At 35.2% G+C, this 144,179-nt stretch overlaps 1 long non-coding RNA gene, 1 other non-coding gene and 1 pseudogene across 2 annotated transcripts; 1 reads left to right on the plus strand and 2 right to left on the minus strand.

Annotated features, from left to right (window-relative positions):
* The first annotated feature begins 33,445 nt into the window (after positions 1-33,445).
* On the plus strand, positions 33,446-116,769 carry LOC109269425 (uncharacterized). Its single transcript, XR_008420059.1, has 5 exons — positions 33,446-36,639; positions 37,428-37,570; positions 41,823-41,989; positions 44,343-44,500; positions 113,251-116,769. It is a non-coding gene; the product is annotated as an uncharacterized LOC109269425 (long non-coding RNA).
* On the minus strand, positions 43,967-44,074 carry LOC128775393 (U6 spliceosomal RNA). The gene has a single exon (XR_008420117.1). It is a non-coding gene; the product is annotated as a U6 spliceosomal RNA (small nuclear RNA).
* On the minus strand, positions 81,089-81,398 carry LOC128775337 (non-histone chromosomal protein HMG-17-like; annotated as a pseudogene).
* Positions 116,770-144,179: the final 27,410 nt, after the last annotated feature.

A 144,179-nucleotide genomic window follows, 5' to 3' on the forward strand; every position in this document is an offset into this window, starting at 1 on the left:
GCACAAAAGCTTTTTATTTTGTTAGATTTTTGCTTTTGTCTCCCTTGCCTTAGGAGACATATTCAGAAAAATGTTGCCATAATCCATGTCAGAGAAATTACTGTCGTTTTCTCTTCTCGGATTTTCATGGTTTTGGGTTTCACACTTAGATATTTAATCCATCTTGAATTTGTTCTTGTGTGTGGTGTTGGAAAGTGGTCTAGTTTCATTCTTTTACATGTAGCTGTCTAGTTTTCCAGCATCATATATTGAAGAGACTATCTTCAATAAATTGTATATTCTTGCCTCTTTTGTTGTAGGTTAGTTGACCAAGAGTGGTTTCTTTTGTGTTTCATTGCTTTATGTGTCTATTTTGGGGCCAGTACCATACTGTTTTGATTACCACTACTGCTTTGTAGTGTGTCTTGAAATCTTGAGTTGTGATACCTCCAGCTTTGTTCTTTCTCTTAATTAATTAGGTTCCCTTTGATTTCTTTTATCAGTGCTTTGTGTTTTTAGCATGCATATCCTGAACATATTTTGCTAAATTTATAGGTATATATATTTCATTGTTTAGTGTTATTATAAATAATATTTCTTTTTAAACTTCAATTCTAATTTTTATTGCTAGCATATTGAAAAATGATTGAATTTTCATATTGACTCTGTAATTTGTGACTTAAAAAATTTTTTTTAATGTTTATTTATTTTTGAGAGAGAGACAGAGAGAGAGAGAAAGAGAGAGCATGAGTAGGAAGGGGCAGAGAGAGAGGGAGACACAGAATCCAAAGCAGGCTCCAGGCTCTGAGCTGTCAGCACAGAGCCCGATGCGGGGCTTGAATCCACAAGTTGTGAAATCATGACCTGAGCCAAAGTCAGACACTTAACTGACTAGCCATCTAGGCGCCCCTGTAATTTGTGACTTTGGAACTCTCTGATAATTCTACCTGTTTTTAGATTCCATAAAGACTTTCTAAGTAGAAAATCATGCAGTTTGTAAATAGTGGTAGGATTATCTCTTCCATTCTCATCTGTATGCCTATTTCTTTTCACTCCTTATTGGTGTGATGCTGAATAGGATCAAGTGATCATCCTTGCTTTTCCACAGTTTGGGGAAAAATATTCAATTTTTTGCCATTAATTATGATGTTTGCTCTAAGTTTTTTAGAAAAAAATGCTATTTATTGGGTTTTTTACTATGAATGGATATGGAGCTTTCTAAAATGCTTTTTCTGCATCTTTTTACAAGATCATACGGTTTTTCTTTTTTAATATGTTTATATGATGAATTATGCCGATTGATTTTTGAATGTTGCAGAACCGTCTTGAATTTCCAGGATACAACCACTTCGTTCTAACATATCATCTTTTTATGTATTTCTGTGTTTAATTTGTTGTATTTTGTTGATAATTTTTGTGTCTACGTTTGTGAGGATATTGGTCTGTAGTTTCTTTTCTAATAATGTTATTGTCAGCTTTTAGTATTGATGTAATGCTGATCTCACAAAATGAGATGGAAAGTGATCTGTCTTCATTTTGGGGGGAAGATCTTGTGTATAATTGGTATTTTTTCTTCCTTAAATGTTTGGAAGAACTCACTACGGAAACCATTTGGGCCTAGATTTGTCTTTGTTAAAATGTGAGAATAATGTTTAAAACATGTAACTGAGTACCTATTATGTATCTGAAATATTGATTACTTTCTCACACACTTTCTCAATTTCAGTAAATACAACAAGTTTTAACCTAAGTTAGCATGAGGTATTTGATTCAAACTAGACACTACTTTGTTAGTATTCTTGATATTTCAGTGAGGATGCTGAAAACATCTGGTAGAAAAGTTAGATTTGTAGTTAAAGGTGAGATAAGCTTGTGACCTTAGATTAAGTCATATGACTCATTTTGAGTCCAGGTTTTCTTATCTCAAAAAAATGGGTATAGTGCATCATAAAAATGTTACATCAGATAAAGTATTCTGAATTTACGACTAACTTATAAGTGACCTAATTGGTCAGATTTTAATGAAATATAAACACTTTTCATCCAGCTAAAAAAATATCAAAGTTTTAAGTTATGTAACTCTGAGAGAAGTAACTAGTTATTCATCAAAAATTGTGTTTGCTTTCTGGGTACATAGTAAAGATTTTATTTCTCAGCCTCCCTTGGAGATATTTGTGGCTTTGTGACTAAATTTGAGCCAGTGTAATGTGAGAGGTGGTATTGAATGCCATTTCCAGTCCTGGTTCCTAAGGACCCCTTGTGCGCAGTCAGTGTTTCATTCCCCTTCAGGCTAGTGGGCGTGGACACAGTCAGTGGTGACCTTAAAGATTGCAGAGCTGCTGGGGTGCCTGGGTGGCTCAGTCGGTTAACTGTCTGACTTTGGCTCAGGTCCTGATCTCACAGTTCGTGAGTTCGAGTCCTGCATCAGGCTCTGTGCTAACAGCTTGGAGCCTGGAGCCGGCTTTGGATTCTGTGTCTCCCTCTCTCTCTGCCCCTCTCCCACTCATGCGCTCGCTCTCTCTCTCTCTCTCTCTCCTTGAAAAATGAATAAAAATATTTAAAAAAAAAAAGAAAAAGATTGCAGAGCTGCTGTGAACCTGGATCCCTGAATTAATACATGGATACAAGTACCCTGCCAGTACATTTGCCTTTCCAGTAATGGTGTGTGAAAAACAAAATAATCTAAAGTATTTGGATCACTTGGAGATACATTTGTTAAGAACAGCTAATTCATATAGTTTGATAGTACTATAATTTTTTTTATTGGGAAAATGAATATTCACATTTGAGCAATCCCAAATGGAACAGAAGTATCCAGTTTCAGAGTGGGCACAATTTATGATGAAAACCTATGAATCAAAGGTAAAAAAGAAAAATAACTTTTAAGAGATTGTTAATCAGGTGAAAAATTCTAGAGGATATTTGTAATTGTGTTTGGTTGTTTGTTTAAAGATAGGCTTGATAATCCAAGTAAGGCTCCAGAATAGGACATTCCAAACAACAATGAAATTTAGTTTATGTAGTTAGAAACTTTACCCAGCACATTTGTAAGTGTGTCAGACACAGTGTGTAAGCAATGTTGATCTAGGAATTGCTAAGTGACTACCAGAGAAGCTAAGGGATTTCTATGTACTTAAAAGCAATAGGCACTATCAGGCATTTATTTGGCTCACTAATAATTTCTGTAATTCTACTTTTAATATTGAAAAATGTTTGCACACGTTTAAACAGAGCTCAACAGTACTTAAGAAATAACCAACAATTAAAATGCGAAGAGATAATAGATTCATGTGCTTTCGGTGTGATGGAAGATTGTTTAGATTTCAAGGTTTATTTTGTCCTGCCAACAGTGTTATTAATCATCGTTTCTCATTTCCTTTCACCGCTGGGATTTGACAAGGATTTTATTTCACCTTGAAAAACTGCACATAGTGGAGAGTTTCTTCACTTTATTCCTGCAGTCTTAACATACCCTACTGAGTAAAGGTAAATTGCTTTTTATTCTGTATTCTGTTATATTTTTGAAAAATGGTTTTCAAATCACAGATTTGATTCCTCTCTTGGTACTGAAAGATCATAAACAAATACGTTTTCATGTTATTTTTCTTTAGTAAGCTTTATGATTTTATCCTCCGCAACTGGACTAATTCAATAAGCAGCAGACCATAAGGCAGTAAATGGATACACTATTAATTTTTATTGCTAAAGTTTCTTTTATGTACTATTTGATCTAAAGATGTTATTCACATTTTTATGGTGATCCTGGCAGACTTTAAAAATCTGACTCTATAATTCCTGTTGATATTCCTGGATATTTTTACCTCAGCAGCCCAAGGAATGGCAACAATTCATATCTCACCAGCAAGTTCATTAAGTGAAAATCTTGAATCAGAAAGGGAAAGCAAAACAAGTAGGTCGTAGTTTAGTTGTCCAATCAATAGATCACAACTGGGAAGGTTTAACTGCAGTCAGTACTAATATCAGGTCCTTACAAAAACTTGTTGAATGATTTATTCTCTTCTTTGTTTACCCTCAAAATGAGAAGTATAGGCCTGAATTACCTCAAGAGTAGCTCCTTAGAATCGTTTTGATTCTGTGGTTGTGCCGAATTGGAGCTGAAGCAGTTGACCGTTAAAGCAGAATAGTGAAATTTCTTAAAAAATCAACATAAGAGGTAAACAAGGATGTGCCTCACTTCCAGATGGACTGGCATTCTGCAGGGCCTCGTCGACGAAACTATTTTGCTGCTAATTTTGAAGTTGTGCTAATTAATAAATACAGCAGAATCTCCCACCTTAGGCTCACACTGATTAAATCAATGCCCTCAATTTATATTCCTTCATCTCTGAAAATCATGTGTGTCCTATAAAGAAATGGAAGTAATGGATACAATATAAAACACTGGGGTGGCAATGATAGTACAGGCCTTTAAAAGAACTGTATTACATCAATTTGACGAATATTTATTGAGGACTCCACGGAACTACATATAAACACAGTCTGTGCCCACTAGGACCTTAATCAGAGAAATAAGATCCAGTCATAAAAGGTACATAAAACTTAATTAATAATCACACAAAAGCTACTTTAAATCTGTTCAGTGCTACATGCTAAATGGCTGGTGTGGGTTATTCAGAGGTGAAGTAGCTCATTTTGTGCTGGTCCGGCCTGGTCTGGGAAGTTTTATGGGCATTTAGTTTACTTTTCAAAGGTAATTTTGTGTTAAGCAATGTTAGAACAGAAAAGATTATTATCTGTACATCCATGAGGCAGATAATAAATACCACAGGCACTCAAAGAGGAAGACATGATTGAAGGCTAGGGTAGTCTGAAAATTCTTTATGGAAGACATAAGATATGGGTCGAGGATCTCCTAAAATCTATTGCAAACATAATACTTAATGATAAAGGGTTAGAAACTTTCCTCTAAAATGAGTAATGAGACAAAGTATAGTCATTATGACTGTTTCTATTTAACATTAGGCTAGGGATCCTTGTAAGCATACTAAGATTAATATGAATTTGAAAGCAACATGCAAAACAGCCAGGATAGTAGACACAAACTTATAATAGGCACTATTCTTTTTTTAAAAATTTTTTTAGGATTTATTTATTTTTGAGAGAGAAAGAGACAGAGCGATGAGCAGGAGAGGGGCAGACAGAGAGGGAGACAAGGAATCTGGAGCAGCTCCGGTCTCTGAGCTGTCAGCATGGATTCCAACGCAGGGCTGGAACTCACTAACTGTGAGATCATGACCTGAGCAGAAGTCAGACGCTCAACCGACTGAGCCACCCAGGTGCCCCTAATAGACACTATTCTAAATAGCTCTCATGAGATACCATTTACATACCATGCAATTCACCCTTATTTAAAGTGTACAATTCAATGAATGTTTTATATTAATTTTTGTATATTCACAATTGTATAACCATCATCATAATCTAATGATGACAAACTCCATGTTTACCCATTTGAGGAACTGCCAGACTGTTTTCCATCAGTATTTCATTACTTTTTACTTTTTATTGCCAAATAATATTCTACTATATATATATGCCAGATTTTATTATCTTTTAATAAGTAGATGGGTTGTTTCCACATTTTGGCTATTATGAATAATGCTGCTATAAATATTCATATACAAGTTCTTGTGTGGTGGTTATGTTTTTATTTCTCTTAGCTAGGAGGAATTTCTGGGTTATAGGTAATTGTGTGTTTAACGATTTGAGGAATTGCCAGACTGTTTTCTATACCCACCATCAGTATATGAAATTTCCAATTTCTCTGCAGCCTCATTGAATTCAGACTTTTATCTATTTGATCATTGTCAATCTAGTAGATATGAAGTGATGTCTGCTGGTTTTGATTTGTATTATCTCTGATGGCTAATAGTGATGGCACCTATTTTCATAAGCTTATCAGCTACTTGTATATGATCTATGGACAAATGTCTATTTAAATCCTTTGCCTATTTTTAATTGGTTTATTTATCTTCTTGTTGTTGGCTTATGAGAGTTCTTCATATATTCTGAATGCAAGTCCCTTATCCGATATGATTTCAAAATATTTTCTCCAATTTTATGGATTGTATTTTCATCTTCTTGATGGTGTTCCTTGCAGAACAGAAGTTTTTAATTTTGATGAAATCCAATTTATCTTTTGCTTTTGTTGTGTTTTTGAGTCAGATATTAAGAATCCATCACCTAGTCCAAAGTTATGAAGATTTACTTCTATATTTTCTTCTAAGAGTTTAAGTGCTTTAGCTCTCACATTTATTTTATGTTGAGTTAATTTTGTCTATGATCTGAGTAAGTTGTCCAAATTCTTTTCTTTTCTTTTTTTCTTTTTTTAGTATGTGGGTATCTAGTTGTTCCAGCACCATTTGGCCATTTCTTTAAAAGATAATTTTTCCCTATTGTATGGTGTTGGTATCTGTGTCACAAATCAGTTGATCATAAATGTGACCGTTTATTTCTGGACCTAAAAATTTTTCCATTGATCTGTATTTCTACCTTATGGAAGTAGCACAGTGTCTTAATAACTCTGCTTTATAGTAAACTGTGAAATCTGGAAGTGTGAGTCCTCTAACTCTATTATTTTTTCTAGGTTATTTTGGCTATTCTGGGTCCCTTGAATTCCCCTATGAGCGTTAAGATCAATTTGTCAATTTCTGCCCAAATCTCACTAACTGGCATTTTGTTAGCAATTCTGTTGAATCCAACGATCAAATTTGAGAGTGTTGCCATTTGACAATAGCAAATTTTCTGATCCTTAAACATGAAAGGATGGGGAGGATAGATGGAACTTGGCCATGAAGAGTGGGATGTTCATACTCACGTGTGTGTGAAAACTGCAAAGGGCATGATGGATCTGGGGTGGGGAGGAGAGTTGTTTAGGCGTCTACATTGGTACTCTAACCTGGACTCTGCAGATATTCAGGAAGTCCTGGTCTTTGTATTATCTCTTGTTTTTTATTTATACCTGGAGTAGAGAATGTTCCTTTATAACTCAGAGCCTGTTCACATGCTATTCTCTTTGTCTTGTATGGCTTCTTTTTATCCTCAATTTCTTAATTCCCTGGTCATCAACATTTCAGGCAACCTTTTAATCTTTTATTTTCTTAACTTAATGTTGCTTCTTCAGAGACACTTTTCTTAACAGCACATGCTATGGTAGTTCCCTCAGTAAAGGCCTTGAAAACCCTAGTATGTTTTCCTTCATAGCACATACTCACAGTACTTAAACTTATATAGGGTATAATGCACCAGTGTACTAACTTCTAGACATAAGTTCCATGGCAGTTGTTGGCATGATGTCTTTTTTATTAATAGCTGTTTTCTTATCACCTGGTATAGTGCCTGGCACATAATAAACATTTAATGGATGAATGAATAGATGAACAAATAGACAAATGAATGAGTGGCAATATCTCCATGAAGTCAGAATTTTTCCCAATTTTTTTCCTAAATATTTGGAAGCTAAAAATAATATGGTAGGCTATTTTAAGTTTTGTGCAATGCAGGGTGCTACTACTGAGTTTGGAATTTGAGGAACAGACCAATTACTGCTGTTTTTGAAGATGCAGTTCTGTGGTAGGTGGAATAATGGTTCCCAATGATGTCCATGCCCTAATCCTCAGTACCTGTGACTCTTCATTGCAGATGTGATTCATATTATTGACCTTGAGATAGGGAGATTATCCTAAGTTATCCAGGTGTGCACAATCTTATCACATGTGTCTTTAAAGTCAGAGAATTTTTCCTGGCTCTGTATGAGAAAAATGGCCATGTGAGAAGGATTTGATGCCCCATTGCTGGTTCAGACATGTGGTGGTTTATGTGCAAGGAATTAGGAAGAGGTCTCTGGGACCTAAGTGTGGCCCCAGCTGTTGACAACCAGGGCACTAAGTCATCAGTCCTACAATCATATAGAAATGAATTCTGCCAACACTAGAATGAGCAGAAAATCAAATCTCTCCTGAGACTACAAAAAGGAAAGCAGCCATGTGAACACCTTGATTTTAGCCCTGTGAGATCTGTATCAGTCTTTGTACCTATAGAACTATAAGATAATAAATTCATGTTGGTTTAGGCCACTAAATCTGTGGTTACTGGAACACAGATAATGAATGCAAATTCCTGTCCAGTTCTGAGTTATATTGGGGTCTTCAAAATTGAAGTATTTTCTTTTAATCTGGGGATGAGGCTCTTTACTATCCTTAGATCGGGGAATACTCAATGGTTTTTTTCATTTTATTCATTTGTATGTTCAATCTTATTCATTTATATATATTTTTTTGCAGTCTCAGATTGCTGTTAGGAGAGTTTGCAGAAATTTCTACCACATTCTTGAAAAATTCTTCTCATGACATACTGAAATAATTTTCAAGAAAGATTTAATTACAGATGCAGTGTAAAACATATATCCTGGTTATCAGTTGCTTTTCCTTTAGTTTTACATATATTCTGTACATTTGAACAGTTAATTTGCATCTTTTAACGAAAGAAAGATACACGTTTTGTGGCAAAGCCACATAAATTAGAGAAGGATCTCAAATAATAATTATAAATTTTGTATGCACACAACTGAAATGTGTTGTCTTGAGAAAACATCTTAGAGCTGGAGAAGATGATTTTAACCTCTTAACCCTAGAAAGGAGGAAACTGATGCTAGAAAGTGTAAAATGTAAGTGACTTGTATGGGTTTATCTGGTTTGGTAGGGTAGACCCAGAACTAGAATTCCACTATTATTTTTTATAGTCAGAATCCACTAAGTATTTCATTTTTTAACAGAGAGAATAGAGAATATATATACACACAGATATGTATGTATATATGTATATGTATATATAGTATATATGTATGTATAATTAATATATATGTTATATTATATAATATATAATTATGTATGTATATACATACATAAAATTTAGACTTAAACTGGATCCCATAAACTCTGTGGTTTAATGAAAGGGAAATATATTAAACTGTTGGGTTTCTGGGATTCAGTTTAAACCTAAATTATAATGTATAAGGTAAACTATAGTAGTATGTTTATTTGTGGTTCAGAGTTTATTTTCTTTAATCAGGGCATGTAATTTTGGCATGCTGAGATTAATAAATGTTAATTGTTAGGGTAAGTAGTAGATAAAATGTGTAGTCATTATACTATTTTCTCACATTTGTGTATGTTTGAAAATTTCCATAGTTAAAAAAAAAAAAAAGAACATGCTGTAGTTCACAAGGTTAAACTGTCAGAAGCAAAGCAAATTTCGTGGAGTTTGAAAATTTGAAATTATCAAAAGGATATTAATCTTTGATGTTATCATGTGATTTTCTTTGATATCCTTTTTAAAAATTTTTTGTGGGTGTGTGTTATGCATGTCACTTAGTCAAAGGCATAATGTCAAGAGATCTTTAATATAAACACAGTAAAATTCTGGGCATTTACATCAGGTGATGGAGAAGGAACATGGAATGAATTAAAATAAGGGAAAGCTAGGGTAAGAACCAATTCATTATGTAAGATATATGCAGCTCTAGATAATTGCAGATATACATAGGTACAGTTATTTAAATGTTCTCTATTTTAAATAATTTTGTCCTTGTGTTTCTTTAAAAAAATTATGAAAACCTTGAGGAAATTGACAAATTTTATTTTTGCATTAAAAAAAATCTTTAATAGCCCTCAAGAAGTACAAAAAGATTGAGATCATTCCATGCATATTTTCAGACCACAACTCTATGAAACTTGAAATCAGTGACAAGAAAAAATTTGCAAAGACCACAAATACATGAAGGTTAAAGAACATCCTACTAAAGAATGAATGGGTTAACCAGGAAATTAAAGAAGAAATAAAACAAAAAAATACATGGAAGCAAATGAAAATGAAACCACAGCAGTGCAAAATCTTTGGGAATCAGCAAAGCCAGTCCTAAGAGGGAAGTGTATTGCAATACAGACCTACTTCAAGAAGCAATAAAAGTCTCAAATATGCAACCTAACTTTACACCTATAGGAGCTAGAAAAGGATCCACAAATAAAGCCTAAAGCCATCAGAAGGAAAATAATGAAGATTAGGGCAGTACTAAATGATACAGAAACAAAGCAAACAAAAAACAATATTACAATTTTTTTAGATTCTATATTGTTTATTTCTGCTCTGATCTTTATTATTTCTCTTCTTCTGTTGGGTTTGGGGTGTCTTTGCTGTTCTGCTTTCCTTTAGGTGTGCCGTTAAATTTTGTATTTGGGATTTTTCTTGTTTCTTGAGGTAGGCCTGGATTGCAATATATTTTCCTCTCAGGACTGCCTTTGCTGCATCCCAAAATTTTTGGATTGTTGTGTTTTCATTTTCATTTGTTTCCATATATTTTTAAATTTCTTCTCTAATTGCCTGGTTGACCCATTCATTCTTTAGTAGGGTGTTCTTTAACCTCCATGCTTTTTGGAGGTTTTCCAGACTTTTTCCTGTGGTTGATTTCAAGTTTCATAGCATTGTGGTCTGAAAGTAGGCATGGTATGATTTCAATTCTTGTATACTTATGAAGGGCCATTTTGTGACCCAGTATGTGATCTATCTTGGAGAATGTTCCATGTCCACTTGAGAAGAAAGTATATTCTGTTACTTTGGGATGCAGAGTTCTAAATATATCTAACAAGTCCATCTGATCCAATGTATCATTCAGGGCCCTTGTTTCTTTATTAATCCTGTGTCTAGATGATCTATCCATTGTTGTAAGTGGAGTATTAAAGTCCCCTGCAATTACCACATTCTTATCAATAAGGTTGCTTATGTTTGTGATTAATTGTTTTATATATTTGGGGGCTCCTGTATTCGGCGCATAGACATTTATAATTGTTAGCTCTTCCTGATGGATAGACCCTGTAATTATTATATAATGCCCTTCTTCATCTCTTGTTACAGCCTTTAATTTAAAGTCTAGTTTGTCTGATATAAGTATGGCTACTCTAGCTTTCTTTTGAGTTCCAGTAGCATGCTAGATAGTTCTCCATGCCCTCACTTTCAATCTGAAGGTGTCCTCAGGTCTAAAATGAGTTTCTCATAGACAGCAAATAGATGGGTCTTGTTGTTTTTTTTTTTTTTTTTTATCCATTCTGATACCCTATGTCTTTTGGTTGGAGCATTTAGTCCATTTACATTCAGTGTTATTATTGAAAGATATGGGTTTAGAGTCGTTATGTCTGTAGGTTTCATGCTTGTAGTGATGTCTCTGGTACTTTGTGGTCCTTGCAACATTTCACTCACAGAATCCCCCTTAGTATTTCTTGTAGGGCTGGTTTAATGGTGATGAATTCCTTCAGTTTTTGTTTGTTTGGGGAAACCTTTATCTCTCCTTCTATTCTGAATGACAGACTTGCTGGATAAAGGATTCTCGGCTGCATATTTTTTCTGTTCATCACATTGAAGATTTCCTGCCAATCCTTTCTGGGCTGCCAAGTTTCAGTAGATAGGTCTGCTACTATTCTTATGTGTCTACCTTTGTAAGTTAGAGTGTGTTTATCCCTAGCTGCTTTCAGAATTTTCTCTTTATCCTTGTATTTTGCCAGTTTCACTATGCTATGTTGTGCAGAAGATCGATTCAAGTTACATCTGAAGGGGGTTCTCTGTGCCTTTTGGATTTCAATGACTTTTTCCTTCCCCAGATCAGGGAAGTTCTCAGCTATGATTTGTTCAAGTACACCTTCAGCCCCTTTCTCTCTCTTTTCTTCTTCTGGAATTCCTATGATATGGATATTGTTCCGTTTGACTGCATCACTTAGTTCTCTAATTCTCCCTTCATACTCCTGTATTTTTTTTATCTCTTTTTCTCAGATTTCCTCTTTTTCCATAATTTTATCTTCTAATTCACCTATTCTCTCCCCTGCCTCTTCATTCCATGCTAAGGCCACCTCCATTGTATTTTGCACCTCATTTGTAGCATTTTTTAGTTCCTCATGACTATTTCTTAGTTCCTTGATCTCTGTAGCAATAGATTCTCTGCTGTCCTCTATGCTTTTTTCAAGCCCAGAGATTAATTTTATGACTATTATTTTAAATTCATTTTCTGTTACATTGCTTAAATAGTTTTTGATCAATTTGTTAGCTGTCACTACTTCCTAGAGTTTCTTTTGAGGAGAATTCTTCCGTTTTGTCATTGTGGCTTGTCCCTGTGGTAGCTCCAAACTGCAGGGCACTTCCCCTGTGCTGTCCAGAGTAACTTGTGTTGGTGGGCGTGGCCGCAGTCAGACCTGATGTCAGCCCCCAGCCCACTGCTGGGGCCACAGTCAGACTGGTGTGCACCTTATATTCCCCTCTGCCAGGGCAGGACTCACTGTGGAATGGTGTGGCCCCTGTCTGGGCTACTTGTACACTGCCAGGCTTGTGGTGCTGCTTTGATGGGATCTGGCCAAGGGCGTCAAAAAACAATATTATAGATGAACAAAACTAAAAGCTGGTCCTCTGAAAGAATTAATAAAATTGATAAACCTCTAGCAGACGTCAGAAAGAAGAGAGAAAGGACCCAAATCAATAAAATCACAAATGAAAGAGGAGAGATCACAGCCAACATCACGGAAATACAAATAAAATTCATATAATATGAAAAATTGTATGCCAACAAACAGGCAATAAGGAGGAAATGGACAAATTCTTAGAAACATACAAACTACCAAAACTGTAACATGAAGAAACAGAAAATTTGAACAGGCCCATAATCAGCAAATAAATTAAATCAGTAATCTAAAATCTCCCAACAAACAAAAGTCCAAAGAAAGATGGCTTCCAAGGGGAATTCTGCCAGACATTTAAAGAAGAGTTAGTACCTATTCTTCTCAAACCATTCCAAAACAAATAGAAGGAAAACTTCCAAATGCATTCTATGAGGCTAGCATTACCTTGATTCCAAAAATCAAAGACCCCACTAAAAAGGAGAATTACAGGCCAATATCCCAATGAACATGATGCAAAAATTTTCAACAAGATACTAGCAAATCAAATCCAATAGTACATTAAAAGAATTATTCATCGTGGTCCTAGGCTGCAGGGTTGGTTCAATATTTGCAAATCAGTCAACATGATACACTACATTAATAAAAGAAAGGATGAGAAGTATATGATCCTCTCAATAGATGCAGAAAAAGTATTTGACAAAATACAGCATCCATTCTTTATAAAAACCCTCAGCAAAGTAGGGATAGATGGATATCTCAACATCAAAAAGGCCATATATGAAAGACCCACAGCTAATATCATCCTCAATGGGGAAAAACTGAGAACTTTTCCTCTATGGTCAGGAACAAGACAAGGATGTTCACTTTCATCATTACTATTTAATATAGTACTGGAAATCTTAGCCTCATCAATCAAACAACAAAAAGAAATAAAAGGCATCCACATCAGCAATGAAGAAGTCAAATACTTTCACTGTTTGCAGATGACATGATACTTTGTAGAAAACTCAAAAGACTTCACCAGAAAATTGCTAGAACTAATACATGAATTCAGCAAAGTCGCAGGATATAAAATCAATGTACAGAAATCTGTTTCTGTATTTCTATACACCAATAATAAAGCAAAAGAAAGAGGAATCAAGGACTCAATCCCATTTACAATTGCAACAAAAACCATGAGATGCCTAGGAATAAACCTTACCAAAGAGGTAAAAGATCTGTATTCTGAAAATATTGAAAACTTGTGAGGGAGTTTGAAGAGGACACAAAGAAATGGGAAAACATTCCATGCTCATGGAATTGTTAAAATGTCTATATGACCCAAAGCAATCTACATATTTAATGTAATCCCTGTCAAAATACCACCAGTACTTTTCACAGAGCTATAACAAACAATCCTTAAAGTTTTATGGAACCACATAAGTAAGACTCCAGATTGCCAAAGCAATACTGAAAAAGAAAAGAAAAGATGGAGACATCACGATTCCAGACTTCAAGCTATACTACAAGCTATAGTCATCAAAGACAGTATGGTACTTGCATAAAAACAGACACATAGATCAATGGAACATAATAGAAAACCCATAAATGGGTTGCCAACCAATCTTCAGTATAGCAACAAAGAATATCCAATGGAAAAAAAGTCTTCAAAAAATGACGCTGGGAAAACTGGGCAGCAACATGCAGAAGAATGGAACTGGAGCACTTCCTTACACCATACACAAAAATAAATTCAGAGTGGATGAAAGACTTAAATGTGAGACAAAAAACCATCAAACTCCTAGAGGAGAACATAGGCAGCAACTCTTCATCTTGACCGGAGCCTCATCTTACTAGAAATGTCTCCAGAGGCAAGGGAAACAAAAGCAAACATGAACTATTGGGACTTCATCAAGATAAAATCTTCTGCACAGAAAAGGAGTCAGTCAACAAAACTAAAAGGCAGCCTATGGAATGGGAGAAGATATTTGCAAATGACATATCTGGTAAAGGGTTAGTATCCAATATATATAAAGAACTTACAACATTGAACACCCCAAAAACAAATCATCTAGTTAAGAAATGGTCAGAAGACATGAGTAGACCTTTTTCTAAAGAAGACATCCAGATGGCTAACAGACACATAAAAAGATGCTCAACATCACTCATCATCAGGGAAATTTAAATCAAAACCATGATGAGATACCACTTCACATCTGTCAGAATGGCTAAAATAACACAAGAAACAACTGATTGGTGAGAATGCAGAGAAAAGGAAACTCTCTTACACTGTCGGTGAGAGTGCAAACTGATGCAACACTCTGGAAAATACTATGCAGGTTCCTCAAAAAGTTAAAAATAGAACTACCCTATAATCCAATCCAGCAATTGGCATTACTAGGTATTGACCCAAAGGATACAAAAATACAGATTTGAGAGGTTATGTGCACCCAGATGTTTATAGCAGCACTATCACCTATAGCCAAACTATGGAGAGAGCCAAATGTCCATCAACTGATGAATGGATAAAGAAGGTGTGGTGTGTGTGTGTGGGGGGGGGGGGGGGTGTGGGTGTACACACACACACACACACACACACACACACACACACACTGGAATATTACTCAACCATCAAAAAAATGAAATGTTGCCTTTTGCAACAACATGGATGGACCTAGAGGGTATTTTTCCAAGCGAAATGAATCAGTCTGAGAAAGAGAAACACCATATGATTTCACTCATATGTGGAATTTAAGAAACAAAACAGATTAACATATGGGAAGGGGGAAAAAGAAAAGAAAGGAGAATGGGAAACAAACCATGAGAGACTCTTAAAGATAGAGAACAAACTGAGGCTTGATGGAAGGAGGTGGCAGGGAGATGAGCTAGATGGGTGATGAGTATTAGGAATGCACTTGTTATGATGAGTGCTGGGTGTTGTATGTAAGTGATGAATCAGTGAATTCTATTCCTGACAGTGCAATATTGCACTGTCTGTTAACTAACTAGAATTTAAATAAAAAATTTGAAAAGAAAAAAGTCTTTAATATTTATTAAGATTATAAATTTAGGGGCACCTGAGTGGTTCAGTTGGTTAAGCTCTGGAATCTTGATCTTAGCTTAGGTCTTGATCTCCAGGTCATGAGTTCATGCCCCATGTTGGGCTCCATGCTGGGTGTGGATTCTACTTAAAAAAAAAAAAGATTATAAATTTAAGGGTAGTTAAATTACACTTCTGCAAATTTAAGGGAAATTAATGGAATAATGGGAGAGTGCACTGCAATTGCAATTTAATGGTATCATTATTAATGGTCTGTTTTTCTTCAACTAGATGTGTCTAGGGTAGTAGATCGTTGTGCAGATATGATTTTTGTATTTGCTAACAAGTGAATGATGACAGCCAACTAAAACTGGTCCTTTCTTTTGGTGATTCTTTAACATTGTGTTCTAGCTCATTGCACTATCAGAGTCAAGCAGAATTTTTCATCTCATCCCCCAGCTGTCAACTTCTAGTCTTTTAAAATGAAACCCCAGTTAAAAAAGAAAGAAAGAAAGAAAGAAAGAGAAAGAAAGAAAGAAAGAAAAAGAAAGAAACCTCAGTGGTAATCCTATTTTAACTAGAATGAGAGACAAGCAGTTTCAGGTTACAATTATATTTTCCCCCACGATGAAAGAATGAGTCAGTAAAGTGCCTGTGTTTTGCCCCATATCCTTGACAAAAATTCTGGACTTTATATCTGCCACTAATGGGAATTACTGATTATCTCTCTTCCTAGCCATAATGTTCAGTGCCATTTTTCTATATAGATTTGTCGTGGGAGAGGTTTTGGCCTATACCTTTATTTCATGAGACATATTTTTAAAATCCAGTAACAATAATTAGAATCATGTCTTCTCATGAAAGGTTCTTTCACAATATAGTGGGTCTCAAAATAAGGTTCTTTTGATCTATGTCACAGAAGGTAGTTCTTAATGACCTTCTGATTTGGTCTTTCCTCAAAGTCCTGGAATTATAGCTGTGTTGTTTATTTCTACATGTATATAAGACAAGACCTTGACTTTCAATGATATTTTTTATTTTAGTCCAAGTTCTCTAACAATTTACTCTTTAAATGCAATGAAATGTAACCATATTTTCACATTATATTTCAAACTGCTACCAGATCATTTAAAATATATATGGAAGATTTTGTTGAAAGCTTCATATTTTATAATACTAACAAGTATTTCACTCTTTCAGAAAGAGGCTATCTAGGAATGTGTCTTTCATGTGCTTTCTTTCTGTAGGCTCTTGTCAAAAAAGATGATCTTCTGTGTCCCAAGTTATATGAGCACATTTACTCTTCAGTTCAAAACAGTAGCACCTCATTTTTTCTCTACCAAAAATTCCTTACTGGCTCTTAATTTGGATATCCATTGACTGTATCATTGGTCCTTTTTTGTTTTCCCTTATGTAGTAGGCCTTCAATTCTGACATCTTTGTTGCATTTTGTTTTAAATCTATCTTTGCTTTTTAATTCCAAAGTCTTTTTTGTCTTTTGTTAGTTTCCCTAGAGCAGGATTTAGAGCTACCTAGGACTAGTGTCTCCCTCCACATGAAGCTTCAGGACACAGACAAAAGCAACAGTCAGAGGAAAGCGTGAGGATTTGTTGGCCAAATATGTCCATCTTTGAATCTTATTTTTGCTCGAGAAGGTTGTTGAGAGGAGTAAATTTAGTAATATACACAAAAATTCTGGCACAATGTTAGTGTTCAAAAAATATTATTTCCTATCTATTTCTGGCCACCATTTCTTCTGAACCATTTTATTATATGTATTTTTGGTTTAAAATTTTTTTTATTTTACATTTATTTATTTTTGATAGAGAGAGACAGAGCACAAGTGGGGGAGAGGCGGAGAAAGAAGGAGACACAGAATCCAAAGCAGGCTCTAGTCTCCGAGCTGTCAGCACAGAGCCCGATGCAGGGCTCGAACTCACAAACCACAAGATCATGACCTGAGCCAAAGTTGGATGCTTAACCAACTGAGCCACCCAGGTGCCCCTGTATTTTTGGTTTTAATTAGCAAGTAAAGTATTTAGCAGAATGTCTGTCATATACCATCATGTGACAAATATTAGTCATTATTAAAATTATTACCCTTATATTTCCATCTCAATTTTTCCTTACTCCATTTCTCGTGAAGTTCTTTATACTTTCAATAGCAAATATATTTATTGTTCACCTCTAAATATATGCTGAGAAAATTCTTGTCTAGGAATTGGCTTGTTTGATGTAATTCTCAAGAGACTAAGTACCTAAAGGTGAAAAGAGGGGGAAAAAGGGTAAGTGGGAGCAAAACCACAGCTTCAAATAACAAGGGAAAGTTGGAATGGAAGAAAATGAAGCTATATTTATCTTATTGGGATAGTATTTAAAAAATACAATTTTTCAAAAGCAAATGCACACAATAATGAATTGTTATGATATTGATATTTTTAGACTCACCATTTGGCCTTTTGACTGGTCCATTGTATTAATAGTGCATACTGGTGTTTGACCAATTTAACAGTAATTGAATGTGACATGATGCATGAAATCTGCTGTGTGATTACCATCAAGACACGATTTTATTTCATGAATGATGAAGTTTTTTGAAATGGGAACTTCACATTTCACCTTGAGATAAAATGTGTAGTCATGTTTCACTACAGGTAACTAGATGTATTGTTCAAATACATTTTACAGAAAAGGAATAAATCATGGCCACTTGTGTGTTCATTAAATTATATGAAGTTAACATATGGGTACTTTCTTTGAAAATACATTTTCTTTGATATCAGTATCTTCTTGAATAGCTGCCCTAAGCAATACTAGTAATAATAAATTTTTATATCTTCTTATCAACGGTGGCTGTTCCCTTCTCTAATTTTTTTTTCTATATGACCTGTTGTCACAGAATGGCTTTCAGCATTTGATTCCAGTTTACTATAAAATCCTCTCCTTACCTTTAATACAGCTTGTAGCAACAGCTGGGTTGTATTAAAAATGGAAGCAGATATACAAAGTGCCTTACTGACCCTTCTACATGTTTTTAATATTCATTGAGTTTACTGTATATGAATGCTGTGTGAGTGCTCTCACCTGGAGGGATCGCATTCTCTCCAAGGGCTATAATTACAAAGTGCAAATTTTTCCAAAGACTTCTGGATCTATACTACCAACTTAGGTCTTTTAACTGAATTCCATGTCTGCATTCTAAACTGCCTACTGTTCCTTGCTATAGACAGTTAAACAACAATTATGAAGACTTCAACTCATTAATTTTCCTCCACACAAACCTTAATGAAAGGCATCACCACCCATACGGTTGCTTATTTTCTGAAAAAACTGGGTATCAGCCAAATTCTTCCTTCTCCATAAACAGACCCTGCATCCAGCCAATCACTGCATCTTCTCAAACCTACCTCCTGAACTGAATCCAGTTTGTTCTCTTCGGCTCTGTAGCCCTCCCACCTTTTAGGCCATCAGCATCATTTACCCACCGTATGGCAGAAGCGTCCTATTTTGTTAGCCTGTTTCTTGCATAGATGCAAATGCAGACACAGAGTTACTTGTAGGTCACCCCTGTGCCAAAAACATGCGAATGGCTCCTCGCCACCCTAAAATTAAAGTTTAAGCTCCTTAACTTGGTTCACATCTTCCTTCTTTTAAGATCTTGTTACTCCAGCTGTTTACTCCAGCCTCATCTCTCAGTTCTTCCCAGCATTTCCTGCTGCAGTTCCCCCGAACCACTTCCTGTTTCTGGAATGGATTACTCACTGTCCTGCTTCTGAGATTTTGCCCTGCCATTTTCTGTGCCTGAGACACTTCTTTCCTTAGTCCATCTTTATTATTCACCCTTTGTATTGGTTAGGGTTCTCTACAGAGAAACAGAATCAATAGGATACATATGGTATAAATTTCAGTCTGAGTCCAAGTCCGAAAGCAAGAGAAAACCAATGTCCAGCTGAAAGACAGGCAGAAAGAGTGAATGAACTCTCCTTTACTCTGCTTGTTTGTTCTGTTCAGGGCTTCAAAGGATTAGGTGAGGCCCACTCACACTGGGAAGAGCACATGGCTTCATTCAGTCTGTGAATTCAAATGTTAAGCTCATCCTGAAGTACCTTCCCAGACACACCCAAAATAACGTTTAACCAAACATATGAGCTCTCTGTAGCCCAGTCAGGTTGACAAACAATTAATCATCACACCCTTCTGGTCTCATTCTAGATACCCTTTTGTCAAGAAAAATTCCAGCCCCCCAACCCCTCAAATCCTGATGAGTTTCTATTCTTACTCTCTTATCTGCTTCTATAACTTGTCTTCCTCCCTTGTGGCACCTACCACACTCTGTCATCGTTACCTGCTTACTTATGTCTCATATAAGACTCCTAATCTCGCTAATCTTTACCTCTATAATTCCTACTTTAGGAGTTAGGAATTACACTTTGTTACTTAGGAGGTGTTCAATGAATATTCACTGAATGCATGAGCTATTCTATTAACCTTTAACTTGAATTCTTGCTAACATTAAAACAATATAATTATTTTAGCTTGGTCACTTATATAAAACTAACATTTACTCCTGGCCAATTATGGCTGAATATATATGTAACAACATTCAACATTCTGGTTTCATTAACTTTCCTCTGGGATTTATACACTAAATCCACTCAATCTGTGGTTTAGATATTTTATGCTGATTAAAACTGTGGCTACCTTGTTAGAATTCTCTTTGTTGCTCACCACCAGGGAAAAGGGCATTCAGTTTAGCTGTTTTGAATTATAAAGTAGCATAGGAAAGGAGCATAGGCTTTGGAATAAAACAAAGTCCAGGTTAGACTCGTGCTGATTGCCTTCATTCTGTCTTAATTATTGAGTTCTGTATACTAAGCATCTAGAAAAGTACATAGCCCAAAAGTAGGTTCTAAAAATTGATAGATGAGGCAACTTTGATAAAACTACAAAAATTATTTTAGTCATGGTGTTGTCAGGTGAACTAGTGAGATGCCAGGTCATGGGGCCTCAACCCAGCCCCTCTGAAAGTTGTCGCCGAAAGTTTTTGGTTTTGTCACGAGAAAGAATTCAAGGACAGACACACAACATAGGACCGACACAAGTGGGAAAAGTTTATTAAAGCAAAAGTACACTCTCAAGATAGGAGACTTGGAGAGCTTAACAGAGAAAGAGAGAGGGAGAGAGGGAGAGAGAGAGAGGTAGAGCTGCCTGTCCTAGAGGTTGGGTTTTTATCTTTCATTGACAGTTGTTAACTAAGAGGCAGAATATTTATTACCTGGGCTAGGGATGCAGAATTTGCACTTTCTGTTTTTACTTTTACTTTTCTATTTGTATTTCTTAAAAATGGATTTATTTAAATTCAAGTTAGTTAACAAACAGTGTAGTATTGGTTTCAGGAGTAGAACCCAGTGATTCATCACTTACATATAACACCCAGTGCTCATCCCAAGTGCCCTCCTTAGTCCCCATCGCCCAGTTAGCACATCCCCCGACTGTCCTCCCTCCATCAACCCTCAGTTTATTCTCTGTATTTAAGAGTCTCTTATGGTTTGCCTCCTTTTGTGTTTTTATCTTTTTTTCCTTCCCTTCCCCTAATGTTCATCTGTTGTGTTTCTTAAATTCCACATATGAGTGAAATCATATGATATTTGTCTTCCTCTCTGACTGATTTCACTTGGCAAAATACCCTCTAGTTCCATCCACATTGTTGCAAATGGCTTTGTGAGGGGTTTCCTGCCATGGCGCCTGGATGTTGGGCCTGTCTGGTTTGATCCTGCTTCTTGTGGAGTGCTGCCAGGACAGGCCTCTGATTTACCCAGTGGCTGACCATGACCTCCTCCTTGCTGGCCTCCAGATATCCTGTTAGAACCTAACTAACTGCCTACTCTAACGATAGGCTTCTCATTTAGTAAGTGATAGTAACTGTATTGGCTTCAGAAAGATTTTTAAGACTATAACTCAATTGATGTACTCAAATTGAGTACAGAGTAGATGCAAAATGAAAATCTCTTGTATTTCTTATTTACATAGCATCAGAAAATGTGCAAATATGTTTGTAAGTGCAAAATATTTGTTTCATCCTGCAGGCCCCAACCGTGCCCTTTTTCCCTTTATTTCTAAGCACTTAATATGCACCAGGCATTCTCCTAAGTGTTTTGCATACATCATTTAATTTCATTTTACTAAAGTATTTGTCTCCTTAATTGACAAGGAAAATCTCATTTCATAGAGATTGAACAATTTGCCCAAGTTTACACAGCTATGGGATTGCAAAGATGCAAAGTATTGCATCTGGGTTTATCTGATACCAAAATCCAATGGTCATAACTATTCAGTTTTAAAGCAAAATAAAGTCTTCAGGGCATGTGGGTGGCTCAGTGGGTTGAGCATCCTGCTCTTGATTTTGGCTCAGGTCATGTTTCAAGAGTGGGGGGATCCAGCCCGACTTGGGCCTCCACACTGAGCCTGGAGTCTGCTTGGGATTCTCTTTTTCTCTCCCTCTGCCCCTCTCTTCAGCTTGTGTGCTCTCTCTAAAACAAATAAAATAAAATAATATAATGTAAAGTAAAATAAATAAAGAAAAATAAAATCTGAATCTATTAAAAGTTAATTACTTTTTCCCTTCTTGTCCTACAGGATCAGCATTCCACTGTTCTGTGCCCTTTATATTTGCACATGCACAGAGGGTATAATGTTTAGGAGAACATGGTAGGGAAATTTAAAGTCATTTCTACCACGGCATGCAAAGATGCTTGTTCCAACTGCTCTTGGCTCCTTCTCATTTATATTGATTCCTCCCCCTCCCACACATGGGCATTCATACCCTGGGCAGAGCTGGAACATGGCCCTGGCAGCTGCAGATGTCCTCCCTGGACAGACTTTGGTCAGACTGTACTGGAGGATTTGTCATGGGAAGGTTGTTTGTCTTTCCTTCATCTTTAAGGTCAGAAAATCCCCAGCTGTCTACATTCAGGTAAAAGGAAAAAGCAAAGATGAAATTTACCTTACATCTCTCTACTTCTCCCTACACATTCATTGTTTAGCCCAGTTTATAAATTGACTCCCTAAATTAACTTTCACTCCTTAATCCCAATAACAGATGCTGTACTTCCACCTGTATTTTGGAACCTTTCCCTTCCGTTCTCTTTTCAGAATTAACTTCCATAATAATTATTCTCCTAATGCATCACTGGTGTCTTTTCCTTCACTGTTATTATTGCCCTTGTTCTTCCTCTCTAGCTTCAAGAATATTCTTTTTTCTTTCTATTTTCTTGATTCTGATTTTTTAAGTTATGTTTTCTTTTTCAATTTGATGCAAAACTCCTAGAACATCAGGTTATCTTGATTTTCTCCTATCACCTTCCAAATTCTACAATTTAAATTTTGTTAGAAGAACCCTACTAAGAGATTTCATTGGGTTAAAAACCATCAACTGAATTACATTTACAACTTTATATATTAATTGAATGATACAAATTGATTTCATTGGTTTTATTTTTTGAAGTTTATTTATTTATTTTGAGAGAGAGAGAAAGAGGAAAAACAGAATAGGGGAGGGGCAGAGAGAGAAGAAGAGAGAGAATCACAAGGAGGCTTTGCACCATCAGAGCAGAGCCTAAAGTGGGCTCGAACGCCCAAATCATGAGATCGTGACCTGAGCCAAGATCAGGAGTTGGATGCTTAACCAACTAAGCCACCAGGGCACCCAAATTTCATTGATTTTAAACTGAGGGCAGCTGTTGGGATAAGCACTGGGTGTTGTATCGAAACCAATCTGAATCTATAAAGAGCTCACCAAACTCCACACCCGAAAAACAAATAACCCAGTGAAGAAAAGGGCAGAAAACATGAATAGACACTTCTCTAAAGAAGACATCCAGATGGCCAACAGGCACATGAAAAGATGCTCAATGTCACTCCTCATCAGGGAAATACAAATCAAAACCACACTCAGATATCACCTCACGCCAGTCAGAGTGGCCAAAATGAACAAATCAGGAGACTATAGATGCTGGAGAGGATGTGGAGAAACGGGAACCCTCTTGCACTGTTGGTGGGAATGCAAACTGGTACAGCCACTCTGGAAAACAGTGTGGAGTGTCCTCAGAAAATTAAAAGTAGATCTACCCTATGACCCAGCAATAGCACTGCTAGGAATTTACCCAAGGGATCCAGGAGTGCTGATGCATAGGAGCGCTTGTACCCCAGTATTTATAGCAGCACTTTTAACAATAGCCAAATTATGGAAAGAGCCTAAATGTCCATCAACTGATGAATGGATAAAGAAATTGTGGTTTATATACACAATGGAATAATACTTAGCAATGAGAAAGAATGAAATATGGCCTTTTGTAGCAACATGGATGGAGCTGCAGAGTGTTACACTAAGTGAAATAAGTCATACAGAGAAAGACAGATACCATATGTTTTCACTCCTATGTGGATCCTGAGAAACTTAACAGAAGACCATGGGGGAGGGGAAGGGAAAAAAAAGGGTTAGAGAGGGAGGGAGCCATCCCATAAGAGACTCTTAAAAACTGAGAACAGAGAGGACCGGCAGAAGATGGCGGCTTAGGAGGACGCTGGGCTCACCGCGCGTCCTGCTGATCTCTTAGATTCCACCTACACCTGCCTAAATAACCCAGAAAACCGCCAGAAGACTAGCAGAACGGAGTCTCCAGAGCCAAGCGCAGACGAAAGGCCCACGGAAGAGGATGACATGATACTATACATGGAAAATCCGACAGACTCCACCAAAAGTCTGCTAGAACTGATACATGAATTCAGCAAAGTTGCAGGATACAAAATCAATGTACAGAAGTCAGTTGCATTCTTATACACCAACAATGAAGCAACAGAAAGACAAATAAAGAAACTGATCCCATTCACAATTGCACCAAGAAGCATAAAATACGTAGGAATAAACCTAACCAAAGATGTAACAGATCTGGATCTGTATGCTGAAAACTATAGAAAGCTTATGAAGGTAATTGAAGAAGATATAAAGAAATGGAAAGACATTCCCTGCTTATGGATTGGAAGAATAAATATTGTCAAAATGTCAATACTACCCAAAGCTATCTACACATTCAATGCAATCCTAATCAAAATTGCACCAGCGTTCTTCTCGAAACTAGAACAAGCAATCCTAAAATTTATATGGAACCACAAAAGGTCCCAAATAGCCAAAGTAATTTTGAAGAAGAAGACCAAAGCAGGAGGCATCACAATCCCAGACTTTAGCCTCTACTACAAAGCTGTCATCATCAAGACAGCATGGTATTGGCACAAAAACAGACACATAGACCAATGGAATAGAATAGAAACCCCAGAACTAGACCCACAAACGTATGGCCAACTCATCTTTGACAAAGCAGGAAAGAACATCCAATGGAAAAAAGTTTCTTTAACAAATGGTGCTGGGAGAACTGGACAGCAACATGCAGAAGGTTGAAACTAGACCACTCTCTCACACCATTCACAAAAATAAACTCAAAATGGATAAAGGACCTGAATGTGAGACAGGAAACCATCAAAACACTAGAGGAGAAAGCAGGAAAAGACCTCTCTGACCTCAGCCATAGCAATCTCTTACTCGGCACATCCCCAAAGGCAAGGGAATTAAAAGCAAAAATGAATTACTGGGACCTTATGAAGATAAAAAACTTCTGCACAGCAAAGGAAACAACCAACAAAACTAAAAGGCAAACAACGGAATGGGAAAAGATATTTGCAAATGACATATCGGACAAAGGGCTAGTATCCAAAATCTATAAAGAGCTCACCAAACTCCACACCCAAAAAACAAATAACCCAGTGAAGAAATGGGCAGAAAACATGAATAGACACTTCTCTAAAGAAGACATCTGGATGGCCAACAGGCACATGAAAAGATGCTCAACGTCGCTCCTCATCAGGGAAATACAAATCAAAACCACACTGAGATATCACCTCACGCCAGTCAGAGTGGCCAAAATGAACAAATCAGGAGACTATAGATGCTGGAGAGGATGTGGAGAAATGGGAACCCTCTTGCACTGTTGGTGGGAATGCAAACTGGTGCAGCCACTCTGGAAAACAGTGTGGAGGTTCCTCAAAAAATTAAAAATAGACCTACCCTATGACCCAGCAATAGCACTGCTAGGAATTTACCCAAGGGATACAGGAGTGCTGATGCATAGGAGCACTTGTATATATGTTTATATATATATAAACACTTGTATAATGTTTATAGCAGCACTCTCAACAATAGACAAATTATGGAGTCTAAATGTATATATACATATGCCACCCAGGCACCCTTGACCTGTATTATATTTTATCCTGGGAGTATCAGAGTTTTTCTGTGCAATTAGTAGAGATCGTCCTTCAATATTGCAACATGGGCCCATTTACAACTGAGTCTGATTTTTCACTCAGGGTTCAGTAAACTGATTTTTTATAATAAATTTATTTATTTATAATAGAATATACTCTTAATGATAAATGTTGATAATTAAAAAATTTAAATATATGAGTACCCAGTTAGTTTTGTTCTTAATTATTGTACATATTAGAGTCTAAATAATATAAAAGCACTTGTATAATGTTTATAGCAGCACTCTCAACAATAGACAAATTATGGAGTCTAAATGTCCATCAACTGATGGATGGATAAAGCAATTGTGGTTTATATACACAATGGAGTACTACATGGCAATGAGAAAGAACGAAATATGGCCCTTTGTAGCAATGTGGATGGAACTGGAGAGTGTGATGCTAAGTGAAATAAGCCATACAGAGAAAGACAGATACCATATGTTTTCACTCTTATGTGGATCCTGAGAAACTTAACAGAAACCCATGGGGGAGGGGAAGGAAAAAAAAAGAGGTTAGAGTGGGAGAGAGCCAAAGCATAAGAGACTCTTAAAAACTGAGAACAAACTGAGGGTTGATGGGGGGTGGGAGGGAGGGGAGGGTGGGTGATGGGTATTGAGGAGGGCACCTTTTGGGATGAGCACTGGGTGTTGTATGGAAACCAATTTGACAATAAATTTCATATATTGAAAAAAAATAAAAAAAAAATAAAAGAGAAACTAAATGGAAAAAAAAAACTGAGAACAGACTGAGGGTTGATGGGGGGTGGGAGGGAGGGGAGGGTGGCTGAGGGTTATTGAGGAGGGCACCTGTTGAGATGAGCACTGGGTGTTGTATGGAAACCAATTTGACAATAAATTTCATATTAAAAAAACCCCTGATACTTTATATATTCAAGTAAGTACTTACAATGATACAATATATACAATATATAATCCAGTTGTATTATATATATTTAAATTTTTAAAAAAATGTTTATTTAGTTTTGAGAGAGAGAGAGTGCAAGCAGGGAGAAACGGAGAGGGACAAATGATCTGAAGCAGGCTCTGCATTGAGAGCAGCAAACCCCAATGTGGGGCCTGAACTCATGAACCCACAAGATCATGACTGGAGCTGAAGTCAGATGCTCAACTGACTGAGCCACCCAGGCACCCTTGACCTGTATTATATTTTATCCTGGGAGTATCAGAGTTTTTCTGTGCAATTAGTAGAGATCGTCCTTCAATATTGCAACATGGGCCCATTTACAACTGAGTCTGATTTTTCACTCAGGGTTCAGTAAACTGATTTTTTATAATAAATTTATTTATTTATAATAGAATATACTCTTAATGATAAATGTTGATAATTAAAAAATTTAAATATATGAGTACCCAGTTAGTTTTGTTCTTAATTATTGTACATATACAAACACACACACAGATTTTTTTTTTTTTTTTGCCGACTTCAACTCAAAATTTAATAGTAGTTTGACCAATGTGATGAAAATTATTCTATTTATAATTACTTTGAATTTTTTGGAAGAACTTTGAACACTTGGCTCCTAGTGGAAATAATCATTTTAACGATTACAGTGTTGTCAGAGAGTTCAGCAAAGCATTTGATTATTTTTTTAGCCTCAAGAAGTGGCAAAATTGTACTTATTTAAATGTCACTGTTTTGCAAAACTTTTAGTCTCTCTCTTCTTTGTTTTTCTATCCTTCATTTGTGAATGTTTACATAATAAATCCAGTAAGTGTATTTTTGGAAGTATAACTCTTTTTAACAGATGGAATCATTAATTTTATTGTTCCATATTTATGTTAGAGATTAATATGTTTGCCTGAATGCTTGGCAGATTAACATCTCTTTGTTTAACTTTATGATTTTTTGTTTAAGCACTGGAGAAGTCTGTCATTGACAAAACTGAGCTAATGTCAGTGATCTTATTTTTCAGGATTTTTTGACATTGAAATTTTGAATAAATAAGCATGCATATAAATTGGATGATAATTGTAGAAACTGAGGCTTCATTTCAATTACAAAAGTTATGCAGTGTATTTTTATTCTTACGTCTACTAGATGAGAAGATTCAAGCCATTATTCTGTTTTCTTCATAATTGCTAATTTAAAAATTCTTTACCATGTTTATTCCAATTCTTTAATTCCTTTAATAAGAAAATCAGCCTAATTAAATTGTTGAAGGTTAAAATTAAATTCCACTTCAATATTGTTTACCTAGGAACGCTATGAGTTTCTAAGTGTTTAATTAACTCAGTTGTATAAGGGTTAACAGTCAGAAATATATCCAGGTCATCTAAGTCACACAATTGTCAGATGGTTGCTAGGCAACAGATATCAGGTTTGGCTGATGCATGTTTCTAGGCAAAGCTTATAGTGTGAAAAGAAGAACAAATTACATGACACCTGCATTTTTGTCATTATGCTTTTTAAAATAAAGTTGTTTTTGGAGGGGGGATAAAGTCTTGACATTTATTATGCACATTGTCATTTTTCTAAATGCCAGAACTATGTCTTTTGATAGTTAAGTGATAAGGGACAATAAATTAAAATGACAGCTGACATTTTATTTCTTATGTGGTTTCAGATGTGGGTCTTTCACCTAATCCTGTTTTTGTATGTTGTCATCTTGTTAATTAATTTTCTAAATTCATTATGATTGAAAAGAAGCTGCAAATCAAAATTAATTGAAATATAATTAATTTAAAATATACACATTTCAAAGCCACTGAGGACAAGAAATGAAAATGACTTATACTACATGATTCTAGTACAAAACCAATTATGTCACCAGTGATGGAAATGATGTTGAGAGACCACATTTTAAAAATCTAGGGTGAAAGTCTAATTCATTGCAAATGACTATTTTAAACTACTCTTTAGTATTATATATTACTCGATTAATTTTCATTTTGTTATATATTATATGATAATAAATATGATAATATATAAAATGTAATAAAGTATTGAGTATAATGCTTATATCCTACTTATAAATTCCAATGATGTTAATTCCTCTCTCCCTCTTTTTACTCTTCTTCTTAATAATTGACATACAAGGTGAGAATTTTGGGTTTGGTTAAGGATGGTTCATTGCAAATGGACCCAAGAGGAAACAACCAAAATTATCTATTAGATGTCCAGGAAACAAAAATATATTATTTAATCATTTGTTTTCAAACATATTTTTTAAAGCATATATTTCAGAGATGTGGTTTTTACTCCCCAAATGAGGAGTTGTGGCAAAAATCATTAAAAAAATTAATTTTGATTAGTTTAGTTTTTCATTGGAAAAATTTAATTCAGAGTTAAGCATAACCAATATTTTGGGTTTTTTTAATAATTGGATGCCATCTTTCACAAATTAAGAGATTTTTCCAGTGAATTTTCAGTTGTTGGGGTGAGATAAAAAACAGAAGAAATATATTTAAATTCGACATTTTTACAAAAGAGAATTTTGTCAAATTTCTATCTAGAATTATGATTCTAGTGCCTCTCTGATTTTTACTATTAGCTAACAGAACTTAGAGAACTTAATTAAAATCAAATACATAAGGTAGATGAATCAGGTGGAGTTGTATAGTGACAATGATTTAACAAATCAACTAAAAAATAGCATAATTTTTTTTCTAATTTCAACCAAATTTTAAGTTTATATAAACGTGATTTCTGTATTCCGTTCACAGAGCAGACACCTGCCTAGGGTTATTATAGACTTAAAAAACAGCCAGAATTTATTTTATTTCTTGGGAAAATCCTCCAAGGAATATATCTTTATATTCTTCATGTATAAAGGACTTCAGACCTCACGTGAATTTGCTGGTGATAAATAACAAAATAATAATAAAATTAAATTAAATTATGAAGCATCAAGTTATTTATGAATATGTCTAACAAAGAAAATTGGGATTATGTTTATTATGTATTCTCTGTGCAACAGCTTTAAAAATATGTAACCTTGTTCAAGAGCAAACTGTCTGCCTAACACATTCTAAAATAAAAAATATACTCAGATAAATATTGTTACCAGGTTTTAAAAATGTTTCAACATGTTATGAAATAAGCACATTTAGAAAATCAGAGTTGTTACAAATTGAGGACTAGATTGCTCAAAAGGTGATGCTGCTTTCAAAGTTATGTCTCTTGAAACTATTAGGCTCAATTTCCTTTTTCTTTTTGACATCCAGAAACAGAGACATGTCTGGATGAAAAGAGTTTCACTTAAAAAGCAAGAAAAAAAATCTTTAAAGAATTGGTATAGATTCTTGATACTTTAATATGAATTTCTGAGCATATTTTGGTAGGTAGTATGGTTAATTCACCTTTGTTCCTTTCTTCTAGTTGTCTGCCACATCGAGGGACATGTGAAATCAATGGCTCCAGAGTTATAGAAGAGAATCAAACTGTAACATCCCACCTCCCCTAAATTGCTAACCACAGTTATCTGTATAATAATGAGACTTTTATTAGTATTGGAAATGCTTCTTTTCTTACAACTTCCATTGTTGTTAAATCCCTGTTTTTTCCCATCTCATTTCTTTTATTTAAAAAAAATTTTTAATGTCTTATTTATTTTTGAGAGAGAGACAGAGAGACAGACAGAGAGGGAGAGATGGAGCACAAGTTGGGGAGGGGCAGAGAGCAGGAGACAGAATCTGAAGCAGTCTCCAGGCTCTGAGCTGTCAGCACAAAGCCCAATGCTCATGGGATCTCACAGTTCATGGGGCTTGAACCATGAACTATGAGATCATGACCTGGGTTGAAGTCAGATGCTCAACCAACTGAGCCACCCAGCCATCCCCCCCCCCCCATTTCATTTCTTTAATAGATAATCTTTATAGAATTTAATGGACATTCTAAGAAATGTTATAGACTCTTCAGTCTTGGATTGAAGTGGAGTAAAATAGTATATTTTTGTTAGGTCAATCGAATCATGACATCCATTCCAAGTATTTCATAAAGCATATTTTGGTGGAGCCATTAATAGGATCTTCCTTTTGAGACACACTTTATTTTCTGCCAGCCTATGGACATAATCTAAAAACTGACAGCATACCTACATCAGATAGCAAACAGTCCCACTTATACAGAAGATTTCCAAACTTGACTTGGAATATTTGAATGTGAATTCTGGAATTACTGAGTCTGGTCCAAACAGGTGGCCTGCTCAGCTATGAATAAGACAATAGAAAAAAAGATGAATAAGATGAAAAAATTAAGAAACACTTCCTGAAACTATTAGTTTACCTTGCAGTGTACTTAAAATTAATTTCAATTATAATATAATAACATTATAAAATAAGTATGTTAGAAAAGCCTTTCTTAGGAGACCAAGACAAGAGTCTCAGGATGCTTATCGCACGTAGAAAAGGAATTGCCTCTGGGATTGGAGAAGGAAAAGGAATAGAGAAGAATGGGACATTTATCAAACGCCTGCCACTTGACAGACACTATTCTAGACGTATGTTATACCATTTAACATTTATAAGCCAGTAAGGTAGGGAGTGTTATCTCCAACAGAAAGATGAGGAAAAACAAACTTCAAGGAGCTGTGTAAGACCTTTTTTTCAGGAGACTTTTTTTCTGCAAAACTTTTAAAACTGGGACCCAAGAGAGAAGGTGTTAGAACACAGGTATGTCTGCCTGCTAAGCCCATGTTTATAATGGTTGCTGAACCTGAAATTAGCAGTGGTAGCACCTGTAGCCAAAGGTCCATCATTATGTTTCTCATTTTATAGCTTCCTGATAGATGTGGAAAAAAAGAAACCCTCAGTGACGCAGGCTCAACTTTAGAAGATAATCGATTATTTAATGGAGATTATGTTTTGACACATTATTTAATGGAAGTTAAACCTTAGCTTACTTTATTGCCTAAATCTTATGTAAGACAAATACTTCCATTGCAGATATACACATAACAGCTTGAATGTGTTCATTTTACTAAAGGAAACTAAATTTACTAAAAAAACAAATGCTGGGGGCGCCTGGGTGGCGCAGTCAGTTAAACGTCCGACTTCAGTCAGGTCACGATCTCGCGGTCCGTGAGTTCCAGCCCCGCGTCAGGCTCTGGGCTGATGGCTCGGAGCCTGGAGCCTGTTTCCGATTCTGTGTCTCCCTCTCTCTCTGCCCCTCCCCCGTTCATGCTCGGTCTCTCTCTGTCCCAAAAATAAATTAAAAAAACGTTGAAAAAAAAATTAAAAAAAAAAAAAACAAATGCTGGTATTATGAAAACATACTAATGTTAGAAGAGTGGTTTACCAATTTGTGCTTTCAAACTTACGTTTGGATGTGACTCACCATACGAGAAATATACTTTCATCAAACACACACACACACACACACACACACACACACACACACATTTATAAAATAGTACTTTACCTTCACTGCAAGCAATGCATTATATATTCCATCCCATCCCACTTTATGCCCTGACGAAACATTCCACCAGTTTAAAATTACAGTGGTTATAGACACACTGAATTGATTTCACAATACAGTGTGGGCCATGATTTACGGTTTGGAAATTACTGATTGGAAGGTATCAGATAATGCTTCCATAGAATATAACTTTAAACTGTAAACTTGGACTGTAGCTAACAAAAAGTAGGGCATAGGAGGCAGTGTACAATTGTGTTCTGATTTCAGAGAAATCAGAGGGTGTAGAAGCCCATGCAGAATTGGAAAGGTGTTTGGTGAGTTCAGGAAATTTGAGAGAAGGAACAGTGAAGCTGGAATATATTGGCAGAGTGGGAGGGTGATATGAGTGAATCTGTATATGAAGGATAAAAACAAGAGGATTTGGTGATGGATTGGTTTTGGAGAGGCAGTGAGGGAGAATGATGGGTGAAAGACAATAGTGGTAATAATTACATTTTAGAATAGTTACAATGTCAGACACTTTGCTAAGCAATTTATATGTTATATTTGGCTTTCTAAAATTTTTCTGAATGTAAAAAACATTCTATTTTATGTTATCCTATATGCACATGTTTTTATGAAACAGTACCTCTCAGATTGCTGGGTTAATAATGAGGTAAAGGCTAGTGCTATAAACTAAAAGAATAATGGAGAAGTCTGGTTTTTTGGAGGAGAAATATTGGATGATAATGAGTTTGATTTTGACTTTGATCATGAACTTTAGATGTTTCTATGTGGATCTGAGGTCAGAAGAATTATTTGGACTACAGATAAAACATTTGGGAGTAATTAACACATATGTAAAAATTAAAGCCTATAGACTGAGAGTATCCAGTAAGAGAAGATAGAGTGAAAAGAAAATGAAATTTAGTTTGGAGCCTTGTGCAAATCAAATATTAGTAACCAAAGTGAGGAGGAAGAACTGAGAAAGGAGGCTGAAAAGAGTAGCCTAAGACAGAGGAGAAAATCAGGAGAGAATGTGGTCTTATGGTCACAGGATTGAAGTGTTTTGTTTGCTTATAAAGTGATGAGTATATAAGAATGGGTAATAAACCATATCAAAAACCTTTGTGAAGTCAAGTAAGGTAGTAATAATAAAAGTTCCTTCTGGACTGAGATAACATGAATGTTGGTGGTGACCTTACCAAAGTTGATCTCTATAGTGGAATGTGTAAGGGTTATAATCATGTGACTTAAAAAAAAAAAAAAAAATCATGTGACTTAAATTGTATTTGATCTATGATTAGGTGAAATTCATCTAACATGGTTTTAAGATAATGTTCCCATTTTGGGGTAGTTAAAAGCCTAGCCTAAAATTACAGCTTGGCCCTCTAAGTCTGAGGTTGGAAGTTTGTCAACTGTGAAGGCTACTTTTCCATTGCATAAGGATATGCAAAAGAGAAGAACTGTAACACAGTGAAGAAGACAGTAAAGTAAGGAGGGCCTTCTAACAGCACAAAGAATGTTTTGTGGTGGTTGGAGAATGAGGAGGAGTTGGAGGCATGGAGAGTGGAAGGATGAAGAGAGAAGAGGCTGTCATTGTACAAGATGTACATATACTGGGCCTCCCTCTCCTTTCCATGCTCATCAAGTTGTAGTGTTTTCCTTGGATGGTTATGTAGGGTTTTCCTACATGAGAACAAAATAGGTGATACTTTTCTTAGTTGCCTTAGACCTGGTCTCTGAAGTTGCAGAACACAGGGAAGCTGTTAATCAATTGTGTGATGTGACAGATTTTTAGGTTAAAGCAGATACAAGAGAGAAAGAAAAGTACTGAAGACGACTTTTTAAAATCTTTATTTATTTTTGAGAGAGAGGGGAACGGAGAGAGAGGAGACACAGAATCTGAAGCAGATTCCAGGCTCTGAGCTGTTAGTGCAGAGCCCAAAACGGAGTTTGAACTCATGAACCACGAATTCGTGACCTGAGCCCAAGTCGGATGCTTAATTGACTGAGCTGCCCAGGTGCCCTGAAGACGATTAAAAATAGAAAACTCCTTAAAGAGGATCGCCTATGAAGAGAAGGAGAAGCTAGGTTTGAAATCAAGGAAGTATTCCTTTTCTTAAGGAATGGAGATACCTATTGGTTTGCAACCTCAGGAGTTCCCTGGATGAAATTCAAATCTGGACATTGTACACCTTAGGGCAAGAAGACCAAAGAAAGAGACAGGCCACTCCAGATTGGTAGATGGCAGTCTTAGTAAGCAAGGGAATTTACATACAACGTTTGTCTTGAGTAACTACAAAATAAGTAGATCTCTACATCTGCCCACCAAGGATCTTAAAAGTTTATGTAGAGGCCTTAAGGGGGTTCAATCATGTATACAGTCCAGATGGTCTCAGTAATACAGTGTTCTCTTAATGCTGCATCCTTGAAATGGCTCCTAGTGTGAGAACAGTGGGCAGAATGTAGAATGTACATTCCAAGATCAGGAGAGGAGGTAATGAGCCTCGAATTTCCTGGATCCAGCTGGAGAGTCAACCAGCAGACACATCCTCTGCATATCTCCTATAATAATGAGAGAGAAAGTAGATGTATGATAATGAGAGAGAAAGTAGAAAGGAAGGGAGCCATTTTAGGTAGGCTTATGGGTATGGTAGTGCAAAGTTGAGTTGGTTATCTTTGAAGGCTTCCACATTCTCTTCGACATATATACATAAACAGTGAGATAATCTCTTGGGAGAAAAAGAAATGGTAAGGAGGTGAAATAGAGTCAACAAGAGAAAACTAGCAGTATTTCTAAGCAGGATTGATGTCCTAATTTAGTTTTTAATGGTTTTAATCTCCTTGTATGTGTGAATTTTCCTCTTAGCCCCATAGCTTGCACAGGGGAGATCGAAGGTTGGCTGGATGCATCCTGGATTAGGATGTTGTGAGAGATACAACTAAAGGACAACAGGAAAATTGAGTTCAATGTATTAGCAAAAGAATGACTAACCTAATGGACCACGAACACTAATTCATAGATTGGAATTACATACAATGACTTCAAGTGCAAAAGTGTATTTGAATTTTTTTAGTTCTGAACTCATTTGAGGTGGACCTCCCATTTCCGCTGAGGGTAGAAACACAACTTTGACAAAGATAACCGAATCTTGTATTTTAACATAGTCTCTAGGAGCAAATATTCCATTAGTTCAAAGCTCAAAATTCTTTTTATGAATGTTTCTCATCCTCTAAAGGTGTCTTGTCTTCATTTCTTTTTTCTCTGATGGCCTGTTGATAAAGAAGTCCAACACCAGTTGGTTGGGGGAAAAGGGCAGTTAAGTGTACTTTTTGTCCTTATTCTTCTAATTTTCTCTTTTTCCTTGGCCACTTCTCTAGCCAGAAGTGCTTACCTCAGTGTCTTGTCTGAATAGGAACTACTGCCACATGACATCATCTTCTTTATGCAGGAACAATATTGTGAAAAGGGGAGCTGCTATAATAGAAATAAACAGAGGGGTGGATGGATTAATGGTCCCAATGTGGTAGGAAAACCGATGGAACAGAAATGGCTCAGGAAACAAGATGGAAGGGTAGGAAGATGTACTTAGGGAAGGTATGTCTGAATTTAGTATTCCAAAGCTGGGGAAGTTTTGTAGGTGGCAATGTCCAGAGTATGCCTAAGGAGATGTTAGATGAGATAAACTGGTGATCTTGGAGACCACAAGGTAGCAATGAAAGACTGGTGTGTAGTTTGGGTCATCAACATTGATTTGGAATCATCTAAGACAAGCGTGGGAGTTGGAATGGAGATAGAGACCATGATCCAGAATCTTCACTTAATGAGGCAAGTATTCCAGATGGCTGTGGTAAATCGATTTTAAATATCATTTTTAGTAGAGACTCTGATCACTCTAGAATAAAATTGAAGGGAGAAAATATAGTATAGATGCTTTTTATAAGTAGCATGCAAAGAGGAATTTATAACTAGAGAGTGATCAAAAAGAACAATGTTAGAACTTTCATGCCAAAACTTGCTATAGAAGGTATAATTTCTGATGTATTCTGGAAGTTTTATCTTTGTCCCCCAAATGTCACTGTGGCATGCGGTAAATATTTTCTTCCAAATAGATAACAGGTAGGAATAGTATACTTGAGTAGTTGGATGAAAGGTACCAAAATGCCCTTCCCTCCTCCGCCCCTTTGCCTCTAATCTGGTAGTCAGCAGATTTGGACTCACTACTGTTACTGCCAATAGCCATGTCTGCTGGCATTTACATAACAGAATAGGGAAGTGAGTTATGAAAGCAGCCACTGTCATTTTCTTGTATTTTCATCACAAGGACATACTAAAATACATCCTTGGACAAAAGGACCTGGCTGAAAGTGGTTTCCAGATATCTCACCCTGCTGATTTGGATGTGAAATGCAGGAAAACAGTGGTTGTTGGGAGGTGACTGAAGAGAGAAAAGTAAATAATTTCTGGTAAATGTCTACTAGGAGAGGCTTTGAAATTCACTGTTTAATTGTGATTAATTAGTTAATTACTTGATTTAACTAGTAGTTGCTTCAATTAGAGGAGAATTTGGTGGGTTATTTTTTTCAATTTTCAAGGCTTCATTTCTAGCTAGGTAAATTTTACCTCTTATAAAATGCATTTGCATGTAAGACTGGTTTCTTCAATTGCTTTTTCATGAAGAATTCTAGAATTGACACTGAATAAAGTTCCATATTATGCAAAGCAATATTTTTTAAAAATATATAAACCAAAATGTTCTGATGAATTCACAGTTATCATGTGGTCTCTTTATTTACAATCTTTAGAATTTATGCTGTTCTCAGAAATTATACCTTATTACATGGCTTATTTTTTTTAATGCTAAAGGTGTTATCTAATTACACTATAATTAAATGTAATTTATCAAATAGAAATAAAGACAAAACCGGTAATCAGAGACTCTTGCTCCATTCATAGATATTCAGTGGAGGTGTATCGTGTAATTAGTTTACCAATGTTTACTCTAGAACAAGTAGAATAAAATTATCATCATTTTTCCTTTCATCATTTGACAGCACACTTGGAATTCATTTGCATAGCTTTACAATGGAAGTCATTACCCTCATCACAGATCTACTGTTGTATAGCCAGCAACGAAAAAGTGAAGCTTATGAAGGGTTTAGAGATAAGAAGATGGATTTATTGTTGAATAAAAGAGTTTAAAGTTTCTTTTTGTTCTGGGATAGTTGTAAACATAGAACTCTTATGATCTCAGGTTTGGCCAGATCTCTGAGGAGAGATTCTACCTATTCCCTGTATACAATAAACTGAGGAAGACTACTGACATACGACTTACAAAGGAGATAGCTTGAAACTGGTATTGGAAACTTCGTTCCTCACCCATGAAAAGAAATAAAGGTATTCAAGTCGGAGAAGCTGGGTGGTGGGAGGTAGATTCTTCAAAGTGGGTACGCTCTGTGTTCTTCCCACTCCCCAGGGTCAAGAGTGTGTGTGTGCATTTTATGGTGGGGGATTATCTCCTTGTCTCAAATCTCTGAAGAGGCACTTCACAAGAAACTCATGGAGATCTACATATGTGCATCTGTGGTTTGGAGAACACAGCAGCTAAAGCAGGAATTGCCTACCAAGCAACTAAATGAAAAGAATGCATTTGGGAAATACACTCACACCAATCCTGCCGGAAGTATATATGTCCAGTCCTGCTTTTTTAACAAGAGAATTACATTCGTTTATATCATACAAGAGAATTCACTTCTTGGTTAACAACTGTCTAACTGGTTTGAGTTCAGGAAAGGGAAGCACCACTTCCCACTTCTCCATTTCCCCGCCTTCGTGCCTTTTCCACTTTTGGCTTTCTGGAGTAATAGTCTTTTTTAATCCATTAATAGTGGTTAAATGCATGGGCATTGGGATCAGACTCACCTGGAATAGAGTTTTGACTCTGTCATTTGCTGACACAAGAGAAGCACTTGCAGTTTACTGAACAAATTAGGCTTCTGTTTTGTCATCTGTAAAATACAGAAGAGTGTAGTGCCTACCCCACAGAATTACAATCAGTGCATGTAATTAATTAGCTCAGTACATGGAACATGGAGCTAAATAGATGTTAGCTATTATAAAGTATGTATTAAAAATGGGTGTTTGGGGGCGCCTGGGTGGCTCAGTCGGTTGAGCGTCCAACTTCGGCTCAGGTCATGATCTCGCGGTCCGTGAGTTCAAGCCCCGTGTCAGGCTCTGTGCGGACAGCTCAGAGCCTGGAGCCTGTTTCGGATTCTGTGTCTCCCTCTCTCTGACCCTCCCCTATTCATGCTCTGTCTCTCTCTGTCTCAAAAATAACGTTTAAAAAAAATTAAAACAAAAATGGGTGTTTGGGACGCCTGGATGGCTCAGTCAGTTAAGCATCTAACTCTTGGTTTCAGCTCAGGTCATGGTCTCATAGTTCATGAGTTCAGCCCTGCACTGGGATTCTTTTTCTGCCTCTCTCTCTGCTCCTCCCCTGCTCGTGCTCGCAATACATACATACATACATACATACATACATACATACAGGGTGTTCACTCTCCAGTGTCCTAGTGTGCCCAATCCTATCTTAAAATGTAGATTCAGGAGTTTCTCCTCTGAATTTAGTTGGGAGTCTTGTGACCTTTGTTGATATTTTAAATTCTCAAGGGTTGCTGGGAGATGTCTGCATTGAGTACCTGAATGATATAGAATGGGAAGTCTCATATTCATCGTTATGGTTAATGGGCAGATGACAGAAGAAGCTTCTGTATAAAGTCAGGGAAATATTCCTATTCACGAATTGAGTTGGCAGAAATAGCTCTATGTGGCTACCAAGTGTTCTCACTTAAATGATTCATGAAATGACCAGCTGCATCAGTTTTCTGGAAACATTATGGGTCCTAGGCATTTGAATAGTGTCCCTTAAAGAAGTCTTCCTCCCCCCAGAATCTTTCACTGCAAAATTTTTGGACCAACCGTTATACTCTGCAATTCCTTTTAGGAAAGTCAATCATTCCTGGGGTCTGAAATCTAGTATCCTCTCAATATCCCCTTCTTAACCCCATCTAGGCCAAAGCTCAATTTTTCTTCCCCCCCTCCCCCTGCCCCATAACAGAACTTGGTGAGGCATTGAAAAAGACCAGATGTTAACAAAACAAATATGTTTACCTTCCTGGAGGATACAGGGAGCTAGTTCATAAGGCCATGGCTTTTAAAACCACAGCTGTCCTATAGTTGAAGGGAAAAAGGAGATACTTTCACACAATACCTTTTCTTTTATGGCTCATATAGCTTTACCCGTTGCAGAAATGAAGGAAGTGAGGTGGGGGAGAGAGGAAGAGGGGAAGGGGGAGAAGAAGAAAGGTAGAGAAAATCCTTTGATTTTTCTTACACATATATGCACACATATACACTTATAAATAGCTAGGCAGCTGTCCCCCACCGAGTGCTAGGCTCTGTGCTAAGTGCTTTGTTTCCCAGCTAATCTTGCCTGTGATACTAAAAGAATGGTATCATAATCTAGGTACATGATAGGAAATTGTGGCTCAGAGGAGTTAAATACCTTACTTAAGTTTGCATAGCTAAGTAGGGGGTGCAAACATACATTGTCTTACTCCAAAGCCCATGCCCTTTGTACTATATACATGATACCTCTGATTACTCAAGTTCAGTTAATTTTTATTCTTTAAGTAGAGATAACAAAAAATGGGCATTCCTCTGGGAAAAGTAACATAATAATTTCATACAGGTACTCTTGCCTTTTCCTGAAATAAATTTTCCAAAAGAAGGGGGGAAGATACATTAAACAACTAGGAAGAGAAATATAAATTTGGTTCACTTCATATTATGGCCTAAAGGTCATGTTGGTGTATATGTGTTTAATATTGAAACATATGGAATACAGTATTACCAGATATAGAACTCCCAGTATTCCCACACTTGAAATAGAAAAAAATGAATAATTTATCTGACTTCTACCCTTAATCTGCTGTGTTATATAGTATTAGGCAGACATTTCATGTAATATCAAATAAAAATATTTGTTCAATAGAGGCCTTTTTATTTTAGTTTTTTTTAATGTTTATTTTTGAGAGAGAGAGAGAGAGAGAGAGAGAGAGAGAGAGAGAGAGAGAGAAAGCACTTGCATAAGTGGGGGAGGGGCAGAGAGAGGGAGACACAGAATCTGAAGCAGGCTCCAGGCTCTGAGCTGTCAGCACAGAGCCTGATGCGGGGCTCAAACCTACGAGCCATTAGATCATGACCGGAAGCCAAGAGTGGGACATTTAGCCAACTGAGCTACCCAGAGGCCCCAGCTAAATAGAGTCTTTTAAACCTTTAACTCCCAATCAGTTTTTGTTTTTATTTTTTTCCCAACAAAATACTATACCCAAAATTTCCATGTACTAAAATGTTGCAAAATTTCTTTTGGGGGACATTATTTCTTAGATCATGAAATATAAATTATTCCTTACTATTTTATCATTCAACATTGTTGATAAATTTTAAGCAGAAATTTCAGATGCAAAGGCACATTTAAATGGCATTTAAAAACCAAACAGGACCTGTATCTTTGCACTGGTTTATGCTTAGAGCACGAAAATTAACATTTCTTATCTGTAGTTATCAGATGTTTTTTCCCAGAAGGAACATGAGTTAATGGATTCTTATCCTACTTTTAAAAATCACAACTAAATAAATAGTTGTTGAGCTTAAGGAATGGTAATCTGTGTGATATTCCACTTTCCCCCAGGGAGCTATCCTTCGCCTATGCTTTTTTAGATAGAACTGAGTGGGTTTTTTTTTGTTTGTTTTCGTTTATATAAATATCAGAAACACAGTACAAAAATATAATGAAATGCACATGTGTAAATTACCTTATGTCAATTGTTACTTCTAATCTATATTTTTCTTCTACCTAAATTGCATAGGCACTCAATCTGGTCTATTGTGAATGTTCATGGAATAAATCCAGAGCAAAATCTAGATAATCTACTGTGGAATGTGCATATTGCAGTATATTACATTAGCCAAATATCTATCAGATCCATCTTTATTCTTTTAAAATAAACTTTGTTAAGATATCACTGTCTACGTTATTTTTGAAAATATTTTTCTTTATATCTCACCTTCATTAAAATTTGCTATGATTATTATTTTGCTGTTTAACATAAGTAAGAAAGATTGTGGGAGAAAAAAAAAAAACCTAGTATTTTTATTGGTATTAGCATGTGCTTGTACTTTGTCCAGTAGAATTCATTGTTTTGATTTATATCATTTTTTTGCTATTATTAAATATATAAACAATTTTCTCTACTTTGCACTTAATTTTGTAATTCTTTTTGCCCACTTTTTGCTGACCAAAGGAGTGAATATAGGGACAGATGATGATAGGGCATCATGAGAGTAAGGAATTTCTGGGTTAGGGCCACACTATTTCATCAAAAAGCCATCGAGGAATCACATTTTCATGTGACTATTTTCTAGCATTTTGAGGAGATAATAGAGATATTGCTATGGAGAGAAGGTAATTTCCCCAAAGATGCTTAAAATGGGTGTTTTATCTAGGAGTCTTTTCCTTTACATATTTAGGCTAACGTGTTTACATTTAAGATCTCTTCCCTTTTCAATATTCATGTTTTGGTTTTAGCACCTTTCCCCCAGAAAAGTAGAAGTAAATTGCTGCAGTCTGTTTTCAATTTCCTGGAGGATTTAGAAATACTTGACACCAGATACTTAAATCTCAAAATACTGCACGTCGAGCTCAGCACTGCCTGTAGGAAGGAGGCTCTGAGGCAGCTGTCTAAAGGTGAGTGGGTGAATGCTTATTGTCTTCTCTCTTCTAGACCACAAAGTCCAGAAGCAGGGTCTTAAGCTTTTTCTCTTGGTGTCTAGGACAACTTGGGGGCTCATCCCCCCACCTCAAAGTAAGCACTTCAGCTAACAGGCAAGAGAAACCAGTAAGTAATGTCACATTGTGAGCTAACTCTAGCTTTGTTTATTGTCTCTCTTGCTCTAAGAGCACACACTGCTACACTATTTTTACAAAACTCAAAAGTAACATAATTGGTTGGAATGGGCACTGAAAACTGATCTTACTCCTCATGGATTCCTGTCTTCCAAATTAGAGTCAAGGTTAAAGTAACCCAGTGCTGATCATCATATCATCTAAGGCTGTCTAGACAAGGTAAAAATGTTCTCATCAGCAGTTTTGCAGACAAGAAAAATACAGGTTTGTGTAAATTGCTGGCTCAAACCTTTTGTGGTATGATTACAAAATGAGAACTATGATTTTATTTCTTATAAATTTTACAGGAAGTAGAATGAGGGAGTGAAAGCCATTTTATGGAATCTGTTCCATGGAGCAGGAGACTTGTCCAGAGTTCTTTGTGTTGAGGATGGAAGTTGAAAAAAAATCTAGACATGATCAATTCAAACTGTAGTGTACAGGTTCACTCTTCATTCCAGCTCATATATCATCTTTCTGTCATTCTTTGCTGAGCTCCTACTGCTTTGAGCTCTTTTAAAATAAAGATATAATTTTTTTATATGATCGGGAAAATCCTTTGTCTCAATTTTCAGTTTCTCCATAGCAAATTTTCTTCATTTGCTTTTTTATTCTTGTTTCTTCCTTCTATGTACTAGAAGTTTTTGACATAGATCCTGTGTTGGATCCTTTTTGATTCTGTCTCAACTTGAAAAGACATGAAATCATTTCAGATAAAAAATATGTAGGAGGGTATGTGGTGTGTGTGTGTGTGTGTGTAACCACGCATGTATGTGTTTAATTCAGGCTACAGGAACTCTCTCTCTGTTCCTGGGTCATACATGTGAGTTAAGCAATCTTTTCCTGTACTTCAGCTGACGAGACAGGCAGGTGGGGCTTTCACTTGCTCTCCTTTACCTGCAGTGTGTTTGGCTGCAAAAAACAGACAGCCTGTGCAATATCCCATTCTGGTCATTTTCTGATCCAGGTCCTGCCACAGGGTGTCCATTGGCTAATGTTGGTTATTATGGTTATTGCAAAGTTCTTGTGTGTTTTTTATATCATTAATGTAATGATTTTTAAATGTACTGATTATGTCACTGGGAATTGCATAAGTTTGGAATGCTGTAGTTGTTGCTTTGTTCAGGGCCTTTATGCAAAAATCAGGTCCCCAAACATTCAAAAAGTGTTCCCCTGAATAAAAGTATCCAATTATAATTGAAGTCTATACTTTTATTTTTATTATATTTTTAAAATATTTATTTTTGAGAGAGAGTGCGCGCGTACGTGCACGCACACGCACATATACGCACGCACACACACGCACGCGCGCATAGGGAAGGGACAGAGAGACAGAGGGAGACAGGATTCTTAAGATCTGAAGCAGGGTCTGTGCTGACAGCAGACAGCCCGATGCCTGGCTCGAGCCCATGAACCCACAAACCCACAAACTGTGAGATCATGACCTGAGCCAACGTCCCACCCTTAACTGACTGAACCACCCAGGCATTCCTGAAGTCTATACTTTGAAAAATAAAAAAGACCAGCGACTGTTTTTTGAAAGGTAGCTCATAGGTTCCTGTGTGGAAATATGAAGCTTCTGTAGCTAACAAATAGCAGAAAGTGAACGACTTGTGCTGTTATAAATTTAAATTACTTTCTCAAATCATATGTGTACCAATTAAGTACGTCAGAAGTTTGTGATGAAAAGCAAAGATCACTAACCTCTTCTGTCCTAATCCTGGTCCGTGGGTCAGAGGAAATCTTTTTATTCTATTTTAATTTTTAATTTTTTTATTTTTAAATTAAAAAAATGGGAACGCTTCACAAATTTGCACATCATCCTTGTACAGGGGCTGTGCTAATCTTCTCTGCATGGTTCCAGTTTTTAGTATGTGTGCTGCTGAAGCAAGCACCAGAGGAAATCTTTTTAAATTGTTGTTCTGTTAGTGATCTTAACTAGATAATATGATCAGATCTCTATTTTTTGCTTTACCAGCTTAATAAAGTATTGATTGTTTAATATGAAAAGTCATTTTTATCTTACCTGTTACTTTTCAGACATTATTCTGAGAGTACAGGTTGGGGCAAAAATTAGATTGGAATCAGGTGGAGAGGGAATAGGCACAAGGGAGTCAGAGACAACGCAGTCCTTAGCCGTGGTTTTGCTTTCCACAGCTTCAGTTACACAGTCAAAGGCGGTGGCGAAACAGGTGCTCCTACTCCTGACAGATTATCTGAACGTCAATAGTCATCGACATCTACGTCACCACCCCTACATAATTCCCCTCACTTCATCTGATCACATAGGCATTTTATCGTGTCACATCATCACAAGAAAGGTGAGTACAGTTGGTTAAGATATGTTGAGAGAGAGAGAGAGACCACATTCACGTAGCATGTTGTTAATAATTGTGGTATTTTATTTTTGGTTTTTGTTAATCTCTTACTGTGCCTAACTTATAAAATAACTTTATCATAGGTATGTACGTATAGGAAAAAACTATATACAGAGAGCTTGGTATTATCTGCGGCTTCAGGCATCCCGTGAGGGTCTCGGGATGTATACCACTACTGTATTGTCAATTTTGTGGAGTTTAGCTCTAAAGGGGACTGGAAAAAAGATCTGTAATTAGAGAGGGATGTGTGGTTGAGAAAGGCTTTTGTTTTAATTTGTTTCATTAGGATGAGAGAATTTGTATGTTTGTAAGTCAGTGGGAATGATCTAGGAAAGATGGAAAAAGTGTTTAATTTGTGCCAGAAACATTCTTAGCACTGTATCTCTATCTATGTCTATGCCTTGGTCTAAAAATATATTTTATTTCTATATGTATATATTCATTGAATTCTTGCAATAGCTCTGAGATTTTCTTATTGTACCCATTTTACAGATAAGAAACTTGTGCAACTGACAAGTTAGGCAATAGTCTCAAGATTACAAAACTAGTAAGTGGCCATGTTAGGATTCAAATTAGAATGTCTGGATTAAAACAACAGAGACTTAATCACTGTGGTCTTCTGCCTCTGAAGCTTACTTTAGAGTCCCACTTTCGCTTTCTTCAAACGAATTATTTCAGTAGTTTTAAAGTATACTATCTGGTGTCATGACTGGGGTAAAGTCTGGCTGTCTATGGAGAGGTTCTGGAAGGGAAGTTAGGTTGCTGACTGGTAAATTTATTTTATGTAATATTTTTAATGAATCTCCCTGTTTTCAGTCTTATTTCTCACTTTGGTGCTTTGTTACATCAGTTGACTTTAAGCCCAAATCCTCCCCAGGTTACTTTCAAGTGGATGTTTTCACACCTACTCAGCAGTATTTTTATGGCATATTCTAGCCTGTAGTTTTTTCCCCTGTAGTTTTTCCTTTGTCAGTCTGTTCACATACAACTTCATCTTTGAAAAGTTTGTTGGAATCTCTTTTATAATGTAATGCACCTCTCACTCTTTTTTCTGGCATGAAATTATTTATTTTGTACTTCAGAATCTTTCAAGAGTAATTGGAAAGGTGGATAAAAAGCAAACACATGTTTCCAGCCTTCATCTTAAGTTGGAAGTGAAAGCATTGACTCATTTTTTAAAGAGAGATGGATTGGTTAAGTATCTTTTGAGTTTACTGATTTCAGTGTAGTGTTGAAGAACACAAACTTAAAAAGACTTTAGTTTCAAACCAGCTCTACCACTTACTAGTCACTTTAACCAAATACTTCACTTCACCACAGTTACCTCAAGAGTACAATCGTTCAAACTACTAATTGAGCTGACAAAGGATTGACATTTAGCATAGAATACATTCCATGTTAAGTGCTTAATGAATACTAATTACTATTTTTTCTTAGGTAATAGTAAGATCCTGATAGAGACAGAGCAGTATGGGTTATTTGGTTTATATTATTGGTATGATCACTATCATTATGAAGTATTGATTGAAGCCTACAGTATCATAAGTGATGCAAATATAAAGATAGAACAGTAAAACTTGTTTTTGTATAAATATACTTAAAATAGTTGTTGCATGTAACATTGTATATTATTTTTATGTTATAACAGGGGTAATATTTTCCTTCAAGAGAATATTTCCAATTTTTATAATGCCTATGCATAATATAATATTTTATTAACAAATTATTTCACTGGGGTTCTATATTTCTTTTCTATAGATAAACATTTTTTATTTATATAGTTTTTTAAAAGGAAATACTGCTGAATATAATATATATTTGAAATATAAAAGTAGCTTTCAGCTTACATAATTATCTTTTAGTATACATATTATATAATTCTAATATATAAAAATATATTCTAATATTTTGTTTTTATGTCTTATACATACATGTATAAGTACATATATCCTAGGCAAAGGGCCTTGTTATTCACTACATTTCTGCTTCCTTAGTCAGACAAAAATTAATTCTAGCTAACAGGATGCTAGATGATTATTACCTTTGAGAGTAGAAGAACCTTGCTTCTCTTTCAAGTTCTAAGTCATTTATCACTATATGCTCGGGGATAATTCTGAGACTTTGTACATTAAGTAAAATGACCAGAAATACACACTAAAGGTTGTCTGTTTAAGAAAAAAGGGATAAGTATGTGAACAGTGGCCAATTCACCCTTCGAATTTCATTTTCTCTATTCAAAACATTATCGTCTCAACTTACAGGAGCTATGACTTTATTGTGACCTATTACCATGTCTACAGTAGCATTGGAAACATTTTGTGTTTAATGTCATTAACTTTTAGAATTTTTAGTTTTCACTTGAATGAATGAATGAAAACATGAATATTTTTACGTAATTTATCAATTGCCACAGCTAAAATAGTATATGGATTTAGAAACTGTATATTGTACGTTTTTCTTACCTTGCTTGATCTCTTTAACATTTGTCACATTTGACAACATTTTCTATAGAACTTTTTTTTGAACTCCCAATTTTTGCTCTTTTCCTACTTTTTTTATTGTCCTGTATTGTTAGATCTTCTTACGCCCTTTGATTCTTTTTACTCTATATCTTTTTTGGGGAAAACTTATCCACAACAGATTCATCTACCACTAGAAAACACTAATAGCTACTATCCTGTATACCCTGCTCAGATCTGTTTCCTAAAGTGTTTATCTCTATCTCTGTGCATCTATCTATCCCTATCTATCATCTATCTATCTATCATCTATCTATCTATCTATCTATCTATCTATCTATCTATCTATCTATCTTATTGCCAGCTGTTTTACTGGATCTGTCTGCCTGAATATCTTGGAAGGTATCTAAAACTCGCCATGTTACAAACTAACCTTATTTATAACCTTCTCTATGCAAAGAGAAGTATTTACTCCCTACAACATGCACAATGCATCCAACAACAACCTCTGAATCTATTACTTCTGTCAGTTAACAGCAGTATCATCAAACCAGTTTCCCAACTAGTAGATCGAAGGTCTTTTCAATTCCCTCCCCACCCACCCCCGTTTTTAAACTTTTAACTTTCACTTTAAAAAATATCAAAATGATCGTAACTTTCTTTAAATTTATCACCAAATCATCTTGATTTTATATTGAAAATATTTTCTGAATGTCTTCTTATTGTATTCCATTCTGATAGCTGCTTTTCAAGTCTTTATTACCTTTTGCACCCCTTATCATATTTCTTTTTATCTATCTATCTATCTATCTATCTATTCTTAAAATCATATTATGAGGCAGTCACTATACCAGGGAGATAGTCAGGGAAGCCTTCTCATGTGGTAACATTTATAGCAGCGATAATGGGAAGATGAGCAGGAGCCTAACTATTCTCACATCTTCTCTCCCCTCCAATGATACTTCCCATCGTTCATTCTCCACAGTGACTTAAGATCCAACACAGGTCCTAAAACACACATATTGCTAAAATAATCAAATTTAGAATTCCAGTTACCTATGACATAAAATCCAAATTCCTTCAAGGCATACCTTTGCCTTCTTGGCCAGCATGGATTATTTCCTATTCACTTATGTACTGCAGAGGACAAAGAATTTGGATTCTCCAAGAAAATCTAAACAAAATACAATATGAAAATCGTTATTTATTACTGTCTTTGCATGTGCCTTAAATGTCCACCTTCTCTTGTCTGCCTAACTCATCCTTCAAGACTCATCTAAAGTATAACCTCAGTGAAGTTTTTCTGAGAGAATTAAATTCTACTCTATGCTCCCACATTCCCTCAGCCTCCAGAAAATACCTCTATTATACCACCTGTCACATTAAAATTCAATCATCTTTTACATGTTTGTTTACTCAGGTCGATTGAACTTATTCAAGTCAGGGACTGAGATATTCATTTCTGCTATTTCTGGCACCCAGCTCAGTGCCCAGCATATTAGGTATTTAATACAAATTTGATGAATGGATAGATGGGTAAGGAGATGAATGACAAAAATTTGCCTCTTTCTAAAAATAATTGCTTTGAGTATACCATTCGTCTTGCTCACATTTCAATGCCAACAGTTTAAAGAGATTTCAATGACATGACTTTTCTGACCCTGGAAATAAATTTCTATATTTTACAACTCAAACACAAAGAGCTAAAAAAAAATTCTCAAGTTTTGCATTTGATTCTTTTACATTTCTAAGATTTGATACGTGAAAGGAGAGCTTAATGGAAATTCAAAGTGGGTTTGAAAGACATCTGAGTAGTTACTTGTAAATAAGAGCATTCTGTTTATCTTCTTCTACTTCACTAAGAAAAGAAAAGAAAAAAAAAGGCAGCAACACTGGGGAAAAATAGATCCTGCATTTTGAATCACAACAAACAAAACTAATAAACAGCAAACCACAGGGACCTGTCAGCTGAAAGGAAGATTCAGCGTTCATTTTATAAACAATTCACTAGTGTGTCAACAGACATTCTGACAGGGAAAGAAAGTGAACAATACTTTTCAAAAAATATCTATTTTGTTGAATAAATCTTGAGCAAAGTATTGTGTGAGCTGTATTGATTGAGAGGTAGGGCCATGCAAATGTGAAGAAGCTGTAATTCTTTTGTTGAGATACATTTTCTTTCAAATTTGAAAATTATTGCAGTATCATTAATATTACCCCCTTTTCTACAATAGAACGTGTGACTAGATGTTACAAAAGATTATTTTCTTTCTAATAATGAAAAGAGTTAGGTATGGTGATAGAGATATTAAGACACATGAAATTATTTTCATATGAGCAGCACAGTTCTCATGATAACAGAAAGAAGTCATGAAATTAAAAACATTAGGATTATTAGCATGTTGACCAACTGATGTAATTATCCACTCAACTTATCAAAAATTTATTACAAAGATTATCAGATTAAATTTTTAGTATAATAGGATTCTTGTCATAGTTTGGTCTCCCAAGAGCAAATTCTTAGATTTTGATTTAGGCACAGATCACTTTATTTGGGTGGTGTTCCCAGAATGCTGGGGTAAAGAGAGAATGCAGTGGAGAGGAAAGCAAGGATGAGGGGAAGCCAGTTAAAAGTGGGTTCTTGAACTAGTTATAACTCTAGGCAAGTGAGTTCAATCTTGCTAGGAATCTTGTGGGAAACCATGTAGAATAAACCTCAGAGTTGTCCCTCCGATGAATGTGAGACTGGGACATCTATCCACTGACACTTATCTCTCACTGACTGAAGTTTGCTCCTAGAGATGTGTATCTGCTGCACTTCAGGACTGTGCCTTTAGAGTAAGATGCCCTGGGAACTTGGGGAGGGAAGCATACAGTATATGCAAGAACTGTCCATTACAGCTACAACTGAAGGTAGAGCTGGCCTAGGGAGCGTGGTATGGGGCCCCAACAGTGTCCAATACACGTGTGCATTTGAATTTAATTTATAATTTCTCCAGCAACTACTTTAAATATGAACATGTATATTTTTGTTATTTAATTGCTTTAAAAGATAGGAAATAACCTGAAGAAAATAACGCAGTATTTAAAACCTTGCAAAATTTAAGCGAAATTTGGAAAAGTCATGATGGGCTAGTCATGATACATACATGGTAGGTACATTCTGTCATCTTCTTGAGGCTCTTACTAGTGGGCTAGAGATAATTCTGCTTTATGTAATTATGAAGATATCATTCTAACGAAATTCTCTTCTTCTTATTCCTTAAAACTTTTTCTTTTGAGTAGACTATGTTAATAAAATGAGGGAAAAAAAACTTCTGACATTTAAAGAGTATCTACCGTTTCATCCTTTTGTTATATGTAGGAGCAGATTTGTTATATGTAGGAACTAATTTTTCTTTTCTTTTCTTCTTAAGCCATGTCTTGAATTTTCCATAAACATTATGTCACCAAACTTTTAACTTAAAATAGTTATAAAATTTTTCAACAAATAACTATTTTGTTGTGAATAAATCTTGAGCGAAACATGTGAACAGAATATGCTTACCATGTTCCAGGTACAGTTCTAAGGAAATTGTCTGTATTAACATATTAACTGTATGTTAACTACCTGGAATTTAAATGAAAGGTTGGGGAAAAAAGGTATGTCAACATAACAAGTGTAGCCCAGCATTTCTCAGGGCAAACTGGAACTTGTGGTCACCTCATTGACTGAAGGTCTGTCTCCTCATCTCTTCTAATTTGAATTAGGTATTCCTTTCTCTGCCTGCATCTTATTAATGTGATTTGCTTTTAATGGGCTATTGAAATTAATCCTTTTTGAGTGTCTGTTTCCTCAGAATATGAAGGATAGGAGTTTTATTTTGCTCACCTTTGTACCACTTCTCAAGCTCAGTTTATTATAGGTGCTCAAACAAATATTTATTTAATAGATGGACTCAACATGCATTTCTAACAAGCTAACTATAGTAAGAGAGGACAGATTTATGGGACCTTCGTTTAGTATATAGGACTAGAGTAGTTGCTGGGTACGGGGGGAGGGGACTTATATAACGGGATAGCCAAATTAGTGAAGGGTAAACTGAGTTAAATTTTTGGTGGGACCAAGGATTAGAGTTTGGTCTCCGATGGCGGATTAGCAGATGGGGGTTTTGAGATTCGATTGTAGGCCTGTATCAAAACTGGATTAGTGGGAAGGACTTACTGAAGTTACAGTGAAGGACAAAGGTGAGAATGAGAGAAGCACATAGCCCAGTTTTGACGGGGTCTAAGCTAATATCAGGACTATCTTACAGATAATTTAAACATTTAAAAGTAATGTTTAAATAATATTTGGAAGAAATATTCATTTCCAGGGTGCCTGAGTGACTCAGTTGGTTAAGCATCCGACTTCAGCTCAGGTCATGATCTCACCTCTTGTGAGTTGGAGTGTCACATCAGGCTCTGTGCTGACAGCTTGGAGCCTGGAGCCTACTTCCAATTCTGTGTCTCCCTCTCTGTCTGCCCCTCTCCCACTCACACCCTGTCTCTTTCTCTCAAAAATAAACACACACTTAAAAAAAAAAAAAGGAAAGAAAAAATAATCATTTCCTTCTCTGTGTTCTGATTGCTTTTTTATATGTGCATATAATGGAGATATGTGCAAAGGCTTATCTCTATTATATATATTTTCTATTACATCATATTGTATGTGTGTTGATATTTATTTGGTTATATACCTATTTTCCCTATTAAGTCATATGCTTTTTGAAGGACTCGGGACTATGTCTTCTTTTTCTGATTGTAATTTTTTTAATTGAAATAGAATTCACATATAACATTAATTTCAGTTATACCACACAATGATTCTGTATTTGTATATTTTGAAAAATTATCACCACAATAAATCTAGTTAACATCCATCACCACACTTAGTTACAAACTTTCTTCTTATGATGAGAACTTTTAAAATCTACTTTCTTAGCAACTTTCAAATATCCAATACAGGTGTTATGAACTGTAGTCACCATGCTGTACATTACATCCTCGTGACATTTATTTTATAACTAGAAGTTTGTACTTTTTGACCACCTTCACCCATTTTTTGCCCACCCCTATCACCTCCTCCGGCAACCACCAAAATGGTCTTTGTATCTATGAGTTTTGTTTTTTTACATCCCACATTTAAGTGAGGGAGTAGTATTTGTCTTTGTCTGACTTATTTCACTTAACATAATGCCTTCAAAGTCCATCCATATTTTTGCAAATGACAACATTTACTTGATTTCTATGGCTGAATAATATTCCACTGTGTGTGTGTGTGTGTGTGTGTGTGTGTGTGTGTGTGTGTGTGTATTTTCTTTATCCATTCATCCATCAATGGGGAGGTATGTCTTATACACATTTACACACTTTTTTCTTTCTCCATTGCTTTTTCTGACATATAGTAGACATTTAACTAATTTTGTTAAATAAATGAAAAGTTTTCCTTATTTAACTCAGCCCACTTTCTGCATTTTTATCCGTTAAACTACTGGTGACCTTCACTAAGTGTGTTTATATGTTCAATTAATAGCAATAGAATGTAATTTTACATTTATTTTGGTTAACTGATCAATTTATGTGTTTCCATTACTTTACTGTAAGCTTTGTTAGGGCAAAAATTATGTCTACTATGAATGTTTGTATACTCTATGATGAATGTAGTGATTGGCACATCATCAATTATTTAAAATACTGAATGATTACGAAATTGGATTGAACAGATTTATCTTTGAAGAAGATGAATTGGTTTGAGTGAATTGGTTTGAGTTTTCAGTGTCTTTGTTGGAGTCTTCTCTAATATTTTTTACCTAGAATCTTCTCTATTGCCTGGCAATTCAAATGGTTGGAAAGTCAATTCTTGCCTTTGGTAGTGAAAAATGGCCTACTTTTCTTGATCCTATACGACTCTTGTGACTTTGGCTATTTTTTTCCCTAAGTGATGTTTGTGGAAACTTCAAATTCAGATTTAATTAATTCATGCATTTTCAAGCATTTATGAAATGGGTTAGTTATTTGTAGCATTCTCTCATCTTAACTCCTGGGCTTTCCCCCCCTCCCTTCATTACTCACATTCTTACTCTAAGATCTCAAGTCAAGTGACTAGTTCCTTTTCTCCCTTCTGCTCCTATCCTGCTCTAAGAAATACTTCATGTTTTGGAATTATGACACCTTGCTTCTCACTGTAAGTGAGAGGGTGGAAGTGGGATGGAAGCTTTAGGCTGTCATTAGAGCTTGAATCTAAGCTTTTATCAACTTACCATTTTACCTTTTTTTTTTTTTTTTTGAGAGAGAGAGAGAGAGAGAGAGAGCACAGGTGTGCAAGTGCATTAATGGGGGTAGGATAGAGGGGGAAGAAGAGAGAGAGAGAATGAATTCTAAGCAGGTTCCGTGCCCAGCGTGGAGCCTGATGCTGGGCTCGATTACACAACCTCATGACCATGAATTCATGACCTAAGCCGAAATCAAGAGTCACATGCTTAACTGAGCCACCCGGGCACTTCTCCACCACTTTATCTTTTAATACATGCTTATTAAATAAAGAAATGAACCAATGGAGAATAAAGCAAAGATAATTGATGAGTAAGATCTTAGGCAGCATTTATTAAATAGCACTCAGGGATAACAGTCATGCTTTACTGAAGTTTTATATTTCTAATTTGTTGTTTTTTGTATTTTGATAGGTAATGCTTTTTTACTTTTTAAGAGGCTAATTTCTCCTCTGAACATTAAAAAAATTATTGAATTGATTTAAAAACTACATGTCAGTTTCCCTTCGCATGGTCATTAGATCAAAGAATCTACATAATCATCTATACTTGAATCTAACTCAAGGTAGGAGCAATTGTCCTCCTTCCTTCTTATTTGCCATGATTTCAGTATCATTATGTGCATAGTTTCACAACTATATCACATTTTGAATCAGGGAGAAAAATATACAACTCATGTAGGAAGAAAATTTTAATATTCAAATACTGAATCCACATTATGACAAAATTTTATTCTGTAGTACACAAAATGCAGCACAATATTCAATTCAATCATTTATTCAACAAGCATTCCTTGACTGCATACTATGTGTTGGGTACTCTGCCAAGGTTTGGATCATAGAGGAGGATACAAAGTTGACCAACAGTCCTTGAGGAAGTTAGTCTGCTGGAGAAGACAGAAAAAAATGTAACTGGTGTTTAAGGAGCAGGGAGTGGGGATGTTTTTCTTTTGGGGAAATGTTCATCCTGATATGAAGAAATGTTCATCCTGATGCGATGAAAAGTAAAATTGTTTCAAAAGAAGCAGAACACAAAGTAAAATAATACATTGTTTGAGAAATTATGAGAAAGGCTGAGTGGCTCAATAACAAAGGAGTGGGCCCGAGGAGAAGATTATTTGACTTGGGGATTTAAAAATGTGATGCTGACAGTGACAGAATGAAGGATGGCCCTGCAGTAAAGAGAGACTGAAGTAGGTTGTTACCTGGTAGTCACAATGTGCATCTGAATGAAAGCTCTGGTAAGGAGAGAGAGGAAGGGGAAATATGAGGTTTGTTCAAGAGAAAAAAAAAAGGCCATCTTGATCATCATGGTCTTTTTTGACCTAACAATCACAGGCCAGTCTTTTTCCATGTTGGAATAGTACCTTTTTTCTTATAACATACATCTTGCAAGAATATATGGCACTGTTAACATGTTTTCTGAGAATGGTCCCACCCCAAGGGAAGATGTGTGAGTTCTACTTATATTGGTAATGATAGAAATATTCACCCTGGATAAGATAAATTTTCTTCCTGACTCTTATGCATTAAGTCAATGTCACTAATAGTCAGTGATGTTTTATGTCTTTGTCACAATAACTGGAAAACAAAAGTCTGTATGTATTTTAAGAAATCAGGGGCGCCCGGGTGGCTCAGTCAGTTGAACTTCCAACTTCGGCTCAGGCATGATCTTCCAGTGCATGAGTTTGAACCCTGCATCTGGCTCTGTGTGGACAGCTGGGAGCCTGGAGCCAGCTTCAGATTCTGTGTCTCCTTTGCTCTCTGCCTCTCCCCTGCTCATGCTCTCACGCATGTGCGTGCGCTCTCTCTCTCTCTCTCTCTCTCTCAAAAATAAACCTTAAAAAAATTTTTTAAAGCAATCAATATAAATTCTACTCACACTGCAACACAGTTCTAATTGCTGTGGTGGTTTCAACTGGCCAAGGCCAACATATATATAGTTAGTTAGTTAGTTAGCTAGGTAGGTAGTTACTTAGAGCCTGTCTGTACTATCTACTAAAAAGCAGTTAATTAGGAGTCAGTATCTGAATTCTTTTCCTGCTTCTGCTAGAAATATTTATAAAAACTTGGGCAATCTATGCAGTCTAAATTATAGACAACCTCTTCAAAATATATAAGCACCTTAGAGATGAAAGAGGTGAGGACATAAAGCTTAGGTTAAAGAACTACACAAAAATTTTAATTGAAAGATCTTGGGATGAAGAATCCTAGGTTATATTTTTGGCATTGTCAATGATTCATTGCCTAGGGTACCCATTTTACCAGAACACTATGAAGGAACTATTGATACATGAACTCTAAAATTATATGATTCTAGAAAGTTTCATTCCTTCAAATAATTAATAATAGTTGAAACATAATAACTAATATTGATTGAATAATTCTTATGGTCTAAGCATGTGTACATATACATTTTATCACGTGCTCCCTCAACAATTCATGTGGAATCATGACTACTGTGTTTTAGAGAGAAGGGAATGAGTTTCAGGGAGACATAGTAACATGTTCCAAGTCATAAGTGCTGGTAATGGGGATCATATGTCTGAGGATCATACACACACACACACACACACACACACACACACACACACACATACACACACATCCTGGACAGTCTTGCAGAACTAAAATGAAGCAGAATATGGCAAAATTGCTTGATGGATTTTAAATGTCTTGATAATTATGTGAATAAATATTTGCCTGTTGTTGGGCAGTGGTCATATTTATTGATTTTTATATCTTGAGGAACAATTAGACTGCCTGGCATTTAGATGCTCAAATAATATTAGTGGAAGTGATTTAAAAGATCTGAATATGAATAAACTGAATTGTTCTGGGGACTCTTGACAGAGTAGATTAGGTAATCCTATGGAACAAAACCAGCTTCCCTGGCCCAGGATGATGATAGAGGGGGCAGATCAGAATTGAAGGAAAGAAATTTAAGATGTTAGAAGATTATTTGTATAACACTATGGACTTTTGCTATCAACTATGTGTTGCCAGACCAAATATATTTTCATTCTGAGACTTTAGGTTTTGTTCTTTTCAAAAAACATCATCAATCACCGTTTATTTGTTCATTTTTTTTAGTATACTGAATTCAAAGTTGAGAGCATAATTAGGTCTATTTGAATAACCAAGAGTTAGGTTTAAAAAAAAAAAAAGCCCCAGGGAGGAGAAGTCATAGATTTTCAGTTATAATTTACCTCCCTAATCCCTGCTGCTACCATTGATCCAGGATTCCTCTTTTAAATGTTATACTTAAACCTGTTTTTAAAAATGTCACTAAGATGTATCCCCAGGTAATGTAAAGAAACATGACTCCTCTTCCTAATACTCATTCCCTTGGGAAAAAGAATAATTTAGGTATTTATTTTGTGATAGTATCTGTCACAGCTTTCAGTCCAGCTTTTTCTTAGAATTCTTATTATCCAAAGAGTTATGTAACTTTTAAACTCTCCTTTGAAACAAAACCGAAAGGTCACATCTGTCTTTACATGTTGCTCCCTACTGTTAGTGACTTTTATTTTCCAGTTTTTCTTTTTAAGGATTTGCCCTGTTATTAAAAATAGTTTATTTTTCAGACATTTTTCAGGAAGCTGCTAGAATGTTTATCCTACTTTTAATAATGGCTCCCTGCTTTCTGTTTTGGTACTTTAGAAACAGTTCCATTGATACTATCATAAATTTTTCAAAAACTTATTCCCATATCATTATTGTTCAGATAATTATAAAGCAGGGAAGCTATGCTTGGTGGCTGGTCAGTTTTGTTCAAGTATTTTGTCTTTGTTCTTAGTTTGTCTTGGAAACAAAAATGCATATAATAAAGTTGCCATGAAAAACTGCATGTGATTCATAATGGTTCTGGAGAGGAAAACTAGAACCAGTGGGTAAATATTACATATAGAAAAAGTTAAATTTATTATGGGAATTAACACCATGTAATTACAGCTGTCAGAATTGTAAATGTTAATCAATTGTACATTTTTAGGGATATTTAAGAAGAGATTTAATGAGCTCTTTCCCGAGATGTGATAAAAGAAATTATATACATATAATGTAAGTGGAATTGAATGAAATGATTTAGGGTATTTTTCTGGCTGTAGATATGTAAATATATATATGGTTATGTACCTACTTATATGCATCCACATATTTCCCTAAGTTATGTGTGTCTAATAGAAAGAATTGACTATAAAACATTGAGTAGAGAGAAAAGTAGAGAGAGAGGTTATGGCATTCTAATTTTTTAAAAAATCCCAATGTTTGAGAGATCGTCAAATCTATAGATACAGATGGAAGCCACCACACCACCACTGACACATGGTAACCATTGCTGAGACCAAACTGATGACTTGTGTGCTAGTAAAGAGTAAGTCAGGCAGGCAATAGATTCACTGTGATATGTGAATTCCTAAAATGTGGGAGCTAATGTTATGGCAACGTAAATACTGAGAGGGCAAAGACAGAAAATACGGTTGCATTCAACTGGACAGATCAGGTGATACATTCTGATTGCTTCTAAGACTTGATAAGTGTGAGCTTTAAATTGGGAAGAAAATCATTTGCTTAACTTAGAGACGTTTCTTCCAGCATACTTTTGGGAAAGGATAGAAGTTAGTACATGTCCGTAAGAAAACTCGGAGAGCAAACTCAAATCTCGTATGTCTGCCTTGTGATAATATTGGAAAATGCCTGGAATGAACTGGGTTTGTACTTGAAATCTATTACAAGAGAAATGTGATACTGGACTAGTGATACAGTCTCAATTGCTCCACAAAAAAACAGAAGTTTTGGTGTTTTTGAGAGTATTGTCTCTGTGTGAGTGGGGGTCAAAAGCTGGGAGATATTTCAACTTCAGAACATATACATTTCCCCCCTTTTCAAAAAATGTGTAAATGCTAGTATCAAAGACAGAACTCTTAAATTAATAGGAAAAAATGAGGAACACTCTTGAAGTACAGGGATGCTTCTGGTTTAAGCATTTAGTCTGTAAAGGAGCTAGTCTGCCAAACTGTTCACCTACAGTTGTCATTTAGCATGCTGATGTAGTATATCAATTTATTTTTTTAAAGTATGGACTCTAATAATATCCACATTTCCTCATCACTTTAAAGCAGTACTCATTTACCTTTTCCATTTCGACCTCCTGCATTTGATGACTGCTTGATGGAATTAATTTGTACTAGAATGAAGAGATAAAGGTAGCTAAATCAGGTAAATGAGGTGAAAATCTCTAATTCCAGCAAGAAGACTATACACACTTAACAAGTGACCAAACAAGTTTGAAAGCAGAAACAACTGAAGAGGTTAAAATTTTTGGATTAGTTGGAGCGGCACTGCTGACTTCTATACTAGATTCACCATGGTAAAACTAACATAGATATGGATGCTCAGACTCTTGCATCTGTAGACAACCTTCATCCTCTACTCTAAAAGGACTGCTATGACATAACTACACATATTAAAAAGTTCTAGACTGGGAAGCACTGGTTGTGGGGAAACAGCTGTTCTTATTTTAAAGCAATATTGGGACAAGATTAGTTTTCCACTAAGAATGGAAAATGGGGTGGTGATGAGAAGGACTCTGTACATTTTGAGTAGAGTAGCAGGCTGGGCTGCTCCTAATGATGTCCAAGTTTGGGCAGAACACATATCAAGTAATGCTGAACTGATCATCCTTTGAAAGGTTTAATCTCAGACACTCCAGTGACCCTGAAATTCTATGACCAATCAGAGAAGGGTTTTAGTACTTACACTGTCACTTTCCTAGTCCAGATTTTCATCATGATCAAGTAACCTTGATCTAGTCAACTTCTTTTGCCAGAAGATTCAAAAGAAATATGGAAAATAATGGTGAGTAAGAAAGGTATAAAATTTTTTCATGATTAACCACAGTCTATTTTTTTTTTTAAGGAAAAAACCCACATCAGTCAAGAACTAAAAATTCTAGACCACAAATCTAGTGGTGTTGTGGGTAGGGGAATGAGAAAGGCCATAGCAGATAAGAACAAGTTAAGGCACTGCATTTTCAATCCATCCCTAATGGAGTGTTGGAGAGAGAGAGAGAGAGAGAGAGAGAGAGAGAGAGAGAGAGAGAGAGAGAGAGAGAGAGATTGAGATGTGGTGTGGTATATATTACTTTGCTTTTGACTCCTGTATAATTTTCTATTTTCTGTATCTGTCATCTTTGACTTTACCATTTCCCAAGTGATGTTCTCTTTAGTTGCTTCAGTTCCTATTTACCTCAAACAGTGTAGAGATGAGCAGCCTCATACCTGTACCCTATTGGATCTGCTTATAGTTCCTCTGACTCACATAGTATTGAGTCATTGTGTATATGCCTCCATAATTTCTCCTGAATGCTAGCATTCACTCTTCAAAATGACTTAATGGTTTGGCCTCTCAACAGAGAATAAAGGATCCTGCTTTCTCACATGTTTGATAATCCTTGGAATTAACTGAATATAATTATTTTTGCCAAACTTAAGGGTGGACAGTAATGTCTCATTGTTTCAATTATTCTCTGATTATCTGTGAGGCTGAGTATATCTTTATGTATTTTTAGGTCATTTGGATTTTTGTTTTGTAGGCTGTTTCATTGTTGGCTATTTTTGATTTCTATTTGATTTTCTGTTTGTTGTATATTATCAACAGTATCTTTTTCTTCCTGATATGATTACTTGATGGGTTGAGACACTGAAAAAGCCATTTCCCATCTGGCAGTGTCTATGAGCTTTGTATGTGGTGCTCTTTTTTTTGAACTGAAATGTTAACTTCAATGTAGTCATAATTTTGTTTATTGTTTTGAGTGTTTGAAAAGATGCATTGGTTACATGTAGCTTGTGTATATCTATTATTAACTTAATCAACAATCATGGTTGTTGATTTAGTTGTTTAAACATTTTCTGTTTTTGCCTATTTTGCATTAAGCTTTATCTGTTTCTGAAAGTGATGTGATCAATTCTCTAATTGTAATTGTGTAATTCAAAGTCTCCTTGTAGTTTGCTTGTTTTTATGCTCTATGGCAACATTTTTTTCCTTCTTTTTTTTTTTTTTTTTTTTTGGCAGTGGGTGAGGGAGGATTTCAGGTACACAAAACAGCACAGCAGCATCAACAATTTATGCAACTCAATTCTTTTTTAAAATTTTTATGTATTTTTTCCTTTTCATTCCCCATTTCCACTCCTACATTCATCCCTACCTCCCCCATGGACATCCACTCTGGTGTATTAAATATGTATTTATGGATATGCATACACCCTTAAAAGATCTATATTTTTGCTTATTGATGCATATCTATTAATCTAAATAAATAATTATATTGCTATGGTAGAGATTACATACTATTTCTTTTGAATTTTTTCTCAAAAACCATTTTTAAATTGGGTCTAATATGTCTGAGACCCACTTTGTCTTGTTTTTGTATTTAAATGAAGTTTAGCTGGACATTAACATTTTAGGTTCAAATATTCTTCCTTCAGTACTTTGAGAATATTGCTCCATTTAATCTTGTATCCAGAGTCAATTTATGTTCCTTTATAATTTACTTCTTTGATTTCTTTTGCTGTCTCTTTGATTGTGATCTTATAAAAAAAACCACACCTCTCTATTTTTTTCTTTTCTATCCTATTTTTTTTGGTGAGGAAAACTTTCATTTTGTAGACTTACATCATCTTTTTCTTTTTTTAATTCTAGGACAGTCTTAATCATGATTTCATCACCTCTTTTATTTTTTTTCTTTCCATATGAGCTTCCAGATGTGGGATAACACTTCTACATCTATGTTTTTTATATCTTAACTTTAATATTTTCCTCTTCCTTGAGAATTTTCCTGCTGGTGCTTCTTAGATATCTCCTTATTTTTCCCCATGTATGTATTCCCTAGAAGTGTCAACATAATAAACACATATATATGGGGGGGGGGGGGGAGAAAAACTTCCAGCCAGCCTCGTTTGTGTCCTTCCTGGTGAGTTTTAAGAAATAATGAAAATCTACACTCAAAAAGGAAAAAAAAAAGCCTCTTGGACAACCAATAGAAATATGGGCAAGATACTAAAAATTCAATTAACAGAAGAAAAGAAGCAGAGGAGACAATGAAAGAAAAGATGTCAACCACATTGCCAATAAGAGAATGCTAGTTGCATATGATTTCACTCATTTGTGGAATTTGAGAAACTCAACAGGTGACCATATGGGAAGGGAAGGAAAAATAAGAGAAAAACAGAGAGGGAGGCAAACCATAGGAGACTCTTACAAACAGAGAACAAAGAGAGCTTCTGGAGGGGAGGTGGGTGGAATGATGGGCATTAGGAAGGACACATTTTTGGATGAGCACTAGGTGTCATATGTAAGAGATCAATCAAGTTCTGCTCCTGAAGCCAAGACTACACTGTATGTGAACTAACTTGAATTAAACAAACAAACAAACAAACAAACAAACAAACAAAAAAACACCATAGAGAGATTACTATGTACTCACCAAATTAGTATCATTAAAAAATCTGTGATAGAATCAAATGCTGGTGAAAATGTGGAGCAAGAGAAATTCTTGCATATTGCTGGTGACAATAGAAACTGGGAAGTCCATGTTGGTAAGCAGTTTGCCAACACATAATATGTAAAACATACTGTAAAACCAGCAATTCAACTCTTAAGAATATCTTGAGGAAATGCATACACATATGTTGGAGGATACATGTGTAAAATTTTTCATAGCAACATTTTTTTGAAATAACCTATAACTTCCATATCCAAAATATTCATCTACAGTATACAAAATAAATGTATTTGTATAATTGTACAATGGACGATTATACAGCAGTGACACTGGATGAATTACACTTTATACAGCAACAGGACTCCTACAATCACAATGTTGAGCAAAAGAAGCTTTACACAAAGGAATTCATATTATATGATTCCATTTATATAAAGTTCAAAGCCAAGTGAAAAATATTTATATTGTTCAGGGAATGAATAGATAGTGAGCAAGAACAAATATAAGAAATTAAGCATTAAAAACATGTTTTATAAAGATACTGGGGGAGAAGGCAAGAAAGTATAGAAAATTCTGTAAGCTGAAAAAGAACAGAACATTCTGACAAGTGAGTTCAGTAGCCTCTTGGATACCTGTTGGCCCAGAGCTTCATTTCAAATAGATCTTTACTCTGCAAAAAATGGAATACAAAATCTAGGGCTCAAGCACAATAGTAAGTCATTAGATTGGAGACATCTGCAGGAACTCAACGTAGTGAAATAGATAATAAAACAAACACGCATATGTAAGTTAACAGATAAAAAGAAAATTCCACCCTGCCAATGAAATATGCTGTTTATGGCCTTTGTTTGTAAGTTGAAGGGAAAAAATATTTTTACCTAAACAGATATAAATGTAAACTGTCCCTAATGTGGCTAGAGGTATTTGTAAATCTTTTAAAGCTAAGAGGGGAATACATAAATATTAATTTATTGCTATTCTCTAATAAAAATTAAATATTTAATAATAAAAAAATGAATGCACTAAATCTGAAAATATTGATATATAAGTTTTCAATTTCAAAAGCAAATAAACAATTGGGACAGATTACTATTGGGGAATAGAAGTTAAAATGTCTGGAAGGAGAATCAAAAATATATAATTTTTTTCTTTTTGTATCATTTTATGACCAAATGCACATATTACCTATATATTCACTTAAAACAATAATGGTAGTTACCTGGGTGATGAAATTATGAGCCATTTTATAGTGTCTTTAGATAGAGCTCTATTTTTTAATAGAAAAATTGTTATTAAAAAATAATTTCCTCTGGGTAGTTCAACTGGATTGAATAAAAAGTCTTAACTTTACATTTTATATCCTTTGGGTTTTATTTGTTTGTTTTAGTTTATTACTTTCTGCAGGTATTTCTTTTAATAGAAAATAAATAAGAGGCACCGGTGCTGAAAGAGAGAAACCTGTCCTATTGTTAATAACTTCCCTTACAATCGAGAGAAGTAAAATACCTGAACTTTCAAATACAGAGGAAGATTTTGTTCCCCCAAAGCCATTGATAGAAAGCAAAGAAAAACTACTACAGAATGAATTTGGCCAATCAGAGGAAGTAGCTGATAAAATGATTATTCGTGGCCTACTTGAAACTATTTTCCAGATAAGTATTGGTAGATTGATTATTACAGAAAAGTTGTTTTTTGTGTGTGAAATGTGTTTGGAAATTAAAAGATAAATAATTCTGCTCTTAGGGAAAAAAATCTCCTTGAGCATGTGATCAAAGCTGGTCCATCTCAAGGTAAACAAAGGGGCACAGAGACTGGGAAGGCTGAGATCTAAAGCACAGGATGGTAGCACCTGAAGAATGTCTATAAAGTTGCCCATCAGAACTCCGGAGAGATTGTCCTTTCCCTTTGTAAGCCTTGGTTATACATCCTTTTCTTTCTTTCTTTCTTTCTTTCTTTCTTTCTTTCTTTCTTTCTTTCTTTCTTTCTTTCTTAATGTTTATTTGTTTTCGAGAGAGAAAGAGAGAGAGAACAAGCAGGGGAGGGGCAGAGAGAGAGGGAGACGCAGAATCCGAAGCAGGCTCCAGGCTGGAGCTGCCAGCACAGAGCCCAACGTGGGGCTTGAATTCACAAACCGTGAGATCATGATCTGAGCCAAAGTCGGGTGCTTAATCAACTGAGCCACCCAGGCACTCCTATTTATTTCAATAAAATGCCCCATTTTTTTCAATTAAGAGTCTTTCTTTTCTTCTTTCTTTCTTTTCTTTCTTTCTTTCTTTCTTTCTTTCTTTCTTTCTTTCTTTCTTTGCCTTTCTTTCTTTCTTTCTTTCTTTCTTTCTTTCTTTCTTTCTTTCTTTCTTTCTTTCTTTCTTTCTGCTTATTTTACAGAGAGTTGATCTTCCTCTGTCTGTTTTAGTCAAAGGACCTTTAACCAGGGGGTGCCTTGGGTGCTCAGTCAGTTAAACTTCGACTCTTGATTTTGGCTCAAGTCATGATTTCACTGTTTGTGAGATGGAACCACACATCAGTCTCTGTGCCAACAGCACCAAGCCTGCTTGGGATTCTCTCCTCTCTCTGCCCCCTCCCCACACTCATGCACATACATGGTTGTGTGCTCTCTCTGTCTCTCTCAAAATTAATAAAGTTAAAAAAAAATAAAGGGCCCTTAATCATTTCTCAAAGCAGCAGCATGCCCTTTTTAATGAGAGCTTCATTGAAATATAATTTGTATGCTATACAATTCACCCATTTTAAGTACACAATTCAATGCTTTTTAGTCACAGGGCTGTACAACTGTCACCACAATATAATCTTAAAATATTTTGTCTCCCCCCAAAGTAACTTCATTAGCAGTCAATTTGTTATGCTGCCCATACCTTTGTTATGCTGTTATGGATGTCCTAAGGAATCACTTATCTTTTGTCTGTATAGATTTGAATACTCTGAACATTTCATATAAATGAAATCTAGTTTTTAGTCTTTTGTGATAAACCTCTTTCACTTAATCCTAATCCGTGTTGTCACATGTTTCAGTCTTCCCTTCTTTCTCATTGTATAATATTCCATCACATGGTTATAACATACCTTTTATTTATCTATTCATCAGGTGATGGGATGTTTGGGTTATTTTCAAACTTAGGCTATTATGAATAATGCTATGTACAGGTTTTCATTTCTCTTGGATGTATACCTGGGAGTGGAATAACTGGGTTATATGGTAACTATGTTTAACTTTTTAAGGAACCACCAAACTGTTTTCCACAGTGGCTGCACCATTTTGCATTCCCACTCAGCAATGGGTAAGGGTTCCAATTTCTCCTGTTCTTGATAAATACTTGTTATTGTCTGTATTTTTTTATTATAGCCATAATATTGAGTATAAAGTAATATCTTGTGGTTTTGATTTATATTTCTATGATGATTAATGACATTTAACATTTTTTTCATTGCTGTATTTGTTATTTGTATGACTTCTTTGGACAAATGTTTATTGAAATCCTGTACCTATTTAAAAAATAATTTTGTTGATGTTTATTTCAGAGAGAAGGAGACAGAGTGTGAGTGGTGGGGGGTGGGGGAGGCTGTGAGAGAGGGAAACACAGAACCCAAAGCAGGCTCCAGGCTCTGAGCTGTCAGCACAGAGCCTGACATGGAGCTCAAACCCATGAACTGCGAGATCCTGACCCGAGCCAAAGTCGGACACTTAACCAACTGAGCCGCCCAGCCGTCCCCTTTACCCATTTTAATTAGATTATTTGTCTTTTTATTATTGAGTTGTATAAGCTCTATATTCTGTATGTAAATCTTATCAATCTCTTATCAAATCTCTTATCAAATCTCTTATCTCAATATCTTGCAACCATATGGTATGCAAATATTTTTTCCCATTTTGTGGATTATCTTTGTATTTCTTGATAGTATCATTTACAGCATAAAAGTTTGGATTTTAATTTTGATGTAGTTTTATTTATCTTTTTTCTTTTATCATTTGTGCTTTGTTGTACCTAAGAAACCTTGTCTAACCCAAGATCATAAAGATTTACTCTAATGTTTTTTTCTGAGGTTTTAGATTTTGCTTTATTTTGCATTGAGGTCTATAATCCAATTTGAATAATTTTGTTTACGGTGTGAGGAGGAGGTCCCACCACACTGTTTTGCATGTGGCTATCTTGTTCCAGTAGCATGTGTTGGAAGACTGTTCTTTTACCATTGAATTGTCTTGGTACACTTTTCAAACATTGATGATAGGGGCAACCAGGGGGCTCAGTCAGTTAAGCATCCAGCTTCAGCTAACGTCATGATCTCATGATTTGTGGGTTCGAGCCCCATGTCAGGCTCTGTACTAACAGCTTGGAGCCTGGAGCCTGCTTCAGATTCTGTGTCTCCCTCTCTCTCTACCCCTCCCCTGCTAGTGCTCTGTCTCTCTCAAAAATAAACATTTAAAAAATGAAAAAATAACAACAAAAATTGATGATAAAGTCAAGGGTTTATTTCTGGACTCCATTCTATTCCACTGATATATACATTTATCTTTATGCCCATACCACACTAATATGTTGATTAATGTAGTTTGCAGCAAATTCTGAAATTGGAAAGTCTAAGTCATCCTAATATATTCTTATTTTTCTATATATTCTATATCTATGCTTGTTCCCTTTTATTTCCATATAGTTTCGCAAAAATATCAGCTGGGATTTTAACTGGGATAGCTTTGACTCTGTCGATTAATTGGGGCTTCTTAACAATAAGTGTTCTGATCTGTAAACATGGAATGTTTTTCTATTTATTTAAGTATTCTCTTTTTTCAGCAATGTTTTGTAGTTTTTATTATATAAACTTTGTACTTATTTTGTTAAATTTATACCTAAGTATTTTATTCTTTTTGGTACTATTTTAAATGAATTGGTTACTTAATTTCATTTTAAGAAAGCTCTTTGTTAATGTAGAGAAATACAATTAAATTCTGTATATTGACTGTATATCCTGAATCTGGATGAGTGTATCTCAAATAAAGTTTGAAAATAGAGGCAGCTTTCTTTCAGTACAATATGGATGCACTTTATTTTTTCTTCTTTAATCTCTCTTGTTAGAACCTACAGTACAGTGCTAAATAAAAGTGACAACAGACATCTTTGTCTTGTTCCTGATCTTAGGGGAAAAGTATTTAGTCTTTCACCACCAAGAATGATGTTAGCTGTGAGTTTCACATAGATGCCTTTTATCAGTTGAAGTTCTTTTCTAAGTTTGTCGAGTGTTTTTATCATAAAAGGGAGTTCGATTTTTGTTACTTTCTCTGCTTCCATTGAGATAATTAGGTTTGTTTTTTTCCTTTCTCCTTTTAATATGAATGATTTTATATTGAAACACCCTTGCATTCCTGGCAGGTCCTATTTGGTCTTATAATTCTTATATATTCCTGAAGATGCTTATATTTTGTTGAGGACGTTTCCATCTGTATTCTTAAGAGATATTGTTCTATAGTTACATTTCTTGTGATATTTTGTCTGATTTTTGTATTAAGGTAATACTAGCTTTTTGGAGTGAATTGAGAAGTGTTCCCTTTACTCAATTTTTTGAAGAATTTGAGAATGACTGATATGAATTCTCTTTGGATGTTTGATAGAATTCACCGGTGAAGCAATCTGAGTCTATCTGAGTTCTATCTTACTCTGTGGTATTCTAAAATTACTAACTAGATTCCACCATTTTCAAAGTTATCTAGTGCTACTATAACTTATTACCATTAAGATCATGGCTTGAAATGAAACAAATTTATATCTTTAATGGCTCTGTAGGTAAGAAGTTTGAGACAGGTCTCACTGAGCCAAATTCAAGGCATAGGCAAAGCTGTGTTCCTTTCTGTAGGCTCTGGGGGAGAGTAAGTTTCCTTGCCTTTTCCAGATTCTAGAGAATGCCTACATTTGCTCATGGTTCCTTTCTTTCAACTTTGAAACCAGTCTTGGCATATTAAGTTCTTTTTACATTGCAACCTTTTGATCTTCCTTCCATAATCACATTCCCATTAATCAACCTCAACTGGGAAAGGGTCTCTTCTTTTAACGACTCACGTAATTAGGTTGGGCCCATTTGGTTAATCCCAGATAATCTTCCTGTCTCAAATCCTTTATCTTAATCACATTTGCAAAACCTCCTTTTTCATGTAAGGTAGTCACAGGTTCAGGGATCATGGGATCATGACATCTTGGGAGACAGGACATAATTATGCCAATCACCCTTTCAAAAGTCTATTCAATTTTATTCACATTGATTTATGTGGCTTCTTCTTAAATTAGTCCAAAGGACTCTTTAGATGAAGAAATATGCAATTATACTGATTTTTTGATTACATACATAATCACGTTTACGAACACTTTTTGTGTGTGTGTGTGTGTCGATTCCAGTTACTGGCTGATACTGATTGCTTCCAGCATGAATAACTTCATTTAGTAGTTCTTGTAAGGAATATCTGCTAGCAACCTTATTATTTGAAGCTATCTAAGAATAGCTTTATTTCACCTTCTGTTTTGAATGATAATTTTGCTAAATGTAAGATACTTGGTTGACTTTTTGCACTCTGAAAATGCGATCCCTCTGTCTTGTGTTCTCCATTGTTTTTGATAAGAAGTCAAATACAAATCTTATTGCACTCCCTCGTACATGATGAGTTGGCTTTCTCTTGTTGCTTTCAAGATTTTCTCTTTGTTTTTTAATAATTCAACTATGGATCTCTATGAATTTATTTTAATCAAAGGTTGTGAAGTAACATTCTGGGGTGCCTGGGTGGCTCAGTCAGTTGAACATCTATCTGACTCTTGATATTGGCTCAGGTCATGATCTCATGGTTCTTGAGTTCAAGCTCCACATTGGGCTCTGTGCTGACAGCACAGAGCCTGCATGGTCTTCTCTCTCTCCCTCTCTCTGCCCCGCCCTGCTTATTCTCTCTCTTCCTCTCTCTCTCTCAAAATAAATAATTAAAAATGAACATTTTAGAGAAAAAGTTGTCAAGTAACATTCTCCATCAAATTAAGGAAATCTTTCAGACATTATTTATTTAAATATTGTTTTTCTCTTTCTTCCTTTAAAATTGTTTTTGGTATTCCTATTCATATATGTTGGTATGTTTCATGGTATCCCACATCTCATTGAGGCTGTGTGCAATTTTCTTCATTGTTTCTGCTTTCTGTTCTTCATATTGCATCATCTCCTTTGATCTCTTTTAGTGTTTGTTGATTCTTTCTTCTGCCAGTTCATCTGCTTTTGAGCTCCTCTAGCAAAGTGTTCATTTCAGTTATTGTACTTCCAATAACGGCCTTCCATAACTGCCTTCTGTTTTTTTAAAATAATTCCTATCTCTTCATCAGTATTCTCTGTTTGATGGTAAATTGTTATTATATATAGCTTTTTGATTCTTTGCGCATGATTTCCTTTAGTTCTCTGAACATATTTATAATAGGTGAAATCCTCATCTGTTAAGTTCACCATCTGGACTTTTTCAAAGGTAATTTCTATTTTCTGCTTTATGTCCCTGAGTATGGTTCACATTTTCCTGATCCTTGCATATTTCCTAATATTTTGTTGAAAACTAAACATTTTAGATATTTTGGTAACTGGTCCCTTAGATGTTTAGGGTTAGTCATTTGTTTATTTATCAAATTAACAAGTTCTGTAAAGCCTTTTCCCCCTGCCACGTATAACCTCTGACATCCCAGCTAAGATTCTGATGATGATGATGATGATGATGATGATGATTGCTTTTTGTTTATCTTTTATCTGAACTACCTAGGAGAAACTTCTGGTATGGCATAAAATTTTATCGATTAAGATTGTGCTTAGGCCCCCTTAGTTATATACTTTTATCCTTTACTGTTGGTATACATGTGTGCTTAAAGGCAGCTACATCAGTTCAGGGACTTTTTATGCTCCTTTGTCCCCTGTTTAGTCGGGACTAGTGGCTTGGAGAATACTTCTCTGATTTCTCATGGGCATGCACACAGTCTTCCAGGATGACTGTGATACTGTTTTAAATTCTGACTTTTTAGGTGTTACTCTTGGGTCAGAGTAGATTATTGCTCATTCAGAGTTTAGTCAGAAATTGTATTTAAGCACAGCCAAAAAGAAAAAAAAAAACAGAGTTTGGTACAGAGAGACTTTTTTGAAGGGATTATTGCAAAGGGGAGGAAAGGGACTTCATAGGGAGAATGCAACAACTACATCAACAAGGGTTGGTTAAAAAGAATTGACCTCAGCCACAGCAACTTCTTACCCAACATGTCTCCAGAGGCAAAGGAAACAAAAGCAAAAATCAACTATCGGGACCTCATTAAGATATGAATCTTCTGCGTGGCAAAGGAAACAATCAGCAAAGGAAACAAGGCAACGGACGGAAATATTAGATAAAGGGTTAGTACCGAAAATCTATAAAGAACTTACCAAATTCAACACCCAAAAAACAATCCAGTAAAGAAATGGGCAAAAGACATGAGTAGACACTTTTCCAAAGAAGGCATCCAGATGGCTAACATACACATGAAAAATTGCTCAACATCACTGATCATCAGGGAAATACAAATTAAAACCACAATGAGATACCACCTCACACCCATCAGAATGGCTAAAATTAACAACTCAGGCAACAACAGATGTTGATGAAGATGAGGAGAAAGAGGAACCCTTTTGCACTGCTGGTGGGAATGCAAACTGGTGTAGCCTCTCTGGAAAACAGTATGGAGGTTCCTCAAAAAATTAAAAATAGAACTAACCTACAACCCAGAAATTGCACTACTAGGTATTTGTCCAAAGGATACAGGTTTGCTGTTTAGAAGGCATATGTACCCCCAATAATTATAGCGGCGCTATCAGCAATAGTCAAAGTTTGGAAAGAGTCCAAATGTCCATTGATAATGAATGGATAAAGAAGATCTGGTGTATATATATACAGTGAAGTATTACTCGTCAATCCAAAAGAATGTAATCTTGCCATTTGCAACTACGTGGATGGAACTAAAGGGTATTATGCTAAGCGAAATTAGTCAGTGATAGACAACTATCATATGACTTCGTGGAATTTAAGATACAAAACAGATGAACATAAGGGAAGGGAAGCAAAAATAATATAAAAACAGGGAGGGGGACAAAACATAAGAGACTTAAATATATAGAACAAGCAGAGGGTTGCTGGAAGGGTTGTGGGTAGGAGGATGGGCTAAATGGGCAAGGGGCATTAAGGAGGACACTTGTAGGGATGAACACTGGGTATTATATGTAGGGAATGAATCACTGGATTCTACTCCTGAAATCATTATTGCACTATATGCGAACTAACTTGGATGTAAATTTATATTTACATGTAAATAAATAAATAATAAAATAAATAATAAAAACTAAAAAAAAAAAAGAATTTTTCTTTTATCGGGAAGAGGAAACAAGGCTAGAAAAAAGTGAATGTGGATAGGTGGGATGAAAGGGTAGAGCACTGAGAGAGCAGATAAAGGAATTATCCTGATGTCAACCTAATTTCAGGAGGGCAGGTTTAGGAGAACTTGTATGCTGACTCAGTCTGAGCCAGGGGTTCAGGAGTAGGTGGTAAGGAGAAAAATTTAACCAAAGTTGGTTAACAAGTATTTTGTTCTGGATTAATCAATGAGGACAAGCATAAATATTTATGAGGTGCAGAATGGGAATTTAGAGTGTCTGGTCTTGTCAAAAGTAAACAACTATGTCAATATGGGAAAGGGCGTTTCTTTGCAGTAAGCCATTTGCAGAACACAAAAGGTGGAGAATTTCTTTAACCATGACTGTTTCCAGGATCAGAGGACTTCAGTAAAAGTCAAACTTGTCTGCCCCTGTTACCATTCAGACTTTCGCACTGTATTGATGAGTCTGTGTGTCATCTGGGAATGCCTTCAACCTGCCTCCCTACATTCTGCTGTTTGCTCTGAGTGAGTGCAACCTAGTGCATGTGCAAAGCCTCCCTATCCCTGACTGTGACTGTGATTATAGGAAGTTGACTGTGATTATAGGAAGACTCTTCTGGGCTCTCTATGTCCTTGGTTCTTTCTTTTAAACATCTGGCCTCTCTATAATTTTGCTTGTATTGGAGTTACCAGCCTCCTTATAATTGCTTGCCATAAAGATATTCATTGTTTTAGCAACACTCTTAGTCATTAAATTCTCAATTTCCTGTTACAAATAAGGTCAGTCTCCATAGGCAGAGCTGAGGAGCTCTTCATCCTTATGATATACATTTCTACCTGGGCAGAACTACTGTGCTATGCACTGGAGCTTGGGGTAGAAATCATTTTTTTTTTTCATGGAGTGACATCTGTAGTTAACTAGTCAACACCGGAATGTGTGTATGGTACCCCTTGGTCTTCTTGGCTTGCCTTTCTGAGCTTGAAATCTTCACCCTATCAGTGTCGTGGGGCAGAAGTCACAGAGCCTAGTATCCACTACTTTCTCCTTCTGGGGTAGAGAAGGAGTGAGATGGGAAAAGAGAGACCAGGGTCTTCTTTGCAATACCTGCCTGGAATAGAACTTCTGCAGGGGCCAGGGGAGGGGGGACTGTGGATGAGAAATCCCAGCACCTGCCCCTCCTGGGATGATAGCATATGTTCTGGGAAAGAGGGAGCCCCATTTTCTTGGCTGCAAGTGCCTAGGGTAGACCTTTTATAATGTGGAGCTGAGGAATAAAGATGGCTAAAGAAATTATGTTGGCTCAAATTCCATAGACTCTCATTGTTCTTAGCAATATTTAATAATATTTATTAAATGAATTTTTATGCATTTTCTGTGTATCCTTATGACAATTTTTAGAGACTTTAAATAATTTTTTTAATATTTTTCACCACTTGAATTGCTTTTCTGGAGAAAAGATCCACCAAGTTCTTTGCTCCATTCTTTTAGAAGTAGCTTACTCTTACTCTAGTTTCTTCTCTTTTTTTCTCCTCTCTAGCTTCTCTACGTTTATCTATGTGGCCTCAAGTTTTTACCTCTTTCAAACTCTTCTCAGTTTCCCTATGCCAGGTTAGAACATAGCTTTCTCACAACTTCTTTTTTGTGTTGACTATTGATGGGCATTCATAGACAATTAGTCTTCTAAATTTTCAGAATTCCACATGAAAATGTTTCTAGCCATAAACAGAACAACTGGGCATGCATATGTCTCAGTAATTCATTGTTTTAAATATTCTGCATGCCTCTGTGCTTTTTTTGCACTCATATTCTTGCCTCAATATATTCCAGTTAGAATATAAGTTTCTGGATTGCAGAAACCAAATCTACCTCTTTTGTCTTCCATAGTGTCATAAAATAAAGTCAGTGTTAAATGCCTGAATTAGGTAGTGACTGTGTTTAAACCAAAATGGAATTTGGGGTAATGGAAAGTATCTTTCACACTTAGTCAGAAGAACTCGCCTCAAGAAGAAATAGGTTCAGTGCATAGCAGTCAATTTCCTCATAAAAAATGGACTGTGTTCACTCATTTGCCACTTCATATAGATTTCCTGAAAATTTATCATAGGAACAATAATTGCTCTACCTTTCTCACACAATATTATGGTGATTTTCCAAATGAAATGATAATGATTATGAATGTTTTTTTCAATTATTCAAATGTATCGATATAAAATTTTGACTCCAATTAAAATGTGTATGGAAGGGTGGTTTTTACACTACCATGTAATTATCTGATGTCAGTTGGGTATCCTAAAATTCAACTCAGCTCTGACACTATCTACCTGGAGATCTCACAGGTAGGGCTCATTCCTGCAAGACTGCTTCTTCTCTTCAGATGCCAATTGCAAGCCTAGGTTCTCACATGTGCTTCTGACCAACCAGCTATAGATCAGAGGTTCAAACAACCAGCTTCTTGGGTTCAGTTAATTTGCTAGGGTGTGCACAGTATGCAAGAGAAGCATTTGACTTACTGGACAACTGGTTTATAAGCCAGATGGAAGAGATGCATAGGGCAAGGTATAGGGAAAGGATACCAAGATTCCATGTTCTCTGAGTGTGCCACTCTCCCCAAATTACCATGTGTACGCCAACCAGGAAGCCCTTGAAATTCCCTCCTTTTGGGTTTTTAAGGAGGCTTTACTACATGGGCAGCATTGATTAAATCACTGGTCAGTGGTGATTGAACCCAACCTCCAGTCCCTCTGGACTGAGGGACCCCTCCCTGAGGTCTAGGGGTGGCACTGACAAGGCAATCAGCCCTCATGCTTAGGTGCTTACAGAATGTCACTTCATTAACATAAACTCAGATGTAGTTGAAAGGAGCTTGTTGTGAATATCAAGACACTTTTATTGGGGCAACTGGTGGCTTAGTTGATTGAGCATCTGACTCTTGATTTCAGCTCAGGTCATAATCCCAGGGATTGAATCCTGTGTTGGGCTCTGCACTCAGTGTGGAGCCTATTTCTGATCCTCTCTGTCTCTGTCTCTCTCTGTCTCTCTGTCTCTCTCTCTTAGTCTCTCTCTCTCTCTCTCCCCCTGTATGTTCCCTCCCCCCATCTATGTTCTCTCTCCTTCTCGCTCTAAAATAAATAAATAAAAAGACACTTCTAGTGTTCTTACCACTTAGGAAATTCCAAGGGCTTTAGGACCTATGTGTCAGAAACAGGGAAAAAGGTCAACTATATATTTCTTATTTTATATTATATATCACAAGTTGTACAGCTATGTGATTCATCACAATTGTTTTCAATGATATATAGTTCTCATGACAACAATCAAAATTAGTATTTGCTGGCTACAATCCAATTTTTACCGTCTTTGCACATAACTTGAGATTACAAAGAAAGTCAAATTATTAAATACTATAAATAAAACAAAACTCACAATATATCAGATGTTTCAGTCATGGAACATGGACATTTATCTGTCCATTATTGATCACATGCTATTGTATTACAAAAATTTATAGTAATATGTAAGGAAAGACACTTACCGTCAAAGGACTCCTGAGTCAGACATTAATACACTTTGTGGCCTTGGGTAAGTTATTCAAGTTTCAATCACATTCTCTTGAGCTATGATAGTACCTGTCCAGTCTAATTTGCAGGATGGTTCTGAGAATCAAATGAAATTTGTGTGAAAACATATTGAAAGTCCAAAGTATTATAAGCTATAGGTGTTAGTTACTAACAAAATATATTCAGTGGAGTTATAAAATTTTCAGAGCAAAGCTGCAAACTAAATATAAACTATATTAGAAGCCCAGAAAAGTATTCCCTTGTTCCTGAATGTATAAGCTCTTGGCTTCTGGGTGATAATAAATAGAGAGTAAAGCTAACATCTACTGGTGGACACCTCTAATAATACAATTGCAGGCATGAAAAGAGGAGCCAGAGGCAAAGCACTTAGGGCCCGAGGCATTACTGTGTTGCTCTGGGAATGCATGCAGTCCACAGTGGAATATGATTTTGGCAAAGGATAAGGAGATTGCTTTGTGTGTAGATTCCTGCTGGATATGTGACATTTCTGTTCATTACTCGCCCACTTGGTAAGTTTGATTACTGCTGTGGCCAGAGAGTCTCCGAAAAAAAAAACAAAACAAAAAGAAAATAGATGAGCTAAAGACCTTTGATATATTAGAGTACAATAAATGACAGCAGGAAGTAAACCATTGTCTGAGGGCTGTGGGAGAATAAATGGTTAGCACATGCCCTGACAAGTTCTTCCACCGCATGAAGAATTTCACACTGGCATTTTCAGAAAGATAGAGTTAATTTCTTGGAGGAATAAAACACTTTCACACGATTTTCCCCAAGGGACATTTAATTAGGAAGGGTGATACAAGTCAATAATAAATAAACAATAATGATAGCTCTTAATAACAATAGCTAGAATTCATGTATATTTTCATTTAATCATTATAGTAATCCAGATAGGTATTAAAATCCATTTTAGAGCTGGGTGGGTTTACATGCCTAGACTAGTGTCACATAGCTAGTAGGTGGTGGATTAGAATTTGGACCTAGGTGATTCTAAATCTAGATGTCATGTTCATTGTTTCCATGCTTCATTCCCAAAGACCAGTCATTAAACCAGTGTTTCTTTATGTCAAAATTTTCACTGGTTTACTGCATATCTTTCAGAGGAATTCATGACTACGTGTTTGATAAATCTTGGACAACTAAAAGTTGGATATTCTGTCATTTTGTAGTAAATTTCCTATGTATGAAATTCAGACATCTTTATACCATACTGACTATATAAGTAAATGAACACAAAATATTAAATGCTTAAATATAAAATTGCATCTTTGAAAAATATTAGTCAGATCTAAAGGCCAAATTATTCTTTTATACGAAAATGTTTAAGTCACTTATACTTTTAAATGTACTAAAACAAAATACACCAACAGGATGTGAGGAAAGCTTATCATTAAGCTTCATTTTTAAATTATTGATGATTAAAGCATTTGCTATTACAGGACAATGCTCACTAATTGTGAAGACCAGAACCCAGCTGCCACATGCAGACATCCTTTGAGGAAGCACACTTTCCCTTCTCTTTTGTTTGAGTGCACATGGCATTTCCTAGGGTTATTTCCATGAATTTTCCTTGTGTGCTTTCACTGGGGCCTTCATCCAATTCGTGGTTGAAAATATTAAAGTGGTTGCTTAGAAACGCTGAAGTTGGAAATTTATGAGTTTTCAGAAGGTTGCACTGAAGTAGGGGTAGCATATGGTGATCTGACATGTTTTGTTCCCTAGCCAAGGAGAGGGGTAGCCTTCTGTGATCTCTCTAATTATTTCATGGCACTTTAAGATGCCAAGCTGAATTTAGAAAACAGCAAGGCATCAGGGCTAAGAAAAAACAGAATGTACTTTTTTGTATTCAATATTTTTGACCAAATTTTTTGTTGTTCTTTTTTTTTAAATTAATTGGAATAATTTTGGAAATATTAAAGGAGACGGCTTTAACTAAAGGATAAAATAAAAGGCTCATTACTTTGGCTGAAATAGAAACAACAGAAAGGAAAACAGCAGCAATAAAATGAAGATATTTCATAAGGAAGAGTTATGGTCCTAAAAGTAAATTTTAACACTTCAAAGTCTATTTAATAACTATATAGTGGAAGATAATTCAATTTTTGTGACAACTCAAGAAGATTGTGAGTGTTAGGGAACAAAGTCAAGGAAGACAAATACAAATAAGAAATTAATAAATGATTAAGGAATTGGGGCCTTAGTAATGTATAGGTGTTAGTGTATGCTTTGAACTTGGCCTGAGGAAAGTATAATGAAAATTTGGGTGAATGAACTGAATAATTTCATTTTCTCATGCTTAAAATGTTCACCAAAAACCAGTTGTTTTAGGAATCATGTTAGGATATAGGGATAAAAAGAAGAGAAATCCATGGACTTTGCTGTCATAGAACTTACTGTTTTTGAGAGACAGGCTTATAAGCCAATATGGTACTTCATATGAAAAGTATAATGATTCAAATATGTCATGAGGCTTTGTGAACATAGAGGGACATTTAATATTTCATGGAGAATTAGGAATATTTCAGGTTAGGCTAATTACTAAACAGTTCTAAAATATCAGAGGTTTAATAGAGTAGACTTTTTCTTGCTCATTCATTTCTATATATTTGGTGTACATGGTAGAGCCCCTTTCATTTGGGGTTTCAAAGGCCTCCATCCTATGGTTGTGGCATCTCCAAGGGGCTGCGTCCATTGCTGGATCATGGGCATCAGACAGGCAGCTAGGGATGAGGAAGACTTGAGGTCCATTTTTTATGGGCCAGGCCAAGAAGTAAGACATGGTCTGTTGACCACAATTTAGTTATATGGCCACATTTAACCTCAAGGAAAGCTGTGAACTAGGAGTAGTGAAAAGAAGTTTGTTGACTGACTAGCCTGCTTACACACAGCTTTTGGAGATTTCATCAGGCTGGACCTTAAAGATGTGAGCCTAGTATCCAGCTGAAGATTGTGCAAAGACATCCTCAGTTATACTTTCCAGTATATTCAGTTGCCTACTTGACATTTATCCTCTGCTCACTCAAAGATATATCAAATTCAACCTATACAAAACCAACTCCAGGATCTTCCATTCTGCTTCCTAGCCCTTGTCCTACTTCAAACCTAGTCTTCCTTCATCCTATTACACACACACACACACACACACACACACACACACATGGAAATAATCCTTGACATCTCTAATTCCACAAAACTAATATATCACTAAATCTTACACATACTAAGTTCAAATTTTTCTTGAATATGTTCATTTTGTTCCATTTCAGCTCTACCACTCTACTCCAGACTAACATCATCTACTGTCAGATGATAGCACAATAGGCACCTAACTCATCTCTCCTCTTGCTATCCATTTTTGCCTGTCTTCAATCTGTTATATACAGTTATCCATTACATACAGGATCATTACCACTATGCTAGTCTGCCTTTATTGTATTGTGTCCTCAAAAAGACCTAGGCATTATTCTGTGTGTGTGTGTGCACATGTGTGTGTGTGGGAGAGAGATAGAGAGATGGAGGGAGGGAGGGTGAGAGAGAGACAAAGATACAGTGAGTGCAAGTAGGGGAGAGAGGCAGACGGGGAGAGAGAGAGACAGACAGAGAGAGAGAATGAATCTGAAGCAGGCTCCATGCCCAGTGTGGAGAGTGATACCATGCAAGGCTCAATCTCATGACTGTGAGATCATGACCTGAGCTGAAATCAAGAGTCAGATGCTTAACCAACTGAACCACCCAGGCACCCCTAGGCATTATTCTACATACATTGTGTTGATTATATAATTTAGTTCCCTATACCCTATATTGTAGGGTCTATTCCTATTTCATTTTATAAATGAAGAAACCAAGACTTAGAAGGTTTTGGTAGCTTGGCCAATTTCAAACAGCTATCATGCAGAGTCTGATCTTCTAGGTGGTCTGCTTCCTGAGCCTGTGTTCTAAATCACTATGCTATATTTTTATCTCAGTTTAGACATTTAAGCCACTTACTTATTGAATAAATGAATGAAGAAAAAGTGCAGATTGGCAAGTGCCACATATAATAGAGGGTCATGTTGACACATTTTATCTTGTCCATATGCTGGAAAGGACCATTAAAAGATTTTAAGAAAGCAATGACATAGTCAGACCTAGAGACTTGAAAGATGTCTTTATTATGTGTATGGAAGATAGGAAGGAAAAAGAAAAGATTCAAATCAGAAAGTAATTTCACTAGAGTATAAAATAAATTGGCAAAGGGAATAAGGACTACATTATATCATAAAAGGTTTGAGGTTCTTTCAAGTTCTTGATGGCATACTTCTTGTCTCCTTCATAGTCTTATTTCCTTCCCCAATATATCACTTAGTCCAAATGCAATATTAATTGCATCTTTCAAAAACAATTTCAGAGTCAACAGACTTTATAATGGTGAAATGAGACATTATATAGAGAGTGTCCAATGCAGTTCTTCAAGAAAAGGAAATTCTTTTCTTTACTATCTTCATGTTCCATTCCCAAATGACCTGGATATGAGGTGAATGTAAAATTATAACAGTCTTTAGTTTAGAAGAAGAAGCATAGCCACAAAACTATTTAAAAAATAAGGATAAGTGTCCAAGCTTGGAGAACTTTACTTTGGTGACTTTAGAGGATAGAGAAAAGTCAGCAAATGTGTTTTAATTTTGCCTGTTTTGCTTATTCTGCTTAGTTCTGGTCAGAGCTAATGCTTTCAAATGATCCCAAATGGACTTTAAAATTCAGCTAACTGCAAGCACATATGCAAGTAGGATGCAGTTAAAACTGCATGTATTTATGTAAATGCATAAAATAAATATAACATTAAAAAATCCCTCTATCTGGGTGTGTTTGGTGTGTGTATGTGTGTGTGTGTGTGTATATACCAAAAATTAAAAGAGATTTCTTAAACAGAATATATATTGAGATATTTATTCTGATATAAATAATATGACCCAATGTATCAGTTAAATAACATGTGATAAAGTATGTTGGGCTAAATTTCTAGTTTCTACTGTAAATGCTATAAATCTATTCATGTATATAGATATACATGATAAAATAGAAAACAATGTATAACAAGAATATTCAATGAATATATCAGAAAATACTATCAGTAATCACAAAAATACTAAAGAAACAGGTTCTGCAAGATGTTATGTAGTTTTGCTGAGTGTGTAGGACTTGTATTTTTTGAAAACATAGAGTCCCTCTGTGCATTATTTAACTTTCAAAGCAATGAATTGCAAGGACTAGAGTTATAGAATGAATTCTTTATAGGAGAGAATCTGGGGAGTGCCACAGAAGGAGACAATGGCAAATGAGAAGGGAAATTTCTTCTATATTCCTCTCTCTGTAAATGCATATTTTTAGTGCAGGGAGAACACTTAGCTGAATAAACAATTACTCTGTTAACGTGAGGTTTATCAGGGAAAAATAAATGAAAAGAAAATTGGCATGTACTGTTACAGTTCTTTCCCTGTATTGTATATTGACTTTTATTATTTTATTTATTGGATACAGACAAACTGTATCCAGCTTTATTAAAGCTACTTTTCATAAACAATCATGGTATTTCAGGCAGGACATGGGGAGACAATCTTAACAGTATACAACTTTCAAACTGCTTTCTTAAATAGACTACCAAAATCAGAAAGCCACTATAAAACCCAATGAAGTCTTCATTTGATGCTCTGAGCAGGGAAAGTTTAGAGGGAGGGTTGACATTTCACATTTAGCATGTCGCTTAATAACTTTTCACAAGTTGACCTTGACTTTTAGGAAATGAAATGAAAATGGCAGAATTATCAATCTGAAGATCCAAAGCTAAAAAAGGAACTCTTTTTGAGAGATACCATCTCCAGGGTGACACTGTGAAGTCCAGAATGCCTGACATACTGAGAACCACTGGGGGGAGGGGGTCAGGTTCCAACAGGTCTCTGGGTTTAAAGAGGTCAAGTCTATGTTGAAGCAGAGAGGGAAGAAAAGACACAAAAAATGAATTTTAATTTTTCCACACCACAAGACATTTGTGTCAAGATGGTTAATGTCTGCTAACATCAAGGAATCCCTCTTCCTGGGAACCAAGAGGAATTTTCCGAAAACTAGAAGGGAAAGGTGTTCCCCCTATATCAATCGAGTTTCAGAGATATTCTATTGGTTACGTAGACCCTTCCCTCAAAACATCAAGGGAGTGTTCTGTGTGCTAATACTATAGTTTAAAAATAATTAAAACAAGATTCTGCATTTTTATAAAACTTGATAAAAAATAGTATTTCAAACTGTACAGTCACCAGAAGTGCACACACTTCACTTGGCATCTCCAGCACCTTCAGCTTTCTGTGCCTGGTCTGTTTTGGCATCTCCATTTTCTGCAGGGTCATTCGCATCCTTGCCAGCATCAGCTTTCCCCTTTCCCCCTTTGGGTTCCTTGTCTCCCTTCTTTGCAGGGGTTTAGGCTCTGGCTTTGGAGGAGCAGGTTTAGCAGATAAACTTGCAGATCTTCTCTGTGGCTCATCCTTCACCTTGGCTTTATCTCCTTTAGCATTCTCTTCAGCCTTTCTCTTGGGCATGGTGGCGACAGTGGCAGGCCATAGGCGCTGGACGCAGGATGCCCTGGTGCGTGGGCTTTGGTAGGTCCGGGGGTCATTCTTGCCTCTTCTTCTTCACACTGCTTGTACTGACTTTCAATACTTATATTTTTCTTTCTAGTTTCGATGATTTATCCACCATTAATAGCTTATCAGTAAGTTGTCATAATTTAAATATTTTCATAATGATCCTAACAAATATGATTGAGAACATATATAAATAAAATGAGTGAATCACAGTAATTTCTTATGTGAGAAAAGTAAGGGAAGATAAATTAATACCTGGATTTTTATCACTAAATAATAATAATACAGGGAGGTGGGAGTGGGTGAAATGGGTAAAAACAGTCAAAAGGTACAAATTTCTAATTATAAAATAAATAAGTCATAAGGATGTAATGTGCAACATGGTGACTGTAGTTAATAGTACTGTATTGTATATTTGAAAGTTGTTAAGAGAATAGGTCTTAAAAGTTTTCATCACAAGAAAAAAAATTTTGTACTGTGTATGGTAATGGATTTTAACTACACTTGTGGTGATCATTTTGCAATATATACAAATATGGAATCATTATTTTTTACACATGAAACTAATATAATATTATATGTCAAGTATATCTTTATTAAAAGATAATAAGATAAAATATTATGATTCATAGAAATCAATATGTCAAGAACTTTACATTTTTATTAATAAAAGGCAACTCTGAAAAAGATTGAAGATTTTATTTAGAAAAGACTGTATTGGAGAAAATGGTTTGTTTCCCTGGAATATATCAGTGTTATGCTGGAGACAGATATAGATATATATATGACATATATGATCATTCAAAAATGAATACACGTATATGTACAGCTGAGTATGTAAAAATAGGATGCAATTTTGCAAGTGATAAAAAACAATTGGATTACCTATTTGATTTTATACATCTTTATGTTTAAATTTTCTTGAATTTCAAGTTAATTAGTCTTTTAAAAAATGTTTATCTAACTTGAGAGAGAGAGCATGCATGAGCAGGAAAAGGACAGGGAGAGAGGGAGAGAGGATCACAGACTGGGAGATCATGACCTGAGCTGAAATCAAGAGTCAGTGGCTTAACTGATTGAGCCACCCAGGTGCCCCTCAAGTTAATTACTCTTTATAACGGTCTATAGAATCTGGAAGAATTCATGGTAGTTTATATGCCTGAAGGATATAAGATATTAAAAACAGTTATGACGGGATTTGAAGGGCAACCCACATTTCTGCCCAGCCATGTCTCGCCACAAATGGGGTGCTGCCCATATTTCTGTCTGGCCATATATTGGGGCACCCAAATTAATGGTTGCCAAACCAAATTATCAGGACACAAAGTGTGACAAGCAAGAAGGCAATAGCTACTCCTGGAAGGGAAAGGATCCCAACCAGTGTTTTTTCCTGACAATCTGAATTTGAAAAGGAAAGGACAATGTGACATTTTACCTTCCTTTGTCATCCTGGCATCAAAGATCTGGGAAAGAGGACTTTGGCAAGAATTCTTAGCCTTTGCTGGCTTCTGCCAATTTTCCCAGGATGCCGTCTACAGGCTTAGGAGACAGTTGGGTGTCCCATTAGGTCTCATCCTGGTCACCAAAACCTTTAGAGGAGGAAAAATAAGTTTCCTTCTACTTTTTATGTTGAATGCCTGGCTGAAACCTCCTTTTCTCTCTTTTTTTTTTAAATTTTTTTAATGTTTATTTATTTTTGAGAGAGACAGAGACAGAATGTGAGTGGGTTAGGGGTAGAGAGAGAGGGAGACACAGAAGCAGAAGCAGGCTCCAGGCTCTGAGCTGTCAGCACAGAGCCCAGCGTGGGGGGTCAAACTCACGAGCTGTGAGATCATGACCTGAGCCGAAGTCGGATGCTCAACCGACTGGGCCACCCAGGCACCCCAGAAACCTCCTTTTCTCTAGGGCACCTTGTAAATGGATAAACTTATCTACAATGGTTAAAAGTTCTGTTCTATGGCCACTGTAGTTCAGGGTTATCTTTGGTAAGGTTAACCTTACTTATTCAGCCTCAAAATTTTATTCACCTGATGTCTCACACTGGATGCAGTGTGGTTTCTAAGTCAGAAACAGTCTCATCTGGACCCTATCTGACTGCGTCCAGAAAGAGAAATGCTTAAATAAAGTCTGAAAGCTCAAAATGCAAAAGCCACAGAGGTAGGATCCAGAATCTGAGAAGGACTTACTCATGACCTCCAGAGATGGTGAGAAAGCAGCAAGCTCACGGGGAAAAGAGGTATCTACACAAGGTTGCTCACTGCTCCTGGGGGCCACTGGGGTGTCTCCTTTGGTTCCTGCTTCTGACTCCTGAACTGTTAAAAGATAAACTGAAGCATGTTAAGAATTTTAAGAGTTCATTTGAGCAACAATCGATTCAAATTGAGCAGTTGTCCGGAGTACTTAAACCAGAAGTAGTTAGGAGTGCTCCCTGAGGAGACAATTCTTTGCTTTGCTATGGGCTCAAAATACATAATTATTAATTCATAAAACATTCACGGAGTGACAAGGTGCCAGCATTAAGCCTGGGGTTCAGGATTTAAAGGTGAATAAGAAAGTCTTTGCCCTTACATAGCCTACAGTATGGTAGAGAGATTGTAAGACTCCAAGTGATAGTAAAGGAAAACCATAGACCAGCTATCTTGCCCTGTATCTGAGATTATATGGCGTGTGATACAGCTTCATGTTTAAAGTTTTCTTTCTCTTAGAACACAAATTGCTGAAGCCTTCTGCTATTTCTGAAGGTTAAAACAATTCTGGATTCTTGCACCAAACTCCATTTCACTCTTTGCTTAAACTATTTTAGGAGGACATCTCTCGCTCCTAAACTATCTTTTATCCCTGTGAAAGCATTAATAGCCCTGCTGATGCTGGGTAACCAAGAACTCAGAAGAAAAGTAAAATAAGGTTTTAGTTATTGAGCGCTGATTCTGATGGACTGAAAAGCTGTTATGAGACTTGAATGCACCCCACAGCATGAGTCAGCGGGTCAAGTTCCGCAAGGCTCACAATGAACCCCTTGCCTGAGTTAGTACTTACTGGACTTTTCCTCTCTGCATGTGTCCAGCAGGATGATTGGGCTGGGACTAGGACTGATTTTTGTGTGTATGTGCTTTTTTAATTGGTGAATTTACTGATCATAAAAAGTTCAAATATATGTATAAAACATTCTAAAGAAGCCCCTGTATGCAATTAGAAAATTTCTCTGTACAGATGTATATCTTATCTCTTCTAATAATTACCTTCAAAATAACTATCTGAAAGAAAAGACTTACTAAATTATAGTAATAGTTCCTACCACCATTCAAATAAAATGTTGAAATAAAAAGGAAATTAAGAATTGGCCTGGATACCTGTCCTTCATTATTCCAATCCATAAGCCACATCAAGGGCACAAAAGGCTCTCCACTGAACACTCTCCCACTTGTGCCCCCATTAATTACACTGTATGAACACAGAGACCTTTCAAAGAAATGAGTGGAAAAGGCTGTCACAATTTAGTTGAAAAACTGAATAGATGATGTTTGATTTATTTTTTTCCTATTAAAAGTAAATTAGGGTTAAACTGGAATAGTCATTACCATTTATACAAACCGTATTTACAATGAAGTATCAATTTTAGAGTGGCCAGAAGGACCTTGCAGATGAAATAAGCTTAAGCCCTGGACCACACTTTGACAAAGATTCTTATATGTAATTAGGCATATAATATAACTTAGCTGCTACTTTCAATCTGACATTCCTATAAGACTTAGAAATAAATCCCATCAGCATGAACATTTTAAAAAGATCAGTTGTGAGTTTCTTTTAGTGTGTAGCAGTAGAAATACTGCTCAAAGTATTTTATATTTTAATTGAACCCTCCCATTTGCAAATTATTTACAAAAAAGAATACAATGAAAAACATGAACTGATAAAAGTATCAAACACTGCTAGCAGATCAGAAAAACTGTTGTTTCCTATTATTAAGCTACTAACTGGTAGTATAAGTAAATTATTTCCTGACTAAATGAGTTTGGAGGTTTTTTCTATTTAATAGGAAGGCAATAATGAGCTAAGTGTGTGAATGTCTTGGAGTTCTCAGAAGAAAAGTGGAATGTAAATATAGTCATAATAATAATCATTAATATTTTAATACCATAACGTGTCTTGCTATAAGCTGATCCTTAGTTATTGATCTGACAAATGATATTCTCAGATGATTTGTTGAAGTTGAACATCTTGGGCGTGGTGATCTTGTAGTTTTTACTACATTTAAAGCTGGGTCATAACATTTAGTTCATACTATATTCAAATGTGCAGAGAAAAATCTAGTTTATTGTGTATTTAAGCTAATTTGGATTTCTTCCTGGGAGGAAATTTAAGTAAATGCTCAATCTATTTTAACTTTTCCAATGCAATATTATAATCTGTCCCTTCATGCTGTGGTCAAGCTGTCTGCTTGCCTTCTCTTCCCCTCTTATGATAGCACATAGGTACATAGGCCAGTGGAAGTGGCTTAAATGACTATGACATCAGAGGGAACTGCCAATCCGGGACCCAAGTGGCATCTTTGGGTAAATGGCTATCTTCCTTGTCTACTGGTTGGTAAGGACCTCTTGGAGCCAAAGTCTCGGGAGAGGAAATTAGGGACACCTATCACTCTCTTGTTCTCCTTGTCCCTATTCTTCTTACCAACTCTCAGGCTAGAAGAAGCACAGTCTCTTCTTTATATTGTCCTCCTTCAGGTATCGAGCTGCAAGGCTTCTGCCTTGTAGGTCCTAGGTGGAAGAGATAATAACTCTTGCAAAGGAGATCTAGTAACAGTAGCCAGTCTTGGGCTTTCATATATGAAAGAAGGCAAAATGGCTACCAGGATATTTGGGGAGGAAAAGTATCAATACAATAAACTAATGTGCAAGACAATTACAGTTTCACTGAGTACCTATCTGCTTCCCAGAAATTAAATATTAATATTTTCTTTCTCTTTTCATTTCTCCTGTAAGAAATTCTGTTCTCCTTATAGATAGAGGATGCCTTAGGCCAACAAAGTCAAAGTCAAATACACAGAAATGTAAAAAAGAAAGCACATTAATACTTTTCTAATTAATTTTTAATATCACACAATCTTCGAGTTTTTAAAACTTGGCTTAGTCGTGAGGTATTCTATTTTGAAAATGTCATGAAATGCATATTTGACTCAAGCTATCATGGTGTACGTTCACGCAGTATGTATTTACTCATTTCTGTGTGCAACGGGTGTCTTTGAAAAGCATGTTCTTTATTGTGGAACTTAAAATAGTTGTCATATATTCTTTTTTGGTCACATCTTTCTTCCTCACCTATTACTCCCCTTTCAGTTCCACCCTTTTGCTTGAAGTTTTAAAATCTACATTGGTCTTTGTTTTTCATATTATTTCTCACTTAGGGTAGCATTAAAGAACCTAATGAAACTTTCTCCCCCTCTATTTAAACTCCTTTCTAGCATTCCAGTTTTAATGGAGTCAAGTGAATGTACTGACATTTATTACTTACAGGGTCCTGCTCTCTGCACAATGATCTAGTTCAGGATTTTGTTTTTCACATACTCGCATATTTCTTTCTCCCTACTTCTGTCCATCAATCTATGTCATGTAATTATACCAAATCTACTTCTAGTCTCATTTTCTACAGAAAGAATCCCTGGTTAATAAGAGTCCATTGTGATCTTACTCTATTGATCCATTTCACCTTTTTGATTCATTATTTATTATGGAAGATTCAATTTTAATAATTTTGATGAACATTTTTTAACTAGTAAAATTAAGATTTATCTCCACAGTTTACACAGAGATATAATTTGCATATTTGGTGCATTCCTATTAAAAAAGCCCAATTCATGGCTTGTTCTGGTTTGACCTTTGTATCATTTCCTTTACCTTTATTCTGTACTCATCACTCTTCGTTCCAACTCAGTTGGTCTGAACAATTTTAAGAACTGTTTTTTGTGATAGGAAAATACTTTATAATATAACAAATAAATCTTTCCTATCTTAATATCTTTATATGATTCTGCTCTGCAGTGCTAATTGTTTTGTCTATAGTTTCAATTCCCATTGTTCAGTTTCTTGCTTTCTTTTCTTTTTCAGTTATTTGAATATTTCCTATTCATCTCTTGTTCATAAATATTCCTAAGGTTTTTATACTTTATTAAGTATTTATTCTATTATATATCACCCAAATGTATCTCTAATACCTCTATACTTTAGCATAATGGGGTTCTATCTGACACTGGAGCTGTTGATACATAATTTGTATTCTTCATAGTTAATTTTTTTCTTAAAAAATTTTTTTAATGCTTATTTATTTTTGAGAGAGAGAGAGAGACAGATTGCTAGCAGGGGAGGAGCAGAGAGAAGGGAGACACAGAATCTGAAAGGCTCCAGACTCTGAGCTGTCAGCACAGAGCCTAATGCAGGGGCTCGAACTCACGAACCGTGAGATCATGACCTGAGCTGAAGTCAGATGCTTAACCAACTGAGCCACCCAGGTGTCCCCATAGTTACATTTTTATCCCTGATTTGAATAAAAACTTTGTGAAAGTATGGATATCAACTATTCATTTTATACATTCATAAACATTAACAGAAATTCTCTAATCTATTTCCGTAATACCCAAGACCATCTATTACTGTCAACAGAGTAGGCATTCTGGGAAATTAAAATTCATCACTATTATCAAGAAAAAAGTACAAACAGAATTCCAGATTCGTAGTTCCTAGTTTCAAAGAACTCTTCATATGCTATTGCTTCTATCTGAAGTGCCCTTCCCAATCATGCAAATGTATGATTGTTCTTAAAGACTCAGCATAGTGTCATTTCCTTTATAAAATCTCTTATCTATCTCCCTCCCCAAAACCAGCCTATCTTTGATATCCCACTTTCGATTAATGCCCAACGCTAGTCAAAGCTAGTCCCCCAATACTGTGTATTTCACAATGTAATGTATTTTTCTGGCTACACATCTGCTCTTTGAACATCATGACTATGGACTATGAACATTGTGCCTAGGCACTGAAATGGTATTCATCTTTGTATCGTCAGTGATCAGAAAAGAGTTTATAGTCAGTCAACACTGAATAAATCATTGGGATTCATATGAAGCTATTTTGACAAGGTGGCATTTGGTTATTACTGTAGTCAAAGTAACCAAAGTAGTAACAAAGTAAACAAAGTAGTCAAAGGAAATCTTCAGAATGAAAATTATTGGAGATTTTGTTTCCTTGCGTGTGCAGCTTGTTTCCATCACTTACTCACATTTATATGTATTAAACTGCATTTGTTATTTCACACATACTTTGCCCTTGGCTATATAAATCTGTTTGGAATCACAATAGAGTACCTTGATAATGGGTAAAACAGTGCTCATAACTAGACTGCCTTCTTTTGGTTGGTATTTTCTTGGTGAGAAAGTGACAGGAGCTAGGCAGCGCTATGTGGATATTTAGAACATGCTACCTGGTCACTTTGGACCTGGAATGATACTGATCAAATTTTTAAGTATACTGTAAAAACAAAGGTTCAACTTTTTTTTCTTAACTTTAGCATGAGGTATTCCTTATTGCTTATAACAAAGTATAAGCTATAAATGTTAGCTATGATATCTTGGCTTTGTTTAAAATAACAAATAATTTTTTAATAAAAAGTAAGTATGCAATGGGGCACCTGGCTGGCTTAGTTGATTGAGCATCTGACTTCTTGATTTCAACTCAGGTAATCGTTCCTGGGTTGTGGGATCGAGCTCTGCATCAGCCTCTGTGCTGAGCATGGAGCCTGCATAAGACTCTCTCTCTCTCTCTCTCTCTCTCTCTCTCTCCCTCTCCCTCTCCCCCTCCCTCTTCCTCTGCCCTTCTCCCCACTGTGCTCTCTCTCCCTCTCTAAAATAAATAAAAATACATAAAAATTCTTTTAAAAAGTAAATGTGCAGTAAATTTGATAATATATAAAGTTTGGATTAAGAAGAAATTTCTAGTTCCAGCAATATGGCAAACTAAACTACCTATAGACACCTTAACAGGAAGAAAGAATGATACATAAAACATAATATGTAATACACACAAAATAAAATAAAGTGCAATACACTAACATTTAAATGAAACTCATGGCTGACTTTACTAGGAAAAAAGGCCTTAAGGATCAAAAAGAAAAAGAAAATGCCTTGAGAAGAAAAGGTGTAAGCTGATGCTGAGCCTTCCACTGCTTGCCATTCTGAGGAAACTAGCCAGTCTGAGTAATTAGGAGATGGAGTCTTAACACCCAAGAAGCACAGAAGAGAGTTGTAACCGAGACTCAGTTTAGTTTACCTAATAATGCCAGAACTCTCAACTAGCTATGCGTAGGGAAGTGGTGGACTAGAAAAAAATCCATCCCCTGGAAAAAGAGATGACTTGAAAGATTGCCATTTTGGAGTGTTCTGTAGGTTGAATTGTTTTCCTGTGATAATTCATAAATATGGGTTTGGGATTTAAATTGATCCTACCTGTATAATCTGGGAACATTCAGATAAGGAATTGACATAAAAGTGTTGCAAGTCCCATAATGCCCATGGGAAAAAAAACCCAATAGTTTGTGTTTTCAACAGAGCTGTTAAAGAGCCCAAAAGGTAAAGCCCCAGTGAGGATTAGTTCATTCCAAAATTATATGAAAAGACACAAAGAAACAACGCAATATGAATAAGAGTCAGTACAACGAGAGTAGCACTGTCCCCTATCTTGTCACATAATAGAAATATTGGAAAGTGACTATGAAATAATTTTAAAATGACAAAAATCATAAGAAAATAATTTATTAAAATAGAAATTGAGGAAAATACCATGACCAAAAGATAGACAATTTTGAAAAATATCAAATAGTTGTTGAGAAATTAAAAGATATTTTCTTTGAAATTGTATGTATTGATAGATGGTTATTTGTGGTATTATATATTCAAATATATTACTCAGGAAGAGAAATATAGAGATAAAGATATTGAAAACCTAAGACACCTATCCATTTGAGAAATTCAACATGCAATTTGTAGACGTTCTTCACCTGAAGACAGAAAGTAAAATTGCCTGTTCAAAAGATAATGTCTGATAATTTCAGTATTGATGAATGACAGACATCCTCTGATATAGGACACATTGGAGACAAGAGAAGTTGAAAGGAAGGAGAAGGTCTGAAAGATGAAGAAAAATACATTATTTATAAAAGAACAGCAGTTAGATCGGTAGCATTAAAAGAAGCCAGAATATAATATGTTCAGAATACTGGGAGAATACAATTGTAAATCTAGGTAGCTAAAGTTATCTGTTAGGATAAAGAAAAAAATGTTTGTGCTATATTATATATTTAAAAGCTGCAAGATATTGGGGCGCCTGGGTGGCTCAGTCAGTTAAGTGTCTGACTTCAGCTCAAGTCATGATCTCATGGTTCATGGGTTTGAGCCCCGTGTTGGGCTCTGTGCTGACAGCTCAGAGCCTGGAGCCTGCTTCGGACTCTGTGTCTCCCTCTCTCTCTGCTCCTCCCCCACTCATGCTCTGTCTCTCTCTCTCTCTCTCAAAAATAAAAAATAATCATAAAAAAAACCCTGCAAGATCTTAAAAGTTCTCATTAGGAGAAAAAAATCTGTAACAATGTGTGGTAATGGATGTTAACTAGATTTCTCGTGGTTATTATTTTACAATATAAACAAATATTGAATCATTATGTTGTACAACTGAAGATAATATAATGTTATGTTAGTTATATCTCAATAAAAAAATTTAGACACAAGCAGAGTTTTCCACTAACAAAACCCACTGAAAGATTTTTTTTAAAGTAATCTCTATACCCAACATGGGGTATGAACTCACAACCCCAAGATCAAATGTCACATGCTCTACCAACTAAGCCAGCAAGGCACCTTACCTACTGTAAGAATATTCAAAAAGAAGTGAAATGAACTCAGAGGTAAGATGTGTGAAGCAAGATGAAATGGTAGTGTTAGGGGAACCTGGGTGGCTTAGTCGTTTGAGCGTCTGACTCTTTTCAGCTCAGGTCATGATCCCAGGGTTGTGAGATCAAGCTGGCCCAAGTGGGGCTGTGTGCTGAGCGTGGAGCCTGCTGAGGATTCTCTCTCTCTCTCTCTCTCTCTCTCTCTCTCTCGCTCTCTCTCCTCTGCCCCTCTACCCTGCTTGTGGGCTGTCTCTCTAAAATAAATGATTTAAAAATTGTAGTGTTGGCATAAAATAGACCAATGAGACCAATAAAATAGAGAAACAGATTGAACTTATATAGTCTATTGATTTATGACAAAAGTAACATTGCAGAGATATAGAGAAGGTACTAAGTCAATTGGATATCCATATGGAAAAATTATATCCTGACATCTACTTCACCCCATATACAAACTTCAATTTCAGAATTAATCTAATATGTAAAAGGTAAAACAATAAGATTTTTGAAAGAAAACATAGTAGAATATCTTCATGACCTTGGAGTTGACAAAGATTTATTAAACAGAACATAAAGAGAAAAGTGAAACACTGGATTCCATTAAAGTTCAAAATTCTTGTTCAATAAGAGACACCATGAAGAGAGTAAAAAGACAAGGTACATAGTAGAGGGATACATATATCTGGAAACACATTTGCAATACATATATCTGGAAAAGGATTAGATTCAGAATATATAAAGAACTTCTATAAGTTAATCACAAAAGATAGAAAAGCTAATAGAAAAATTGACAAAAGGGCGCTCCAAAGGGGATTTCTAAATGTTCAAAAAAGCTATGAAAGTGCTTATTTTACTAGTTGTAAGTTCATGGAAAGCTACAACCACAGTGAGCTACCACTGCATGCGTATTACATTGGTTAAAATGAAAAAGATATACAAGTGTTGGAAATAATGTGAAGCAACTAGAACTCTTACACTATTGATAGGAAAATAAATTAGTACAACCACTTTGGAAAATTTGTTGTAGCTATAAAGTTGAATATGTATATACCTTAGGACCCACTGATTTTGAATAGGCCTCAGTTTCCTTACTTCTAAAATAAAGATAGTAATATCTATTTCACAAGGTTATTTTAAGTATGAAATTAAAGTGATTATATTTTAAAAACAGAAAAACCCATGGTGTTACTTTATTTTACTATTCATCACAGTGTAATTATAGTATTTTGCATACTGTGAGTGCTTAAAAGTTGATTGAATCAAATAATTTGTAAATACTTAAAAAAAATTATTTTATTAAACCTTGCAGGAGACAAAATAAAATTTTGCTTCAGTAAAAAACAAAGTGGGGGTGCCTGGGTGGCTCAGTCTGTTGAGCATACAACTCTTTATTTCGGCTCAGGTCATGATCCCAGGGTTGTGGGATGGAGCCTTGTGTTGGGCTCTGTGCTGGGTATGGAGCTTGCTTAGGATTTTTTCTCTCTCTCCCTCTGCTCTTCACCCCCACTCATGCTGTCTCTCTCTCAAAACAAAACAAAACAACAACAAAACAAAGTGAAAGTCAGCAGCAGTGCAAGTCTCTGAAGGACTACTTACCAGTGTCATGTTTAGGTGCCTGGATTTCAAACTTGGTTCAAATTCCAGTTTTGTAACTCACTAGGAGTATGATTTATGTCAAATCACTTATTAACTCTGAGTCTCTATTTTTTTTCTCCTTTCTAAAATAGAGATAGTGTGTCTAGCATATTATAAGCATTCAACAAATACTAGTTTTATACTGTTTAGTAGAGATGAGTGTCATAAAATGTTTTACATTTTCAGGTTCATTAAATGAAGAAAAGTGTCAGTCAGTGAATAAACAAACAATAAACCCAGAAATATCTTGTGGTATTGAGTATAGATTCCCAGGCATCATAAAAAAATATACTATACTCAACTCTAAAATATACCTTATTAGAACTTATAAACATTCAATATATGCATAGAAAAAGGCATCTTTTATTGGCTATTTTTTTCTCTAGTTTTGATTTCACTTTTTGTTTCTCAAGTCTTAAAGAGGTTTGATCTAACTCATATTGATATTTCAGTAAAGAGTTGTAGGTTGTTGTGTTTTGAGGTTTTTTGGCTATATTGGTGTGATTGGATGGATCAGTAGATCTTGAGCTTTAACCAATTTGTAACCAACTATGTTACTGGCTAAATGCTTTACCCCAGATGGCAGCACGGTTATGTAATAGAAGCTTTCAGATTTATAAATGTAATGTCCTGTGGAAGAGCCTCTTGGGAGGTTATTTTGAAACAGTAATCCCAGAAGTTCTGTGAATTTCATTTTGACACTGGGTGGGGAGGAGTTTGAGATGAGAGGGAAGAGTTCTCAGGGCACTTCCAGTTCAGCTGCAATTATTCATTTATTTAACTGTTCATACATTAAGCTTCTTTACATAATAGAAAAAGGGGCTGGGGGGGATATTACTTTCTCAGCCACAGCTGCTTTTAAGAATGGACTTAGTTAATTGTAGGAACGTTTTAATGATTTGTTCAGGCTACATCCAGCGGTAAGAGAAGAGGTATGCTTAATTGTTCTGTATAATAAAGAACAAAATACTTTTGTGCTGTAGAGCAATCTGCTAAGAATGGTGAGAAGGGAAGGAAGGAGAGAGAGAGTCCATCCTGTTCCTGGACCCAATTCCCACTTTGGTCTGGGGTTCTCACCATACCAACAAATAATTCTTGGAACTCCAGCTGGGTGTCCTACAATTCAGCTCAATTCTGACACTACCTACCCAGAGGTTAAGGCTTCAGTCTACAAGACTGCCCCTCCCCCTGGCCCCTACTTCAGACTTCAGGCACAAGCCCAGTTGTCTCTGCTTCCGACTGATGAGTTAGAGATTAGAGGTCCCCATGGCCTCCTGCTTGGACTTCAGAACCCAGTCCAAAGTTCAGTTTGTTCCCAGCTGGATAGAAATCAGAGGTTACAATGACTTCCTTGGGTTCAATTAATTTGCTAGAGCAGGGCACCTGGGTGGCTCAGTTGGTTAAGTGTCTGAGTTCGGCTCAGGTCATGATCTCCTGGTTTGTGAACTGGAGCCCCACCTTGGGCTCTGCGCTGACAGCTTGGAGCTTGCTCCAGATTCTGTGTCTTCCTCTCTCTCTCTCTGTCACTACTCCAGTTGTGCTCTCTATCTCTCTCAAAAGTTAATAAACATTTTTTTAAAAATTGCTAGAGCAGCTCACAGAACTTAAAGAAACATTTTACTTACTAGATCACAGGTTTATAATAAAAAAGATATAACTCAGGAACAGCCAGATGGAAGAGATTTCTTGGACAAGGTATGGAGAAAAGTAAGAGGAACCTTCATGTCCTCTCCAGGTGATCCATTCTCCCCAACTTTCCACATGTCAGTCACCAACCCCAAAGCTACTTGTCCTCTTGGGGTTTTATGGAGGCTTCAACACATTGTGGTGATTGATGAAAAACATTAGCTAGTGGTGATTGATTTATCTTCCAGGCCTTCTCCTCTCCCCTGGAGGTGGGGTTTGCTTGCTGCCAGAGACTGAAACTTCCAACACTTTAACCCTGCTTTGTTCTCCTAGTAATCACCCTACTTCCTTAAGTGGGGTCCAAAAGTCACCTCATAAACATAACAAGAAATACCTTTGCCACTCAATACTTCAGAAATTCCAGGGCTTTCGGGAGCTGTGACTGTAGTTTATCGAGTCATAAATGCTTCTTACAATTTATATTGCTCAGAGAGCTTAGAAGATGCTTGACAATGTACTCAGAAGCAGTTCTCTTAGAAAAGGGGCAGTGAGGTAGAGGAATCTATAAAAATGTCATCACAGAAATTTGTATAAATCTAAGAAGAGAGTCTGACTTCCTCTGGGCATAGAATTTTAGGGGTTGGAAGTGTTGAATCAACAGTTTTAAAGTACCCAACTGGAATCTGGGATACAGGGGCAATATTTCATTTGGAGAAAGTATTTTGTCCTTAGTTTGAAAAATATTCCTATAGTAAATAATTCTTACAATTACATTCTGGTTTGCACATAGAAGGAGCCATGCCACAATCCATATACTATAAAAGTTTTTACTGATGTTAAATCTACTGAAAGAAAAATAAAAAATGGTTTAGCCTTACCCTTTTATTGCTGTATTGGAGGTAACTTCCATATTAATGGAATGGGTACTTTAGTCATAAAATAATTGTTGATTTCCAAGAAGCAAGTGGACTCAGGAAGGGCCCTTGGCATGGGATCTTTAACTACTTCACACTTCAATAAGCTTCTGCTATGTAGTGCAACTTTCCCTGTGGTGCACTGTTTGCTAGTCAACACATGATTCCTCTATTCTGAACCACTCCTAACAAATTGATGGCCATTGCTGAGTGAATAGCTGAATGAACAAATGAATGGATGAATGTCATTTGTAAGTATCACATTCTTTATTGCTAAAATCTTTCTAAGCTATTTTTCAGGTATTTTTTTATCGTGAAGGGAGAAATATAAATGTAAATCTTATAATGAGAGTACTGTGCTAACTGTAAAGGTAACAACAGTATTTAATAATACCGTCTCTGGTAGTAGAATTTGGATATGAACCTAAATAATAGTCATACGAGGTCACTTAAGTATGGTTATGATTGGAGGATGTGGGAGTCTATTTGTATAAGATTCAGGAAACTTCTAAGCAAAAGCTCATTCTAACAAAGAGAAAGTCAGGAAAATAAATCTTAGAATAGGGTAGGATTAAAGAAGATTGGCAATTTGGGGTCTGTGTTGATCATATTAACCTTTAGCCTTAAATGTTTCCATTTCCCCTCTCTTTCTCTTTCTCTCCTTTTTTTTTTTTGCAAGAGTACAGAAGAATACCAATTAAATAAAAATATTTGAAATAGTGACTTCATTAAAATGGCATTGGTATCATAAATCAGCAATATTCTGGAATCCATGTGGGAGAAATGTGAAAAGAGGGTCAGTGATGTTATTTGTTTGTGCAGAGAACCCTTATCACAATGAAGCCACCTTTTAGACATCTTGGACCCTAGACTATTTACTGGTGGCATCAGCAATGGAGACCCTTTTGGTACAGGAGTATGGCAATTAAAGAGAGGTATTTGTCATTGTTAAAATTTTTCTTTGTTAAAATGTTCAAACTACCCAAAGCAATCTACACATTTAATGCAATCCCTGTCAAAATACCAACTGCATTTTTCACAGAACTAGAACAAATAACCCTAAAATTTATGCAGAACCATAAAAAATGCTGAATAGCTAAAGTAATCTTGAGAAGAACAAAATTGGAGGCATCACAATTCCATATTTTAAGATACACTACAAAGCTGTAGTAATCAAAACAGTATGGTCCTGGCACAAAAATAGACACATAAATCAATAGAACAGAATGGTAGAGAGCTCTGAAATAAACCTACAAATATATGGTCAATTAATCTATGACAAAGGAGGAAAGAATATGCAATGGTAAAAAGTCTCTTCAACAAACGGTGTTGGGAAAACCGGACAGCTACATGCAAAAGAATGAAACTGGACCACTTACTTACACTGTACACAAAAATAAACTCAAAATGGATTAAAGACCTAAATGTGAGACCTGAAACCATTAAAATCCTAGAAAGGAACACAGGCAGTAATTTCTCTGACATTAGCCATACATAGCAACATTTTTCTAGATATGTCTTCCGATACAAGGGAAACAGAGCCAAACTAAACCACTGGAACTACATGAAAATAAGCTTCTGCACAGCAAAAGAAAAAATAAAGGAAAACCTACCGAGTGGGAGAAGATATTTGCAAATGATACATCCAATAAGGGGTTAGTATCCAAATTATACAAAGAACTTATACATCTCATTACCAAAAAACCCAAATAATCCAATTAAAAACAAAAAGGTATTTCTCCAAAGAGATATACAGATGGCCAACAGACACATGAAAAGATGCTTGACAACACTCATCATCGGGGAAATGCAAATCAAAACCACAGTTGAGATATCACCTCACACCTGTCAGAATAGCTAAAATCAAAAATATGAAAAACAAGTGTTGGTGAAGATCTGGAGATAAAGGAACTGTTGTTCACTCTTGGTGGGAATGCAAAGTGATGCAGCCACTGTAGAAAACATTATGGAGTTTCCTCAAAAAATTAAAAATAGAATTGCCATATGATTCAGTAATTCCACTACTGGGTATTTACCCAAAGAATACAAAACCACCAATTTGAAAAGATATATGCACCCCTGTGTTTACTGTAGCATTATTTACAATAGCCAAATTATGGAAACAGCCCAAGTGTCTCAATAGATGAATGGATAAAGAAGATGTGGTATATATCTATAATGTAATGTTACTCAGCCATAAAAAAGAAAGAAATCTTGCCATTTATACCAGTATGCATAGATCTAGAGGACATTATCCTAAGTGAAATAAATCCATTGGAGAGACACAAATATCATATGTTTTCACTCATATGTGGAATTTAAGAAACAAAACAAATGAATAAAGAAAAAAGAAACAAACAAATACACTCTTAACTATAGAGAACAAACTGATGGTCACCAGAAGGGAGGTGGGTAGGGGGATGAGTGAAATAGGTGAAAGGGATTAAGAGTACACTTATGGTGATCAGCACTGAGAGATGTATAGAATTGTTGAATCACCATATTGAAACCAATATACTGAAACACTATACTGAAACTAATGTAACACTGTATGTTAATTGTACTAGAATTAAAACAAAGAGGCATTTGTCCACTCATTTATTCATGCACTCATTCGACAAAGATTTATTGGGGCTGCAGACAATATACTAAGAATTTAAATGAGGAACGCAAACCTCTTTATTCATGGAAGTGTTGGACCAAACAGACAAGTAGATCAGTATTTCCAGGACATTATGAAAACGGAATGCCCTTTGTAATATAAGATTATTTGGATGGGCAATCAAGATTATTCAGAGATTTCTCATATCTAGGCCAAAACCTGAGTGGTAAAGGAGTAGATGTTAGAAGGTTTTCATGGCAGAGAGAGTAGTGACTGAAGCTCAGACATGAGAGAAAATAAATTTGCAGAATATTTTGGAAAACTACCTGCCATCATCTACTGAATCCTTCTTTGGGTTTATTTAAATAGATCATGAGATTCATAAAGTATGAATTCTAAAATACTCAGAAGGAATAGGCACATTTCTTCATTTTGGTTTCTTAACTCCTCTATTTCTTATGCCTCTTACCACTCCATTTTTTAATATTGTCTCTGATATTTTTCTTAGTTGCGTCTCTTTTCACAGGCATATATAGTATCTTAGGTCAAATTTTGTGTATGCTTAGGAATAACTGTGAATCTTTTTTTTTTTTTTTTTTTGGATAAAGATAAAGATAATAGAAAGAAAGCTCTAAAACTTTTTGTCCTCCCAATCATGGTCTGTGCAGAACAAAAGCCAGTCTCTACATTTTTATATAAACTTCTTCAGCTTAAAAATTCACATCTAACTAGATACTCTGTTTGCTTAGTAGTTATGCTCCTCGACTGACCACCTCGCAGTGGGCAGTTTCTGTAATGACATGACAAATGAAATGATATTAATTTAAAATTTTGCGATGTGTTCTGATGATATCCATCCCTGGCGCCTATAATTCAGGTAGATATTTTTGGCAATGTTCTGCAAAGTTGGAAAAACATTGCTCTGTGGGTCTCTGAGAAACATTTGCAATTTTTCTCATGTGCATCGTGCTAGTAGCAACTTCTAATCAGCAGGAAACCCAGGGCATGAGCAATTTATCCATTAAGTGAGTCATATAAGGCCAGGAAAAGAGAGAGACTTGCTGATGCTTATAGGGATATTTTTACATTTTGGTCAAAGATTATTTCTCATAAATGTTTTAACATCTGCTAAGCTGGAAGTATTTTGGTTCACTTGTTAGGTAACAAAATCTCAATTATTTTTAATACGAATTTTTCAAACAACTCAAAAATAGCTATGGGTATTTTTCCCAAGACTACTTAAGAATTACCTTTAAGTTGAGATGCCAGTTTTAACATAAATTTTGAAAAATAAGAAAAATCATTTAAATTTGCCAATTAATATAGAAATAAAGTTTAAAAACAAAAGAATAAAAACAAAAGAACTCAAATGTTAGAAATCTTCTAATTAAGGAATTTTAAAACCAGAATTTTAAAGTACAGTTATATTCATGTCACTATCAAGTTTTTTGCATCACTTTTCACAATTTTTTATTTTGAAAAATTCAAATCGATTTAAGAGTTATAAGAATAGCACATTCACCAAAGGATAACATTTAATCACATTTGCTTTGTTTTCTCAAATATTTGAGAATGTACCTTCAAAAAATGAGGATATTCTCCCATTTTACTCTAATAAAATTATCACAATCAGGAAATTTAACACTGAAAGATACAATTATTTAATATATAGTCCATATTAAAATTCCTCCAATTGTCCAAATAAAATCCTTAATAGATGTTTTGATCCAGAGTATATTAAGAATAACACATTGTATTTAGTTAAACACATTGTGTTTAGTTTAACAACTAAATTCCCTTTAGTCTGTTAATAAAGCAAAGCTTTGTTAATTATTAATTTATATGAAAGCTAAATTTATTACAACTAGTTGAAGTAAGAGAGACACCATCTTGACAGCATCTTAGCAGTATCTTAGACAATGAAGCTCAAATGGTTCTAAACTGGAGGAATGCAGTTCAATGTGAATTTTTTTCCTAGGATCTGAAGTGGGCTCTGTGCAGACAGCAGAGAGCTGGATGCAGGGCTCGAACTCATCAACTGTGAGATCATGACCTGAGCTGAAGCAGGACACTTAACCAACTGAGCCACCCAGGCAGCCCCACAAGTTCTTTTTAATAAGTAATCTGTAGGGAACAACTTTATGAGGGTATGAATATCATGTTCTGCATATATTCACTAACATAATCAGCACCCATTATTTCTGTTATTATTTTGATAGGTGAAAAAGAATACATTTTAAGTTCTATAATTTTTTCAACATTTGTTAATTGATATGAGTCCATAAGGAAGAGCTTTCCCTTCTCTTCACTTTGTAATTGTTATTATCTAACAACAATATAGACTTTAGGTTCCTTTCTCATTTCAGTGAATCATGTTCTTATTCATATTGATACCCAAACAGTTCCACATTTGGCCAGTAGGAGTCTATTCAAGCTGGCTTCAGGATCTTTTAGACACATTCCCATGATTTTCTAAAGAAATTTCTTACTCTCTGTAAACAAGGAGACCATCTAGTCTTACCTTATACTTTTCCTGCCTTAGCCTTGCAATCAGGATTTCTCCAAGTGACAAGTTCTTTCTTTGTATCCATTTCCATGCTGCCGTTGTCCCCCACATTGGCAGGAAGTTAATTTCACTGGCTTCAGGTTTTCACTTCCTGTATTTTTTTTTTAATTAAGGCATTACTTATTAAATATTTCTACTCTTCTTTCTTATCCAAAAAAGTAGTACATTATACTTTATGGAACTTAATTTCTCACAAAAGAGCCTATACTGAAAATCACAACATGAGTTCATAGAAACTTTTTTCATAGTTTTGTTTAAAGCTGCAGAATCAATCTCCTATTTATGAGTTATGTTTTTAAGTTGTATTTTTGTGTTTCTTAAGGGTAAATCCCTAAAGTGAGTTCTTTATGAGAAAGGGTAAACACGTAGGAAGTTTTTTTGAATACTGCCAAAGTCTTCCCATAGAGCTAGATCTATTTTGTATTCACACCAGTAATACATGAAAGTATTTATTTCCTACAGCCTTCAAACAGAGTGTGTTTTCAAACGTTTGGGTTTCAGCTCAGGTTATCTTGCAACTCTGTGCTAGGCATGGAGCCTGCTTGGGATTCTCTCTCTCCCTTTCCCTTGCCCCTCCCCTGCCTGCACTCACACGCTCTCTCTCTCTCTCCTCTCTCTCTCTCTCTCTCTGAAACAAAAATCATGAATGATCAAATATCTTTTTGTATGTTTAAAGGTCACTTGTATGTCTCTTATGTCTCTTTTTGTAAGCTATTTATGTTTTTTGCACTTGGGGCAAGTGCACTTGGGGACTCTGGGTGGCTCAGTCAGTTAAGTGTCCTACTTCAGCTCAGGTCATAATGTCCCAGTTGATGGGTTCAAGTCCTGGGTCAGGCTCTGTGCTGACAGCTCAGAACCTGGAGCCTTCTTCAGATTCTGTGTCTCCCTCTCTCTCTGCCCCTCCCCTGCTCATGCTCTGTCTCTCAAAAATAAATATTTAAAAAATTTAAAAAAATACTTTTTTGCTCTTATTTTTATTTTTATTATTTTCCCCTGAATGATCACCTTTTAGCTGTGATATATATGGCAAGTATTTTCCCTTCTATGATATCTGTTTTGTTTCAGTGTTTTTTTTTGGGGGGGGGGGGCGTTGGGGTACAGCATGCAGAATTTTTTTCAGTATTTCCTTTTATTGTATTGGAATTTTGAGTTATACTTAGACATTTAAAAAAATATAGCTTATAAAGAATACAGTTGTGTTTTTTCTCTAGTAATTGTATGGATTTTCTATATTTATATCACTGATCCATTTGGAGTTTATTTTTTTAGACTTTTTCTTTTCCGATTCTTATGGGTCTTAATTATTTCTTCTCATCTAATTTCATGGTCAATACTTGCAATATATTGTGAAGTAAGAGGGGAAATAGATAGTATTCTTGTCTTGTTCTTGAATTTGATAGTCATGCCTCTATTTCTTCCATATTAAGATGCTGGCTTTAGGGCTGAGTATACAGTATTATATGTACATGTGTATATCTATAATATTGAGTAAATTTTATTCAAGAATGGATGTTGAATTTTATCACAGGCTTTAATCTATAGAGATAGTTATATATCTTTTTATATCTATCAATATAGTATCATAAAACATTTTTTATCTTCACAATTATTAAACTTTAATTAGTCATAATATATTATTTTCTTAATGTAATATTATTTTGTATAGAATCATTTGGACCTAGTAACTTTTTCCAAGGGTAGTTCTTTAATAATTCTCTCACTTTTTCTGTATCTCTGCTTCTTCTTCTACTCTATCTCTGTCTTTCCCTGTGTCTTTTTCTCCCTGTCTGATTTTATGGAAATTATCTGTTTAATCTTTCTATTATTATCATCAAGTGTGATAAATTATATATTGCTGAGATGTTATTTGTTTCATCAAAGTTTGGGCATTTATTTGCATAAGGTTGTGTAAAGGGTTTTTATAACATTATTAAATCCTTCTGTTTCAATGGCTATTTTATCTTTGTTCTTACCTTGTTCTTCAACTATTCCAATTTGTTTTAATCTTAGATCTACAACTAAATGTATTTAGAGCTCAAAATCAGCCCTTTTGCTAAAGCTTCTTCAATCATTTTTTTTTCGCAGCAAAGGAGTCTACTATATGAAATGTGTTATCATTTCATTAGTATAATGGGGTTACATGTTTCAAGGAGTAAGACTACTTTATAATAATAAATGATTTTTTTCCATTACCTTTTACAGGTAGGTCCTGTTACAATCTTTTCTCACCACAGCCTCTGCCCACAACAAAAAATAAGAATAACAATTCAATAATAATAAATAAATATCCCTAACAATGTTTCATACATTCTTTCAAAGATGTTACAGTTTAATTTTTTCCTATGCAATGATTTCTTAAAAGATAACAATTCACATTTTAAAAGGTGCTTTAATTCAGCCCTTTTTTATCACTAATTTTATTTTTTTTAAGTTTTTATTTAAATTTCAGTTGGCTAACATACAGTGTGTTATTAGTTCCAGGTGTACTATAGTTCAAATGTAGTGATTTGACACTTCCATACAATACCTAGTACTCATCACAGCAAGTGCACTCCTTAATCCCCATCACCCATTCCCATCCCTCTACCCACCTCTCCTCTGGTAACATCAGTTTGTTTTGTATATAGTTAAGAGTATATTTCTTGGTTTGCCTCCCTCTCTTTCTTTTTTTTCTTTTGCTCATTTGTTTTGTTTCTTAAATTCCACATATAAGTGAAGTCATATGGTATTTGTTTTTCTGTGACTGACTTATTTTGCTCCAATCATCTCTTGACTGTAGTGAACTGGTAAAGGATTGTGTAGGAAGGCTCATAGAGTATTCCTGGAGTTCTTTTATGATTACACAGTTTTCTTTCTTTCTTTTTAAAACAAAAATTTTTTTCATGCTGATTTATTTTTTGATAGAGACAGACAGAGCATGAGTGGGGGAGGGGCAGAGAGAGATGGAGACAATCTGAAGCAGGCTCCAGGCTCTGAGCTGTGAGCACAGAGCCCAACACAGGGCTCAAATCTATAAACCACGAGATTATGACCTGAACTGAAAGCGGACCCTCAACTGACTGAGCCACCCAGGCACCCCATGATTACACAGTTTTGTATAGACTTGACACTTTAAAAACACTTTTGCTGGATTTAAAGCCTTTGGCTCACACTTTCTTTCCTTGAGTTATGAAACGTAACCTGTCCTGCCTTTGTCTTGGTTTAGATATCTTTGTCTAAAATTCTCATGCCATCGGAATTTTCCTTCACTGACTTCAGACAGTCTTTTTGAATGAATTTTCTGAGGATAATTTTCTTTATTTTTAAAGAAAGATATTGGAGTTAAACATTAAAGGGCAGATTTTTTTTTAGATACCTGGTGATAGATTCAATTTTTGAATTATGGTTTAAAACATTTTCAATTATTTCATTTTATTCTTTATCATCTCCAATTGTGCCTATCTTTTATCTTTTTTTGCCTCTCTTTCTATTTCATCAATTTCTCTCTGAACATGTTTCTTTCATTATTCTGATCTTTCTCTTAGTTATTATCATGACTTCCCTAAATGTTCCTTATTAACTTTGGAGTTTAAGCTTTTCTCACTTGGTGACTATATAATTTAGTTTGTATTTTAAGATGATTTGTCTTTTTCTTTAATTTATTGCCTGAGCTTGATCAAGTCTCATTTCACATGCTGAAATGTTAATATTTATCCTAATATTAAAAATATTTTCTTAGTGAATTAACCTAGGTGTCCATTTCTGTTCTGAATTTCAGAATTCATAATTCAAGTTTTTTTAAATCATTTTTTAAAGCATTTACTTAAGGTTGTTTAGGTGAGTTTGGAGTGTTGAAGTTTACTTCAATTAATTAGTAAATTAATTAAGTTGCTTATTGACTTTTTTAGAGAGAATTTTTATAATCTGAGATGTTCTGATTCTCCTTGTTTATTTTCTTTTTATATTGGCTCTGTATGGAAGTAAATCTACAATTTTCTGTTGATTCAATGTTTTTAAAAAATTACTCTGGATTGGCACTGAGGCATTATTCTCTTTTCTATTAATATATTGAAGTACAATTTATTTAATGGATAGCGCTAATTTCAAGGAAAAAGGTTTTGATTCGACTTCTGACTCTGTCATCCCTTTTTTTTTCTTTCTTTAGAAAAACAAATTTTCTACATTCTTGCCCTTCACAATGGAGTCTCCAATGTGTGCCTCCCCCTTTCCCATTCACTTTACTCCTCCAGAAGTTGTGATATAAAATTAATGGAATAAAATAAAATACTGTACAAGAAACAAATAAGCAAAAACTACTAAGAATACTACTTCGGTAAAATTGATAGAATGATGAGGCTCAAATAACAGATAACACAACTTAGGCTGGGTTAAACATGAGTTAGATTTGCTATCTCTCACTACAAAAAGGCTAAGTTGGGTTACTCCCATGACTTATTATTCTCAAAGGCACAGGTTATTTTAAACTTCACATTTCCATATTGAATTTTGTTTTCGAATTTACCCCTTCATAGTCTAAACACACTTGGAGAATATTTCTAAGTAAGAAATGATCAAGGCCAGAAGAATGTCCTTTTCTTGTGTCCCCTTTTTAGAGTGAGGAAAACTTTCTCAGGTCCTTTACATTTTCCTCTCTGCCCCAAACCTACTGTTTTTCCTTCATGTCCTTGTCCAAATTTCATAAGATCATATGTAATTTTATCAAGATTTATTTTAGATAAATCAATATTTTCTTGCCCTGAAGCATCAGATATTTAAACTCTGTTCTTTTTTAAAGGAAGAAAGGATATGAGATGATTGTTGATTAAGGCACCAACAGTTTCTGATATGGTTTAATAGGCATAATAAATTCTAAAACTAAAACTTAAGTGCATTTAATTGCAGATAAAATAATAAACAAGAACAATCTAGGAATCTGAAGGATAACAACCTTGAAAGTATCTTAGAATAATATAAGAATCAAAGTATATGGTCTAAAAGAGAGGGTGGGGGGAAGGCTTAGTGTGGTCTTTGCTTTTCAGGTAGGTCCTGGTTACAATTCACTTAATGATGCTGAAACTTTCTGCCTTTCCTGTCTCTCCATTTTATTTTGACTTAAGTTAGTTTTGGCAAATTTCTGCTGCTGGCAATCCAACAATCCTGTCTTTAACCATGTTCTCTTGCTAATGTTTCTATGGTATGTGTGAGAATCAATTTCAGTGTTAAAAGGAATCTAAGATATCATAATTTTGTAGATTTGCAAGTCTAGGGAGGTTAAAATATTACATAGATAATTGAAGGTCCTGACTGATCCTTGGATTCCTGATTTCACAAATACCAGCATTTTATAGGAAATTAAAACAAGGATTGGGAATAGATAATCACTTTTTGCTTTTCTCCTAATACCAGCTCATTTTCCAGTGATACTCTTCTAAGAAACTATTATTTGAAATTAAACAATTTTTAATTTTTTAAGTTTTTTTTTAATGTTTATTTATTTTTTGAGAGAGAGAGACAGAGTGTGAGCGGGGGAGGGGCAGAGAGAGAGAGGGAGACACAGAATCTGAAGCAGGCTCCAGGCTCTGAGCTGTCAGCAAAGAGCCCAATGTGGGGCTCGAACTCACAACTGTGAGATCATGACCAGAGCCAAAGTCAGAGGCTCAACTGACTGAGCCACCCACGCGTCCCAAAACAATTTTTAATTTTAAAAGAAACCCAACCTAATGAAAATAGACATTTCTATTTTCACACCCAGATATACCAGACATTTTGACATATTTGCTTCATATATCTTTTTTAAAGATATAGTCAAAATCTACTCAAAACTGTTTTAAAAGATAAGTATTTAAAAAAATTTTTTTTAATTTTTTTTAATGTTTATTTATTTTTGAGAGAGAGAGACAGAACACGAGTAGGGGGAGGGGCAGAGAGAGAAGGAGACAGAATCTGAAGCAGGCTCCAGAGCTATCAGCACAGAGCCTGATGCAGGTCTTGAACCCACAAACCACGAGATCATGACCTGAGCCAAAGTCAGGCACTCAACCGACTGAGCCATTCAGGTGCCTCCCAAAAAAGTTTTTTTTTAATGTTTATTTATTTTTGAGAGAGAGAGAGAGAGCATGAATTGGGGAGAGGCAGAGTGAGAGGCAAACACAGAACCCGAAGCAGGCTCCAGGCTCCAAACTGTCAGCACAAAGCCTGACGCGGCACTTGAACCCACAAACTGTGAGATCATGGCCTGAGCCAAAGTTGGGCACTTAATCAACTGAGCCACCCAGGAGCCCCTAAAAGATAACTTTAGAGCAAGTAGTCTAGTATGTGAACTTTTATAAATTACCTCCTACTAAACTCAGATCCTCTCCTAAATTCAGATATGATTACACAGTCTAATTGTTTTCTAAGTTTCCCAAATAGAAATATTTAAAGTACATTACCAACAGGGGATTCATGTCACTTTTTTCTTTTAACTGAAAATAATTTCATATTCATCCCAAAATTAAAAAGATATGATACTGAATATCCTTAGATGTACTTTACTAGCAACAGATTGAGGTACATCTTTATAATTTTATATTTGTATATTTTTTATCATTTTGGAAAATAGTCTTTAGTTTTAGCTTTCCTACCTTTTCTCATCTTGCACCTTTGCTTGAAGCTAGGTATCATTCAAAACCACTAACAATCAGTATTCTTTCCATTCTTGTTAAGACATCAGCATTGGCCTATAATACACGGGGATTAAGGATATCAAGGGAGAATATTTAAAATACAGTGGCAATGAATTTATACAGAATTTACATGACTATCAATATTCTTTCAAAGGATTTATATTGTAATTCAAGATTAGTTTGAGCATAAGTTAATAAACTCTTAAAGTATTAGCCAAATCTTCTTATGCAAGACCCTGAGAGATTGTCTTTAATTTAAAAAAAAAAAAAAATACTAATCAACTATGATGCCCCTGGAGATATGCTACAAGGAATCCATACTATTCTTTTATCAAATAGTAAAATACTTACTAATTTTCTTCCTTAATCACCTAGTGTATATAATTATCAGAATATAAAAATTATAAAGTTTTATCAATCATTCTATTGTTTTCTTCCTATTTGCCTTACTTTGGTTACTTTTATTTATCAGCCACTTTTAATTTTGATATAATTGGGAATAATTTCAAACTTAGAGTTGCAATACTCCTATACATTACAGGACAATTATAAAAAACAAATCTTAACATTGACATAAGACTACTATCTAATCCACAGTCCATATTTAAATTTCTTCCATTGTCCTAACAGTGTTCTTAATAGGTACTTTTTTCTCCCTCTGTCACAAATCCATTCCAGGATAACTCCTGAAGTTGTCATCCATGTATCTATCTATCTTTCTTTCTTTTTCTTTCTTTCTTTCTTTCTTTCTTTCTTTCTTTCTTTCTTTCTTTCTTTCTTTCGTTCGTTCTTTCTGTCATATTTCTTTCTGTTAGGGTCAGGCGTAAAGCAGGGTAAAGATAGGAGTCAGAGGCTAAAAAATTTTAGCAGCCAAGGGTTTATCTGGGAACTAAGGTCTCGGGCGAGGTTCTGTGACTCAGGGAGGGAGAGAGAGAGAGAGAGAGAGAGAGAGAGAGAGAGAGAGAGAGACAGAGAGAGGGAGAGAGAGAGAGAGAGAGAGAGAGAGAGAGAGAGAGAGAGAGAGAGAGTGAGAGTGTGTCAGTCAGGGAAGTCGCACCCAGGTGTGGTGGGGTGGGGTTTTTAAGCTGCTGTGGTTCCGGGTTTAGGTCCGGGTGGGCCTTTTTCGCGTCAGGTCGTGCTGTCGCTCGGTGATTGGTTGACCTCCAATTCCTTCTGGCACGCTATTAGGGGCTTTTCGTTGGGTTGCGCTGGCAAGATGGCTGTCCCCTCTACTGTGGTTCCAAGGACATCCTAACACTTTATTACTTTTTTTAATGTGGACTTCCTTAGAATTTCTTTGCATTTCATAACTTTGACATTTTTGAAGAGAATTTGCTAGTTATTTTGTAAAACCCTCAATTTTGGATTATTAATGCTTTCAAATTATTAGAAATTCCTATATTTAATTACATTGCAATATTCTTTTGAAAGTTGAATTACTTTTTCCCAGTAACTAAGCTGATATAACTTAGTCATTCATGAAGGACATCTACTGTACAGGTTAAGAATTCAGGCTTCAGAGTCAGACAGATTTAGATTTGCTTTCTACCTTTTCTGACAATTAGTTTTACTCATCTTCCCCAAGCTGCAATTTCCTAATCTGTAAAATAGGGAAAATGATGAATTCTCAAAGGGGTTCCTGGAAGGATTAAACGAGGTAACATATGCAAAGCATTTGGTAAAGTGCCTGGCACATAAACAAAACTCCATAAAGAATTGGGTACATTATTATGTTTGCCAATATAAAGTAACAAGAAAAAACTGACAAGCTAGTTTAGTGGCATTAAATAAATGATAGCACTAATATTCAGGAGAGGAGGAAAGTGAGTGAAATTGCCGTTTTCATCTGAAGTCCTTTGATGCATTTATGTTTCCAGGTTCCAATGTTAGGTCTTTTTTAATATCTCATTTTTCGGTGTATAAGGCTTTATATTTAATTTTCCAAAGCAAGATATCCCAGTTTATGTGTCTAATATATTTTCTTTTGAAATAAAAATCATAGCTAAGGGAATTTCTTTCTGATAGTGTAGAATTTAAAACAAGGATTTACTAGTAATTTGCTCATTTGAAACGAATTGTGTATTTTCTTATATGCTATATATTATTTACATGCTTATTTACTTACATAATAGTATTTTCTCAAGGTGGATCAAGAAAGCCCATTTAGCTATCAAAGTAGCTGAATTGACAATAAAAGTAAGTTTCTATTTAGTCTGCGGGAACAGGGATTCGTTCAAAGCAGGAGACATATGAAAGGGAAGAAAATACATATTTTTAGCTTATTGCTTGATGCAGGACTGATATCATGAATTATCTTGATCTAAGTTGTATCTATTTGCAACCTTTCATGAGACTTTCTGGCCATAAATTCCACTTCCTGGTGATCTTCTGGTCCCGGTAGTCTTAAGCTTGTAAGATGTGACAATTCTGTTGTGGTTTTTTCTGCCCTGCGTAGTCACATACAACTCTCCTTTCCTCTTGGGTAAAGAACTCAGATATATTTAGGGAAAATTACTCCATCAGTAAGGAATTTTGGATTCTTTACATTTATTTAAATTTTCCATATTTACATTAAAACAAGTGAATGGCTCTCACACTGACCTACTATCTGGCTAGAATATGTTCATAGCAACTTTGCACTGGGTAATTTCAACAGAATAGAATTTTCATTTAACCAAGGAGGCTCAAATCAAACATATCTAAGTTTGTTATACTTCTGTCAGTAGGAATGAAGAGGACCAAAAGCAGCAAACAAATAAAAGGAAAAATATTTAAGACATCTAAAATGTGAGTAGATAGGGTGATTTGCATACTTTTCCCCCCCTTTATAAGCTTCTGGTCATTTAATTTTCTCTTAAGTTACATTTTTACTTTTTATACAGTATTATTAATTTCTCGTATCTATTTGCAACAGTTAGAAAGTCACTTTTAGAAAACTAATTTAAATGACTTATAATTTTGATGGCATCTCCTGAATGAATTTACAAATCATTTTTTATAGGACACAATTACAATTATTTAATACCAACGTACATTATTTCTTACATTTTAGCATCTATCTTTTCTTTGAAATTGAGATTTGACATTTAGATACATTGATATTTAAGTGGCCAGGACATTTGAAAGAAATTGGAGGTTACCACAGAAGTGCCCTTCTGTTGGTGATGCATTCATGTATCAGAGACATTCTTTTGCATTTATTTAAAAGTTAGAAACATGGTATTGCTATTTAAATAATTTTCCCACACAATAATTCCTTAAAAAGTTGTAATTGCTTTAAGTTTTACTACTGATTGTAGTCATTTGTGTGATTGTATCTATGATTGATGCATTTTAATGTTGCAATTGTCTGGCAATTTTCTATGATTATATCCATGACTGGTATTCTTTATGGTGCAATTGTGTAGTAATAGTCTGATTATATCGCTATTAAGATTTTTACATAACTTTCTCTCAGGACACATTTGAAGAATAGAGTTTTTATTTCCAAGAGTATAAGCTCTTGGTAAAGCAAATCAGTTCATTTGGCTTGGTGAATTTTCTTCATCGAGTCAATAGGCTGAATGATTTTAAGAAGAAAACCACCATGTTCTCTTTTCATATTATACTATTGAGGATGTTATTTAAAATTTATATTAATAAAATTCATAACTTTTAAAATATGAAATCATAAAAAGATTTAATACCAAAGACTGAAAAGAAGTGGCCAGGATATTTGAGAAAAATCTAGCAAAAAGCAGTGTCAGGAAGGCCAAAGGAGAAATGAGGAGTTAATCGGATGGCACAGACAGGTCAGGTAGAGTAAGTACTTAGAAGTGTGTGATGCATCTGGCACAAGGGACATTAACCTTGACCTCACTGAGAGCAGATTCAGTGGAGTTGTGGGGATATAAGCTAGGTGGAAAGGTAGCTAGGAATCAAGAGGAGATAAAGAGAGTCATACAATACAATTCCCCCTTGGGGCCCAATTGTGAAGAAAAGGAGAAAGAATAATATACACATAAAAATGGGAATTTTTGTTATGTTTTGTTTTGTTGAACACAGCAGAGATGATTTGAAGGTAAGAAAACAAAAGGGATAAGATACTTAGGAAAAAGGTCTCTGAAAGGGTTAAAAGTTTTATTGAAGTTCAAAGTAAACTTTGAACAGATAACTTGGCACTTCTTTCAGTGAGATCTATCTAAAAGGAGGTAAAGAGGTATACGAAGATAAATTCATTTGTGGGTAAAGGTAAGAGGTTGGAATTTCTCTGCTACTTGGTTTCTAAATTTGCTGTAATTTAAGGAGATACATTTTCTCTGTCAAGGAAGGGCATGGAGGTGTGCATGAGTGCGGGGATGGAGTGGAGAAAGAGGAAAATGTTAAAGGGATGAAAACCCTGCCATGTGGAAGGGCCGATAGAATTTACAGATGAGAACAAATAGAAGGATCATTGACTGAACATGAACAGAGACTTGTTTTGGCACAGAGATACAATTTTTCCCAGCAGTGCTTAATAGTGTGCTATATATAGAAGCAGAGAAAGCAAATGCATGGAGTGATTTTCTGGTGGTAATATATGGATCCAGTGTAATAGAAGGATAAGATAACAAAGTGGTATGCGGGTTGTAGGTAGAGAGTACTTAAAAGTAATGGACCAGAGTCTGGTTCAAACAAGGATAAAAATGCAGTCACTAGGAGGCTGATCATCCAGAATAGATGAAGTGGCCAATGTTCTGGGGTCTTGATGAAATTTAATAATCGGTATAGTGAGAATATGAAACCCAAAGTGTGTACAAGGTAGATGTTTTTAAATAAAATAGGGTTTTTAAACTCAAAGTTTTTTGAAGTACTGATATTTGGCAGAATGACAAGAGAATTGACTTTAAGATTTGCAGAATTATTCCTAATTATTTTAATTAACTTATTTATTGTTTTGAAAATTAATAAAAATTTCTGATATACAACTGAAAATTCATTTTGACTAGTGGTTCTCAACAGTGTCTCTCTGCTGAGGGAGATGTTTCTCTGATAGACACGTCTCGAAAAGTGACATACTGACTGTTGAAAATCACTAATTTCCATCATCAAGGGAGGTTAGAACTGTGTTGTTCAGGATGGTAGCTCCTGATCACATGCAGCCATGAAGCACTTCCAATGCGAGTAATACACTGAAGGAACTGAAGTTTAAATTTTATTTAAACTAACTTCTAACTTCAATTGAAAAACTAAACCACTCTAAAAAACTTTCCCTTGTTAAGTATTGCTTTAATGGGACTACATTGCACTTTAACCACTGCATCAACATTACTGTGTTGTAGAGAACATGACAGATGTATTTGATCAATAATGTCTCATTAATCATTTTATATTGTGTAAATGATAATATTTTGGATATGTTGGGTTAAATAAAATACATTATTAAAACGCATTTCACCCGTTTCTTTAAAATTTGGCTACTAAAAGTTTGAAAATTACATAGATGTGTTATATTTCTATTGGCTAGAGCTAGTTTAGAGTTTGATCGATCATAGTTGACTTTTTGAATGTAAAAATAATACATTCACCTGCTCTCAGCGCAGAGACCGTTTCGGATCCTCTATCTCTCTCTCTGCCGTTTCCCTGCTCGTTCTCTCTCTCTCAAAAATAAATAAAAACATTGAAAGGGCTCCTGGGCGGCTCAGTCGGGTAAGCCTCTGACTCTTGATCTCAGCTCAGGTCATGATCTCACGGTTGGTTGGTTAGTTTGTGAATTTGAGCCCTGCCTCAGGCTCTGCACTAACAGTGCAGGGATTGGGATTCTCTCTCTCCCTATCTCTGTCCCTTCCCTACTTGCTCTCTCTCTCAAAAATAAATAAATAAACTTAAAAAAAAATAAATTCGTTAAGATTAAAAGTATATATAGAGAATACGTTCATGCACTTTCCTCCTTTATATATATAGGAAAACTAACATTCGAAAACAACCCTGACAACGTGGCAAAAGTGAAGCAGAAGAAGCACACCTGCGAGCTCACCTGAGGCAGGGCAGACCTGCATAGGTTACTGGACAAGCCCAAGAGCCCCGGATGCAGCTGTACCGCCCCCAGGCGGCGGCGACTGGACCTCGCCTGGCGGCCGGCGCGGCGCTCCCTACGAAAGCGCCTGCGCAAAGCCAAGAAGTGGCGGCAGCTGAGGGGCGAGCGCCCCGTGGTGAGGAGGCAGCTGAGGGACGTGTTCCCCCTTAGTTTGGTGGACAACCTGGTGGGCGTCTGTAAGGGACCTTCAGCCTTATGGGAATCATGTCTGAGATTATCGGCCACAACCAGGGTGAGTTCTCCATCAACCCTGGAAGCAAGACGCATCCGTGCACCCACTCCCGCTTCATCCTCCTCAAGTAGCATGAAAGGTACAGACTTTTTTTTTTTTAATGTTTTTTACAAATATTTTGTTTAATGAAGCTGATACCGTGTCACATGCCACGCCAAAAAGTGAAAACAAAATATAAAAAGTGCAGGGCTCTGTTTTATACACTTCTGCGTGAATAACTTTATTAACTGCTAATGACACTTAGGACGTTTTTGGGATCTTCTTATGGGATTTTTTAAAAATCTTAAAATGCTTTCTCTTCAGTGAAGCCGTCTTTGGATTTAGTCGTTACTGTCAGTGTGTGTTATCTCGACTCCAAGTTGATATTCCGCCTCTTCTTTTGGTCCAGACCCTCAGATTTTTTAAATTTGAGAATTAGACAACTCAAGGATTTTCTCTGTCACATGTTACTAGTGTATTTTGGGGAGAAACTTAATTGTATAAAATTGATATCTATTAGGAGGAAAATGAAAATTAAGGCAACGATGAGAGGCTGCGTTTCCAAAGACTAGGCAAACCAATTGAGTTGGGCCTCAACATTCTGCAGGTTGTTTTCTCTTTTACCTCCTATGAACTAGGGGATGTTTGCTTATTCTCGGTAGGAGAGGACACAAAATTGGTATAGAGAAGCTCCTACAAGGCAAAGAAGTCAGCATTGCTTTAAATGATTTTTCAGATCTGAAGAGACAAAAAATAGAGTTTGGTTCTGCCACATCACCTGGATTTGAAGAACATGAATATCCCAGAAAGAAGGGTGGCACAGAGAAGTGAATCAGATATTCCAGTTTTTCCCTCGAGATGTAACTTTCTAAGCTGCTCAGGACAGGTGGCTAGAATTCAGACTCCGTCTCCTTCAGCTCCTATCTTTGTATCCCATAGTCTAGCAAGACTGCTATACTTGCTTAGGTCCTCCTCTCTGCTCAGAGTTTGGTAAATGTCCGCCTATAAAAAGGGGGAGATTTTAGTGTTTTCTTCTTTTTTTTCTTAAGGATCACAGCCATGCTTTGTGTGTTTTCTCAGTATTTGTAAAGAGTTGTTCCGTGCTTTTCCAGTGTTCTTGCTTTTATGGAAAGAAGGGTAGTATCAAGGCAGGTTCTGTCATGGTTGAAAGTGGAATTAAGGTTTTTTCAAGTTTTCATATTTAAAAAAAATTGTTCTTGCATGATAGTAATAGTTCATCTTTGACATGATTCTCGTTATTTTTTTAGATTTTATTTAGAAATTACAAACTTGTATTATGTATAGTTTTTGAAATTTGAGCTCCCAAAGAAACTTGAGATGACTTATAAATCAACGTAATATGGATAGATGAATTCAGATTAATTTAAGAATCAAAGGCAGCTTATCAATGAATATCAACCAATTTTTGAAAGAAACATTTCAAAAAGATCTTTTTTTCTAGCATCTGGATCAGTTATCTTTTTTTTTTTTTTTGCCATGTTTTAGTTTAAATATTTATTTTTAGTGATTTAATTTTTTGCTATATTTTAATACAAGTATGTAGATATACATTTTAATGTGCTTAACTCAAAACACAAAGCACATGGGTTACCTTGTCTTTGTACCACACCTTCAACACCTTGCAGCAAGGTACCCAAAGAATAGGAATAATGTTTGTCTGGGATGGGAATCAAGATTTAGAATTATTGAAACTATATATTTAAAGTTCTTCATCTTTTTAAACAAAAGTGGAGGAATTTTCCAGTTGTAAGAGAATGTAATGGAAATAGGGGAAACAAGAAGTGACAGATATTTCAACCTCAGAGCTTTTCCACACTTGTTATCTTGTTTGCTCCACACCAGTTATTAGTAGAGGACATGTTGTGATGAATAAAAGGCTTGAGAGAGACACTAGAGATTGTGTCAAGTTATGTCAAATACATCGTTCTGCAACGGGACTCAAAAGTACATCTGATGGGGCACCTGGGTGGCTCAGTCAGTTAAGCGTCCGACTTCGGCTCAGGTCGTGATCTCACGGTCCGTGAGTTCGAGCCCCATGTCGGGCTCTGTGCGGACCGCTCACAGCCCGGAGCCTGTTTCAGATTCTGTGTCTCCCTCTCTCTGACCCTCCCCTGTTCATGCTCTGTTTCTCTCTGTCTCAAAAATAAATAAACATTAAAAAAAATTTTTTAAAGTACATCTGAAAATGACATAGGTGTCAGTAAGTATCCCTAGCCATATCCAAATCCAAAATGATGTTTTCATCTACATTCAGAGCGCAAATGGTGGGTTACCTGAACAATTACACCAATTCTTCATCCCCAGGGCCAATATTCTGTTAATTCCTGGAGCTGATAAATTTGTTGATGGGCACTGTCAATTCAGTCAAATGGAGGTTGCGACTTTATAAGAAGGAAGAAATATGCTGACTAAATTTAAGGGGTAATTATAAATTATTAATTAGTAATTTTTAATCTATTTTCCAATGAAGCAAATTTCAGAAAGCATTATGTATATTAAAGGAGGTGATTTATTTCTTAAAATCTTCTTAAGAGTTTGTTAAATGGGATAAAACATTCAGAGATTCAATAAGAATTTTATGAAAATTGTTGTGAAATTTGTGACCATGTTACTTTGCAAAGACAATAGTGTCTAATTTAGGTCTCTTTGATTTATTGCAAGAATTGTAAGGTAACAAAGATGCTTAAATTAACAGCTCTGCACTTTTTCTGGTTAAAACTGAAAGAAGCATTAAAAACTTAACTGGCCTTCTAATTTAAGATTTATAAAAATAGTATCAGCAAAAAAGTGCAATGTATAATTATACTTTTCCTAACATGTTTACTTCTTTTTGTCATTGTCTTGCTTTTGAAAACAAATCTGGGCACCAAACACTAAAGTATTCAACTGTTATGCTAGCATTTTTTAAAACATCATAACAAAAATAATTGTTTTAACATCTGTTTCTTTTTCAATAAAATCCTGTTTCCTAGATCATCTGTAAAATATCACAGGCTTGGAGATAATTCAAATTCATTACTGTTCATTTTGAATTTATGTGCTCTTTTGAATACCTTACTGTTTAATAACCATACTTTTGAAATCACATCTTTATTTGAATATTAGGAAATAATACATGCTTTTCCTCTTGAAATATTACTTATCCATTAAAACACATGTCGGGGCGCCTGGGTGGCGCAGTCGGTTAAGCGTCCGACTTCAGCCAGGTCACGATCTCGCGGTCTGTGAGTTCGAGCCCCGCGTCAGGCTCTGGGCTGATGGCTCAGAGCCTGGAGCCTGTTTCAGATTCTGTGTCTCCCTCTCTCTCTGCCCCTCCCCCGTTCATGCTCTGTCTCTCTCTGTCCCAAAAATAAATAAAAAACGTTGAAAAAAAAAAAAAATTAAATAAAACACATGTCAAGTTCTACTTCCTTCTTCAAATGTCCTGTTTTTTTCTATCCTACACTGATATCTTCTGTTCTGAATTCCTATATCTATCTTGCTTCCTCTGTTCCCCTTGTGTAGTTTCATGTACTCTTCACTTTTGTATGACAGTAAGCCAGTTACACTTTAAGATCCTTGAGGATGAGAACCTTACTTTTATACATCCCTTCAATAGTGTCAAATAGATAGAGCAAGTGTTTCAAAGATAGTTGATTATCTTAGTTGGCTTTGAGTAACAAAACTATCTCTTGCAACCTTATCGTATTGGTAAGAACTTTATGATCTTCAAAGTTCATACCCAGGAATCATATGCAGTAATCAGAGCCAGTTGGCTATATCTCACAGCCAAACCTGTCTGAACAATTTCTAAGAGGATATATTTGAGATAGTCATAGGTTGATAAGGTATGGGGTAGTTGCTGCCTGGTGTTATAACTGAGGCATCATGGTCTTCTGGAAGCCATCATGGATCTCTTTATTTCTATTCTTGGCTGTTGCACAATTGTCAAATACATAATTCAAACCTTTAATCTCATATATTTCTCTGTGTGGGAATTGAGAGGTAATTTTAGTATAGCACCTTCTTTGTCAAAGATGGTTATAACAACCAAAAAATGTCAGTGGAGAAATATTTATACATAGACCAACTTTGCCCAAAAGAATCAAAAGGAGATGGGAATTCAGAGCAAAAATTTTGAGGGGAAAGAGATATAGCACCTTCTTCCTTAGATATTTAAAAAAATTAATATGTGGGAATCTACAAGTTGCCAATAATATTCCTTAGTAACTACCCTTCTTAGCTTTGACTACCCTAACTCTACTAAGAAAATCATTTGGCGGAAATATTTTTGCCTCCCCAAATATTTTCTGTTATATTCAGCTGAATATATTTGGTTTAGTTTTGCAAATACCATTTTGATACATTTATAGTGGACACAAACAACAGGGCAATATTTAATTTTGGAATTCCACATTCAAAGATTCCCTCTGTGGGTTTTGTTTAGTTACTAGTTCCTTTTGAAAATGAGTAGCAAAGTCACATTAATGAGTCAATTCAGTAATGGAGTATAAAGTTTCCTTCATTCTAGAATGGTTGTCCTTTTCTCAGGATTACCTTCTCCAGCTCAGTAGTAAGTAGAGAGCCTTTTCTTTGCTCCTTGCCAAGTATTTTCAACTGGGATAGCTTGCCCTGTTTCATTGTTGTAAAACCTTGAAATTATTTGTCTTATGGAATTCTATCATTTTCCCTGATAGCACAGTTCCTGCACTTGACAGATAACCCATTGACTTGAGGAACATTTTGTTTTTCTAGAGAATCTGAACTCATAAAACAATCAGAAAAATTCATTTAAATGAAATTCTACGGCAGTATAACCTCTTTCATTCTGTGCAAACACATAATGGAGTTTGGTTTCTATGGTTACTTGTTGTTAGTCCTATGCTCTTTGGTTCTGTGCAGAGCTGGACGGGAAATCAACAAGGCTAGAGTGTCATTATAATGAGGCAGAAACTGAGATAGTTTCTTCAGTTGATGGCCATGCAGCAGTTTAGAAGATACACAATTTTAAGGTTACAATTATAAAAAAAAAGTACCTTGGGGCTTTTCCTCAACACTAACTGCTTGTTTGGTAATGTCATAGGAACAAGAATGAGAAGACTCAAAAGTGTAACTATATTGATTATCTGTTTATCTGTTTATATAGAATGTATGGCTAAAAGAATGTACTCGTTCATATAGTTGAGATTTTCAAAAAGCAAGGAGTAGTTTAAGTACAGTATCAGAGCTTATGTGTGTCTGTGCATGTATGTGTGTTTTAAAAGAAAATTCAGTTTACCAATGTGTATTTTGACATAAGGTATTTCCAACAAATAAAAAAATTGAATGTCTTTGGAGAAAAGGTATTCTCAGGATTCTATACTCAAGGATAGCTCTGATTCATTTTATTCATGGAAGTTATTTAATTTTTCTTATGAAGCTGTAATATAATACAGATTTGGAATGGTGTTCCAAAAAACAAGCTATACCTTGAAAATTATGTTGTAGTTGTGTGTAAAATTAAAATAGTTTTATATACCTTTGGTTTAATTTGGCATCTGGATAGTAGCCCTGATATAGCTATTACCTTCAGATTACCTCCAAATATGTCAAGGTTCTTATACAGAAAAAGAGGCGAGAAAACTGATGGCAGAAGTCTTTGAAGATACACCATTGGTAGGTAACCTATGTATGATACACTTCAAGAAACCCAGGAACAGCCCTTATCACCTGTTGGACAGTAGAAATATATTCTGTTCTTTTGTTATTACTTTCTAGCTGTTCTTGGAGACACAGGATCTGTACCAAGCAAAAAAACCTGAGTGCTATCTGTTTGCTTTAGAAATGTGGGTTTTTGAAAAGGGCAGGGTGCAGTCTTTTCCCTCTCACAACATTTAGGGCCCCAAATCCCCTCAAGTAAGCTATGAGGGCAAATCTGGAGCCGTAGAGCAGGTTCCCTAACCTGGGGTCCAAATTCAGGAGGTGTATGAAATTGGATAGGAAAAAGTAAATCTTTATTTTCATTAATCTATAATGGAAATGCATTCCTTTTAAATTTGAATGTAGACAATAAACCGGTTATATTAGCAGGACTTGTGACTTTCTCCCCAGTGGAGGTCATTAATATTTTGATATCATGTTTCAGTGACTTCAGGTGTCTCAAAGTATTTTTTATTCTCATTAATATTTTGAATCTATGGGAGTTATGAAAGCTGTCAATAGATCTGGTATCAATGACTAATAAAGAAGTACATATATTCATGTGTAGTGTATATTTTATTTTTAAAGTAGATTATTGCTCTCTGTATTTCAATAAAATTTGTTTCCTTGGGAGTCTATTTGCTTTTTAAGGTTTCCTTATGTTGTATTATATTGCTAAACTATTACATGGCACAGAAAGTAAAGAAGTTTTGCTCTATGCAGAATACTTGCTGAAAATTGGTAATAGATTGAGACTTCTGTATATTAACTTGCTTTTCAACTGAGTCCAAAATGAGGATTTAGCCACCACCCAAGAATTAAGCAGTGCTAAAGCAAACCAACACCAAATCTCTTGGTAAACATCAACTCTCGAAAACTCCTACAAAATTTAATATGAGAAGAGTAAAAAAAAATGTAGATCAAAGGAAAGAAAATAGCAAGATGAAGGTTCAGAAAAAGACAATGTCTCTGCAAATGAGCTGCTATTATAGAAACTGTAAAAATTACTTTTGAAAGCTCTGTGACATCCTTGATATGGAAAACCATCAAGATTGAACAGGGTAAGATAAAAAGGGAGAAGATAAAGAAGTTACCAAGGAAACAAAACATCCAATGTCTAAATTAACTTTTCACCCCCCCCCCCAAAAAAAAATAAAGAACAGGATTCCCAAAGAAGAGATTGATATAATGATATAGAAGATTGACTATAGATACTTTCCTACATAGCAGGGAGAAAGGAAAATGAAGAGGAATGACAGAGAATAGAATTACAGTTGTTTCAGCAGGAGAAAAAAAATAAAAAATAATTAGATTTATTGTTGAAGACATTAAATTATTGTTGGAGAAATGTTTCTTCAGAAAAAAAATTAACATATACAGAATGAAATAACTTCAGGAAAAATTTTACCACCCACTTCAGGTAAGGCTTTAAAAAAAAAAAAACCTCTATTGCAGAAAGAAAAGTCAACTATACACATGGGGAAAAAATCTATAAGAACACAGATAAAAAGAAGAAAAAAAGATTACCTATGGAAGTAATCTAATCCCCAAATTATAACACTAAATACCAGAAATCAGAGGAGAATGTTTATGGAGACTTGAAATAATTTTTACCCAAATAAATTTCCTTAGAAATAGAACCAATATTCAAATAAATAAGGGATTCATTTACAGGTTACTTTGAAAAGTGTTTAAAAGTTTTTGGTACACATTTCAGTAATATTCTGACTAATTATGAAATAATCCCAAAATAAACTCTCAAAATGAAGAATTCAGGTATAAAAATGTAACAACTATTAGAAACTAAGCCTGTATCATTATTAAAGAGAATACATGAAATGTAAAATTAATTGCAATGACCTTGACATAAATCATATTACATTAGAAAGTGTTGTAATATAGGAATGGGTAGGGGAAAATTAAAGTGTTAAATTCCTTATCCTCAAAAACAGTTGACACTTCATGTTTATTCTAATACTATTTAATGTTTCACACTATAGACTTTAAAGTTACATTTATTAGAACTTTCTTTAATAAGGGGTAATACTGCAAAGTCTTACTGCTATCTCAAAAGTGTAAATCTAAGGTGGGAGTCTTGTAGACTTGGAATGAAGGATCACGGTGGGGATCCGATGGGGATAAGACTAAATTCGTGATGATATAGTTTAGGAGTGGACACAACAAAGCAGGAATCTTGAACTGAGTCTTGACAGATAAACAAAATGTCCAGATGACCAGATTTGTCTGGTCATGGGCATTTTCTTAATGAAATAGTGAAGTTCTATAGTGGTTTACAACCTTATCTTTCATGGACCGAGATTTTTTTGGAACAAATGACTAAATCATGTTGATATAGTTGGCCTTCAGGTTTGTCTAAGTCACAGCCTCAGTGATGTGTTAAAAACTTTAAAAAAGTAACCAGCCATAAGATTAACACCACTGTGATGTGGAATGTATAATTAAAACAGAATAACATGTGTGTGTATGTCAAAACATATGTTAAAATATTTTAACATATTTTAAAATCTCTTAAAAATGTAAACGCTTAAACTATTATGTTGATAAGACTCAGGTTTAGTAAAGGTAATAAAATTCCAGTATATGTAAGAATAAGCACGCGTGCACACACACACACACACACACACACACACAAAGAATGGGCAAAATTTGAAATGGCAAATGGAAATTAAAAAAAAATTAAGTGTTTGGGGTGCCTGGGTGGATTAGTCAGGAAAGGGTCTGATTCTTGATTTCGGCTCAGGTCATGATCTCCAGGTTCCTGAGACTGAGTTTCACATTGGGCTCTGGTATTCTCTCTCCCTCTCTTTCTGCCCCTCCCCTGCTTGCTTGCAGTGTAGGCACACCTTCTGTCTCAAAATGAATAAATAAACATTAAAAAAAATTCAGTGTTCGTTAGGGCAAAATTGTCATCAAATTGAGTGTCCTGGAAGGAAAAAGAAATAAATTTTAAATAGAAAAAATATATAGGCTTTCATGATGAGATGATATACTTTAATAGTAAATAGCAGAGAAAAACAATATATACAAAGATACCTTCTAGAAATCTGAGGAAAAATAATTGAGACAATTTTAATATATTAAAAATTCTAGCCTTTATGAGAATAAGCAGACATAAATTTATAAGTAAGTATGCAGGATTATGGATTACCTATTAAAAAGGTTAATTATTGTGGAAACAGAGAAGGTTGAATATCCATTTAACAGGATCTCAAGCAAATCCTATAAATACAAAAAAATCAAATTATACAGGACGTATTATCTGATTTGTGTTCCATACAGTTGGAAATTGTTGAAGATTTAGAAATTATTGATAACAAATAACAATCAATAACAGCAACAAATTACAATCATTCTTAAAAACCTTTCCCTCAAAAATAAATAAAACATTAAAAAAATTAAAAAAAAATACAAAACCCTCCCAAACAATTTTGGAGTAGTAGTAGAAATTAAAGCAACTTAAAAAGAATTAAATACAATGAGGACACTACTTACCAAAACTTACATCATGCAACCAAGGCTATACTTAGGAGAAAGGCAGTTACTTTAAAATCTTTCATTAGAAAATAAGAAAGAAGGTAGAATAGCCAATCAATAGTTCAAGCAATTAGCCTACAGTAAATTTAAAAAAATAGAACTAGGGAAAGCTAGGGAAAGAATGATATAAAAGGAAATTATGACAAAATAGATAAATGGAAAGTTAATTCTTGTAAATATTTTTTCAAGGGGTATTATATGTTCAATATTTGCTAAGTATGTAACATAGATTGTGTAAATTAATCCTCACAACCACCCTGAGGCAGTTATTACACAATTTTATAGATTATTATTAAATTATTATTACATCATTTTATAGATAAGGAATCAAAGCCTTAAGAGAAATTAAATTTCTTGTGTAAGAGTGCATAGTTTATAGGTTGTAATTTGATCACTATTGTCTCTGATTTCACAAACTTGGCATTATGAACAACACAAATTTATGATCTTATTGTTCAGAAGTTTAGAATGGTTCTCATTATGCTAGAATCAAGGTGTCAGTAGAGCTGTGTTTCTTTGGGGGGATCTAGAAGGCAATTTATATCCTTTGCTTTTCAGCTTCTAGAGGCTGCTGCATTTCTTGGCACTTGGCCCCCTTCCATCTCCAAAGTTAGCAATGGCTGACTGAGTCTCACAGAGCATTACTCTGATACTGTTCTGACCCTGTCTTCCACCTGTAAGGAACCTTCTAATTACATTTGGCCCATCCACATAATCTAGTATGATATCCCTATTTTAAACTCAATGAATTCTATCTGCAACCTTAATTTCCCTTGGTCATATTACATAATACATTCACAGATTCTGGAGATTAGGGTGTAGACAGCCTCGAGTGGTCTACTGCAATAAATATGCTTAAAATGTTTCTTAGCAGAAGACACTCTAACTTGTTCAAGTAGAGAAGAATTTAGTAGGGCATGTGTCTTGCTCATAGAACCTTAATGGGGGGACTACAACAATATAACCAAATACAGAATTGACCTAAAGGAGTTGCTTTATCTCTCTGGTATAGAAGCTGCCTGAAGCTACTGCTGACTCCAGACCATGCTACTCTGCTTCTTTTTTACTCTGCCTGTCCACTTGGGCTTCTATTATACAATACCATAGACTTAAATAGCAGAAATTGATTTCTCACAGTTCTAGAGGCTGTAGAATTCCAAGATCAGTGTGTCAGTATGGTCATGCCATGGTGTCAGCATCGTCAAGTTTTGGTGAGGATCTCTTCCTTGCTTGCAGATAGAAACCTTCTCCCTGTGTGTTCAGTGTGTTCAAATGACCCCCTTCTTGTGCTAGGGTGGGTGGGGGTTAGCAGACTTTCTGATGTGTGTTATAAAAATACTAATCCTGTCAGATTGGGGTCTCACAATTATGACCTCATTTAACCTTAATTATTTCCTTAGGATCCCCATTTCCAAAATACAGCCATACTGGGGGATTACAGCTTCAACTTATGAATTTTGGGAACAGGAGCAGAAACATTAAGTCCGTAATCATCTAGTAGGATGGAATTTCCATGTCTAACCAGTATTATCATGCAACTGACTTCTAAACACAAGAATATTATGGGTCCCTTCAGTGGCAGAGCTGAAATCTAGTGTCAGCACCAGAGTGACACAGATGTGAAAAAATATAGTGGTTCTGTTTTTTTATTTGCTTTTTGGAAGGTGTGATTCATTTGTCGGGAACTATCAACTGTGGGAAAGATGTTCAAACTATTTTAGGCAGTCACAGAAGACAGAAAGTCTTTAAAAGTGCATATGGAAGAACTATGAAAATAAATGTGTAAAAATCTTATTAATTTCAGGGTCCTTTTGTGAAATAAATGAGTCATCAGGAAATTAACAAAGTTGACAAAGTCATTATGGAAACCTGAGAAAGCTGAAGTAAATGAGAATGTTGCTTTATCACCTTAAGGGAGTAGATTTGGATTATATTATAAGATACTTTTTTTCAAATCCTCAAGGAACAGTTAATTTTCAGCCTGTTTAAATGTTTCTAGAACCTAGAGAAAGGGATAAAGCTACCCTATAATGCTGATAACAGAGCCTAACAAAGAGAATATAGAAATATCAATCTCAATTATGAATATAGATATAAAAATAGCAAGTAAATTATCAGTAAATGATATCCAACTGTATTTAATCCATCATGACCAGTGGGGTTCATTTTATGAAAGCAAGAATGGATCAGTACTAGGAAATCTATTGATCATATTCTTCATATTACCAGATCTAAATGGGAATATATTTAACTGTCCTCATGTAAAATTTGATTGAGTATAATTATCATTTCTGGCTCAAAATAAAATACTAGAATTTTTGCCTTGACTCAATAAAACTACATATATATATATATATATATATATATATATATATATATATATATATATATATTTCGGACTCTAATCCTGCACCATGCTTCATGTGTAATGTTAATCTGTTTAATTGGATAGTTCATTTAGCACAAATTAATAGGTATAAATGTTTTTAAACAGAGGTAATCATTTTATTACTTACAGACCAATTATCTCTGTATCTTTGGGCAGCAAAACCATCAAGAAAACTGAAAGAAGACATGTAGTATATACAATGATGACTGTGTCTTTGAGGTCTGACATTTAGCTGGGCTATTTGCCACCCTCGACAGTTGTTTAACATTGGATAATAGATCAACTTGACTAAATCTCGTTTTGTGTAGGTTCAAATGGACATGCCATTTGCACCAGTTCTTTATTTTGAAAGAGTAAAATGAGATTACACACTCAAACACCACACATAGGGTTGGCACAGTGTGAGTGCGGAAGCTGTTTATTGTTATTGTTGTTTTAGGATACATAGAATAACAAGTATGAAGTAGATCTAAAAGAATCAGTAAATTCATTTTATGCTAGTAATATCCAGTCTTAATTAAAAAAAACCCAAACCATTGAATTCAGCATCCTTTTTTTTATTTATGAAAACATGAAAATATAGTTGTCATTATATTATCAGAAAAGTAATCCCATAAATTCTGTCTTAACACATGTAGGAAAACAAACTAAGATAACAGAATAATAACAAAAGACACCTTGACTGACTTGAAAGACCTAATTGACTAAAAATATGACTTGTTATCATTTTTTTTTGTCCACAAACTTTTAATTAGTGTCTAACAATTTGTGGAGAATTGGGATGACTAATTGATTTTGGTTGGGCTAAATACGTTTGTACCAGCATCATCATTAACAATTGTTGAAGAATTAAAGAATCACAACTCTGGGACCTCCTAGTTCAGTGCATTGATGCTGTAAGGCTAGGAGAATGTGAATACCTCCTGAAATATGAATCAATTTCCAGTTGTGATTTCATTCAAATAAGCAATGTATAAGCATATTAGAAGGAAGTCCAATACAAATCTTCATACTATTCACTGTGTCATTTTCCTTTAATTTTATATATGCTACTTCACAGATATGCTTTGAGTATTTGAGATTGATTTTATTCTTCCTGATTCAATAGTCTGAATGAACAAAAATGACCTTTAATTCATTCATCCACTTGTTTATTCATTCTCATAACAAATATGTACTGAGTACCTACTCAATGTCAGGCATTGTACTAGATGATTGGAATACATTAGTGAACAAAACTTACTTTCTGACTTTCTGTGGCCTATATTCTAGTGGTAATTTCCTTATCTTGCAGATGTATGATTCCTGGGAATTATGTAGATTAGAAAAATAAATTTTGGTATATGTGAAAATCTCTCATCAGAAGAAATCAATATTACTTTGCCAGTAGTGGTCCTGTTTGGATATTTTAAATGTCTTCCCGTACTTCTTATTACATAGAACTATCCCTGTGCAACAGAAAATAATTTAAAAACAATGCATGACCTGTGTCAGATTTAGCTTAGCAAATTCAACCATAAATCTGTATTTCCAAGACCAGTTTTCTTATACTAATTATAGTATCTATACATTCTTTTTTACAATATCCTTTGTCTCTCAATGAGCTGTAAATGTTCTCTCTGTGTAACAAATTGAATATTCAGTTCAATTTAACAAATATTTTAAATGAATGTTAGTTACTGTGTTACATCTTATTAAACGAAGAGATTTATTTAAAAACTCTTTTTTCAAGGACTTTACAGTTGACTGGGTGAGATTGTCCAAAAATAATGAAATTTAACATAAACGAGGGAAGAAAACAAAAAACAAAACAAATAAGGGCATCATCATTAAGCTCAGCCTTGAAAAAAATGGACAAATGTTAACAGACAGATAAAGAATGAAGGAAGAAAGGAAAGTCCAGTTTGAAAGAACAGGATAAAGTCATACAGGTAAAAGAATGAAAATATATTTGAACATTGAAAGATGTTGAGAAATTCAAAGTGGCTGGAAAATAGAGTACATGAAAGCAGTGGCAAGAGATGAGTCTGGAGATATGTAATTGTGAAGAGCCTTAAACACTAGGATAAAGAGTTTAAACTTTACCCTATAAGTAGTAGAGTATGGTACAATGTTTTGAGGACCAAGATATAACTTGTGCTTTATTTTAATAATGGTTGCTATTGTGGAGTAATTTTGGGAAAAGGTAGAGATTAAAGATTTAAAGCTCCAAGTAGTAAGCTATTACCATAGTTCATTCGATTTGTGAAATGGGTCTGAACTAGGGTATTGGAAGAAGAAATGGAAAAGAAGTAGAATTTATTGATTAGATGGGAATGATAGAACTGGACGTGACTTCATTATTCAGAATGACTGGTGGGGGTGGTGATGCCATTAATAAAAAAAAAAGTGAACATAGTTTAAAAAGGAGTTTCTGGTGTAAAGAAAGCTTTTTGCTTTTAGCTTTGGTTATGTTTAATATGTGTTGTGGGAGGAGTTTAATGTGGAAATGCAAGCTGGCAGCAGTATATTCTAGTTAAGACAAATTTCATATCCAAAATTCTATCTTATATATACACTTCAATATTTTGAATATTAATAATACTAGCTATACCTTTTATAATGTTATTTATAATTATAAAATATTTCATATATTGGTAAGGAATTTAGTATATAAATACTTTCCTCATCATTGGCTGGAGTGTGTTTGAGTGTTAAAACTTTGGTAATAGAAAGTGATTTAAGAAAGAGAGAAAAGCTGGGAAGGAGGATAAATAACATTAAATACCAAAGAGAATGTTGGATCACTTTTGCTCCTTTCACTCAAATTCTGAATCAATAGAAACACAAAATTTGAAGGATCACTAAACATGCCATTAAGGTTATGTTCAATTATGTCATTGTGCTGTGCATAAATAGTCGATGGTCTGTGTTCTCCAAGGGAAGTACCCATAGACTTAAGTTAACCTCTCAAACAGATTTTAGATTAACGTATTTCAAACTTTTATTTATTCAAATCTAATGCACTTTAATCTTAAAGTATATATTCTCCTATCATAGGTCTGGAGTGGGACTCAGTATTCTGCATTTCTAGCAGGTTCCAGGTGATTTTGAAGCTGTTGGTCTATGGAACACACTGAGTTAGCAAGGCTCTAGAGTTCCAATGTGAACTTTGGAAGAGATGAATTTGGTGATTTAAAATTTCCCAATGAATGTTTCAGCAATCCATAGGAAAAAAGAAAGCTGTAGAGCTTTTTGCATTAAATTATTGAATAGTTTTCATACCTCATTTGATTTGATTCAGATTCTGAACAATGGCCATGTTGCTGGAAATGGCTGATCATGTTGCAGAATGTGAAGTCACAGGTCTTTTTCAGTCTCAGTTACCTGAAAATTGAATCTTGACTTGTGATGAATTCTTAATCTTGGCTCAGCACAGGATGGCCTTAGGTGCCACACATCCCTGGAAGCAGTAAGTGCCTCCTGTTCTAATGCTGCTGTGAGATTTTTCAACAGCCCCTTCATTTTTTCCTCTTTGCTTTGAAGTTTCTTTGATCTCTCAGCTACCTGAAGAGAATGGGCAAACTTTCTAGCTTATCAGGAAAATATCTCTCAACCACCCCCACTGCAAATAAAAACAAAAAAATTAAACCTCAAATGCAGAAATATTTTTTTCCCTTCTGGTTTTCTTTGCTGAATATTTGATAATGGGTTCAGTCACAGATATATTTGTGAAGTAGCTGAAGATTAACTTCTATAACATTCCAGCCTTCAAAAATCCCTCCTTTATCTATTCCTAGGAATCCATAATTTTCCCCCCTCTATTTTTTAACAAGCCATTTATTTGATCTTCTGTTCACATGTGATATAATATTATTAGCAGTTGAAATATTACTTCTCAAGTAATTTACACAGTAGATAATATAAATTAAGTTTTAACTGATAAATTTCAGACATAAAGTCAGGAACACTTAAGAATTAATTTGGAATATTCAAGACCATCTCTGTGGTCTGAAGACTATTAGCCAAGGCAATGTCCTGAAAGAATTCATACATTTGTATGACTTGATTGATGATGACTTAGTGAGCATCTAATAATCAGAGGGTGGAGGCTGTTTCTGTTAATGCAGGAAAAGAAAATTTAGAGTCCTCGATAATGCAGTGATATTGCGATTATCGGTTACTGTGGGAAACTCAACAAGAACCAAAAAACTTTTAGGATTTTGAGTATGCATGTACATCAGTTGTGTTGCCTTCGTTCACTAATTGGGTAATTTTTACAGTTGACTTTAAGATCTCTGGAATTTTATTTAGGCAAAATCAAATCATTTGCACTGTAAGAACTGCCATCTAGCCCCTGAATGTCCTCAGTTGGTACTTAGCATCTGCATATCACCATGACATTTCTCTCTTCTATACCCATCCTATACAGAATTCTTAAGAAGTTATGCAGTACTGCATTGCTTAGCAATATTTTATTGTGATCTCTGAAATTATTCTTATATATATAGTGACTCCATTGACCTTAGACTGGAAGTGGGCACTTTTTTCATACTTAAGTGTTTCTGTTTTAGTTTCCTATCTATTTTTCTAAATTTATTATGTTTCTGAAAACCAGAATGCTAAATATACTAAAACTACTAAAATTGGTCCAAGAAAATTCATATATGTAGGAAATTCCATATGTACATCTTAGAGAAATAGAACAGGTTTTGGCAAAACATATTTTTCTTACCACAATTTCTTAGTTATTTAAAAGACAATACAATTGTTTAGCGTCTAATTTTGAAGATAGTGGGTATTTTTTTCTTTAACATTTATGCATATTAAAACATCTTAACATTGTTTTGAATGTTTTATGGTTATTCTCTCATGTCTTTCATATTTAAAATGCATGAGTTATTTGTATTTCAGTGGAATATTTGTGCTTTTTCTCTTTTATTTCTTTGTACTTCAAGGAAACAGCTATCATAACACACAAGTAAAATTTTTTATATTTTTCTAAGTTTTAGTGTAATTTTCTGTATTTTGCAAACCATGAACATTTTGTTCTCTATCACTATATGCTGTTAAGTTTCTGGTAATTATAATATATAGTAAATATATGAAGCAAAGAGAAGCAAATCTCTGCTAGAATTTATTACTCCAAAAAAGGGGTCAAGAATACTAATATTTCTATAATCATTCATGCCATACCTTGTTTCTAAAAGAGATATTTGGAATCTTCTGAAATAGACAGGCCATTTTGATACTAATGTTAAAGTTAGAATATATTTAAAATTACCCAAGAAGTTACTTTTTAAACAGTTTCTAGTTATCCATATCTTGGAGTTGTTTTGATTCCACAAGTGAAGTATGTGGCCTTTTGGTGGTGAAGAAATAGATGAACTCTGGATGGATATCTCTCATCTTTTCCTACCAATCTCAATTTATAACTTCCTGTTACCTCTCGATGGTTATCATTCCAGGTGAAAATCCTCATCCATTTTATATTTTCTCTGTCTCTTGGTAATTCTAGTTGTCTTTTGTTAAAAAACATTTTTTTTTTTGCTTGAGAAATAATGAACATAAATGCACCATTATTTATTGTAATACTTAAGGGAATTTTATTTATTTATTTATTTATTTATTTATTTATTTATTCATTTATTTTTCAAGAGAGAGACAGAGTGTGAGCAGGGGAGGGGCAGAGAGAGAGGGAGACACAGAATCTGAAGCAAGATCCAGGCTCTGAGCTGTCAGCACAGAGCCCGACGCGAGGCTTGAACTCTTGAGCTGCGACATCATGACCTGAGCTGAAGTTGGCTGCTTAACCGACAGAGCCACCCAGGCACCCCAAGCGAAGGGAATTTTAAAAGAGACCATTTAAAAGAGACCATAGATAAGGTGATACTGCTGAGCAGCTGATATTTAAGAGGTATTTTCTGAGACCAGGAAAGTAGGTAGTACTTAGCTAGATTGAGAGTGTTGAGGAATAATCAGGTAAAGGAAAAGCATGTGCAAAAACTCTGAGGTCAGAATATACTTGGTGAGTTAAGAGATTAAAAGGGTTCCAGGTTTTCAGAATGTGGTAAGAAAAGAGTGAGAGGGAAATGAGAGGATATTGGAACAGTAGTTCCTGGAGGTTGTAACAAAGATTTGATCCTTTGAGCCTATGAAAATCTTTGGTATAAAAAATGTATTTAAGGGGAGCCTGGGTGGCTGAGTTGGTTAAGCGTCTGACTTGATTTCAGCTCAGGTCATGATCTCACTGTCATGAGTTTGAGCCCTGTGTCAGGCTCTGCACTTACAGTGTGGAGCCTGCTTGAGATTCTCTCTCTCCCTGTGTCCTTTGTCCCTGCTTGTGCATGCTCTCTCTCTCTCAAGAGAAAACTGTATTTAATATTTTATTTTGAGTTGAACATTTAGACTGAGGGAGGTGTTTTCCCCTCAGGTTCCCACATGACAATTTTCATCATAATTTTCATAAGTTACATAATAAATTTTTTAAAGTTCCTTTCTGGAAAGACTAATGAAAATCCCTGTGTTCTATATTACCATATTTATATTTGTTTGTTCTTATCCTATGTATTTTTGAAGAACATATGTGTATTAGTGGAAAATATAACATTTTTGGGAATGTTTTTGGGTTTATAATTTTTATAAGCATTATGCTCTCCAATGTAAGGGTATCTGGAAAATATTATGACTGATTTTCTATTGAAACCAGAAAGTCATCTTCCATTGACACATTGAGGGTACTGAAAAGCAACTTCATTAGGAGGAAGTGTATCTTCAGTAACATTTATTTTATATTTACTCAAGCTCTGGTGGAATGTTTTGTTCTCTTCTTGGACTACTTAGGCATTTCATTAATGAGACAATTCACTTCTTAGGGCTTTTAGTTTTAGAAGTATTTTAATTATGCTTGAGTTAAGATGTATTTTGCATCTAAGTTATGTCGTATGCTTCACTATGAATGGAGCTATTATAGATATCATTAAGTTCAAACTTTTATCACAGTTGTTCCAGTTGGAAGCCTTTCCATAGAAAAGGATGCAAAGAAAATACAGACACTGAGATTAAGATTATACCCATAAAATTCTTGTTGCATTAAACGTTTATAATTTTAACTGATTTAGGTATTGGACTTCTGCATTTTGCTTGAGAAGATCGTGTGAATCAAAACAATTCCTTATACTACAGATTTTAAAAATATTGACCACATATTTATTCAATTTCAAGTGATCTTCTTAAGCCAATCAGCCAACTATCTTGGAACAAACCCTCTTTTTATTAACCAAACACATTTCAATATGTAAACGTTTCAGGTGCTTTGTTCTTCAAATTGATACCATTTTTAATTAATTGGTATATATTTAATGTACTTCCTTTATTTTTGTGTGTTGACTTTTACCAATTCTCATCTCCAGATTTCTTCTAGTTAATTCATTTCTTTATGATTGCTGAATTAGCTAAATATCTAACCAGAGATTATCAATTAATACAGGAGATAGAAAGAATGCAACTTCATATTCTTTTCATAATAACTTTTTCATCTTGATATGTTCAGGACTGTTTATTTCTCTTTTTAAATTCGTCCTTTTTGTTCCTTTCTGGTCTGCTAATTTATTTCACTTCCTTTGACTCAGAGGTTTATAAATTGTACTTAGTTTTATAAAGACTCAATATTGTAAAGATGTCCACTATTCCCTGGTAGATCTATAAATTCAGTGTAATCTCCATTAGTACCACATCATGCTTTTTTGAGTGTGAAAATTGAAGGCTGAGTTTTAATTTTATGTGCCCTAAGAAATTTTGGGCCAGCTGTAGCCAAGAAAATCTTGAAGAATAACAGCAAGATATCCAAATGTTTAGTGAAGCTACATTAAGGAAAACAGTATGGGATTGGTCCAAATACAGACTGATGGAACAAAGTATGGAATCCAGAAGCAGATTGACAAAGGTAATAGCACAGAACATCAGGGGAAAAATTGTGTGTGTGTGTGTGTGTGTGTGTATGTCTGTGTGTGTGGCAATAGCCACACAAATTAGATCTCTAGTCATTTGTACAAACTCCTTCCAGAGAACTGTTGACCTGTTTTTAGAGTTTCAGTGAGCTGGAGGGAGAAGGCAGTGGAAGCACTCACTGACTAGTTAGAAGCTGGACACTCAGGCAGCAGTTTGTGTATATAGTCAAGTCCCTTTCGGGGAAAGACTGAGGGATGGGTGTTTTTGTATGCTTCCTCTGCACTGAGACTTGGGAGGGATAATCTAATTGAGTGCTTATAAACAAACCTGTAAAACTGCTTATTTGTGTGCTACATTCTTCTATGATTCAGAAATGCAAGTCCCATTGGTTTTCAGTGCATGTGATCCTGGAACCATCTCTTGGGTGGCAGATGCAAAAGCTGCCATCTAAATGGCTAAAATCTAAAAGACTGGTATGCCACACAGCTTTAGCAAGAATGTAAAGCAAGTGGAAGTCTCCTTTACCCCTGGCAGGACTGTAAATTCGTATAACCCCTCTGGAAAACTGTCTGGCAATATTAGCTAAAGTTGAACATCAACTTAACCTTCTCATCCAACAATTCTGTTGTTTGTATCTATTCTAGGTATTTTGCAAAGAGAAATGAATGTACCAAAATGTGTATGGAACAATGTACATTGCAGTTTGTTGTTCATAATGTCTCTCAATTAGAAACTATTCAAATATTTATCGAGTAGATTTTTGGCAAATATATATCTGTGAAAAATATTGAACTATTCACAATAACATGAAGGAATACCATTTATTCTTTGAAAATTCATTAACGATCATAGCATATATGATTTTAGCACTTTTTTTTGGATATATAGTATCCTGAGGAAATAATATATTTAAGTACTACACAAATAACTTTCATTTTATGTTTTATTTTTTAATGTTTATGTATTAATTTTGAGAGCACATGTGTGTGAGCAGGGAAGGGACAGAGGAGACAGAGACAGAGAGACAGAAACCCAAGTAGGCTCTATGCTTTCAGTGCAGAGCCCGATGCAGGGCTCAATCCCATGAACTGTGAGATCATGACCTGAGCCAAAATCAAGAGTTGGGCACTCAACCAACTGAGTCACCCAGGTACTCCAAATAACCTTTATTTTAAAAAGGAAAAAATATGTTTTAGTGTATAATTAGAGGTAATAAATGATGAAAAGAAAAAAGGAGGAGGGGGAAATAAATTAGGAGTTGCAAAATTTCTTTCTAAAGGTACTTTTCAGTTGGATACTATTTTCATTGTAAAGCAGTAAGTACTGTGAGAAGTACAAAATAAATTAAATTTTGTCCCTACTAAAATAAAAATTTAGTTGATAATACCAAACAAAATGTAAATAAAAGTAAATACAGGTTTAAACAAATCTTGATGTATCCAAAGGGGAGGAAGAATCTACGTGTAGCCAAGAATCAAGAATCCTGGAGGAAATAGCATTTAGCATAGCTCTTGAAAGACAGATAATATACTGACACATAGTTTTATATGGGAGGGTCCCTCAGAGAGGCTAATGTATGGAAGAAGGAAAGTGTAAGGCAACTTTGAGAATCAGCAGATCAGGGATTTTGTGATTGCATGTGCTTAGAAGGAAAATGGCAGGAAATGATGGAAAGGTAGGTTGAGTTCAGGTGTTTGATAGTGTTGAATTCTAAGTAATTTGGATCTTTCTCTTGCACCATTGAGTTCCTGTGGAAGGATGTCGGTAGGAAGTTGACATTTGATCTGTTTTGAGAATGCAATTGGAGGAAATGTGAAGGGAGGATTTAACTGGGGAAAATAATATGACTTAAGGGGAATTTTGAGAATGTCCAGTCCCCTTATTTAATACATGATAAAAGAGGCTCCTATCAGTTGACAGCACAGGAAATTCAGAAACCAGGTCTCTGAATTTTTAACCCAAGGAATCTTTTCTCTAAATCTAGAATAAGAATCGGTAGCAATCTATTGAATAGTCTAAGTGAGAAGAGATGATTGCTTGAACTGGGGTAGTGAGAATAAGAATAAACTGACACATGAAAAGGTCATTGAAAGGTGTATACGACAGGATTTGGAAAGTCATTAAATGTGGGGAATGAAGGAGAACATTTTTGGATTCCTGTTTGAATGACAGGAAGGAAGAGGGTTTTGTTTTTGTTTCGTTTTTGTTTTTTTTTTTTTCTTTGGAGGAGGGAGTTTTTAACTGAGCCAGAGAAGAGGAGAACCAGCAATTTGGGAGGGAAGAGAAAATGTTTAATATATTTATGTATACAAATTACTAGCTTTACTAAGGAGTCAGCAGTAAGTTCAGCAGTTCTATTCAAGACTCCTTTTTCAAGGCTGAGGTGATATCATGTCAAAATGACTCCTTCAGCCACTAGAATGATTTATTCAAATCAGTTGCTAAGAATTAGATTGTTTGGGTGGTTAGATTAATATATGCAGTTTTTCATTTTTACTTAGTTGATTTAGCATGTGTAGACAGATCAGGAATTATCTCTCATAAAAGCATATCTGATGTTTGTTTCTTTGAGCTTCATTCACTTTGGCTTCATCTAAGTAAACTGTGGCAGGAGGGAGACAAAGGTATATTGTTCAGCAGCAGCAAATTTTGCCCCCAAAGCAGTTTTGAAATACACTGAGAATTCTCTGTCTATAATGATTCGTTTGTTCAAAAGTAGTGATTGAGTTCTTCATCTGATTGGGGCACTATACTGCACCTAGACATAAAAATGCAAGTTAAAAAAGATGCAGAGGCACCTGGGTACCTCAGTTGGTTAAGAATCTGACTCTTGATTTCTGCTCAGGTCATGATTTCATGGTTTGTGAGCTTGAGCCCCATGTCGAGCTCTGTGCTGGCAATGCAGAGCCTGCTTGGGATTCTTTCTCTTTCTCCTTCTCTCTGCTCTTCCCCTGCTTGCTCTCCCTCTCTCTCAAAAAATAAAAATAAAAAAGCAGACTTTGCACTTGGGGAACTGACTGATTAGTGTCAGAGCCAATTATCAATTTATCACAAAATATAATTTTTTAATCACAAATATTGATCAGTGATGTGAAAGAAACTTTCATTGTACTATGTGAGTATAAAGTGGAGAAAGATATTCATCTTTATCTATAGTCTATAAAAAGTTAGCATGTACAGTTCTTGAGAATCTAATTTCACCATTTTTTGAAATAATGTAAACAGTATTACGCTAAGAATTTAAACTAAATGTTGCTCCAGATGAGTGAAGTTTGTGATTAAATCTTGTTCTAATGTAATTCACCAGAATCTGAATACATGAGTCATAATTTTCCTGGTTTTAATTCACTTGGGTTTTCATTTATTTATTTGAATTTTTATGTGTAGTAAAAATCTTGGTCAATTTAATTAATTCTAAATGATATTTGAAAAATACTACTTTCTAAACTTTACTAGAATCATCTGGTCTATTTAATTGCTAATTTGTTTTTGCAGAATTTTATTATCATGTAAATTATCTCTGTTTGGTCTAATAGGGAATTTAAAAAACATCATATAATTTCTCTAACCCTGAAACAAAATATTTTGTATTATATGCAGGATACTTTGGATCCTTGGAAGACACATATCTTGTTCTCTTCTTTCATTTGAGTTGATTCATCTCCTTTGCTGGCTTCTTTTTCTCTAACCACTACCTACATCTGTTGCTTTCCAAGTCTTGACCTCAGCTCTTCATGCAAATGCCTTCTTGTGTAACCTCATTCATTCCTGTAGTGTAATTATCATCAGTAATACAACCCTTATGTCTTCATCTTCAGAACATGATGATTGGGGGATTAGATATCTCTAGCTGATCTCCCCCCAGACATCTCATAAGTTAGATAATCTAGGTTTGAATCCTTTCGTCACAATTTACCAGTTGCGTATTAGTTGAAGATATTATTTAGAATTAATTTCTATGTGTTTTGGTTTCCTTATCTCTAAAATGATAAAATAATGGCATATACATCATAAGGTGGTTTTGAGGCTTAAATAAAGTACTATATAAAAGTGCCTAAGAAGAAATAAACAGACAGTTCTCCAAAGAAGACATCCAGATAGTCAACAGATATATGAAAAGATGCTCAGCATCACTCATCATTAGGGAAATACAAGTAAAAACTACAATGAGATATTACCTCCTACCTGTCAGAATAGCTAAAATCAAAAACAAAAGAAACAAGTGTTGGCAAGGATGTGGAGAAAAAGGAACCTTCTTGCACTGTTGGTGGGAATGCAAACTGTGCAGCTACTGTGGAAAATATTTGGAGGTTCCTCAAAAAGTTAAAAGTAGAACTACCCTATGATCCAGTAACTACAATACTGGGTATTTACCCCCTCCCCACAAAAACCCCACACTACTTCAAAAAGATACATGCACCCCTGTGTTTATTGCAGTGTTACTTAGGACAGCCAAATTATGGAAGCAGCCCATGTCCATTTGTAGATGCATGGATAAAGAAGATGTAATATTTATGTACAGTGAAATATTACTCAGCCATAAAAATGAAATCTTGCCATTTTCAGTGACATTGGTGGAGCTAGAGAGTATTATGCTAAGTGGAATAAGTCAGACAAGGACAAATACCATGTGATTTCACTTATATGTAGAACTTAAGAAACAAGAAATGGGCAAAGGGGAAAAAAGACCAAGGAACAGATTCTTAACTATAAAGAACAAACTAATGAGGGGAAGTGGGTGAAATAGGTGATGGGGATTAAGGAGTGCACTTCTCATGATGAGCACTGGGTGATATATGGAATTGTTGAATCACTATATTGTATACCTTAAACCAATATAATACTATTCCAGTATGTTATTTGTACTGCAATGAAAATGAAGTGTAAAAAAATACACCTTGTATGAAAAAAAAGTGCCTGAAACACTAATATAAATGTTCTATGTGTTTATGAAAGGAATTGCCTTTCCAAACTGCAGAGATGGAGAACTAATTATTACATTATTTTATTAATTTTATTAGATTCATATATATTCTTCCTTTCTTTATATAAATAACTTTTTGTCTGATTATAGGTGCTATTAATTGTTGCCCTGAAGGTCAAGGCAGTACTACATTATTTATCATTTAATGTACCCCTCAGATATTTTAAGACAAGATGGTAAATTTAGTACTTAAATTCAAATCTAAGTGCTAATGATAGGTAACATAGTAAGAACAGATAGAGATACAACCAGGCTCAAATATGAGGCACATCTTCACAGAGCAGAATGTGAACAGCAATGAGCAGAGCTGATTTTGTGGACCTGCTGGCCTTTGGGTAAATAGAGGAGTGGTGGAAGCCAGAAATTTAGCTGCTATCAGTAAAGAGCCTTAGAAGTGGTTTTCAAATAATGTATTTAATTGTTTGAAAACAGAGATTAAGATGTGGCACCCTATTCACAAAATATGGCTGAAAAAAACTGCCTCCAAATTCATCTTGGGGTTACGCTGACCTCCCAGAGCCCAAGGTATCTTGATCGGATCTGCCATTTCCCTCAACACACTGGGAGTAAATCTTATTCTTTTTTTTTTAATTGTAAGTATAATTAACATACCATATTATATTAGTTTCAGGTGTACAACATAGTGATTCAACAATTCTATACTTTATTTAGCACCTTCCATGATAAGTGTAGTCACCATCTGACAGGGTCAGCTAAAGCATTATTGAAAGAGCTAGACAAAGGAGGATCACACACAGAAGAGTGGGGAAGAGTATTAATAACAATATATGCATATTAATAACAACAAATCTTCCATCCAATGTGAGTCTAGAAGCAAATTTTAAGGCACATTTAATACCATGCTAAAGAGGACAAAGCAGTTGGGGTGATTGGCTGGCGCAAGCAGGAGAGCATGCAACTCTTGATCTTAGGACTGTGAGTTCGAGCTCCGTGTTGGGTGTAGAGTTTACTAAAACAAATAAATAAAAACTTTAAAAAAAGAAGACAAAACAATTTTTTCTGGATGAAAACAATTTTCAACAATAATATGATAAAGATTTTGAAGTATGTTGTGGCTGTTAAACAAGTGAAATTAATACTTAGCTTCTCCATAAACAGAATAAAGAATTATACTCTTGAAAAGTATATCCTAAATACCTCTAACCGTATATGATACATAGTAAGCACTCAATAAATATTCCATGGGTAAATGAATAAAAAGTATAGAGCAGTGTCACTTATGAATATAAGTTTAGAGATAGGAAAGGAAGTATTAGCAAGTAAAACAGCAGTTTTATTATATAAAACTATAAAATATTAGCAAACTGAATTTATCAGTGTATATATGTATATAAATATCGCATTATTATCAAATATGGTTTATCCTGATAGTGTAAGGAAGTTGAACACAAAATCTATTACTGCAGTATATATTTAGTTGATACTGTGATGTCCCATTAGATATTACTTCTGGATTTAAAAACTATGGTCCTACTGCCTGGGAATGCGGCTAGCTACTGGTCATTTTCAAGGAATGACTGGATAAAGAGAGTCCCCTTGTTCAAGTTCAAGACCCTTTTCCCGGACAGCTTGCATCAAATGACTGGTCCATCCGGAAGTTTAAGTACGTGACCCCCTTCTGCCAATTTAAGAAAAGTCTGATATACTATATACTATCTTAGCTTTCGAGCTTTTTGTGATGGTGGCTGGTGTTTCCACTGAGATTTCAATACCGTCTAATTACTCCCTCTTTCCAGTCCTGTTTCTTACCCATTGCTTCCATAGATGGTGATCCCAACACTTGATTCTCAATCAGCTTTCTACTTCACATTCTGCATCCTGGAAAACCTTACTAGTGATGGAATAATATTAATATATTAAAGAAGAATATACAGGGAGAACATTTAAATAATTAAACATTTATTCAAGATATATTTAGGAAATTAGAATTTGAAGAGTATATTCTTGAAGTAATAAAATATATTAAAACTAGAAACAAATCTAAGAAAATCCAAAGAGTATTGGAACTCAAAAGAAAGTGAAGCAAGTTTTCTTATGTAGAAAAACAACATGCAAAGGCTCAAAAGCATTCCTATACAATGTTAAAAACTAACGGAGTATAGGGGCGCCTAGGTGGCTCAGTGGGTTGAGCGTCCGACTTGATTTCGGCTTAGGTCATGATCTCACAGATTGTGAGATTGAGCCCTGCATCTAGCCACGTGCTGACAGTGAGGAATGTGCTTGGTATGCTCTCTCTCCCTCTCTCTGTCTCTGTGCTTCCCCTGCTTGTGCACATGCTCGCACATACTCTCTCCCTCTCAAAATAACTAAATATTTAAAAAAAACTAACAGAATATACTAAAATATACATTAATAATGGAAGCTAACAGTTTATGAGTATTGTTTGGCCAGTACTGTTTTTTTAGTAAAAACTATATCATATTTTTAAAATTTTTGAGTGTAGTGGACACACAACGATATGTTAGTTTCAGGTGTACAACATAGTGATTCAGCAACTCTATGCATTATACTGTGCTCACTACAGTGTAGTTACCATCTGTCCCCATACAACGCTATTACATCATTGACTGTATTCTTTATACTGTGCCTTTTATTTGTATGACTTACTCATTTTATAGCTGGAAGCCTATCTCTCTCTTCATACATTTTTCCCAAGCCTACTTTCCTCCCTCTGCAACCATCAGGTTTTTTTTCTCTGTATTAATAGGTCTGATTCTGCTTGTTTTTTTATTCATTTTTTTTAGGTTCCACTTATGAGTGAAATCATATGGTATTTGTCTTTCTTAGTCTGACTTATTTCACTTGTTTGCCTAGTATTTTGATTAAGGCTTTACATATTCCCAAGGAAGGTATGAAGAAGTGTGCAGAATAAACTTAATAAAAGATGGTAATGTGTATATGGAGAAAATTATAGAACAGTATTTCTTTTCAGTAGAAAAGAATATCTGAAATATGAAGGATATGCTATTTAGAGATTATGAGATTCATGAAATTTTAACAAGCTAATTTTAATATCTACACATAAGATCTAAGGGCCAAGAAGAGCCAAAACATTTTTGAAGTTGTTGGGAGGAACTTTCCATATCATATGTAAGCTTACTATAAATATGTGATAATACAGAGTAGTATTAGGATGGAGATAAATAAAAATAGGTAAAACAAAATAGAGAGCTCCAAAACAGTCATTTAATATATGGACCCCTGATACATGACAAATAGGGCATTCCACAACAGTAGTAAATAGTTCTGGGACAATGACAAACCTTATAGAAAAAAATAAATTTAGATTTTAACTGCACTGTGCACAAAGTCAATTCTAGCTATGTTAAAAAAAACCTTAATACAAAAAAGCAAACCTTTAACAACTTTCAGAAGAAACTATTGATTATCATATTATGATGTAGTGGTTGACCAGGATAATTTCAAAGAGGAGAAAAAAGCATACTCCATAAAGGAACAAATTGATGCACTGACTTCATTTAAGTCTTCTGCACAGCTAAAGATATTCACATGACTTTATTTTTTATTATTCCTCAACTTGTTTTTAATAGTTTATTATATATTTATAGATTTTCCAGCATTGTATATTATTTTGCAGAATTTGAACATTTCATAAATAATATCATCCTAACTTGGTTTTTTTCACTTAATAATGTATTTGTATTTTTTAAGATGGTAGATGTAGTCTTATTAGTTCATTCATTTTTAATTTCCCTAACATATTGAGTTGCAAGGATATTTCTCAACATACATATTGATATAAATTTATATTCTTTATAATTTTTTCTTCCTTTTATGAAAATTGTGACTATAAATACTGTTGTGATAGGACATTGTATCTGGTTTTCTCTAGAGACAAAGTATGTAGGAAGGTAAAGGAGGGAAGCAGAGAAATAGGATGAGGGAAGGACACATGGAGTTTTATAACGAACAGTAGATAAAGATCTGAAACAAATATAGCATAAAGTTAAATTTGCAAAAGTTGGGTGGAGGGCATAAAACTGTTCATTATATTATACTACATGATTGTTTCATATATAAGAGCTTCTTGTTTTCTTTCTTTTCTTTTTCTTTTGTTTTTTTGAGCTTCGTGTTTTCTTAAAGCTCTTTGCCTGGAGTTCATTCTTACATGGTATTGATATCATGAACTCTTTCTGTTCCTTTCTGATGTACATTGCATAATCTGTTCTTTGTGACATTTCTGAACAGTTTTCTTTTATATGCAGTTTTAAAATACTGCATGGGGTGCCTGAGTGGCTCAGTCAGTTAAAAATCCAACTCTTGCTTGCGGCTCAGGTCATGATCTCATGATTTGTGAGTTCTAGCCCCACATCAGGCTTTGCGTTAACAGCACAGAGCCTGCTTTGGGTTCTGCGTCTCCATTTCTCTCTGCCCCTCTCTCGCTCTCACTCTGTCTCTCAAAAAGAAAAAATTAAAAAAGTAAAACAAAATACTGCATAAAAATGGATATTGTTGGGGCGCCTGGGTGGCTCAGTCGGTTAAGCGGCCAACTTCGGCTCCGGTCATGATCTCGCGGTCCGTGAGTTCGAGCCCCGTGTCGGGCTCTGTGCTGACAGCTCAGAGCCTGGAGCCTGTTTCAGATTCTGTGTCTCCTTCTCTCTGACCCTCCCCCATTCATGCTCTGTCTCTCTCTGTCTCAAAATAAATAAACGTTAAAAAAAATTTTTAAAAAATGGATATTGTTTCTTGATTCACTCTGGCATCCATTTTTCCTTCCAATAAATAGATGGGTTGATCCTATTTAAATTTTTCCACAGCTTTATTGAGATACAATTTATATATCTTAAATTTCCAATTTAAAATCACTCATTTAATGTATATGATTCAATATTTTTTAGCATTCATTCATAGTATATGCAGCCATCACCAAACAATCTAACATTAAAATATATTTGCCCTTCAAAAAAGAAACTCTGTACCTCTTTACAGTTTTCATTTTTTTCCCACCAGTACTGTCACTGCCAGAAAACATTGCTCTTAATTTCTATCTCATTAGGGATTGTCAATTCTGGACATTTCATGTAAATGAAATCTTACTGTATCTTGTCTTTTCTGTTTGGGTTCTTTCACTTATCATAATGTTTTTAGGTTCATCCACATTAGTATATATCCTCACTTCATTCCCTTTCATTTCCAGATAATATTCCATTTTAATGGACATGTTTTAGTTACCCGTTTATAAGTTGCTAGACATTTGGGTTGTTTCCACTTTTTTAAATTGCTCTTTTGAAGGCTGCATAGAATGTTCATGTATAAGTTTTTATATGGATGTATGTTTTCATTTCTTTTGGCTGTATACCTACAGCAATCCTGTATACCTGGAATTACTCGATCATATGGTAACAATTTGTTAAACATAATTATGTTCAATATTTTGAGGAACTTCCAAACTGCTTTATTTATTTAAAAAAATTTTTAAAAATGTTTATTTATTTTGAGAGAGTGAGAGAGAGCGAGAAGGGGAGGTGCAGAAAGAGACAGAGATAGAATCCAAAGTAGGCTCCAGGCTCTGAGCTATCAGCTCAGAGCCCGACACAGGACTCAAACCCATGAGTCACGAGATCATGACCTGAGCTGAAGTCAGATGTTTAATTGACTGAGCCTCCCAGGCACTTCTCAAACTGTTTTATAAAGCAGCTATACCAGTTTATATTCCCTCTAGCAATATATCAGAGTTCCTATTTCTCCACATTTTTGTTAATACTTGTCATCTGTCTTTTTAGTTATAGGCATTAAGTGGCCATGGTATTTCATTTGGGTCTTATTTGCATTTTCTAAGTGACTAATGACATTGAGCAACTTCATGTGGTTATTGACCACTGTGTCTCTTCTTTGGAGAAATATTTATTCACATCTCTGCCCATTTTTTTTTTTTTAATTTTTAATGTTTATTCCTGAGACAGAGAGAGAGAGAGAGCATGAGAGCAGGGGCAGAGAGAGAGGGAGACACAGAATCCGAAGCAGGCTCCAGGCTCTGAGCTGTCAGCACAAAGTCCAATGTGGGGCT

The sequence above is a fragment of the Panthera pardus genome, unplaced genomic scaffold (genome assembly GCF_024362965.1).
Source record: "Panthera pardus isolate Hobbes unplaced genomic scaffold, ASM2436296v1 HiC_scaffold_7, whole genome shotgun sequence".
NCBI classification, from domain to species: Eukaryota; Metazoa; Chordata; class Mammalia; order Carnivora; family Felidae; genus Panthera; species Panthera pardus.